The sequence below is a fragment of the Larus michahellis genome, chromosome 1 (assembly GCF_964199755.1).
Source record: "Larus michahellis chromosome 1, bLarMic1.1, whole genome shotgun sequence".
Classification (NCBI taxonomy): domain Eukaryota; kingdom Metazoa; phylum Chordata; class Aves; order Charadriiformes; family Laridae; genus Larus; species Larus michahellis.
This window is the reverse complement of record NC_133896.1, coordinates 114,868,903-115,013,081: the sequence shown is the minus strand read 5'-3', so window position 1 is coordinate 115,013,081 and position 144,179 is coordinate 114,868,903. Positions and strand designations below refer to the sequence as shown.

Sequence of the window (144,179 nt, the reverse complement as noted above, 5' to 3'; positions counted from 1 at the left end):
CTCCCCTTGCTCTTCCCTTAGACACTGACTTGATTTTACCAAGTATATATTCCAGTAGTAAGATGAATGGTGCTCCTGACTGTGACATAAACTTGTGTTTCTTGTCCATTCAGATGCCATCTGTTTTATGTTAAGGGAAAATAAACAAACACATTCCATATGATCTTAATGTTCAGACAGGTCTTTAATTCTGCCATTATCGTATCACTGTTTCCTAGTGCCTTAGTTTACTTGACAGATTTCTACTTCCCCCTGCAGCAAGATTCATATGCACATATGATTTTTTATTTTTTTTTAAATATCATAACCATTTTGTGATGTCCTAGGGCTTGCTTCACAACCAGCTAACATTAGTGACGGCAGCAATGTCAGTGAGAGTGGGCTTTGGATCAGGCCTATTAGCAACAATTTCCAGCTATGACCAACTGGATTTATAAGAGTTAGTTGACATAATTCCTAAAAAAGCAGAGGGCTATTTCTAAACAACCAAATACATTACACCCCCAAGCTTAGCTGATCCTTCCGGATATTAGGACACGTAACCTAATTATCTGTATCTGTCCATTTTGGGTGATAAAAGGGACATATCTCCTTGCTATCTAAATGCCAGTATACAAAAAAAAAAAAAAAAAAAAAGACCTAATGAAGGTGAACCCACAGCTCCAGGAAAGAACATTTTAGTTCTATTATTCTGCAAAATTGCAAGACGACTAATACAGCCTGGGGAAGATTGTAAAATGAATTATCCTTAGCTGCACTTTCCCTTATGGCCTGCTTCCAAAGCAAAGCACTTTCCTTTCATTCCCTATAAATATCTTTTCTTGTCATCCCTTGGTTTATTTTACTTTAGGGACATGATCAGCTTTTATCTGCTTTTAAAGATCCATTTCTGACAGCAGGTAACGGCATTTGGAACCTTTTGCCTTCACTATCGCGTTAGACTTTTTGTGCCATGAAATTGGTCTTTTTTTCCTTCTTAGTTTGCAGATAGTGAAAGCTGATGCATCAGCCTCCTTGTTCTTCCCCGTTGGGCACCAAGAAACGACCAGGCAAAGAGCCAAGTCTGAATGAGATCAACACAGACACAAAAAATTCAACAATGTTGTTTGTTCCTCAACTTCCCATTTAGCTAGAATTTCATACTGACTCTACGAAGTAGGAAGACTGACCCTCTCCAAAACCGCTTTATTTAACAACCAAAAGCTAAAGTCCTCCTTTACTGTGGATGGAAGACACATTTCTGTAGTTAGCGTAGTCACTTTGCGTCCTGTGATGTCTAAGTTCAAGGGAACGAAGAATGATTCAAGGTGCTTGCAGGGCTGCCAGATTGTGGTTCGCTGTGTAGCCCACTGAATTGATCCTGAATATAGATCCTGAATTTGTCTCCTTTATCCATGCTACTTAACCTATGTACCAGTTCATCAGCACCAGAATCCCTGGATCATCTGCCTGGATACACTTTGATGTTGGTAGGCAGCATGAGGAGTGCGTGTGCTGCGCTCTGTGAGCAGTTCAGTGGTACGGAGTGAAGGAGTAATGCTCTCTGACCCCTCTTCAATCACATCTGGCATAGCTGAACCAGTGCAAGGAGCACAATTATAATCTGATAAAGCCCAGTGGGGAAAAAAAAAAATCTCCTTTAGAGAACACAGAAAGCACTTAGAAAAGGTTGTGTGACTCAGAGAAATATGTCTGGCATACAGTTCATCTGGGCTTTACCTAAATCTGCCCTTAACCCTTATGAGTAATAGAAGGATGTCATCCATGGTCTTAGTACAACTAAAAATAAGCTGGTTCCCACTTACATTGAAAGACAGCCTAATACTGTATTACATATTATCTTCGGGCATTACATATGTTATAGAATGAAAACTTATGCCAAGAAAGGCATAAAAGAGACGAGAAAAGTTAGATTAAACCAATTAATAATTTCTTGGAGAATATTAAATTTACAAAATGAAATAAGGGATAGTTTTTCATTAACATTTAAGTTCATGTTCATAATTTTCTGTTTATTAAAGATTTTTTTAAAGTTCATGTCTACTTAAATTATAATCACCACAGTGTATATAGAGTACTATGAAAAATAAGCGCATTGATTGGAAACAGATAACATTTGAATAAATCTCTAATTTTAATTGATATTAAAGATGAAAGCATAATATCACTGAAGTAACTGTAATTATTAACTGGACTGATGTAATTGGGGTATGAATAAGAAATAACAGAAAATTAGAAAGTAAAATTTGCATACTGAAAATTTGAGGAAAACATTTGAAACATTTTAATATGCATGATAATAAAGGCAAACGTTCAGAAACTTTCAGAAGTTCTTGGAAAAGTTCCTTTGACATACCGGGAGCCTAAAATCTGTGCAGATTAACCACTCCTTATAAAAGAGGGCTTTTAGGAAGATACTTCTTAAGGCGTCCGAAAACAGAGTGCTGTCCAGCAGGTTCCAAAATCACGGCCACTGAAATGGTGTTCAGTGAGCACAGCGTACATGCTACAGTCAAGTGTCTGTTTAAAATCTGTAATATCAACTTCACTGTGCGGTGAAGCATCACTATGAAAGTTAACCGGAAGAGATGGTCAGTGTAACTACCGTAACACAAAGCAGAAATCCTAGTGATTCACACAGTAGTATAAAACATCATCCCTGAGAATCAAAAATCATGTTTTGTAATCACGGACAAAGAAAACTACGTTTTATTTGTCTGATTTAAAATAGGAATAATGTGAAAAGAGTAAGATTCACCAATAAACAAAGCGGCTGCCTCCTGATACCTTATATGTTTTTCCCAAGGGGTGGCAAATCGAGCAAGGAACATGATTTTTAACCTAGGAAGGACTGTGAAATTGAAAAATAAAAAATGTTTTAGTTTGCTAGAAATGTTAAATCCTCTTTTGGAGTTGCACTAATGTGCAGAAGAAAATTCACAAGAGCTAAAAAGCCACTAGTAAGTAGTTCTCTTTTCCAGAACAAGGGCCAGAACTAAAGGTTTTGGTGCAACTTCCTGAGAAATGAAATTTAACTCTGTTGCTTATCAAATTATGAGTAACATCTGACATATATATTAGCCTTAACACTTTGGATTTTAATGCCTTAAGAGCACACATCTGACAGATGTTTTTTTATGAAGTCATGGTAAAGGCTATCCATAAAGCTGGAAAGTGTATCACAGTGAGCACGTACAAATATATCTAACTCAGCCTATATGTCAGAGAAAGGAAGCATGGAGTGAACATAGGTAAAAAATTGTGTAGTTTTGGTTGCAATCTTAACTATTCCACTCTTCCATGTACTGCCATATTCAACATATGAAGTTATTTAATATACATCCATCAGTAGTTTCCTATGAGAAGCGTGGATAATATAGGTTAGCAAATTCTCTGGCAGTAGAAGAGCAGCGATAAACTAGCTATTATATATAATACTTGTATTATTACATATTAAGAAAAGGCACTAATTCAAATTGTGAGTAAAGGCCCAACATATAAAGCATGAAATTAAAAGTGCATTTTAATAACCAAAGTGCTGAATAAGATTACATAATGTTCCTGTACTGTAGTGTCATAGAAGGATTAGCTTGTCATGTCATATATTATCTGTTTTAGTTGCATTAAATGGTAAGAAAATGACATAATAAAGAATTAACCAAGTGCCATCCACTTGTAACTCTATTTCATTTTATCATGTGATTTTTATTGTAAAGTTTTACGTTACTCACACTAAAACTGTTTGCTTTTTAGGTTCAGATAAACTCTTTTTTTATAACGTATTTCCCCTTTCAGCCCAATCAGAAATTACTTTTCATATTTTGGAGTCTGAGAATTTTCTGCTTTAACTTGATATCATTAGTTCTATTTTCAATACCTCTTGTAATGATTTTTCATAATGAATTCTATAAACTGTAGCTGATAGAAAGTGACAGTGGAGAAAAAAAGGCCTTAAACACGGGCAGATTAATGAAAAATAAGTATCCAGGCTATGATGAGTCCAGTATTCTCTGCTAATTCTTACATCCTTTGCCAGCTGTTGTAAAAATGTAAATATACCTTTTTAAAATTAGTTACTAAGAAATATGATTCAGAAAAAAATATTTTGTCTCAATGAGTGTTCCTGTAATTTAGAGTTGTAAATTCAAAATTAATAAGCACCATTACTTTACTGGTTCCACTGAGTAAGTAAAATATAATTTTCATTGATACATTACTTTCCATCATAGGGATTTTAAGGAACATAACCGTTAATGAAACAACCCTGATCATGTGTCAGTACAACTGAATCTTATGTCTAACCCTAGAATCATAGAATGGTTCAAGTTGGAAGGGACCTTTGAAGATCATCTAGTCCATGCCCCCCACCAGGGGCAGGGACATGTCCCACTAGACCAGGCTGCTCAAAGCCCCTTTCAACCTGACCTTGAACACTTCCATGGATGGGGCATCCACAGCTTCTCTGGGCAACCTGTTCCAGTGTCTTGGCACCCTCATCATAAAAAAAAAGTCATCCAATATAAATCTGTCTTTTAGCTTAAAACTGTTACCTCTTGTGCTATTGCTACAGGCCCTGGTAAAACTTCTGTCCCAGTCTTTCCTATAAGCCCCCTTTATATACTGAAAGGCTGCAATAAGGTCTCCCTGGAGCCTTCTTTTCTCCAGGCTGAACAACCCCATCTCTCTCAGCCTGTCTTCATAGGAAAGATGCCCAGCACTCTCATCATTTTTGTGACCCTCCTCTGGACCTGCTCGAACAGGTCCATGTCTTTCTTGCGTTGGGGCCTCCAGAACTGTACGTACTGCTCCAGGTGGGGTCTCATGAGAGTGGAGTGGAGTGGAGCAGAGCAGAGCAAAGGCGGAGAGCCACTTCCCTCCACACACGCACTGTTCCCTATGCACATACACACTGACTGAAGTCAGTCTCCTTAAGATCTGCCTATTGTTAGAATTCATGCATATGGCTGCTGAACCACCCAAATCAAAAGTAGCTTGTCCAAATCACGGATGTAGATATCCGTCAAGAATGGATCTGTGAGGTGACTTCCTCGAACTTGTGTGAATGATCATGTTGTGACTTTTTGACTCTAAATTCACTGAATATGTCTTGAATAATGAGAAGCTTCCTGTAAAACTGCACAGTTTATAGTATCTTCAGATTTTCTTTTCTATTCTGCGTAAAGTTTCTGGTCCTGAATTCTCATCTGGTATTTTTAGAGGAAGAGCTCCATCTTTTAAGTGTGAATACAACATATGTTAGGCCCTGTGGGAAGTCTGAAAGCAGGTTATGCTGTTAGATTAATAGAGCCATAGTCTTCTATTTGAGATCCTAGTGGATTCTAGACCATTGAAGGATGAGTCGAGTACATCTGACTGTTAGCCAAGTCTTCCGTATTTGCATCCTACACAACTTAATGCATTTCTGTTCTCTTTGGCTGTCTGTCAGATCCAAATCTGCACTTCTCATGAAGTTTTAGAGTTCAGAAGTGTGTCAGCATTATGTCTTTAGGTCAGTAAAAGTGAGCTGTAAAAGTCATACAGAGAAGTTCTGCCTGTGTGTTGGGTTTTACTCTTTTTCTGTCCTGTAAAGCCACTAACACATGGCAGGTGTAGTTGGCTGTGCTTTAGACAGGCTTTTATTTTAATCTAAATTCTAAATTTCTATAGGCAAATGTTATATGCCTATGGAAAGAGTACATTTTCCTCCTGGTTTGCAAAGGCTGAAGAAACACCTTCATTTAAAAAAAAAAAAAAAAAAAAAAAAAAAAAAAAAGAGGGGGGGAACACCTGCTTGTGTCATCCTACTCACTCTAGGACCTCCTACTCATCCACTCTACACTGAGACCATGCGTAAAACCACCTACGATATTTAAGTGTTTGAGGGGAGAACCCCAGCTGCCTCTCCAAGCAGGCATTCAGAGCAGAACCAGTAACCTCTACTGTATCACTGCTAGCTCCCTGAGCCCTTTCTGATGAGCCCCATCTGGACTAAGGAATTTAAGAACAGCAGAAAGACTGTCAGTTTTGTGTTCTGTAGTAAAGGTTTGAGCTATAGGATATATAATTTTTGTTATGTCACAAATTAATAATAAAGTCATGCATTATCATTTACAAGTTTTCAAAGGCTAAACAGAAATGCCTGTTGCCTCACATAAGCTTAAAAAAATAAATCAGTACAATTTTAAGATTGCAAACCTCGCTCATTTTTGTGTGCTGCTGCTGACTCATAAAATTGGCTTTCCAACATATTATACAGAACTACAATAGCTCATTTTCCAAGAGAGCTGGTATATGTCTTGCATGTTTTTTATTAAATTTGCTCCACAGTTATACAGTAAAATGCCTCTTCTAGTCATTGGCTAAGTTAAGGCTAACTTTGCGAGTGCTTTACTTATTAAAATTTGGTGATAGGTTTTGTTCCTGTGCATTACTCATTTCCTTTACTTGAAACATTTTAAAAGAGAAAATGTATAACTATGTGACATTTCATTACAGCTGTATCTAATTCTTGCTATTGATTGCCTTCTGTCCTTTGGTTGATGATATCAAAATCAAACATAAGTAACTAGGTCGATTTTACTCATGCAACATCAGGTGTTTTTTCATGTCAAGCCATTCAGTCACCTTTGTTTAGCATTTCTCTTCCATCTATAGATAATGATCCCTCTGAATGACAGCTCTGAACTGTGCAATTTCTTCTGTGAACACCTAAACCACTTTCCCTTCATTTTTCTTTTCCCTGTTTTAGCTGGCTTTACTGGTAAGTTTTGTAGTTCTGTTTTTCTGAGAGATCTTTTTTTTTCATTCTCTTCTTTCTCACTAAAATTATTATCATTTGTATTCAGAAGTGCCCATACCCTCCATGTGTTGTATACCCCCAAAAGATTACCCAGAAGAACAAACATTCGGTAGCAAGATCAGTCACTATCTTGAAGGTGCAGAAGGCTTCCTTTTATTTTCCCGCATTTGTTTTTTTGCACAGAAAATTACGTCTTGAAAAAAGAAAGTTAGATTGTAGCTAAGCAATCGCTACCCATTGTCTGAAAGCCGTGTTGTTTGCTTTTGTTCTGCTAATGTTTAGAAATCCTATGAGTGAGGTGCCATCCTGCAGCATGCTACGTCTGTTGTGTTGTCCAAGGTCACAAAATTACTTCTATTCAAGATTTTTGTTTCGGTGTCAGTGAGGCTTAAGGACGTATTTGCAGATAGGTGTGAGCTTATGTACTCTTCTAAATTAAGGTCTTACGCTCTGCTTCAGCAATCAGATCTGTGCAGGTGTATAGTGTCATTGCCATGGCCACGCAGTCCTCTGCTCACAGCAAATGCAATTAAATGATGAAGTCTTTGCTGAAAAATTATACTGAAGGTAGAACGTGCCCATCTTTAGGTAACTGTTTTTTCTGAATTCATTAGAAATGGCATGTATAGTCTCAAAAGAGAGAGGTATGTCTCTGCAGCTCTAATTAATAGTGGGCAATGTTTGAGTAGATACTGGATTGCTAAGTAAAAAATATATTTGAGGGGACTTCTAAGAATAATTTTAATATGTACTTTTATTTTTTCATTTTTTAAAACATATACAATTTTAATGGTTTATTTATTTGTATGTGTTGTATACATATGAAAATATTCCCACACAACCTAAACGAAGTGTTTTACTACCCAACAGTACAACTGTTCAGAAGTTACTCATTAACAAAAGTGAGTCCTACCCCACAACGGATGGCATAGGGATTTTTCAGGAAAACTAAGGGAGCTGTAGCTTTCTCTGCTCTCTCACTCCAGTATGCACTGAAAGTCAGAAAGTTCTGATGTTTTTCATTCTGTGTTCCTTAAGTATTTTTTTCCTAGTTGTGGTTAGTCACCTAAAGGTAACTTCAAATTTTACATCCTCTAAGTTTAAGTTATGAATACTACAAATTAAGGATTTATATGAAGAGGATCTGGGGGTACGGAAGATAACTTAAAAATTACTTTAGCCCAGATTCATTTAAATGCACTTTAATAAATAGATGTTCTTCTCACAGCTGATTATTGCCTAGGGACGGAGGGAAACAAATCCAGGTAACTAAAAGGAGAGGCAATGGGTTAAACAAAACCAACCCCAAGAAATGATAGCTAAAACTCTGGTCTTAGCATTACGCGTTCACTCTGCTCATAATGAAAGACAGTGACTTAATCAAATTCCTGCCTGATGTGAGATGCATAAAGGGGAATGGATACAAATTCAAGTAATTTAAAAAAAAACAAGAAAGAAAAAAAAATTGAGTCTGTTCTCTCTACTTTGCTGAATGAGCTGAAATGATCTCATTTTCTCCCAGAAGACCGTGCAGTAAAATAAAAAAAATTACCTTTCTGTGCAAAAAAGGGGGTCTAGTGGAAGTATATACCACAAGAGAGGAAGCTTTCAAATCGTACAGCGATTTCTTGGTCTTGCAACTTTTAGTTTTGGTTTAAGAATAGAGAGGATATGATTCTTCCTTGTGTGCAGTAATGGGGATACAACCCTAAATTAAGAGTTTGTAATAGCCCTGCTTTTTATTTTCAGATGGAGCAAGAATTCCCACAGCCCTTGAAGAAAGGAGTGCTGAAAGCCACAGACTTGGGAAGTAATTCTATATGAGAAGCGCTCATTTAAGGGAGCAGCAACGTATCACGATCTCTTGTGGCTCAGCCCTCCCAGAGGAGCATTTCTTCCACCTGGCTTGCTGTTCTCCACTCTGTCCCTGGCTGAGTAGCTCGCAGCAGTTATTTTCCTCAGTCTCCTACTCCCTCCAGCCCCCATCCCAAATAGAGGTTATTTCCAAAAGGCTTTCTAAATAGCACAACAAACGGAAGTTCCTAATCATAGGAACTGCAGCTACAATAACGCTGTTAACTGCTAGCCTCTACCTCCGCTGTGCTCAGGAGCCCGCTGCTGCTACGACCACGTTAACAGAAAGCAACGAAAGTGCTTTTCGGTCTTCACCAGCTGTGCTAATGTAAGAATGCTTCCAGTTGCAAATACTCCTATCCACTACCTAAAGCTGTCTGCACCTCTGCCACTCTCTCAGCAGCACATCCTGGCCCGTGTGAAAGATTTCTAACGAACCACCCCTGGGGTTTTTTAGAGCGTTTTGTTTTAAGGTGGTGGGCATTTGTTTGTTTGTTTGTTTTTAATATGGATTTGCTGGTGAAATCAACATTTTAGCCTATGACTTCCCAGGTAATAGATTTTGAGCTTGATGATTACAATAGCTTGAAGCATGTAGATTTTACATTAATAAAAGCGAACATGAAGTGTTAAGAATTTTAAGACCACATGTATTTCGTGAGATCCCTACTCTGACACACCCAGACAAAAAGAAGAGGAAATTACAATGACATATTTACAAGATTAGCTTTAATATTATTTTTTTTAATCCGTTTTCTGCACTCCACTTTCCTGAATACTACTAAGATTATGTGACCTTCTGTTTGTTGAGTTCATTTGCCTTCAGAAGCTGAAACTGTCTTGTGTGTCATCACATCATGTGAAGAGACAGCCTGTAAGGCTTTTCACCAGAAAGGTGAACTGCAGCTCGCCACAGGTAAAAAGGTCAGAATAAAAAGCCTAACTGCAAAGTAGCTCATAATGTACAGACTACAAACTTACGTGATTCCCTATACAGGTTTAGGTAGTTTTATATTAGTGCTTAAGATGATAAAAGAAAGATTTGGCATGACAGTATTGGTCTGAGCATGAGATTTGTTAATGCAGGGCTTCTCATCTTCTTGAAACTTTTCAGAACTGAACTGTTAAGAGTTTCCTCCCTAGGATGTTAAAATTCCCTACTACCTAAGTAATGTTAACTGTTAAAATAATCGCTTTTATCTTTTAAGTCTTTTTCCTCTTTTTTGCTTGTCATTTAGAACCCAAAGTGTCACCAGCTCTCACCAATACATGTGCTTCATATGTTTGTTCTAGGTGTAATGGTTAACTATGTCATTGTTATTTATTTACTCAGTACATTACATCATTAGATGAAGTAATATTCTTTTTATCTATTGTACTGTGCCCGGCTGGGGTGGAGATAACTTTCTTCATAGCAGACTGTATTGTTCTGTGTTTTGTATTTGTGGCTAAAACCGTGTTTCTAACTCATCAATATTTTGGCTATCGCTGAACAGTGCTTGCACAGTACCAATGTTTTCTGTTTTTCCCATTCCGACCTCACAGGGACCAGGATGGGGGCGGGTATGAAATTAGGCAGGGACAGAGCCGTATCAGCTGATATAAATTGGCCAGAGGGATATTCCATGCCATATAACATCATGCTTAGCAATAAAAAGTACTATAAATGCTTGCAACTAATCTTACTGGAGAGACACCCTTGAACCTTTGTAATTCTTTGCTACTGTTTGGAAGTGGGGGTGTCAACAAAAAAGCGATGGCACTTCTGTATGTCAAGCTGAGTCACTGGGTGTGAATGTGGTTGTTCTTATCAAACTGTACTGTAGCGACAGCGTTTATTTCAAGAAAGTCACATTCAGGAAAGGAAATGTTGGCTATGTAGGACAACCTCCTAATGCTCCCCTCTTCAATTGTCTGTGCGGTTTCACGTTTACTTCTCAGTAGATCACTCCAGAGCTAAGGGACCAGATCACCGGAACCAGACTCAAGCATCACAGGCAAAAATAGTGCTCTGACAGTTTTAGTAGTTGCATTAAGCTTTCAATACAAAAATTCAGAGGTGAACGTCCTTCTCATTCTTCACCAAGTCAGGATAATCTCAATTCTGTTGAAAGCTCCGTAAACATGTGAACTTGGGATCATCACTGGACTTGTATTTAAAAAATAAAGCAACACAATATATGTATATAAAGTAGGCTTTTAAAAAACACAAAGCATGAACAACTTTGTCAGACCAATGGTCCATCTATCCAGGTAATCTCAATAGGATGCTCTGTCTCTCAATGGCAGATGCCATGTAGGAAACATACAGAAACCTGGTTACTCCCAAGCTTAATAACTTAATTATCCTCCTCCGTACCCATCTTCAGTCTACTCTGTTATTCTTCAGATACAGAGAATGGAAACTGTCCACTCAGCAGAAGACCCACTCAAGATGAGAGTGCCCCAAGGGTTTTAAGTAGTGCGTTAAGTAAATTTTAATGATGTTCTCTTTATTGTCGCCATTAACCCTCTAAATGGTGCCCTCAATATTTTCTTTGCTCTCCTGGTGCCATCATGCACTAAATTGAAAATTTCAGACGACTGCTAACAATTCTCCTAGGATCTTTTTCCCGAGTTATAACTGTTACTCACAACATTAGCATCATATAGTTGTATTTTAGATTTTTTTTTCCCCCAAGATCTTGCATTTATCTACACTGAAGGTCATGTTCCACCTTTTTTACCCATTAACTCAGCTATAAGAGATCCTTCTAGAGTTCCTTGTCATTACTGCATCTGACAATTACCCAAAGCTTAACATCAGCAGCAAATTTGGTGATTTTGCTCATTCCTCCTTGCTTTAGGTCATTGCTGAAGAAGCTGTCTAAAAAATAATCCCAGCACCAGGCCTTGAGGACTGATTACAGACTCTTCTCTACCCTGAAAACCAAGAATTAAGCTCTCTGCTTTGCTTTCTATACATAAACCAGCTTTATATGTCCCCATTAAGGTTCTTCTTCACAGTTCTGTGGCAATTTAGTTTCCTTAATACTTCTTCATGTGGAATCTTATTAAAGTATTTTGAAAATTGAGGTATTTCCACTCTATCCCTTTATCTAAATGCCCATTGACACCCTCACAGCATATATTTCAAAAATACAGGCTTAAATTTTATGCACAACTGTTTCAAAGTGACACAAACATTTTATTCACCCAAAAATACAGATACAAAAACATTGAAGGTAATTGTTTATATACTCTCCCTCTCATATTTTAAGATTTAAATAAAAAATCATATATTTGTATCCTTGCATTTATCTACAACAAATGACTTTACACTCACTGTTTCTTTCAACACAATTTCTTTTAAAAATTGTGTTTATTAAATAATTTCTTCACTGTTACATGCAAAATTTCACATTACTGTTGAGAAATCAATGAGTTCCTTTAAGAAAAATTGTAATAATTAATCGCTGAATTACTCATAATTGACAGAAAATATTTTTTGTGCATTGTCGCATCTTAGTCTATGCATTGTGTTGTTTTTCAAAATTCACGAGGTATTATTTTTTAGGTTTTTTTTTTAACTTTTTCTAATATTTCTGGTATTTTTTTTACCTTAGTTTACAGGTTTTTTACCTGGATCACAGGTTTCCGGCATGTCCTTCTGACATGCTCCTTTTTTAATTTTCTTCTCAGTAAATCTAAATCTCACTTTGACAGCATATTTCCTAAATCTCTGTATCTTTATTTTTCACAGAAGACTGATCTTTTCAGAGGATGATATTTATTAGAAACGAGGTGAAAATTCAACTTTTGGATTGTATTTAACTAATGGTTTCTCTCCATCTCTGTGACTTTTGAATGAGTAGTTGTTTTCTGTTGACTTGCCCAGGAGCAGTGTAAATATCCCTAGCAGTGTACCTATCCCATCTTCACTGTTTCAAGCGTTGTGTTTTTCATGCTTTTTTAGAAAACTGTTTAGAAATAATTAAAAAAAAAACCCTAATTATTTTAATGTTTCACATAATTCCTAGCCAAAATAAAACAACTAAAATTACAGAATAGCAATAAGTGCTATTTATAATTCTATTATTTTTTTATTTCTCAAATTCTTACAGTTTGTATAAATATTTTTGCTTGTGTAGTTGTATCATTATACCATTTAATAGGCATTTTACTAGACTACTTCACCCTGAAAAATTGCCCTTTTTCTTTGTGTTTGACTATTCATATGATCACATGTGACTGCAGTGAAAATCACTGTTCTGGGAGATTATGCTGTTTTCAGCCTCCACGTACTCTTTTTTTGAAAGCACTGCAAAAATGCATGTGATAACACAATTTGGCTTTATAATTTATGACCTCCTTTTTCTCTTGGATAAATGTGATCTCAAAGATAAAGTCTCAAAGATAACCATCAAGAACAAATATTACCAAGGGGGAAAGGAAAATGCATACTGGTACAAGTGGGAAATTAATGCCCCCAAACGAAACTGTAACCTTATTGAAGAAACTCAGTTGTTTGCTACGGTGCAGGAAAATATCTTTTTTTTTCAAGAAATAAGGGAAAAAATCCAACAAATTTAAATAAACCAGATTTAATTTTCATGACTATTCTTTTAGAAGGACTCATATATCATAGAATCATAGAATTGTTAGGGTTGGAAGGGACCTTAAAGATCATCTAGTTCCAACCCCCCTGCCATGGGCAGGGACACCTCCCACTAGACCAGGTTGCTCAGAGCCCCGTCCAGCCTGGCCTTGAACACTTCCAGGGATGGGGCATCCACAACTCCTCTGGGCAACTTGTTCCAGTGTCTCACCACCCTCATGCTGAAGAACTTCTTCCTAACGTCCAATCTGAATCGTCCCATCTCTAGTTTTAATCCATGCCCTCTAGTCCTACCATTACCCAACATCCTGAAAAGTCCCTCACCAGCTTTCTTGTAGGGCCCCTTAAGATACTGGTAGGCCACAATAAGGTCTCCTCGGAGCCGCCTTTTCTCCAGACTGAACAACCCCAACTCTCTCAGCCTGTCCTCATAGGAGAGCTGCTCCAGCCCTCTGATCATCCTTGTGGCCCTTCTCTGGACACATTCCAGCACGTCCATATCTTTCTTGTAGTAGGGACTCCAGAATTGGACGCAGTACTCCAGCTGGGGTCTCACAAGAGCAGAGTAGAGGGGCAGAATCACCTCCCTGGACCTCCTGGCCATGCTTCTCCTGATGCAGCCCAGGATACGATTAGCTTTCTGGGCTGCTAGTGCACACTGACGGCTCATGTTGAGCCTCTTGTCCACCAGCACCCCCAAGTCCTTCTCCTCAGGGCTGCTCTCAAGCCATTCTCCGCCCAACCTGTACTTGTGCCTGGGATTGCCATGACCCAGGTGCAGGACCTTGCACTTGGCCTGGTTGAACTTCATGAGGTTCGCGCAGGCCCACCTCTCCAGCCTGTCAAGGTCCCTCTGGATGGCACCCCTTCCCTCCACTGTGTCCGCCGCCCCACACAGCTTGGTGTCATCGGCAAACTTGCTGAGGGTGTGCTCTATGCCACTGCCCATGTTGCTGACAAAGATGTTAAACAAGACCAGTTCCAGTACTGATCCTCGAAGGACTCCACTTGTCACTGGCCTTCACTTGGACATGGACCCATTGACAGCCACTCTTTGGGTGCGGCCATCAAGCCAGTTCTTTATCCGCTGAATTGTCAGTCCATCAAACCCATATTTTATCAGCTTGGAGAGCAGGATGTCATGTGGGACAGTGTCAAAGGCTTTGCTCAGGTCCAGGTAAATGACGTCAGTTGCTCTTCCCTTGTCTACTGATGTTGTGACCTTCTCATAGAAGGTCACCAGGTTTGTCAGGCACGATTTGCCCTTGGTGAAGCCATGCTGATTGTACCCAATCACCTCTTTGTTATTCTTCTGCCTCAGCAGTGCCTCCAGGAGGATCTGGATCATAATCTTACCAAGCACGGAGGTGAGACTGACTGGCCTATAGTTTCCTGGTTCCTCCTTCTTTCCCTTTTCGAAAATGGGGATTATGTTTCCCCTTCTCCAGTCAGTGGGGACCTCACCAGACTGCCATGACTTTAGGAATATAATAGAGAGCGGTTTAGCAACCTCATCCGCGAGTTCCCTCAGTACCTGTGGGTGTATCCCATCAGGTCCCATGGACTTGTTCACTTTCAGGTTCATCAGATGGTCACAAACCTGATGTTCACTTACAATGGGCAGTACTTTCCAACCCCTGCTATTATCTTCTGTGACTCCGGGAGTGTGGCTGGAGCCCTTGCCAGTGAAGACTGAGGAAAAGAAGTTGTTAAAAACCTCGGCCTTCTCCATATCACTTGTCACCAGTTCTCCCATTTCCTTTCTGAGGGGACCCACACCTTCCCTAGTCTTCTTACCATTAATGCACCTATAGAAATTTTTGCTGTTTGCCTTGATCTCCTTGGCTAGATGTAATTCTAACTGAGCTTTAGCTTTTCTAACCAGGTCTCTTGCTGCTCGGACAGCTTCCTTATGTGCCCCCCATTCTAGCTGTCCTTTCTTCCACTTCTTGGAATGATTCTTTTTGTGTGACAGTGTGTCCAGGAGCTCCCTGTTCATCCAGGCAGGTCTCCTAGCATTCTTTCCTGCCTTCCTCTTTGTCGGTATACTTTGCTCCTGGACACGGAGAAGGTGATCCTTGAATACTGACCAGCTGTCCTGGGCCCCGCTTCCCTCTAGGGCTTTGTCCCACAGCACTTTGGCCAGCAGATCCCTGAAGTGATCAAAGTCTGCAGGCCTGAAGTCCAGGGTCATAAGCTTGGAATACATCCTCCTAGTTGCCCTGAGGATCTTAAATTCTATCGTTTCGTGGTCACTGCAGCCAAGGTTATCTCTGACGCTCACGCTGGTCACCAGCCCTTCCCTGTTGGTGAGAACGAGGTCCAGCATAGCACCTTTTCTTGTTGGTTCCTCTACCATTTGGAGGAGGAAGTTGTCATCAATGCATTCCAGGAACATCCTGGATTGCTGGTGCCTTGCTCTGTTTTTCCTCCAGCAGATGTCAGGGTGGTTGAAATCCCCCATGAGGACCAGGGCCTGTGAAGGCGAAGCCACTTCTATCTGCCTACGGAGGGCCTCATCTGCTTGGCTCTGATGGTCAGGAAATCATGATTATTCTTTGTTACTTATGGAAAAAGAATTAGAAACTTTGTCTTAATATGTGTTATAAAAGACGTGGGACTCTGCTAATTCAGTATTTACAGATTCTGAATGTTACATCTGCGTTAGCCTGCCACCCTGAATCTCTGAAAACTTTTAGATCTATGGGTCCTTACTCCTTCAGAGCAGAGTCTTGGAGGCCAGTTTCTAGCAGACCATGCTAAAACATTTTTGTCCCCAAGTCAATAATTCTAATAACCTGGATTATTCTTTTTTTCAGTTGGTAATAACAGGAAAACCTTGCAATATAGTTGTACCCTAACAACAATGCCTTAGAATATATGTACAACTCAATCTAATCTCTGAATTTTAAATTAAAGATTATTATTTTGTGACTGAAAATAGTTTAGCTTTCCATTTATAGTTTAAATAATTGACAAAGGTATGAGAGAGGGAATTACATTATTTTTTATGAACAGAATTGCCAGCTTGGTTACACTTCTGTAGTCTTTTATCACTTCTATATGTAAATGAAAAAGAACAGAGATCTCAAACCCATTTGCAGGGCTAGTACTTAATAACACAAATATTTAAAGTTATATTGATCCAAAATGGGTTGCTTACGCAAAACTGTGAAAAATCAGGTGGTTTATAGTCAGTAAAGTGATTACAGGGTTTTGAAATTTCTATTGAAATAATTGACGTATCTGTTAGCTGAAAATGCTGAAACTCTTAGTATACTTGTATAGCAAAAGTGAGATAGACAAATACAAGCTAAAATGCTGATATACTTGCAAGTTTTAAAATTCTTTCTTGTAGAATTACACTGAAGCACCCACTTGCATTCCCTGTCCCTTCCTTCCCATGAGGGAAAGAGAATATTGTATGAAATCTGAAATATTGGTCTCATCTGTAGGGAATTTTTTAAGGCCTGATTTTTGGCAGCATTGCCATTTTATCATTTTCTAATAATTTTTTTAATTTTTGCCACGTTTCAGACTGCCTTAAAAGAGACAATGTTTTTTGTATTAGCTTTTTTATTTTTCTCCAAAGCATATCAAATCTGTCAGAGTTGATTTATATTTGTATATGAGTCCTTCCATGCAGAGTAGTCCTGTGTCTCAGTTGTCCACTTTTCATTGTTTTTTTAGTGGCAATTCTGATTTTTAAATGAAGAAAAATTGAGGCTGAAAGCTTGTCATAGAAAAATATCATTGTTAGTATTTCATGTGTTATGTTATATTTTCCCATATTGGATAGACATTAAAATAAAGAAGTTACCAATAGTTTTAACAACAGAAAGTAATAAAACTGTTCACCATTTAGCATCTTGGGACCGTTTAAATTGTTTTGAAAGAGATTGTATTATTTTTGTAGCACTCACAATGGGTAATGAGGAACAATATGAACACAATGACCAAAATCTGAACTCCTGTTCAAACAGATGAGTCCAATTATATGAACCTTTGAGAAAGTAATTACATGCTTAGTTGACCTCATTTTCAAAATCCAAGAGCATTTTCCTCATCCTTGTGTGTTACCTGTCAGCTACTGTTAAAATAATTATCATGAAAAAAATAAAAATAAGAAACCCATTGTACATTCTTTCTCTATCATCTTGTCAAATCTCCAATGTGAAAAGTTAATTTGGTGCAAGATGTCAAACGGATTATCACAGAGGTCTAACCTGGATGCCCTTCCACATGTGTTTGAAAGAATATAAATTATCTTTTGTTTTGTAGTTATTTTGTGGGTCGGGTACAGAGGACAAGAAAATAAGAGTGATCAAATCATTTAGTGATATAACTTTTGATCTTTGTTATCTTGTTTGAGGCATCTTGACAGATGCAGTACAATAGTTTACTTATCCTTTCCTCCAAAACAAACACATAATTGTTGCCCTAATGTTATGTAGAGTATAAAGGGGGATTTTTCAAAGGATTCTGCACTGATGTAATTTTTCTTGTACAAGTCAGGCTCAGCTTCTACTGAAACTTTTACCACTAATTTCAAAAGGAAAGGAGCAAGACTGAGGCAGAATGTCTTTGGAAGGATGTGCAGAGTATTTTTTAACATCGAAAAATGCCATGCTGTCAAAATGCTTTGTAATATGCATATTTAGAGAGAGAAAGCTAATGCTTACATTGGACACGCTGAGCACTAGGTAAATGCTTATCAGTGCTCTTTACAGCTTCTGTAGCCTCAGCTTTCTCCTCATTTTGTGCACTATTTATATGAGTGAACTCCAAGGATTTCAGATTTACTTCTTCCTACCTTCTCCTTCAAATTAAGTATTCTCTGTCTGACCTGTATATCTGATTTTCCTTTGCTCTGGCTGATGTGGTCAACCAGAAATAAACCCTATGAGGTGGTAACAAATGGCATAATAATGGAGATATTTGAGGGTTTGTTTCTTATGGTCTGCCTTTCAGAATCTCAGAGAGTTAAGAGTGCTGTCACATCCATAATATAGCTACACAGGAGTAAAATATTTCATAAAACCAAACTGGATTTCACATACAGATTTCCCAAATTGTTCCAAAGGCTTATGGACAAACTACCTTGGTGTTTGTAGTATTGACTGTATAGGTTATAAATAGACATAATTATTGCTTCTTAGGCATTTCTTATTCTTCCTGCTCTGGAGATATTTATGGGTAAGTTTTTCCAGGGTTGTAAGAAAAGAGATCAGTTTTAAATAAGAATTTGCCTAAAGGAGCCAAAGATTTAGCAAGATGACATGGAGCCTGGGACTTTTAAAGCACTTAATTTCAGATAAACAAGTGCTATTCCCATTTTTAATAGTTAATGACCTTGTAAGTACCTTCAGCTAACTGATCTGCAGAACAGGGGATTGTAAGGGGATCTTCCAAGATCTGCAGTCAACAAAGTGCTCAATAATTGAAATAACACTCATGAAATAGAGATCTTAATGCTTTACTTAGTATTGAACATGAAGTTACTCATTTTTCGTATTTTTTTGAGACACACATTTTTGAATATGTATCAAGAATAACAGTTTGCTAACTAGCATGGACAATATTGGGAAAGATTGCTGGAGACTACAGAGATAGATGAGGATGCATTTTAATGACAGTTGTTGAATATTTGAAAACATTATTTTTCCCCATACATTGCCGAGGTTATAAATACTATTAAATGGTTTACATAGGATGGAAAGTCCATGGGACCAGATGAAATCCATCCACGGGTCTTAAGGGAGCTGGCAGATGAAGTTGCCAAACCGCTTTCCATTATATTTGAAAAGTCGTGTCAGTCTGGTGAAGTTCCCGCTGATTGGAAAAGGGGAAACATAACCCCCATTTTCAAAAAGGGAAAAAATGATGACCCAGGGAACTACAGACCAGTCAGTCTCACCTCTGCCTGGCAAGATCATGGAGCAGATCCTCCTGGAAACTCTGCTAAGGCACATGGAAAATAAAGAGGTGATTGGTGACAGCCAACATGGCTTCACCAAACGCAAATCGTGCCTGACAAATTTGGTGGCCTTCTACAATGTTGCCACAGCATTGGTAGATAAGGGGAGAGCAACTGACATTGACTACCTGGACTTATGCAAAGCATTTGACACTGCCCTGCACAACATCCTGGTCTCTAAATTGGCAAAGCATGGATTTGATGGATGGACCACTCGGTGGATAATGAACTGGCTAGAGGACCGCACTCAAAGGGTTGCAGTCAATGGCTCAATGTCCACATGGAAACCGGTCAAGAGTGGTGTTCCTCAGGGGTCAGTACTGGGACCAGTGCTGTTTAACATCTTTGTCAGCGACATAGACAGTGGCATACAGTGCACCCTCAGCAAGTCTGCAGACGACACCAAGCTGTGTGGCACGGTGGACACACTGGAGGGAAGGGATGCCATCCAGAGGGACCTGGACAGACTGGAGAGGTGGGCCTGCGCGAACCTCATGAAGTTCAACCAGGCCAAGTGCAAGGTCCTGCACCTGGGTCATGGCAATCCCAGGCACAAGTACAGGTTGGGCGGAGAATGGCTTGAGAGCAGCCCTGAGGAGAAGGACTTGGGGGTGCTGGTGGACAAGAGGCTCAACATGAGCCGTCAGTGTGCACTAGCAGCCCAGAAAGCTAATCGTATCCTGGGCTGCATCAGGAGAAGCATGGCCAGGAGGTCCAGGGAGGTGATTCTGCCCCTCTACTCTGCTCTTGTGAGACCCCAGCTGGAGCCCTGTGTCCAGCTCTGGAGTCCTTAACACAAGAAGGATGTGGACCTGTTGGAACGGGTCCAGCGGAGGGCCATGATGATGATCAGAGGGCTGGAGGACCTATGCTATAAGGACAGGCTGAAGGAGTTGGGGTTGTTCAGCCTGGAGAAGAGAAGGCTACGAGGAGACCTTATAGCAGCCTTCCACTACCTAAGGAAGGATGGGGAGGGACTCTTTATCAGGGAGTGTAATGATAGGATGAGGGGTAACGGCCTCAAACTGAAAGAGGGTAGATTTAGATTGGATATCAGGAAGAAATTCTTTACTGTGAGGGTGGTGAGGCACTGGAACAGGTTGCCCAGGGAAGCTGTGGATGCCCCATCCCTGGAAGTGTTCAAGGCCAGGCTGGATGGGGCTTTGATCAGCCTGGTCTAGTGGGAGATGTCCCTGCCCATGGCAGGGGGGTTGGAACTAGATGATCTTTAAGGTCCCTCCCAACTCCAACCATTCTGTGATTCTGTGAAAGAGGTTAGACTAACCAACCCATAGTTAAGTCTTTGCTTAAGACCTTTTTCTTTTCTGTGTTTTGTGGTCCCTTAACATGGAAACAGATACAAAGATTTTATTCCAAAGCTTCTTTGGAAACAAATATATACTGACAAAAACCTGTGTGTCTAGTGTAGAAAAGGTAGTTTGCATTTATTCTATCATTCTCAATAAAAGCTAAAGAAGACAGAAGAGAACCATTCCCCTGCTATTTTTCTTTTCAACGCTTCCATATCAGCTTATACAGCACAAATCTATATGTAACATTGCTGTAATTGCTTTACTCATAGAAACTATTACATTGTGGTATATTTACTGCTGTTTTCAGCTACTGCTCCACACTGGCTTTTACATTAATTCAATCAGAGCAGCAATAATCCTGCTACTTCTCCTTGACCTTTGTCTTTTACCTGCTTATTTTGTCATTCAGTGTTATCAGTTAAGACTCTGATTCTTTCACATGTATGCCATATCTGTTCCCACCTTGTCCTATTTACTTGTCACAGGGAACTTTGCATTGGCATGCTCTTTTCGTTACTCAGATGGTTCATGCTATTTTCTGTTTTCTTCTGTTCTCAGCCTCCACTAACTAGTGTTATATTTATTGATTGCTATTATTTTCACTTTGTTCCCATGATCCAGACCTTTTCTCTCCTAATAATACGCGTGCATAAAAGGAAGAATGTGCACCTAGGGGTGCAAACCCAGCTAACTAATTCAATATGACTAAGTAACTTAATTTCTAAATGGAAGGCATCATGTTATATTCAGCTCACCTAATTTTAACTACCTAAAAATTAGACAGTTATGTTAAAATACTTATTTATGATGTTCATTTAGTTAATGAAGAAGGGCTGACTGCCACCAGAAGAAAATTCTTCCCCTCACCATTAGTTCTCTAAAGTTAGGTGAAAGTCTTCCTTTATTCTCAGTGCTAGCTTCTAGCTCTGTGATCACTTTTTCTGAAGTAAACTGGATTCATCACAGATTTCCTTTCTGGATACTCTTAACCTGCCCCACTTTTTATTATAATCTATTAAGAAGCACACCTCTTTGATTCTGACTTAAAATAGGATTCTCTGACTCAGTGTTGGGAAGTCCTGGAAAAGTAAGTAAATGCTGAGCTGCAGCTACCCAAAGTCAGACAAGGTAATTGATTGATCTGGAAAGGAAATTCAGTGCTGTCCTGTGGAATCTTTCTGGATGTGCTTAAACAAGGGAAGTAATGATTTTGTTGGTGCTGGGATTTTTTGTGGGTCTTTGCTGTTGTTGTTGCCTATTGTTAAGAATAAAAATATCTTTCTCCAAATTGTGGGAGAGGTAATATATTCCACTTTTGCTTTCTGTGCAAATTTTTTTTTTCACCAAGCTAGTCTGAATAATTACTACTGCTAATAACAGCAGTGCATTTCTAATTACTTTCCTAATATGGATCGATTAACATGGAGACAGATTAGTTCCCAGCAATCCGTTTGGATCATTTCATTGAACATTTAATTTTAATCCATATTTCCGAATCCTCTTCAAGGGTTGTATAAAATCTGTGGGGGTTTTATGCTTCTTTTTTTTTCCCCTTTTGTTATAGGCTTATTGGAAGTCAGAATTTAATTAAATTGTGAATGCACAAAACAGCATAGATATTAGCTCATGTGATAGGAATCTAAAACTCCTCAGAACCCTTTGTCAGAGTTTCAGTATGATCTTCCATATAAAGTAAATGTATTAGTTACTTAATTGCATTCAGTTACCCATTACTGTATTATTTTGCACACTATACATCCCATCTGTTTAGTGATCACCCCTAGGAAACTCTTATCTTGTCAGGTTTGTATGTGGAAGTTCTTGGGTAGAGTAAACACCCTTCTCAAATGACTCCATGAGCAGATCTTCCCACTACCAGGAAATCTTCCAATGTGATGAGACCTACCAGACATCAACTCAGAGTTCTCAGCAATTGTTATTTCAATATATACTTAGAGCTCCAATTTGGGAAATGCTAAGGGACTGAAGGCAGGTATCGGGGTCCAGTTCCCTCTTCTATCTTCCCACCTTCACCATACCTTAGCCTAACGGAGACCTACATTACCTAGGCCTCTGAGCAGTTATACTTGTAGCATGACTCTGAAACCAGGTTGTTTTTTTGGTTTGGTTTTGGAAAGTTTTGCTTGGTTTTTTGTTTGTTTGTTTTTTTTAACTAGCTCAAACCATATGACTTCAAGGGGAAAATGGAGACATTGTTCCTTCGGACCTTTCACTTGACTAAAATACAGGTCTTTCTACATTTATTGAACATTTTTGTGTTCTACAGCACAGTTTTTCCATCATCTCTAGTCCAATTTAAAGAAAAGAAAATTACTCATTACTTATATCTTTAATACTGTATGCACTTGATTTGTTTTTCATTGATTTGGTTTTCTGCCTCCGTCTGTAGAACTCTGCATAGCAAAAGGGACAAATCAGAGATCTGAAAACAGCTGCCATAAGAAAGCTGATTTTCTTTTCATTTTGATAGAGGAGGGCAAATCTGTGTGGGTAACCAAAACATTTTCCTACAGATAGATAGCTATTAATGGAATGTCAGGCTTTAGGTATGTTTGTGATAGACTGGGTATTACAGGAATTATCTGAATACAACATCCCCCCCTTTCTGTGTCAGCAATCTTTTCACCCTGTGCTAGAGACTGACCGAATGAGAAAATAAAAGCAGCCCAATAAGGCTACAAAACCTATGGAGCTGCAGATGTGGATGCAATATAAACAAACTAAATTGTGAGTCTGTTAGGCTTCTACCACAGTAATGACCTATTTCTTTAAAAATTATCTAATCTCAAATTTCACTAGTATGACTACAGTAATAACTCTAAAAAATTATCAATTATCAATACTTAAATAAGTTGCCATATTTCTCTGGTTTTGAACAAATTTAACAGAGCTTTGTATCATTTAAACTATTTTTAAATCATGGTATAATTGTTTTATCATACAGTTCACAACCAGTATCATAAAACTAGAGTTTAGAAAATAACATTCAACTGATTTCACTAGTTTCCTATTTGCAATTTTTTTGCCAATAGAATTGAATAATGTGGTTTATTATTTTTAATTTTATATTATTTTCTCCAGTGAATAATTTCTGTGCTGCAGGCTGTTCATGACCTGTGAATACTCACAACTTGCAGTAGATGGAAATTCTCTACAACGTTGGCTAATCCTCACTCTTTTCCTGAATGGATCACACTGTTTCATCAGTTTAAGTCAGGTACCAAACCAACCAAATCCAATTTTCAAGAGTTCTATCAGTCTATAGAGGAAATGGAAGTGAAAAATAAACTTTAGAATTATAAATAAAAGAAAAAATATACAGCTAAGACTGCAGAAGGAGAATGAACAAGACAAGTTACTAAATGAGGAATAAAAGAGTAGAAGAAAGTGAAATTACTGGCTAGAGGGAAGTTTGCAGTTAGAGGACATACTTGTCATTAAGAATAGAAATGGCCTGTCAGAAACTTCATAAAGTTCAACCAAGTTCAACAAGTGCAAAGTCCTGAATCTGGGATGGAATACACCTGTGTACCAGTACTGGCTGGGGGCTGACAAGCTGGTAGGGGTGTCTAATTGCTGCCTTTGGCTACCTAAGGGATGACTGCAGAGAAGATGGAGCCAGACTCTTCTCAGAATTGCACAGTGAAGGCCCAAGAGGCAGTAAACACAAATGGCAGCAACTGAAATTCCAATAAGATATAAGGAAAAAAAAAAACCACCATGCAGGTAGTCAATCCTAGCACAGGTGATTTTTTCCCTGAGTGGTTGTGGGCTCTTCCACCCTGGAGGTATTCAGATCTCGCCTGGATGTGGTTATGAACAGCCTGATCTAATTTCAGTTAGCCATGGCTGGAGCAGATGACTTTCACAGGTTCCTTCCAGCATAAACTGCTCTGATTCTATAATTCATGGTAAGCTAGCATCGGCACAGTGTTGAAGTCTGTCCCCTCTATTTGAAGATTTCCAAATAAGTATGTGAAATCATGGGTTCTTATATTCTTTTTTAACCAGTTTATAGTAGTACAGGCCAGAACATGTTACAAAAATATTAATAAAAGAGCTCCCTATGGGCTCAGTGTCGAGGGCTTGGCTATTAATTATTGCTACCTTGTTGCCAGCTAGAATTGTTGAGCTAATGAGTTCATTTGTAGGAGTCACAACTCCAATTGGAGACTACACATGCTAAGTTATGTCCTCAGCCAGACTGTAATCGATGTGCATGAGCGTGGATACAACTTGACTGTCACATGCAAGGTGTAGTAAAAGAACTGAAAGGTAAACATCCACAACTTTTACTTCTCCTCCAGTTAATCACTTCGCCATCAGGGCATAAATTCAGAATTTAAAATCCAGTGACATCTTTGGGTTATAGTGTTTATCATTTGCCAGTGATACACAGTATCAATGATACAAAGAGTCAAATTATGCAAAAAATGACAGAGGCGTCCAAAGTCCATCTGCACAGAACTCCTCAGATTTGTGACAGAAAAGGTCTGATTAGGAATAAGACAGGAATAAACTAGTATTATTTCATTCAGCGTGGACGATTACACTGAGTTAACCTTGGTTGGCTGCCAGAAGCCCACCCAGCTGCTTTCTCACTCCCCCTCCTCACCAGGACAGGCAGAGAAATAGGAAAGGAAAGCTCATGGGTCAACATCAAAACCAGGACGATCACTCACCAATTACTATCACAAGCAAAAGAGGCCCAGCTTGGGGAAAAGTAATTTAGTTTTTTGCAATCCCCACGTGATGGAGGGGAATGGGGAGCCGGAGGTTGTGGACTGTCCTTAACAGCTCCTCTCTGCTGCTCCTTCCTCCTCACACTTTTCCCCCGCTCCAGCATGAATCCTTCTCACGGGCTGCCGTCCTTCAGGATAAACCTGCTCCAGCATGGGCTCTCCACAGGCTGCAGTTCCTTCACGAAATAACCATCTGCTCCAGCCTGAGGCCCTCCATGGCTGCAGTGTGGATACCTGCACCATCATGGTCTCTCCACGGGCTGCCGGGGATCCCTGCTCAGGGGCCTGGAGCCCCTTCTCCGCTCCTGCCCCTCTCCCCCCGGGGCTGGCAGGGCCGTGTCTCACCCTTTTCCCCTCAGCCCTGGCTGCCGGGCAGCGTTTTGCCCTTTCTGAGAGAGGCTTTCCCCGAGGCGCCGCCATGGTGGCTGCGGGGCTCAGCCGTGCCCTGCGGGGGGTGGGTTGGAGCCGGCTGGAACCGGCTGTGTCCGGCTCGGGGCAGCCCCGGCCGCTCACCACAGGGGCCGCCCGGCAGCTCCCCCTCACAGCCCGGCCCGGGCACCCGGACGAGGTGCCGCTAAAGTGCAGTTATGCGATTCTGCTAAATGTGGAATAACTTAACTTGTATAATTGAGGAAAGTGAGGTATTTAGAGGTACTCTGAACTTCTGTGATAGTGTGAGCGTTCAGAAAAATATATAAACTTAAATCCTTTGTAATGAGGGGTAATGAAATTACTGGTAAATAATCACAAATAGTTAAGAGATACTACAGTGCCATAGTTGAGCAGTACAAAGTTAATCTCCTCTTATACACACATAAGCATGTATATACACGCACATGCGCAGACATGTATATTCATATAAATGCGTGTGTGTGTCATATACAATATATACAAAAGCAGTTCTTACTCTAATTCATCTAGCATAACGACTGGAAGATCTCGTCCGTTTGCAGGATACAGGCCGCGTTTACTCTTGCTCTGTCAGGGGAATATGGTTAAGCTGCCCTGAATTTTACTAGTGTGACACAGTTCAGCTGAAGGCTGAATACACCCTTAAGATAAAATGCACAATCATGAAGAATCTCGTTAACTTTGTTTTTAAGTAAATCATTATTTATTGTTAGTAATGGGCAATATTACTGCATTACTTTCAGTGTATTAATAATACACTAAATTGAGGATGCTACTGTCAGACAAAGAATCTGATTTTTATTTATAATGCTTTAAATCTCACCAGTTGTGTCGGAGACGCTTTCAAGGACCCCTGTTCTCAAACACTGGGCAGAGAACTTTTATGTCATCCAAGAGTCTTATTTCAGGCCTTTCAAATTTCTTCCCAATTTTTATTATCTCCATTTCTGTCAATTTACTAGTAGCTGGAGCCTCTCTCTTCCAAAGATTAACTCAGACAAGTTTCCCTTTCCTCTTACAGGCGGGAATATGGCTGGTTTGCTCAGATTCTCCAGTTCTGTAAGGAGAACTGAGGAATGTCATACCATAAGTCTGGATTTAGGACTTCTGATCCGGAGTCAAAAACAGTAGCTCACAGAAAGACTTTATTCTTCTGGAGCTGATTTACTCAAAAGTTTTGACAGATTAAATTTGTTTTGGAAGGGATGGTGCATTGTTTGTTTAATTTACCGTTTCTTTATTAAGGTTGCCGCACTGGCCATCCACAATGCTTTAACTTTATCAAGTTTGCACCCCATGGCACATTTATGCCTGGCAAGAAACTATAAAAGAATATAAAAGAAAAAGAAAAAAAAAAAAAAACAACAATATAAACCAAACATACATGTCTTCTCTGGTTAGTTCTCCAGATACATGCTCAAAGACCCACACCTTATGCAGATTAAATTTGTACTGCTGAATTATCATTCAGCACTGAACGTGTTACTGAACTATGACATAGTATTAAAAAACTAATTTGCCAACATTTCCTATATATGTAAAATTACTTTTAAAGAAACTTTTTAAGCAGAATAATGAAAGGTATGGCTTTCACTGTTGTCTTCATAATTGCACTTGTGAAGAATTACCAAAAAAATCCCATGTAAGTGTTAAATCCAACAGCAATATTTTATATTAGTTTTCACTTAAAAATATCAACTTACAAGGAATAGTGCAAATTCAGTGTCCAACCTTACATTTCTGTGGTTTTGCTTATTTTTTATCTGAGACTTAATCTCAGGTGCTTCATTTCTGAAGACATTTCTTCCTATTTGCATATCTTGTGCATGAGTATGACTGTTCAGGAATGTTGTAAAAACCAATGTCAATGAAGTTTTATGGTGTAATTAATTTACAGGCGTCTCTTATAAATATCCGTTCATGTGGATTATTACCCTCCTTTTCAGGTTATTTGAGTCTTTGTCAATCCTTAATTCATACCAGCTTTCAAGACAGAAATGAAGCCGAGGAAATCACCTGATAAGAAATATGTTCCTTTTAGTTACTATGAATTTTTGTTTGCTTCTCTGCTTGCAGTTTTTGTGTGTGTTTGTGTTGGACTGATTGTACTTTCATGGTTAACAATCCAGGAGTTAGAACGAGGTAAGTAGCCAACCTTTAGCCTTTTCAGGAGTTCTTCAGTAGACATTCAGACTTTGAAGACAGTATTGTTGTTGCTGTAATTATATTTCATATTTCATGCTATGCTTTTAATGCTGGGAGGGTGGGGGGTGGGGGCATGTTGTGGTTTTTTTGGTTTTCTTCCTCTCCTCACCTGGAAATTGATGAGAACAAAACAGGCAAAAAATGCAAGCACTTGAAGCATATCCTGAAGCCATAGAAAAGAATTTTCATGGTTTAGGCTTTGGGAGAGGTCCTTGAAATACAATCCAAACTATAAAGCTTTGGTTATTCAATTGTGTTCATCAGCTAGAGAAGGTAATATGGCAAATTGTGAATTTTTTCTCTTTTCTCCATGTATGAGGTTTGACTCAGAAGGATATTGGTAATCCACTGAAGTCTGTGGGGAGCTTTAGGTGTTCTACATCTCTTAGAATCTTTTAATTTATTTAAAAAAATATTTTAAAGTAATTTATTGCTGTGAGAGAGATCCTGCATTAGACAGTCAGCGCTGAGCCCTATGTAAAGTTAAGTAATTCTTAATATTCGGCCAATGCTCAGAATGGGATAGAATCAAGCTACTGATAACTCAGACTAAATTAAAAAATCAACGTAGGGTGATTTTTCAAATGGAACTGAAATTTTGTTTTAAAGATATTGTGGATATATGTTAACTGTGACTTGGTAAAGCTGCACCTGAGTACTGTGTCCAGTTCTGGGCTCCCAAGTACGTGAGACATATGGAGCTGCTGAGAGAGTCCAGTGAAGGACTGATGAGATTGTGGAGTCTCCTTCCTTGGAGATACTCAAAAGTTGGCTGGACATGGTCCTGGGCAACTGTCTGTAGATGACCATGCTTAGGCAAAGGGACTGGACCAAATGATGTCCAGAGTTCTGTCCCAACATCAGCCCTTCTGTGATCTAGGTTTTTGATTGTAAGGAAATGTATCTAGGTCTATGGAGACCTCACAGCTAGTAGGAAAAAGACATTTTGAAATGGGGTAAAGGAAACAGGCAAAAGGCTCAAGAAAAGTACTTTTTTACTATAGTGATTTTCATAGCTGAAAAAATAATTCTGATCCATTGAAGTTTTTGATGACTTCGTTAGCTAAAAGTCCATACTATTTCATACTGAACCACATGAATCCTAAACTAGCTAAAAGCCATTATTTTGAAAAAACTGTTTTATCAGAATATTAATGTTTATTCCTTTAGTTGCTATTGTTTTTCAATGCAGATTTTAAATACTTGTTCTCCTTACTGCCTTTCTTCCCCTCTTACCAGAATACTGTCACATTCCAGTGAAATAAAATGAGTTTAAAGGTAATAATGGTGTATTATTGCATCCAGTTAGAGACAGGCATCAAATTAATGACTTAGGTTTTAGAAGATGAATAGACAAGAATTTAATCATGTACAAATAATAATTACAAAACACTTTAAAATTATATTTAACATACATAATGAAAAAAGGCCTTTATAATTTAGATACATTTGTTTAAATAGATTTGCAATTGTTGTAAGGACAAATGGCCTTCAAAGAAGCTCAAAGTGGTTGGCTGTTACTAGTTGATAGTAAGAAATTGGTGTCACTAGACTGTGCCTTCTATCACAAGCTGTATATTGTAGTATTTATTAGTAATCTGCTTTTGTGTTAAAACTTGTTTTGGATGTTAATGCCTTCAAACACAACCTAAAAGTGCCACTGGTACTGTAAGTGGCAAGCAAAAGGTATTTTCTATCAAGTACATTAATTCAGGTCTTATCTGAAAATTTCCAGTATTTTACATAATGAGGAAATATTTTTAATGTATAATGAATTGCTTTATGCATACCTCATATGCTGTAACCTATTAAAAATCAAGATTAAATTTTCGGTAAGGACCACTTTTCTAGTTTCCTCATAAATCTTCCCAGCGTTTCGTGTATGTATTGATAAGAAAGGTCAAAATAATTTAACTGGTTTGACACTATTGTTCCCCATGCTGTCATCAAAAACAGTGTACATTTATAGAAAAAGTGTACAGCATTTAGTACAGAAAGTGTGAAGTAGTAATTTGTAATATTTTTTAATCAAGAACACACAAAAAACTCATAATTCACTCACTCTTCCCATGTATCATGTATCTTTGTCCCTTGTGTTAGACATAACTGGACATACCATTGTCTCCTTTATCCATTCACAGTGCTTCACAGTTCAGCATTCAACATGGAATGGAAAGTAATGAGAATCAAGGATAAATAGTATTCATAAAAATATGTTTACAGTTGTAAATATTGTAAACATTGAAAAATGTCTATCAATTTTTGAAATCAGCACTAGGCAAAATATATCTGATTACAAAGCAAAACAGAAATTTAAAAGTTATTTTATTGATGATCTCTGTGGAATAAAATCTAATGTAATGTTTTTCATTTATTTTTATATAATTCAAAACATTGTATTTTATTTTTAATTACCTAGCTGAAGCAGATAGGAGTACTCATGGCTACATGGGAACATTTAAAATACTTTCTGGGACATCATTCACTCCTGCTTTGCAAAACAGATCATCAGATGATTTCAAAGTCCTTGCTTTTGACGTTGAACAATTGGTAAGAACCTATTGATCTCTGGTTAATTCAAGAGTACATTAATTCCCTGACATGACCTTCTGTTAATGGCTTTTTCCTCTCTCCAAAATGAGATATTTCAGGTACTAAGCCTGGGTAGAACTCAATATATTCTTTATTTGTGAAAATCAGCGAAGCATCAAAGAAAAAGTTTGCTTCTGTAGTCTAGAATGGTGAAGGAAAAATTTAGTATTAAAATCATGAATGCGGTATACAACTGAGTGTATTTTTAATTACTGTATTGGTTCAAGATTTCTCTTTTCCATCTAGATACAAAAAGTTTTTCAAGCAAGTGATCTGCAAACTGAATTTGAGAGATGTGAAATTTCCCAGTTCAAGTAGGTACAGCTTAATTAAACTTTGCAAATAAACATCAAAAGTCCTCACTTAGCTGTTTCTTTCAGGAGTGCTTACCAATGCTACACTTTTCAAGACATCCTTGGGAACATCTTATATTATTCCTTTCACTTCTTACATGTTCCAAGTGCTGCTGTGTGAAGTTTGGCACCACTGTGTTTCCTTGGACAAACTTCCTTCTCAGGATTCTGTATGTCCTTGTCTTGGCAAAACCAGTAAGGCTGAGTACTAAGACCAACTCACAAAACTTCTATATTGTAAAGAATTGCTAAAACCTTTTTTATGTTTTGCCAAGGTTTATTAGTTGTACTATGTTTGCAGGGTTGCCGGCCCTTGCCATCTAGAAGAAAGTTCAGGTTAGAGATCTGCTGGCATAAGCTGAGATGAATAGAAATTCACTCATATGTCCCTATGGGCATGGGTCCACTGAACTCATATTCCTTAGGGTGTTAGCAAGTGACACTGTCATTTGACACCAAGAAAAGCTGCACACAGTGCAGGGTCCATAAAAAGGGACAGTAAAGGGTCCATAAAATAGGCACAGTAAGACCTTCTTCATTTATTAAAGTTTGTTTGACCTCATTTTTCAATATCCCATTATGTTGGTTGTCCTACTGAAGTTCAGCTAGCAAAAAAGTCCAAGATATGCAGTGAGGTCCATAGTGTTAGTTCCATCTGCACTAGTCTTTATAAGGTCCTGATTCAGCAAAACACATGTAATGCTGTCTCCTGTTATTAAACATTTTCAGAACATGTGTCCACCCTTTCAAAACATTGCAAGCTGAACGGGAATCATGCTTTTGTGTTGTGTTTTGATTTATTGTTGTTTTTCTACAGGAAATCTGAAGATGGTCATGAAAGGTTCAAGAAGTCAGAGATTGGGTAATTGCATATTACAAAATTTACTTAAAATATGAGCAAGAGACAATGATGCTATTAATTTAGAAATTTCTTCCGTGGAGGGTGAAGAGATGAGAAAATACATCTTTAGAGATTGGGTAAGGCCCTCTAAAGAGCATATGAAGCTTCAAGACATATCTTTCCTCCAAAAACATCCTTTAAGATGTAGAAGAAAAAAAAAAGGTAATAGTCCTTGGGACTGGCAATTTAGGAAGAAAAACGGGAAAGGTAAGGACAGTGAAGTAGGAAGGAAACTAGCAAGAAAGGAAAAGATATGAGTTTCTGGTGAGCTTGCTTGTGGAAAGCTGCTTAGATCGGGGCACTGATCTCACTTATTATCATTAGTAACAAGTTTTCAATAAGGAAAGATCTGATGACACACTATGATAGGCGAGAACAAAACAGAGGACAAAAGATTAGAACTCTAGAAGAACTGGAAGACCTTGAGAAATGAATTATAAAGTTAGTAGTCTTATAGGTGAGACCACAAAATTGAAGAAAAGCACACATTACATGACAACTGATGATGCAATTTTGTGATTCTGTGATACAAGCTGTTCTTGTGATATGAATGTTTTCTGTAAATATATAAAGTGGATAAATATTCAGAGGAGACGGTGCAGTTGAATGACCATACTTGCAGAAGAAAAATGGATATTAGCCAACTGTGAATACATGTATGTTGAAAATGAGAAGCAGATTTGAATTAGAGTAATATTTTGACTGGAATAGTGAGGGCATAAACCTAATTCATTATAAAGGTGGAGTATGATCACTTTATGAAAGATTTTATAACATCAAGGGAATGGAGTATACAGAGGTAGGAGTAGGTCATTTCCAGGTTTTTGTCCTTGTGAAGATAAATCCAGTCAGCACAATTTGATTTCTGCATATGGAATGGGACTATTCTAATCAAACTTTGGACATCAAAGATGGAGACATCTCTGAGCTAGTTGCTGAAGACTCTTTGTAAGTTATGGGTTTTTAGGTTTTTTTATCTGGTCTACTTAGATGCCTTTTTTAGGAGGAGATCAGTCATGCCAAAGAACAATTTATTTCTTTCCATCAACTATAATGGTAATCTAGACATCTGCACTGTAAACATCCACATAGATATATATACACACACTCCTATATCTTGACACAAAGGCCACAGAAATCACAGAAAATCTGATGTCAGTGAATTTTGGATCTGGCTTTTAATACATCAGAAAGGAACTGTCTTCATTTCTGCTTTGAAATAATACTTGAAATATTACTTTTTCTCAAAATTATTTTCTAGTTGACTCTCTTCATTTAAAAAATGTTTACCCCTTTGGGCAATCTCCTTGTTATTTCACCCTTGAAACTCTGCTGAGTCACAAGGATAGCAATAAAAGCTTTTGTTTGCTCAGCATGGCCTAGAGGTTATCAGAAACAAGTAAGAAATTAAAGAGGAGAGTTTTTCCATATATTGCAAACTGCAAACTATGCTCAGCAAAATGGCAGGATTAATCGCCTCTTATCAAAAAGCACTGCTGAGTCAGCTGCAATTGGATAGTATAAATGCTTAAGAATAAAAAAGTTTGCACTTAAATAAATGGAGAAAAACTTTAGCAAGCATCATACTTTGACACCACTTTAATCTAGCTACAAATTCATAACTCAGTAATAGCATCTAGATGGGATGGGAGAGAGAAAAGAGGTAACACCATGGAATAAAATTCAAGACTATAGAAGTTAAATGTAGTTTAACTGCTGATTTCAGAATATCTGTGCTTTTAGTCATTTCTGTTTCCCTATGAGAATCCAGGCAGTCACACAGCAGATCCTCACAGATGCAGAATCCACGTATGATGTTTGCTTTTTAGAAGTGATCACTTTGTATTATATTTTCATAATATGAATATATTGTATAATTTTCATAACACTTCAAGGCTCACCATCAATATTTTAGAGCTTAAACTAGAAGACTTGTTCAATAATCAATAAACCTATTTCTCCTTTAGTTTATTCAAATTCAGCTCCACTGCAGCAATTGATATGAATGTTGTTTTGGTTTTTCCACAGTGAAAATAAGAGTAGATAAAGAAAGAAAAACTGTTTCTCCAAGGTTCAAACCTACCTAATAATTAAGGCGTGTTTCTTTATGTGTCATCTTGGCCAGCCAACACTTAAAGATACTCTGACTTTGCAAATGTAACCTGTGTTGGAATGAAATATTGTCTAGGTGATAAGTCATATATCATATTTCCTTCATTAGCTTGCATAACTAATCACCTTTTCTGTTTTGTATTGCTAGTGTTGTTGTGGTCTTCGACCTTTATTTTACTCAGAAGGTAACAGCTGAGAAAGTAAAAAATGAGCTGGTTTTGGGTATCAGCACAAATAAAACTAATCTTACCGAGACTTTGAAAATTGATGTGAACAGCGTACAAGTCACAGGTAATGCTAGTAAACATTTTTTCTCTATACAAATCCTTGAGAACTACAGTTGACATGGATGAAAACTTTGATTCCCAATCAGCAAAGGTGCTCTCATGGGCAGTCTAAAAGAACCATTTACAGTCTTGTCAACTAGAAAGTGTGAGTTGGTGTTGTGTATGTTCAGTAAGGAGGGAATAAAGGACAAAGTAGTAATTTCCCAGTAAAACCACTCAATTTCATCTCTTTTATGTAGCATAACATTTGTAATTTTGATATCCCTCAAATTAATGCAATTAAGCCCCAACTCTGCCATTTCATTAGTAAATGCAATTATCATTTTGTTTTGCTAAAGAATAAGGAAAAGGGCTTAGCCTCACAGTGAGTGAGGACTCATTTATTGAAAAGATGTCAGTAACAATAACAAACTGAATACAGAGCGTGGCTTCTGGAGCAGTACGTCCAAGGAACTGCCTTAGGTAAAGTGTAAATGGAAAAAAAACAAATGTGGCTTTAAAGACTAGGTAGTTTTAAATTCTGCAAATATAAAAAACATACTGATTTTATGTAAGTACTAGAAAATTTATCAAAGCCTAAGTGGAAGCCCAGCAAAATCAATGGGAATCCTTGTTTCTACCTCAATAATCTTCAAAACAGGCTTCCACAGAGGATGAGGATAAAAAGTAATTTAAGTCCTTTGAAGTGAAGTTGATTAGCTGACATTTGAAGACCTACTGGAGATACTATTAAGTAGCAACTGATTGCTTTAGGAGGAGTGGGACATCTGGTGCGCAAGGTCTATTACTCTATTCTAAAAAGTGCGTTTTTTGCTAAGTACTTCAGATATTCAAAGGCTAAGTTCGGAGTCTTGACATCTTTATTTCTCTTTACTACTTGCGCTACATATAAAAAGTTGTTCTAAATAACTGCACATCACTGTGGAAAGTGATTGCTCATTATACTTCAAAAATGCCACCGAAGAAAATGATGAAGACCTTTTTAAAAGGTTGTATATCTATAGATGAACTTTGAAAAAGTCAAACTTTTCTTGCTGTGCATCATTAAAATGCTTCTTTTCTCATGAGATATCATCTATCTGTTCCATCAGGAGTGCTTCAATAACATAACAACTGTAACTAATCAACAATCATAATCATATATGGTACTTTTGCATCCTGTATCTCAGTATGTTCTGCAAGAGAAGTACTATTATTATTTCAGAGAGGGAGGGAACTATGACATGGGTGTGACTTGCTTGAAATAACAGTTTTCAGTGATTAAAAGTAATTTACTTTATTGCAAATTATCCCAGGTTAATTTTAACTTATATATCCAATCTAAATACCATTCTGTAAGACACAGGTGCTCTGAAAAGCTCCACAGAATAGAAAGTGTCAAGACGGAGATTTCCCAGATGAAGATATTTTATATGCTGCAAGACAATCAATAAGGACTGAGGACTTAAAGGGATTAATACAGACCTTTCCTCTTTAGGAAGATTATAGAGTTTCAGAAAAGGCTGGGAACAGGGTGAGATGGTCAAATGGAGGGAAGCAAGACACTGCTAGTAAGTCAAAGAGAAATAGTCAGAGCTGATTTTATTTTTTGTTTAGCCTTTCTTTGTCTGTGTTGTATAAAAGTAGATACTGTGCTATAAAAGGGGTTTGTAATGAACTTGCTTTCTTCCAGCGGCCACTGAAAATCTTACTACAATGATGCCTTTAACTTCGTCAGGTCAGTATCTTTCATAAATCAGAAACTATTTTTTGTTATCAACACAACACGAAGAAACATAAGACTTGCTATTCAGCTGATATAACTTAGTAAAGCTGCCTTGGCTGTAGTTAGGGTTTGACTGCTACAGTCCATTCAGTGGTAGTTAGCCGCCCTTCATCTTTTCTGACCAGTTGCAAAACCAGTCATCTCAAGTCTCTACGAAAGCTCTAAGAGTTTCAGTAGGTCATCAAAACAAAAGCTGAGTCTCTGTCAACCAGCTGAGTCACAAGCTGAAGTTTTCACAGATTTAAACAGGTAGATGAGGCTGGGGTCATACTCTCATGCTGTGGTTACTGATATACTGAGCAATGTTGGTAGACTTTCATTCCACTATCACTGGAAGTCTTACGATGATAGGGTATGAGCAGACACAATTCCTTGGTCTCACATTTTCACTGAGTACAAACTAGCCAAAAGTCAATCAGACAGACAAATAATACAGTAGATGCTTTGTAGCAGTAGATGCAGGTGGTGTTATCACATACTACATACAAATTAGCATGTGCAAATTCTCCAGGGCAGGTTACCAGACTAGAAGCTTTGTGCAATTTATGCAAGCTAAAGAAATACACCTATGCACAAAGAAGCCATGTATTTATTGATAGTCTAATTACAGCCATAATGGTGAAAGAATTATTATTTGTCCATTTGCAGGCCTGCTAACATGTATAGTCCTACAGCTTATTCCCAATGATACAATTAAAACTGCTAACATACAAATTTTCTGCTATCTGTCCCTTCCTCTGGCTTGCTATTTTAATGCTAATCATCCTCAAGAAGGAATTGGGAGGCAGGAGGGAGGTGTCAGAGAAATGAGGAAAGGAGTTGGAAGTTTTCAGCATCCCGGGCTGGAAAAGTCATCATCTTCCTGGTGTGGATTCCTTCCCTCTTGCTCTTAGGTCTGCTTGGAGTCATTTTTGTATGCTTGCTACCACAGCTTCCTTGCTCTTTCTGTTTCAGTCCAAAGTCCATGTTATACCCAAATTTTACCATAAGTGGTATGTTTATTCCTGCTCAATGCTGGGGTTTGGCTCTGTTGAGCCTAAACACAGCTTTGTCCACCTCAGGTGTTACTTCTGTGAGATTGACCAGTAATTGAACATTTGTAATTCGTGCTTATACCACTGATGCCTCTGTCACTGTCCTGTGCATTTACTTGCATGGTTTTTGCTGTCAGCTTGTGCATACACTTTTGTGGGTGCCTGAAACAAACACAGTATTTTCAACAATTTCCAAGATAGAGCTTCCGAATAACTGTTTTATAAGAACTGCCTGCTCATGCATGCATCCATGACTTAGGTTTTTGAATATTTCGTTCCTTCCAAAATAACAGTCCTTTAGAAGATATAGAGAGAGATATACAGGTAGATACATATGTATATAAGACTTTGGAGACTGCTGTGAAGCTATGAATGACGCTTCCTTCTCTGAATGCAGTTGTGCGAGAACAGTGCATCCAGCGGCACCCTCCCTGCACCTTCTGCTGCGCTCTCTATCTGCCAGTGGAACTGTGTCCTTAAATTTACTGACGTAGAGCGCTCTGTAACCCGCTTATTGAAAAATGGCTTAACTTAGTTTAAGGGTCTGTGCTAAATCAGCATGTTTTGATAGAAAATTGTTAGGAAGTCCTTATGCAAGTTTGTGCACTAGTAGGTCTGGGAGAGCAGGAATAGCTAATAAAAGTAAGTCTGAGATGGCCAATGATCAGCAGCTTCTGTCAGCAAAACTGGCAGATGGGAAACTATAGAGAAGGCCTTACTACATCTCTCGCTTTATTTCTTCTAACCCTTCATCTCATTAATTAAGGGAGAGGATCAATTAACTGTAGTGACAAGGGGATCTTTTCACCTGAGGACATCATCGTCCTACTCACATATTTGAGTCTTCATGTAGTAAGTTAAAATAGTAAGCAGGCATGCTAATGCAAATTGAAAGAGGGGGGAAAAAAAAAAGACTATTTAGGAGCTGGAAATGCCAGAGGCATCCTCAGTGTGAAGATGAATATTAAAAGCACCACTAAGTAGGAAGTTGTATTGGAGCAGTCGTGAATAAGCATTCCATTTTTCCAGAGTGTTTTGCAGTCTACTATCATTAATACAAATCCACTTCTGTACCCAGTCATTTGTTCAAGTATGAATATGTATACACACAGGTATGTACATATGCCTGTATGTAAATATACAAATACTAGACAGGTTTGAGGCTCCTCTCCTCACACTGTGATAACCGATTTGTTGAGCAATGTTATTTATAAGAAAATGCACATATACATTTCAGTACTGATATTAAAATTGGCACAACTTGTGTTTCAACAGATCCCGTGAGTCTAATTACAAGCTCCTTGATACCAACTTCAGGTCAGAACTTTTAAGAAAGCATTGTTGTTATTTTAGTGGAAATAAAAAACCACCAAATGTCTTTTGCAGTTTATTGAAAAGCATATGACTAGATCTAAAAGAATGACATTTAAAACTCACTTGGGTTCCACATTAATTTTCTCATGTTTATTATGACATTTGACCTTCAGGATCAAGCCACTCAAGCTGGCGTTACCATATCATTACCTAAACTGGGGTTTGGGGATACAGCAAATAATGCAGATCTCATAAGAGCAAACTAGTTGATGCTTAGTTCTGACTGAGCAGCTGCAGAGGCGCTCCCAGAGAGCAAGAAGTAGAGTTCTAACCTTGGGTTGTGTTTGCCCAGGTTCAGGACAACTCACCACAAACAAGTCTTCAACAACTGCAGGTAGGTAGCTCTATATGGGGAGGAGCAGGGAGGTTATATGAAACAGTCTGAGATGTTAGAATTATGCTGTTTGCGTACATCCTCTTCTCACATCATTCAGTTCTCGTATCCCATTCCTATAAATGCATGATATGCAGGTTTACCTTTGATTTGACTGAGAAGACTTCCTCAAAGAGAAGGGACTTCTAAGATTCTACGTTTTACGAAACTGGAATATGTGTTGTGTATGTTGATGTGTATATTGACACTCATACTAACTGCTCATTTTTACTTCCTATTATTTCTTGGGGCTTTTTGAAAAAAAAAACCAAAAAACCAAAAAAACAAACCTGTTCCTAAACTCCTGCATGACTTCCAATGGACCAAAAGCCAAAGCTGTTTGAATCTTTGAAAACCTCCCTGGCCTAATTAAATGATAAAATACATACGACATTTTAAAATGGGCCTGATGTATTTCCTGCCATTTTTTGGTTGAGTATAGCAATCACATTGCAACTTAGGGTAATTTGCTGTTTCAAAAAAAAAAAAAAAGGTCAAAATGTTTTACTAGAAAATGTTAATTTCTCTATATCCAGTAGGTGGCAATGATGTTTAGTTTTCTGAGCTCAAGAATAAAAGTAGATTTGATCATGTCATATGTAAGCAATGTTTTCTTGCATATTGGACTTGTGCAAAACATATTCCTAGATTATTGGTTGGGGTTTTGTTCTGGGTGTAGAATGTACAGTTCCATCTCTGCTCATCTATGGCAATTCATTCATTGGCACTGTATCACCTCCAATGCTTGACTAAAGTATGTTTGTTTTGCTTCAGTTACCAACAGGCTAGAAAATGGCAGCTCTGTTGCTTTACACTGTATTGCTAGCACTGAAGGTGTTTTGTAAAGCACTTTGAAATGCTTCAGTACATCCAAACCAATTTTGGTCTGTCACTTACTCTGGTATCATACAGTATAATATCATACAAGCATTTACTTAATCTGATTACAGAACTAACACTTTTATGAAAACTAAATCAAGCAATAATGGTTAGAGGCTGCAAGATCAGTTTTAGAAATTAATATTTTTCCCTCTTGCATAAAAAGTTTTGACCTTTTCTAGTAAGAATTTACTGAAGCAAAAAACTATGTGGATAGTGCTAGGTGAACAGTTTCCATAGAATTTAATGACATTTTCAAGAATTTTGAAATTAGTAGTTATCCAAAGCTTACGTTAGCCCCATGATTTTGTTCACTTTAATGGGACCTACTTAAATTCTACAGATGTCTAAGACCAAAACCGTCTAAAGACTAAGAGAGAATGTTTGCAGTGGATGACCATTTATGCTCTAGGAATATACTATTAGTGAGATTCCACAATTTTAAGGATCTTACCATGTATTCTTTTTGCGGAAATTTGCTCTTAACTTATAAATTTATTTTGCAAATCTGAAAAGAATAGGGTTTCTGATATTCCTGGTATGTCAAAATCCAGTCTTAAAGGCTTTGTTTTCAAGATATGCTGGTTAAAAAATGAGATTCTTTAGCATGATGAACTGGAACATTGTGATGTGTTGAAGCTGAAGAAATTAAATTAAATTGTGTTCAACTAAAACCAGAGATTTTTTACTATTATTTTAACCGAAGTACAGTTTTCTCATGTTATTCAAGTGTAAGAAATTGGAAAATGTCATTTATTATATTGCATAAAGTAGTTTATTTGGGTATAAGAAGGAAATGGGAATTCATGGAAATTTTCTTCCAGACCTATTTCAAGTTTAGTTTCAAAAAATAAGTCACTTCTGAGAACTTCCTTCATTCTGTGCCAAAATTATCTTTTTCAGTATGTGATATTTCATTCCAGGCTTCTAAAAATGCAGTTTTGTAAAACACAATAGAGTGGTTGATTTGATTTGTGCTGGAGTAACCAGAGGTAAGTCAATTTTCTTTTGTAGTGAAACTGCATTACTGCTGTGCTGTTATTGCTGTTGTCCTTATTATTTCAGCTGAGTGTTCGCCACCTGCTGAACTTTGTGATGATGGTGTAACCTGCATTAGAAAAGATTTATTTTGTGATGGAGTCTTGAACTGCCCAGATGGTTCAGATGAATCTGAAGAAAGATGTGGTAAGACTGTAAACCCCTGTAAATCAGTCTTTTGAAACATATTTAAACCTGTCAGTAGTTTGTAAATTGCTTATAGGCAACAAACTGCATAGTGAAGTCCAAATCAATTCTACTAAAAATAATAAAAAGAATGATTTTTATAATCTTTATCCTGTAAATGGAAAGAATTTTCTTTAAAATTCTCGTTAATGTAGAATATGCTTAATAAATAATGAAGAAAAATTACATTCTGGCTATGTAATATAAATATAAAATAATGCAGAAAATATTGTTTACTATATAAATATTATTAATATAAATAAATATAATGTAAATTACAAAATAATATAGAAGTTGTGTGCCAGCAATATCAAATATTGTTCTTTCCAAATAAATTGAAATTATGACACTATATAGATATAAAGTCACATTACCTATTATCAGAAGCTACCTAATGGCATGTTTGGAGTCAGAAGAGATGTTTCTCTCTTGATTCCAGCGTTAAGAATATCAGCATACAAAACACTACAAACAGCTTTTCTCAGGTTACTATCTACACTCAGACATATTGATACTGTACATCCAGAAACTTAGATGGGTCATGGGGAGGAGAGGGGGTGGGCAGTGTCAGCATTTTGCAGCCAGGACAGGTGAGTGTGACTACTGCCATGGCAGGATGGAGCCCTGGCAAGGACTCTACTCTGTTTGTTGGTCGCCCACCTGCAATCTCACTACACCAAGCACTAGGGAATGGGAGTGTCTCTAGGACTGACACAGATGTTTGAGTTGCTGGCACCGCAGTGAGAGATGCAAGATGATGATGTGAATATCTGGGCCACTGGCTCTAGGTGCTTGAGCAGGTGGTTGTACCAGATGACCTCCAGAGGTCCTTTCCAACATCAACCCTTCTGTGATTCTGTGAAAAATCTTGCAAACCTGAAACCTCATTGGTTTTTAACAGAAAAAGTTTATATCCTTCAGTGCCAGTGAGTTTATTTGCCTTTATAGAATCATTGAATCATAGAATGGTTAGAGTTGAAATGGACCTTAAAGATCCATCTAGTTCCAATCCCGCTGCCATGGGAAGGGACATCTCCCACTAGACCAGGCTGCTCAAAGCCCCATCCAACCTGGCCTTGAACACTTCCAGGGATGGGGCATCCACAACTTCTCTGGGCAACCTGTTCCACTGTTCATTAGCATAAAGAATTTCTTCCTAATATCTAAGCTAAATTTCCCCTCTTTCAATTTAAAACCATTACCCCTCGTCCTATCACTTCACTCCCTGATAAAGAGTCCCTCTCCACCTTTTCCGTAGGCCCCCTTTAGGTACTGGGAGGCTGCTATAAGGTCTCCCCAGACCCTTCTCTTCTCCAGGCTGAAGAACCCCAACTCTCAGCCTGTCTTCATAGGAGAGGTTCTCCAGCCCTCTGATCATTTTTGTGGCCCTCCTCTGGACTCAGTCCAACAGGTCCATGTCTTTCTTATGTTGAGGGCCCCAGACTGCCTAGTTTGCCTGAGCACCTTCTTGTGCAGAGCAGCCATTCTTCCGTGTAGCGGTGAACGCTGTGAAATTGCACCAAGGAGTCTGACTGCGTTGCTGCTTACCAAAGTGTGTGTGCAGCTTTTTGGTGGGGAGGCATGTGTGTTAATGTCTGCATTGCCCTTCACAGTCTCAGCTCTCAGTTAAAAGTCTGTAAAGCTTTCTTGCAGTGAGAACTTTGCAAATGTTCTAGAAAAAGTTGGAGGAATTAACTCCCTGAGTGTTTTGTTTGGGTTTTAGATATAGAATTTAGTGCTAGAAATCTGGAAAGCTTATTTCCCATCTGCTGTGAGAACAGGCTTCTGAGCTTTCCTGAGAACAATGGTGGGGGCAGTTTGGTCTGAGCTTTCAGAAACGTGTAAAATGCTGGGCTCTGGTTTAAAGACAAACAAGCAAGTAAAAGACCAATTGTTTCTAAAGAATCTGCAAGCCTGATTCTGAAGGCTGGTGACATGCTGACCCCTCCTGCCAGAAGTGGAATTTTCTGCAGCTAAAAAAGGGTGAATTGCAGACCTGCACAATACCTGCATTTTTCTGAGTGCAGCCAACTCAGAAGGGAGACTTAGCTGAACTTTTTTGGGAAAATATCCATCAAAATACTTCAGTAGAATATCCACTGAAACACATCCAAATGTCTGTTTAGCATAACAGCTGCATCCAACTAGATCATAGCAATGATGGGCTTCGAGCAGGTCCCCCTACCATTGAGGAAATCAGAAGGTCCTGAAGTAGCCTCAGCTAGATCTTTGTTCAACTGCAAGCATTAAGGTAGCACAATCCCAAAGAGTTTTGCAGTAATTCATTTCTACCATCATACTGTTGTTTTGAGATATGGATTTTATTTGGGGTATTTGTTTATTTTTCTTAATTTTATTTTATTTTAGATATAGATAAATAAAAAGTGCAGATCCTTATAGTTAAAAAGTAGTATTATACATCTCATCAAAATGAATGCTTTTTAGTTACTATGATGATTAGGTCTGAGTTTACAAGTTTTGCTCACATTTTATTAAATATATTACAATTAGATTCGTTATATAGGACAGAATTTAATTGGTATTCATACATTGGTACATACAAGTGAAAATAAGCTCACCTGCTTGCAGTCAAAGTTATGTAGACATGACTAAGCTGTGCCCTGGAGGCTACACAGTGGTTTAAGTTATGAACAGTGCTTGGGTAGAGTTTTTCAGCTGTGGCATAGCCTCTTATGCACCTGGCTTTTGGATCTGATTTGCATCTCTCCCTAAATCTCTACCAAACATAAGTTGTGAATGCACTACTCCTTTTTAACTGAGGAAATTATTTCTTAATCAGCATTCTAACAGTCACTAAAAAATATGGACAACTGAGCTGAAAATTTCGGGAACGCGCATACAAGTAAAAATAGAGAGAATGTCATAAAGAAACTAGCTACAGTTACAGTCCACTTCAGGAGCTGGATGAATTGCCCCTGTTCATCTTCACTGGTGCCTTTCAGCTACCATTAGTTTAGCAGTTTCAGCTCATAACCCTACAGAAATACAATTCTGGCTGGAGGACAAATTGTTGCTCCATGGCTCTTATGTTACATTTTCAGTCTTAAACCTTTCCATCCTAAACTCGGAGCTTTTCTAAATTTATATATTTAGGTTTCCTAACAGACTTTGCAAAACCAGTGGAATGAGTGGCAATAAGCCATATGCATGTTTGGGATACCTGCCAATTTTTCCACCTCTGATTTTTTCACTTATGTCCCATCCCTAGAGTAACTTAATACAGTCATAAAAAAGCTAAAATTGTCTAGATTTTCGGAAGTGCTTCAGAGTTTCACAATGAGATAAACAGCCAATTCATAATTCGTGCTACAAGTGCTCTTGCACACAATGGATTTGCTGCCCTTTAAATAACTTGGTTTGTTTTTTCACCCTCATTATTATTCCCTCTGGTACTTCTGATTGTAGAATGTTAGTGATTTTAAAGTATAGGATACAAGGGTGAATTGTAATAGTCTCTTCCTGCATTAGACAGAATTCAGTAAAATCTGAGATTCTCAGCAGAGATTCAGGCAGCTGAACACGGTAGTGTTTTGGTTTTATTGATTAAAATTATCTTGAAAGGTTCCTTTCTGGCTCTGCAATGCAGTGCAGCAACAACAGGCATTGCAAAAGTGCAGTTAACAATTTCAATGAAAGGGTCCCTAGAGCGAAAGTCTGAACAGCATCTATTAATAATGGCTGGCATTGCTGAAAAGCAGCCATGTAGCACGTAAGTGTAAGGAAAGGGAGACTGGAGGCTGATCCAAGGAGGTGTTTCTTTCTGCAGAATATTTTTGCAGTTATTATGTCTAGACTAACATTTTGTGATTACCTACCTCACAGCATCACTACAGTACTGGGAGAGATTAATCATATGTTGGCCAGGAAATAATGTACTACCCTCGGCAGAGAAGGGTTCTGTCAAGTGAAATAAGTGGACTTGATCTGACCAGTTTGGGGAGCTTCTCCCTTCAATTCAAGAATAACAGGATTAAGCCCTCCTAATGTGCCCTGTATGCAACATAAGTAAATAGAAATGGACAGAAAGATGCATGTTGGGGAAGCTGTGAAAGTGGCTTCTACAAAAGATGTCTCCTGTCACATAAAGAGAACAACTGAGGCTTTTCTGAGTGCTCCAGGAGGAGGCAGAAATGTAATGACTTCTGTGACCCTGCTCACCTTTGACCACAGCTGCCTCCTCCCTGCAATGAGGAAGCACTGGGAGGTTCTTCAGGAAAATAGGAGCAGTCCCAGCTTTCTTCTGCTCATTCCCAAGATATTAAGCACTGACTATTGCAAGGCTATGGATGAGCAACCCAGGGACTTTTGCCTGACTCTTTCTGTCCTGTTTCAAGTTCCTCACCATCTCTTAAAAGATAAGAAGAAACAACAAAAAAGGGAAATGAGAAAAACAGAAATGAATTGTTGACAAGAGCAAATTTTTGTCATTAATTTTATTAGAACAATATGCTATGTCTCTTTTTACTACTGCCAATGCTATAAACCCCTTTTTAGATCAGGGTGTGTCTTGCTAACCGCTTGTTAACAGTACCGCTTTTTTGCACACTTCATTAATAATAAGCTTGGCACTTTCCTTCTTCTCATACTGACTTTATTCTTCTCAATGGGGAATGGTTGTAAATATTAGCCCATTGGTAAGGACAGGAAACACATCAATTTAAATGGACAGAAAAATTACTTCTATATCAATACCCAGCTCTAAAGCTGTGACCTATCCTGATAAAAAGGCTATATAGAATAGTAACTCTCATGGACCATTTTTCTCTGTGTGTCAAAAATTCTGTTTTCCTCTCAAAGGCCATGAAGATTGCAAAGGGGAATATGTTTCTATTTCAGCTCATGCATTAGACATATCATCATTAGTGAAGTTCATTCTGCAAGGTCTTTATTAACAATGCATGCCTGAGCCTGACTGAAACAAAGCTTAATTTTTATGTTGTGTTTGCTACAGTGGTAGTCAGAAAGGAGCCCTGACTTATCATTTTATATATAATTTCCCAGAGGAGGACTACGCTCAATAAAATTTCCATTTAATTTTCAATATGATTGATTATTCATAATTTGGAGAGTCATTAGAGGTATGATTTCATTTCTGATGTTAGTGAAAAGCTCGATCTAATTTTTGATTATCTGCCTCAAATTGATGAACTTGTCCTTACCTCTCCACATAATCACATATGGTAGTGATTTTATCCTTATTCAAAAGCCCTATGATACTTTCTGAAAAACTGAAGAAAAAACATCAGACGGATTTTTAACATAATGCTCAAGAGATACAGCAAAAGCTTTAACAATGCTTCAGTGTCTGCTGCAATAAAATAACTCTGGGTGAATTAGCATTTCCAGTCTTGCTGAGGCTTAAAAAATACCTTTTTTTTTTCCTTTTAAATAACCAATTTTTAAACTGAAGAACATGCATAGAATGGAATAGCAGCACCAAGGAAACAAAACTAATAAAAACTTTTTGAAAAGATCTATGATGATAGATGACATTTACCTCTGATGAATGAATTCGATAGCTGGCAGGAAACTTGGGATATCCACTTGTCTCTTTCAGTACTTAGTAATATATAAAGTGAGGAACTAGGAAGCTCATAAAAGCAGAGACAGCGATAATCAACCGTATCCCTTCTTGCTTCTATTCACATGATATCAAATTGTTTCTGGTAGTGCAAACACAGTTTCCTGAATTAAAGTAGCTGTAGATAATAACTGTTAGGGCAAGCTTCTATTTCCTTACGAATGTATAAAATAAAATGAAAGAGAGAGAGGTGGATTAGTTGAATCCAACTGTTGGATTTGAATTATTTGGATTGCATTGGACTAGTTTGGATAATTGGATTGTCTCTAATTTCATCTGTATTGCTTTTCTTCTCATATATTACTTTGAGATCAAATAGTCATAGGAAATAGAACTGGGAGTAAGTTGGTAGTGTGTTATACCTTGTCTTCCCATTGTTGCTTACAAAGCATTGCCAAGGTAATCCATGTAAACCAATATCTAAGGTCACCCTCATTTTGGCTCTGCTTCTGCTTTTCAAATAGCATTTTGACAAATGTTCTTCATTATGTCTTTACAGCTACAGTTTGTGATGGAAAATTTATGTTGACTGATTCCTCTGGGTTTTTTCACTCTATGAATTATCCAAAACCATATAATGCAAATATCGTTTGCCAATGGATTATACTGTAAGCCATTTTCCAATAATTTTCTACCTAACATTTTTTGATTACGAGTTGATATTTTTTCTTGCTCATCAACCTTGTGCCATTTGCTTGTATTCCGAAATATCCCAGTGTCGAAAGTATGTAATACCATTTTCTCCTTTGTATTTATGTAAATTTTCTTTAAAAACTTGCATGCCTGAAACCCATAACTATATCAATAATTTTCCCACTTACAAAAATTCTTAGGTATGTTTTTGAGAAATTTTGTGTATTATATGCATGCACAGGAACATATTTTAAGGTCAAAATAAATCACGTCACTCAAAATAATTGCAAGATATTTGTTTTAAAGTATTACAGTAAATACCAGTCTTCAGGTAATGGGTTTATATGATATAACTGTCACTAACAGATGGAATTTTCAAAAATTCCCTTGTCATTTACCGGTACACATTTCATCTGCAAGCTAACACTTGTGGTCTAAGTCATTTAGGAATATCTTTTAAAAGTGTATGAGTATCATTTGACATAATAGCACAAAATGCCTTTTAAGCCCTAGGCAAAAATAGTGGAATTTGTTTAATCAAGGATACACACCTACAGGGAGGGACAGCTATTTGACACTCTAGGTCCACTCATAGGACAGGGAGAAAAAAAGACAGGCACAGTATGTGATAAATCTCATCCTAAAGTACACATCTAAAATAAGTCAGATGATTGCAAGTTGGAAGGTCTTAAAAATCTCTAGAATGGCTGCCAGTTCAGAAGTTACTGCTTTGAAAGGCAGTAATTTTTATTATGGCTTTGCAATAATGGCCATTCTTTGATTCTGAGTATTAATTTGGTAGAAGAGTTTCAAAGGAGATTAAGGAAATGCATTTAAAATTGGATAAGATTTGGACTGCTTATTCCCAAGGCTCCTTTGAAAGTGCTAGCATATGAATTTGTTCAGGACTTTTGTCTTCACCTTGACAATTGTGGAAAAAGGCATGGATTTCCTTCTTTTTAGTACATTTGTTCCTTCTCATCTTCAGCAATACTATTCACTGATAATTACTGGCTACACCTGTTTTTAAACTATAGGCGTATCCCAGGAAAAGCACAAGATTGTATCCTTCACAGTGTAAGCCTGAGTTGCTCCTCAGTTCACTATGTTGCAGAATTTGAGCATGATAAATAATTATGTCTCAAGTGCACTACTTTCTCCTAAGCTGTTAGTTTTGCTTCAAATGCTGCTGTAGCTGCAAGAAGCATTGTATTAGGTAGACATCTGTACCAGGCACATAGCTAACAAAAGCTTAATTTTTGAAAGAATCATAAGCAATTGCAAATAATATAGTACAGGTGCTGCAGATCTCTGTAATTACAGATTGACCAATGACAAAAACAACCATCTAGTTTTATTTTCCAGTTATCTGCTTTAAAAATATATAGCAACACTGACATTAAAGGCCTGAAAAATTCAATGTGGTACTCAAACTTTGTCTCCCTTTTGAACAGAATTTTTTCTATGAGGGAACCTTTTGAGTTTTCCAGTAACCAATGAGAGACATTTTGTCCAATTATTTTTATTTTCCCTATAAAAATGTGTTAAAAGTCACCCTGTAATACATCCATGATTTGATTTCTCTTCTGCCTGTCTACGTCTAGAAAGATTTCCCCGTCACCTTTTGGGAAAGCTTTTACATTTTCGTCTCTTTTAATTCCTCCCCAAATGAAGACGTAATTTCCTTTCCTTTTAAAAGTAAAAGCAGTATGCTCAATATTTCCCTGAAAGATTACCTTTCAACTGTATGTTTTACTCTTTTCAAACCAAGGATTTTTTTTCTATGGAGAAATATATTACAACAAAAAAGGAATCAAATGCAAATATTCAAGTACTTCACGCTTCTCTGGTAATTAGTACTGATAAGTGCTGTTGAAAAGCTATCTTCATTGGGTCTCTCAATTCCAGAAAACAAAAAATAGTGGTATAGGAAGCTAAGCTCATTGTGATCGTAGCGTTTTAGAATTTGGACTACCATATATGTTCAGTGGAAAGGCAATGGGAAAACTACTTAAATACAGATTACTGAAAGAACATAACAGTGGCAAAATAAAACCCAGCAATTTTTGCACTTTAGTTAAAGATAATTTTCTTGTTAAACTTACTGGGTGATGGTTAGGTTTGATAACATGTTCCCAAACAGTGGGTTTGAGATCCTCAAATCTTCATGCAGATCCTGATTTTGGCATAAGAGGCATTATTTTGGACTTTCAGGAGACAGATTTTGATATCTTGCTATTCATGTTGATCCCATGATACCGTACCTCTGACTTCAGGAAGTCTTCCTGAGCAGTGAGATGTTATCTATTAGTAACATGTATTAAAAAGTAATTTTAAATTAATGAGATACAGAGGGAAAAAACAAACAAACAAACAAACCATAAAAAACTTTTCAGCTGAATATCATTTTAGAGTTTAAAAGGTTCAGTTCCTAAAATATATTTAACTTCAGTGAATAAAGGAGTACTTGAACTGTTACAAAAGGTTTATGCCTTATTCCTTTGGTAGTTTTACAAACTAGAAGTTAGGCAAATAGGTCACCTTGATTAATAATCTTGATTCATGTAATTTCGCATTGTTTCTCAACATCATTCAAGCACACGATGAATTTACTACAGTCAAAAAAAGGTAACTAGAACATGACTTTCAGTTTTGAGGTTTATTTTTCTCTTGTTCTCTTAGAGTGCCTCAAGGGCTATCCATTAAACTGAACTTCCCTTCTTTTGATACACAACAATATGCGGACAACTTAGATATTTTTGAAGGTATAGGACAAAACAAGATTTTAAGAGGTAAGGTTATCTTTCAGCTAATATTACTTTTCCATTAATAAAATTTAAGTGGTAAAACAAGTGGTTTGAAGTGAAAAAAGTTGCATGCATATGTTTAAGTGTAAGAATGCACCTGTGTAAAGCTACCTTGTTAGACAATTGATCTTGATATGCATATTTACTCTTACAAAGTGACCAGATAAATGCTTCCCTAATATACAAAGAAATCGCTACTCTTCTTTTTAAGATTCAATTTGAACAATCTAATAACTTGGCCAGAGCTATGGTTTTGTTGGGTCCCAGTTTCATTGGAAATATGTTGTCAGAAGATCCTGTAACATCACACACAGCAACATAAAATGAAACATCTACACAGAAACTGTTGGGAGAAGTACTATGATACTCCCTGAAATTCATTACAAGCATTGTGTTGTTTTCCTCAGACCTTGAAATATTGATGGTACCTTATCTCTGTCTCTGTATTCTATTCTGGAAAAACTGGGATTTTGCCCATTTTTCACAAGACTCAGTCTATCCAGCTGAATTCCATCAGTGGTGGAATACATATATTTGAAGACAAATACATAGAGATAAGTCAGAAAGATATATTATTATTTATCCTCATTTTTGGAAGCAAGGAGAGAATGAGAATAAGTAGTAGTAAAAGACTCATAAAATAAAGAATGGAGAAATTCTACCCTTTCAGTACTGCTTTGAATTTGACCCCCCTTTGGAATTTCAATTTAGAAGTGAGAGATTGCATCAATAATATTCTCTGCAGCAGTCATTAACTTGCATGCTTTTAAGGACTGCTGTGGGGATACCACAAAGGCATAAAGACAATGTTAAAGACCGTCCTTCTGTGGATTGCCTAAAATTTTGCAGATTGAGGGGTAGATTTCCAGGTATTGGAAATAACAAATGTAGAGGAAAGAAAGACTAAAAGATACTTCCAGATTAAGACTCTCCTCTTAAGTAAGTAAAAGAACCTGAGAAGGAGGAAGGAACATAACACATATCTAATTAAAAGTATTATAGATGATGCCCATTGTCTTTCCTTAATAATTTGGCACTGTTTCAAATATACAGGATTACAAGTAGGTAAATAGTTCCTCCTCAGAAAAGCAAAGTCTCTCCATCTGTGCAAAATTGAGCAAGAACTTCAGAAGAGAAAAAGCAGAGGCAAAAACTTTCACAGAACAGTGAGGAATTCAGGATTTTCTTAATCCTGAATACAGTCAGTAGTCTAACTGTTGTTGCCTGGCAACATATCAGCTTTAGATGGAAGAGCAACTATTTCACTGTATGATGGCTTGTATTGATCCTTTCATTTCACACATATGGAATTTATATGAGTGAATTTAAATTAATTTAGAGTGTAAAGTCAAAATTTAGATACGTTGTACTGTAGAACCCTAGAACTGCCCAGGTTGGAAGGGACCTTGAAGGATCATCTGGCCCAGCTGCTCGTGGAAAAGGTAGCCTAGATGAGATTATCTTGCACCCTGTCCAGTCACTTTTCGAAACATTGCAGTTGCTCCTGTGCTATATGTATCCTTAACGCATACATCACAAAATTAAATTCCTGTGTAATTTCACAGTTCCCTTACTCTTTGATAATCTGTAAGTGTATGTGCTAATTATTAAACTGTAAGAGTAAGTATATATAACAAAAATACATAATCAATACTATGATTCCAGAGTTTCAGAGTCCATATGTGTAAATTTTGAGAACATTTACAGCATAATAAACATGAATATGAAGATTATAGTGTTGAATATGTGTACTATGAGAGACATTTCTCCACTAGCTGATATCCATATTGATGAATATAAGAGATGGGACATGCAGAATACTTATATATCAGCCAAACAGCTAAATGCCTTCAGGGTTTTGAAGCTATTGTAGGCCAGATCATAGTACAAGAGGGAAAGCATTCTTTAAGACTCAAAAAGCTAATCCACTGTATTTTTGTGACAGCACTGGGGATTTTAATGTTTTTTCTCTCTGACTATATTATTCTTTATTTGTTCTCAGCTTCTCTGTCAGGATCTAATCCTGAGACAATTTACATTTTTTCTCACGAGGCTACAGCACAGTTTATAACTGATTATTCTGAAAATTACAATGGCTTTAATGCAACGTACACTACATTTAATGCAAGTGAACTAAACAGTAAGTGTTCTTTTGTGTGTGTGTTTGTGTTTGTTATCCTGAAAGTTTGGTGAAACTATATTTTCAGCTTGACAAAATAGAGATGACAAGGGAAGCGGTATTTTCTGGCTTCAGTTCACTATCTAGATCCACTTTGAGAAATTGCATACTATTTTAAAGATCAAATCATTGATTACAACAAGACTGAAAAAGACCAGACGCAGTAAATCTACAGCGACAACAAAATGCAGCAATACACCTCATGCACTGCTGATCTTTAGTAGTTGGAAAAAAATTCAGATGCAGATTGGACAAGTGGAGGCTTCTTAAGCTGATAAATTTTTGAGCAGGATGTGAATAGGGTATGTGACTGGGAAGGGATGTGCTGCAAGAAGCAACCAGAGTGCCAGAAAACTCTTGCCGTGTGGAAGCCCTCACTGGGGACTGACCTGCACTTCAAGGCACCATGAAAAGACACTGAGTTAAATGACATGGGAAGAAAAGTGATGAGGATGTGAGCAAAGAAGGAGCAAAAGAGAAGGACAAGGCAAGTGGCATCCCTGATGCATGGAGCACCGCACTTATCTTCTGAGCGTTCAGCGCTGGTGGTGAGCCCTTTCAGCTGAAGCAATCCAGGCCTTGGCAAAAGAAAAAAAAAAAAAAAAAAAGAGAAAAAGAGAAAAAGAGCAGGGTAGCCCTTAGTGTTAGTAACGCAAGGGATCCTCTCTGTTTATCCCACCACACTACTGGTGAAGGATCAAAAAAGAAGGTTGATGAATGAGTGCAAGAGTACGGCTACCTTCAATGATGGTGTTTTGTTAACAAGTACAAATGACACATTTATTTGAGTAATTACATTGCACTGCATAGAAGAGGAATTTGAGTCACTGTGGGCTCCATATATATTCAACATTCAAATATTCCAAATGCAATATTCAATATCCAAATACCCCAAATATTCAAAAATTTACATTGTTCATCACTCATTCTTATGTAATTCTGAGAAAATACTTAACATCTCTGTCATTTTTATTTACTCTAAATTCTTATTCACAGATTATGAGAAAGTCAATTGCACTTTCGAAGACGGATTTTGTTACTGGATACAGGATTTAGATGACGATTCAGACTGGGAGAGAGTTCAGGGCCCTACCTTCCCCTTTATGAGTGGTCCTGATTTTGATCATACATTTGGCAACATTTCAGGTAAGATCAAATACAGGGTGCTTACAGATTAAAGGAAAAGCTTGATTTAGCTTATATCGTACCACTGTACAATGTATTCTTCGCAGTGGTATTATTGGGTTGTAATTTTATTCTGCCATAAAAATGAGTCAGGGCTACCAGATGAAACATTTTATGCTACTGATTGCCATCTTGTGGAAATATACCATAACAAAAAGAAGAAATAAAGGAATATATAAAGTGATTGAAGTGTGAGGTATTTAAAAGTTTCAATGCTATTAATATAACAAAGTGCCTTGTCTGAGAAAGGAATTTCTATAATGCAACAGTGTCATAAGTCAAATAACTGCATGTTTATGCTAAGGGGAAAAAAAAAGTATATTTACATTTTAGGGAAATCACTTCTATTTCATCCCTATCTACTGGTGACATCCTCACGGTTGTCACAGGATAATTTTGATTTAACATAAAGTTGACCTGCAGGGCACCTGTTTCCCCAGTTAGAATCACACGCTAAACACACTAATTTTCAACATGTGTGCAAAACACACAAATGCTCCAGCAACTGCTATAGCAAAAGAACTTAATCGGAAGAGTGATCATATCAAATGTGAGTTTTAATTAAAGAGGCAATACTGATAGTAACCAGATTTTGAATGTGTATCACGAATGCCTATCCCAGAATTACACACCAAAATTTTTTTTCTGCTTCAACAGGAAACCAAACAATCTCTCAGTTGATCTGTCAGTCCAGCTAAAAATAATTAACATAATTTGGATTTTGCGATGGTTATATGTATTCTATGCAAGACTTACACAGAACTTATTCAGTGACAAATAACTGGAAAAAGTGCAAATTATTCTAGCAGAAGTTACTCTCAGGAAAAGAAAAATCTTATTCAGCACGTTATTGGGTAGAAATTATTCACCTCTCTGAGTAAATGCACATTTTCTAAACAATCTTCAAAACACTGTTTTATCTTCCCACTCAACTCCTAGAATACAAATCAGATAAAAGAATATAACATTTGTTTAATAAAACACTTGACAGTGATTTCTAACTCTCTTGAAAATGCTAATTTATTTCAGGTGCTCTCTGCTTCACTGTGCTACATCTAAGCTGACATATGTAATGTTGCTATATGTAATGTTGCTTTTATATTGAATATTCAAATTTATACAACCTGCATTTAAACTAAAAATGTGAGCTGCGTCATTAATACCTAGCTATTAGATACGTTCAGTGCAACAGTGTATTTTTGTTTTGCTGCTCTTGAAAAGCAAAAAACTTAGTACATACTCAACAACTGATTCTGAATGCTCAGATAATCAATGAAACAAAGACAAAGAACTGTCATTTGACTATATGAAGACTTTTTCTGAAAAAGAATGCTGTGCTCATTTTCTTAAAGCTAGACACCATGTAAATTTTAATGCATGCTTTCTAAATCAACACAGGAAATTAAAGGCCTGATTCAGATTTCAGACTAATTTTCGGGTACTTTAACCTCCCACATGAAAAAGCTAGCTAATCTAGAAGTATAAATAGCAGAATATAGTATATATAATTTAAATTATTTAATTATATTTATATTTATTTGTAGATTCTATGAATATAATATTTACTTATGTATGTATTATGAAGGTAGGTAGGTAGGTAGATAGAATAAAATCTAAGATTACAGATACGATTTCAATAAAGCAAGAATTGTATTTCAGGACTTTTAACTCTACCTAATTTTGCTTTTGTTGTGACAAATCACAATGCTTCTGTAGCATTATATTTCTATATGGCAGCAAGAAGTCCAAGTTCCCAGCTGCAAGGAATTAACACAGAAAAGGTTGAAAACTCAGTTTCCCCAAATAACGTATTTTTCTTGTTTATAATGCTTCCCCTTGCTATAAAATATTCGTGTAGTCATTGTCTCACTCCCCCCAACACACAACCCATATTTCCCATTATTATGTGGATAAAAATCATAAAAATGTCAGGAAATTCTTCTGCGAAATCACAAGCAGAGTCAAACAGGAAAACATGAAGCGTTCAAGGCCAGGTTGATGGGGCTTTGAGCATGCTAATCTAGTGGGAGGTGTCCCTGCCCAGGCCAGTGGGTTTGGAACTAGATGATCTTTAATATCCCTTCCAACTCCAACCATTCTATGATTCTATGATACCTTTTTATAAACTAAGTAGAAATCAGTCAGGTGAATTGCTGTCTTCACTAAATAAAAGGCAAATCTACCACTGGTTTCAAAAAGGCTAGTTTCCCATTTCATGTCTAGTTCTGAGGAGTGTCTAAAAAGCTTAAAAGCTGTGTTGTTGACTGACGAATATAACTTGGGATAATCATTCACATTTATTGTGTCAGGAATCTTCCCAGTCATGCAGCACTGTCTGTGCTTGATATTAACAGCATTATTTTTAATGTAAAAATTCTCATTTTGAAAAAAAACAGTAATTCTGTATTGACTAAAATGTGCGCATTATCTTGCAGGATTTTATATTTCAACACCCATAGGACTTGGATTCGGAGAAGAGAGAGTCCGGATTCTCAGTTTGCCTTTGGTCTCTTCAGATCCATCTTGTCTAAGCTTTTGGTATTTTTACATAATTCCTAAACATTTTGATTAAGAATAAAACCAAATGGCTGTCTTTCATATATAATATTAATCCAAGTTAGCGTGCCAGCAATACAAGGCTGCTTCTGTTTGGATTCCATGATCAGTCTCAAGTCCAGGCCTGAAACTTTGACTCCTTTACAGGTTTGAGTCTTGCAGTTAGCTTTAATGCATTTTCTTTTTCACCCTGCGTCCAATACTCATTTCTATACATAAATGATATTAAGAATTCCTGAAATGTTTTTTTTGTCATGAAGCTTAACTAGCCCTCTGAAGAAAATACAGCAAAGCACCAAGGAAATCATCCAGGTGTAATCTCAACATACAAATAGGGTTTTTTTCGTGCTTATTGCAAATTAGTCCTAATTCCATAAAACCACTTATAAAATAAAAAACTTAATATTTTGTCATGAAATTTCACTTTGTTTGAATACTACTAAAATTGTTCTTCCCCCTCTAGGTATTTCATGTACAGTACTAATGTTTATCGTTTAAGAGTTAGCATAAGTGATGAACATGGTTTGGAAAAGATAATTTTCCAGAAAGAAGGCAACTACGGAAACAACTGGAATTATGGACAAGTAACTTTAAATGAAACATCTGATTTTAAGGTTTGTTAAACTGCTACTTCATTTTAAAATTTATTTCAGCTAAACTGATATCAGAGTTTTCTTCCAAATGAACCCAGTGATCCACAGCTCCAAAAGTAATATCTAGTATTATTTACTAACCTATGCCATCAACTAAATATTAGCATGCAGAAGACTGGAGTCCCCATTTGAATTGTCATTCCCTGCCTTCTCTGCTCTGGAATTTAAAGTATTGTTATTGTAGAAAACAGAGTACCTTACCATGGTCGTGGGACAATCAGTATTATCACAAAAGAGAGCTTTCCACAAAACAAGGGTATTCAAAGCCTATCAAAATCTCCATAGTTAGTGTGATATGAAGCACTTAGCCATGAGAAGATTTAAATTAAATAACTTCAGATTCTGAAGCTGTATTTTCACTACTTAATTACAGAATAATTCACTGAAAGTGTTTTCCAGATGGAAATGTATTTGGCACCACATGATTAACAACCTACCTGACTTACGTGTAAACAAAAAGAGGAAACTTATGCTAGACAATTCCTTCAGCAACTCACTACTGAAAACAATTTCTTTTTATAAGTATTTGGAATGGCTTGTCCTGCTATAGTACTTCTGATTTATGCAAAAGCATTGCCAGAAAGATGCATTTACCATTTGAGGAAGTAAATACATCTGAGACCTCTCTGCACCAGATTTCCAGCAAGTGTGTGTTTTATGATCTCAGGAAGAGTACTGTACCTAGCTGTACTTCAATAGCACAAATTCCTTGGTAGCAGTGTTACTTTAAATATGTGCATATTAAAGCGCAATAACAAATAAATAACATAAATTTCAATTTTTCATGGAGATATGCCATTAGATCAGGAGAAGTTTGGACTGATGAGATGAGTAATACAGAGTTTGTGTTTCAAAAATTGCATGTATTTATTTATAAAAATAAAAGTTATTGAATAGTTTTAAAATCATGTTCATCATCTATACAAACAAGCTCCTGCGTTCCTTAGAATGATCCACTTGGTTTGCATAGTGCTGATTTGTTTTGTGAGGAGTCCTGTCTCATCCCTGATGCGCTCCTCTGAGCATAGGACCGGTGTAGATTACAGTGAAAATAAGAGCATTCAAGAAAGAAGACAGAATGGTTCAGCACTGGAAGCTGAACGATGTTTCATTAAGTTACAAAATTCTATTTTTTTTTCATGAACTTCAGGTTATTTTTGATGCCTTTAAAAAGCGTGGTCCCAGTGATATTGCCTTGGATGACATTGGCCTGACAAAGGGAAAGTGTAATGAAAGTATTTATGTAGAGCCAACTGCGATTCCAGTTGTTACTACTGCCCCTTCAGTTCCCAGTAAGTAAACACTAAATTACAGGTGATTGCCATTTCCTATTACTGTATTTGTGTATGAGTGATTCAGAATTTTCAGCCTTCATTTTTGTAAAAATCTCTCTTCATCATTATAAAATTATCATCAGGGTAATGCACTAGGGATCAGGTTGCCTGCCTATGGTTCCATTAATAGCAGCAGAACTGGTAGATTCACAACTTAAGCTATCAGTACAGTATCTTCCAAAACTTGAAGACTGGACGATGATTAAATAATTCAGAATTTGTCTCTGAAATCTTTAATTACTAAAGTTTCCAGGAAGTCACTGAGGGGAAGGAAGAAGAAAGAGAAAGAAGACCGTAACCTCTATATTTGAACATATAAGCAACGTAGCAGGGGGATAAGAGAATGAGCAAAGTGACATAATGATATCACTAGAGGTCTCAACAGTAAAAAACCAGCAAGCTCTGAGAGCACATGCACACTGAAAAATTCCATGTTTAGGGGAATGAGTCTATGACAGTGCTAGAATGGTTTAAGAATGGAGCATGATCTATGTGAGTGTCTAATACCCAAGATGGAAGTATTATCTGGAACAAGGCTCACAATGAATGAGTTCTTTCCAATATGCATTTGGTTGTATTATTATTCCTACTATATCTGATTACATTAAAAAGGAAAAAGAAAGCAATATTTGGTTTGAAAAAAATTTGAATAGGGAAACAGAAAGGAAAGAAGGGCAGTTAGCACTTCGTCCAGTTTCAAAATGAGTGGACAAAAAAAAAAATCAAAGGACTCTTTCCATTCCTTGATCTAATGAGAGGTTTCAATATTTGCATAAATTATGGAATGTGTCAAAACCTAAGCCTGATTTCTTCAATTTTGCCTTTGCTAACTCTACTCCTTGTGGCAAGGCAGAAGCGATGAATAGGTGCTTGCTCTAGTAATAATTGTTTGATGAGGCGCCATCTCATTTCATCTCACTATCTTCTTGTTACCTCTTCTGAATCCCAGGTTGAGTGGGAAACTGGAGGCAGGCTGGTTTTGTTCGCACATTTTTGCCATTTCCTCCAAGTCAAGTAGAAGTTAATGAAACGTCTCTGCCTATAGCACATATGCACTTCTCCACACAGGTTGTACAGCTTGATCCATACCCCTCACACTGTAGAGTCTTTTAGAGGAAAGCACAGAGATTTAATCTTCTTCAAAACATTACAGTTTCACAAAGCTAGTTAGAAGAATCTCACTGAGAAAAATATGAAAAAAAAATTATGTAGCCATCAGTATAAATCTGGCAAATGTATATAAAACAATGAAGAAAGATTGCATATGATGTTAACTAGGTCCGTGCACATTCAAAGGAAAAAATGGTATAAAAATGAATAGAGCTTGTAGAAAAAAAAGGTCATTAAAATATCTGATAGAGCTTTGTAATTTATTTTGAGAGAGGCATGAGCTTTTGGGGAAAAAAAGACATTTCTACAAAAGACCTATTCACAGATGACTTCAAATCATTCAAACAGTGAGTATGTTCCACTACTGCCTCCTATGAGATTTACTGTTACTTACAAAGCACAGCTAGTTGCTCTCTTGACAGTATATAGTAAACAAAAATGGTCTAAAATCAAAATAATAGAAAAAGACTTTGCATTGTATTCATGTTGAACTACTGTGTAGTAATACTGTCATTCTATCAAATATATCACCTCTAAATCTACTGCATCAGGACAGGTAAGAAAACAAAGCCTTCTAAATATAAGAGCAAAATTCAGTTTTAGAGTTCCATCCTGAGATACAGGGAGGTAAAGTTCAACAAGATGTCTCTGTCAGAAAAATTAAATTTTAATAACACTAGTAATTTCAGTCGTAATTTACCAAAGTGAGTTTTGAAATTTGATTGCAGTTTTCATTGAAGTAATGCTGTGGAGAGGTGCTGATGTCTGCCACCTCCAGCCATCTTTCAGGTGCTGTGGGTAAACACACCTCACAAGTTAACAACTAGTGGTAGAATGACCCTGTGGTAAATAGTAGCTGAGTGCTGCTGTCAAAACACCAAAGAAATGTCATTCAAATTATAGATCCCCTATTCAAAATATGGTGATAAAATTTTACTACTCAAAACAAGGAAGTGGTCATGTGGCAGATAGCTCCTTGTGAAACAGATTAAAGAGGATCCATAGTGTCCTTCAATATGATACAAAAGCACAGTCTAAGCTGTTGCTGGGGAAAAACCAGTTTGTTTGAATGACTTTGTTGAGGCATGCTATGTATGTGCATCTGTAACCTGCTGAAGAAAAGGGAATGTTATCAATCATCTTCAAAGAAGTATGAAATTACTTTGATGGATGTGGTGCAAGCTTACTAATGGTTGCACTACAAATGTCATGTCTATAAACAAGAGATGAAAGAGTTTGAGCTGAGCCAATTTCTTTTGCTAGATTTAGAACTTCAGTAAGAGGCACTGGCGTCACTCACAGTGCCACAAAAGCTCATTGAAAAGTCAAAAAAAATTTTTGGTGGTGGGATAAGGAATCTGGATTTGCTTTTGTCTTTTGCACAAGACTGTCACCTTACGCTTTCATCTAAAACAAAGATTGCTTTCATCTTCGTATTCGTTTATAATCTATTTTATAACACAAACAAAAGTGTGGAAAATACAGTGTAGATTCCACACTTAAGATGTATATGTCAATGTAAATTAAAGGTTAGGCCAAAGCACAGAGGATTGTTTTTTATGAATAGGTCATATATCATTTTCTGTGGTGTTGAGAAAATCGTCTGTTGTGCTCAATGAAAGGACCAAGATTATTGGTGCTGGTTGCTGTTTGGCTTTCTAACAAGTGACAGCTGTATGAATAACTCCGTATAAATTTGTATTTAAAGATCGCTGGAAATTTTTAAAGCATTTTTTCCACACATGAGGAAAAACAATTACTTCTATCCTTTTTCCATGCAAGAGAAAGAAGATCATTACCAATGTGCCTTACATGTAGTCAACACTGGATCACATTGCATCATAAGTTGCCCCTGTTCTGCTATTAAGAGAGTTGGTTTTGCTCTGCTCATGTCATCAGATGATACTGGCTAAGAATCATCTATTCTTAATGCAGCTTTGCAATAGTTGTGTGTCTGTTTGTACGTGCAGTAATGTTCCTTAAAAAAAAAAATAATTGTCATTTTTATTTGTTGTTAATGGTATTTACAGAAAGTAGTCCTCATTGTGAGCCATACAGCTGAAACGTAACATTCTTGTTAGTCAATGTGTGATTGTTAAGAATTCCTTTTCCTTTCAGAGAGTTCATCTTTTCTTGACGGGAGTGATTTGGTGAAGTAGAAATTTCTATCAGATGGCTGTTGTGAGAAAGTTCAAACATTTCTTGTATTTAGTGGAGCTTCCTCCCAGAGGGTTTCAATGGGCAAACTCAGTAGGACTTGTAGATTATGCAGTCCTCAAGCAAGTGGCTCAGAGTATGCAATACTGACAGACATAATGAAACACAAAATTTGAGCCATAAGGGATGGGAGAGTGCTAAAGTTTAGCCAAAGTCTGAAAATTAAGAAAATTCAAAGAATAAAACAACAACAAAACAAAATTAAAACAGTAGATTTCTTCTGCCTTAACTTCTATTTCCTGAAGCAGGTGGAGGAGCATTGTTTATTTTTTAATAAAGTAGTTGCAAACAACAGAAGTGGGAAAACACGAAAGTTCATTCTGATGGTACAGCTGAAGTGAAAATAAATAATGTTTCTCAATATGAAGTACAGTTTTGAAATACGAAGCTGATGTATTTCAGATATAAACCACCATCTAAACTATATATTTAAAGAGAATACTAAATATATAAAGTACAGTTAGCAATGTCTGTGTGTGAATGTGTGTATGTATGTATATACGTATCTAAAATATGCGCTTTTAAATAATTTTTGTTCATTTTTATGTAGAAATGCATATACATGTTTATGATAAAGACCTTTCTTATTGGAGCAGTTGTTTCAAGGAAAAAGAGAATGGCTACTTTTACCATTTACAAGGTTTTTTACCATTTACAAGGTTTAACTGTAAAAGTTATTAGGGTCCTGATGAAATCAAAATAACAGTATAAGAGTTTTTTTAGCTATAAAACTTATCCACTACATGATGAATGGGCTTTATGCTTGAGTATCTCTGCTAATGCTGCAAGAAGATCAATCATATTTTAAGCAAGGCTAAGGGAACAAATAGGTTATATTGCGGTGGGGGGGGGGCTTCTCTTTGACATTTTCTAGATTTTATATTAATGTACTAATAAATTATACAGTCAATTGAATCACATTCTTTTCTTCATATTTTCTGTTATGTGCACAGCTTGCAGGCCCATAATCACCAAATGAAGTACAGGCTCTGTCCTTCCCCTAACTACATGGGGAAGACTTCTCATAGCACCGTCACAAATAGTGGTGTGCACCTGGGCACTAGAACTTCACAAACAGCAATATATGAACTAGAGCTGTAGATAACACTGTGGCATCGATTGTATGTGTCAGCAGGTCTGACTTAGACACTGTAACTAATAAGGACAGTGAATTTCTTACACACCTGGTTTCCTCAATGCTCTGTGTCCTTACCGGGGTGCTCGCTTCTCACAACTCATTGTTCAACCTTTATCCCAATGGCACCGTAACTGAACCCTTACAGTGATGAGGTTAGCTTGAATATCTTCTTCATAAAATTACTTTTTCCAAATTGTCTGTGTTACAATGGGTTGCAAAAGTAAGACAATAGGCTAATTATGGTTTTGAAATGTTTTCTTTTTCAGCTGACTGTGGAGGACCAGTTGAACTATGGGAGCCAAACAATACATTCAGCTCTGAAAACTTTCCCAAAAATTACCCTAATCAAGCTTTTTGTAAGTCATTCTTCTCCAAGCCTTCAGAAAAAGTTTAGCCATATAGAAGTAGGGATACTAAATCTGCTTTTCCAAGTCAGATGCTGTCAAGCAAGCAATATCTAAGCTAAATACAGTGGGATCTCTTAATTGAAGTCTATATGGCACTTAGCAGAAGCTGAGGATTCATGTGCCAGTTGATTAAAAAGTGATGAAGACAAGCATAATCTTTCGGAATGTGTTCAAACCAGTCAATTCCATCATGCCTATTATGTCAATTATCTTTATGTCAATGCAACAAGTGACAAGGCGCTGAAAGTCCTCGTTTTACCATTACACCTCAATGTATTTGCCAGGTTATTATTATATCTTTTCTGTTGAATAGTTAACCTTTTCTAGGGGCAAAGAACATGTGCATGCATTTTGCAAGGGATCCTCTCTTCATTGAATGTATCTTAACATACAAGTGAAAAGACATTGTTATTCTACTGATATTATTTGATTTAGATTAGTCTACAGCTGGCAAAAGGGAAAATGTTTCAAGGTGGTCCACTCTGTGCTGTTGATGGATGAAGCAAGGAAGAGAACTTTTTCATTGCTTCTTAATGAAATTTTAATTATTTATTATTTCACCTTTAACTGAAGAACTGTGTTGAGATGCTAATCACAAGAGTTTTAATTTTGTGTTTCTGTCCCATTTGAGATATGGCTCTCATGTCCATCTTTACATCTTTACAAGATTTCCATAGTATCCACACGTAGATAGATCAAGTGTGATAAAGTGTAGGCTAAACAGAAGCAAGTACTTCTCTCAAAAGACATCTAACTTGAAAGATAGGCTTCTGTGACTGATTATAAAAATTAGCTTACTATCAAATAAGACAAGTGACAAGACTGTCACATTTTTTGCAGTTACAAAAGAATTAGCTTCGCTACTTTAGGGAAACTCATAGTTGTCATGAATGGTAAAAAAATGCATGTGTGTATGTCTTAGGAGCCTAAATCCAGTTTTCAGGTGTGTTTTAGAGAATGAGAGTCAATTGAATTTTGGATCTTGACAGCATAAGTTGCTTTTAAAGATAAGATTTAGACTTCTAGTCTCTTGGGTGATTCTTACTAGTTTAGCAGAGATTTTTCAACATGAAAATGACACAGTAAATGTAACAACTGAAAAAGTAATTTTTGTGTGTATTATTATTTTCTAGGTATGTGGTACTTAAATGCTGAAAAGGGAAAAAACATTCAACTTCATTTTCAGGTTTTTGATCTGGAAAATATTCATGATGTAGTTGAAGTCAGAGATGGCAGAGGACCAAATTCCTTACTTTTGGGCAAGTAACAGCATTGGGTACTAAAATGAATGTAATCAGACAGCTGAAGCAAATGGATGGATATAATATAAAGGAAATTAATTCTCTCTAATTTCATTCTACATTTCTTCACGTATTTTGGGTCTCAGAAATTAGGAGGAAAACTTGAGAAAGCATACTGTATGTGACATCCCATTTTCCAAATGTTTGCATACACTCAGCTTTCTGTGCAATCCAAATGAAATTAGCTTCTCAATAAATAAGACTGCTCATGTACGTAGACAAACAGAAGCATAATCTCTTAGTTGAATCTTATTTTTCTATACTCATGTGTCAAATTTGGGGTTGAGCTTTGATCACTGCAGTCTGATAGTAGTTAGGTTTGGGGGAATAACTGTATTCATGTGGTAGCAGGATTTGCTTTTGAACCCAAAACACTTTGAAATACCTAAGAACACAATAGCTTAAATGTATTCGTGTTCTCCTGGCAAATAGCTGTCTATACAGGACAAGACCCATTGCCAGATGTCTTCTCTACAACAAACCAGATGACAGTAATCCTCATTACGGACAAGTCTGCAACAAAGAAGGGATTTCTTGCAAATTTTACTACTGGCTACCATCTAGGTAAGCATATGAACCCTTGTATTTAAAAAATTATACCACTGGTCAAATACGTTTGAGAAAAGTTGGGAGTGTGGAAGGTGACTCTTAGCCCTTGATCAACAGATGTATGAAAAAGTTAAAGAGGAAAAGCCTAGCAATTATCCATCTGTACTTTATGGTTTTTTAGCATGAAAAGTGATGGGTTTTTTGCTTTAGTGTGATTGGACCAATGTCTGTGTCATCTGCAACTCTATGCGATGTGTGAATTTTGCCTCAGTATTTTGACCAAAAACTATTCGAATGTTAAGAGGGCAAATATGAACTATTCCCTATACAAGCCCGAGGAAAGAACATCCCTTTGTGACTCATTTCAGGGTGTCATTAATGTGTGTTTAAATGTATTTGTAAATTATTTATTATCAATCATATCCACTAGAAGAGAGAAATGTATATGATAACTCTAATTAATATTTGCAATACGCTGCTTCTTGAATCTTTAAAAATTTGGTCCTTAGCATGTGAAGGATCTGGGAAGAGTTAGTTAGTCTTCCAAATATTTGGACAGCAGTGTTTCTGGTCCCAGCCAGTCCCCTTCTGAAAGACACCTTTTGTTGGGAATTGCAATTAGTCTTATCTCTCGTTTGAGTAATTCAGCAATCAGCTCTCCAAAAACACAAGAAATGGAGCCAAATGGTAAAGTACATGGAACAGCAATATGCTTACCAGTACAAATACTTACACCAGCTCTAGGCCAAATCTTGACAGAACTAATTAGACATTTTGTGTTACTTCTGTGGAAGTCTGACAGCAGAAAAGAAGAGAAAGAAAAAGCAGTATGTATTCAGAGATGTGTGAAGTACCACTCATTTGCACGAACAGAAAATCAACAGGAATCTACACTCTTTTTCTTACTTTAAATATCATAAAATACATGTGTCTCCCAGCATGTTTAGCTAGCTGCAGCTTTTTTATAGACTAACAGTAATAATAACATCAATTTTCTTAATCTTTAAAAAAATCTTAACCATTGATTTGCCTTTGTAAAATCAACACTGAGAGGTAGGTTTATATGGACATTTGACCATTTTGCTGCGTCTTGCCTTCTCTATCACATTTCTTCTGTCCAGCAACACTATGCCTTTCATTTTAACTGGTTCAGCATCTTTGCTGAGACAGCTTTGTCCATATTTTGTTGTAAAATAAAAATTAAGCTTAGCAAGGCAGAGTTCTTAAAGCGGCCATTGCCAGTTCTGGTTAAATATATTTAAAAGGTTCCATTTGTGAAAGAATTATGCTTATTCATGATCTTTGCAGCCAAAGGACAGAGTAATATCATTAGCATGCAGGCCCAAGGATAAAAGGATTGTCAGAAAATAAATTAATTTTACAAGAAAAGCAGATTTTTCTTTGTACTTTATTCTTCCATGAAATACTGAGTTTTTTAAAAGGAAGCACACTTTGAAAAGAAGTACTTTTTGGCAGCATGCAATATAATAAAAAACCTAAGTGACAACTGAGTTCTGTGAAAAATCTGTTACCAGTTATGGACACTGAATGTGTGAAAATCTGATTCAGGCCTTTTATAAACCATATTCTTTTGCTTCCATATCGTACAACAGCCCATACCAATTGATGAATGAGTCATTTTATATGACTATTAAAAATAAAGAAGCAAAGCAATTATTTTCCTTACCTAAAACTTCTCCATAATTAAATGTTTCAATTATTAAATCCAGGAAGGTAAAATAAAGAAAATAAACAATTTTTCAATAGCACTTAATTTTATGACTGTATATTTCCTGTAAATATATAGAATAGTGCCATTAAAGATACACTTTATCCATAGAAGGAGTTATGACTTTATATTTATTCTCTATCTGATCTGCTTTTGTTACATAACTGATACTGAAGTAGCTTAATCCTTCTTTTGTGAATGCTTTCCTCATTCATTTCTGTTATTTTTCTCTTTTCCACCTTTACTCCCTTACGGCTTTCGAAAGGAGACTCTTAGCTTTCAATGCCTCTTTACTTGTTTGACTTGACATACTTTTGTGAAGGTGCTGAACATCTGAAACTTGAAATTGTTAGTCACTTTTGACAGGATTTGATGAGGATTTGTCATCAATCCAAGGTTTATTACATGTAACAGAAGAACGCTAGTAACGGAGCAATGCTAACTATAACAGGAACTACAAGGTATAATAGGTTTAATACCATATTCTTAGAATCATAGAATTGTTTACATGGGAAAAGACCGTTAAGATCACCGAGTCCAGTCGTTAACCTAGCACTGCCAAATCCACCATTCTACAATGTCTCTAAGCACCACATACACACATCTTTTAAATACCTCCAGGACTGGTGACTACAGCACTTCCCCAGGCAGCCTGTTCCAATGCTTGATAGCCCTTTTGGTAAAAAAATATTTTCCTAATATCCAAACTAAACCTCCCATAGAGCAACTTGAAGCCATGTCTTCTTGTTCTATCACTTGTTACTTGGGAGAAGAGACCGACCCCCACCTCGCTACACCCTTTCAGGTAGCTGTAGAGAGCAATAATGTCTCCCCTCAGCCTCCTTTTCTCCAGGCTAAACCAGCCCAGTTCCTTCGGCTGCTCCTCAGAAGACATGTACTCTAGAACCCTCACCAGCTTCATTGTTCTTCTTTGGACACGCTCCAGCACCTCAATGACTTTCTTGTAGTGAGGGGCCCAAAACTCAACACAGTACTTGAGGTGCAGCCTCACCAGTGCTGAGTACAGGGGGATGATCACATCCCTAGTCCTGCTGGCCACACTATTTCTAATACAGGCCAGGATGCTATTGGCCTTCTTGGCCACCTGGGCACACTGCTGGCTCATAGTCAGCTGGCTGCTGACCAACACTCTCAGGTACTTATCTACCGGGCAGCTCCCCAGCCACTCTTCCCCAAGCCTGTAGCGTTGCATGGGGTTGTTGTGACTCAAGTGCAGGACCCATCACTTGGCCTTGTTGAACCTCATACCATTGGCCTTGGCCCATCAATCCAGGCTGTGCACATCCCTCTGCAAATCCTTCCTACCCTCAAGCAAATCAACACTCCCGCCCAACTTGGTGTTGCCTGCAAACTTACTGAGGGTGCACTCGATCCCCTCATCCAGGTCATTGATAAAGATATTAAACAGAACTGGGTCTAATATTGAGCCCTGGGGAACACCGCTTGTGACCAGCCGCCGTCTGGATTTAACTCCATTCACCACAACTCTTTGGGCCTGGACATCCAGACGGTTTTTAAATGGGCGAAGAGTACACCCATCCAAGCCAGTTTCTCTAGGAGAATGCTGTGGGAAGCAGTGTCAAAGGCTTTACTAAAGTCGAGGTAGACAACATCCACAGCCTTTCCCTCATCCACCAAGCGGGTCACTTTGTCATAGAAGGAGATCAGGTTTGTCAAGCAGGACCTGCCTTTCATAAACCCATGCTGACTGGGCATGATCATCTGGTTGTCCTGTATGTGCTGCATGACGGCACTCAAGATGATCTGCTCCATAAGCTTCCTGGGCACTGAGGTCAGACTGACAGGCCTTTTCTTCCCTGGATCCTCCTTCTGGTAGATGGGCGCCACATTTGCTAACTTGCAGTCAACCGGGACCTCCTTGGTTAGCCAGGACTGCTGATAAATAGTTGAAAGTGTCTTGGTGAGCACTTCCACCAGCTCCCTCAGTACCCTTTGGTGGATCCCATTTGACCTCATAGACTTGTGTGTGTCTAAGTGTTGTAGCAGGTTGCTAACCATTTCCCCTTGGATCATGGGGGCTTCATTCTGCTCCCCATCCCTGTCTTCCAGCTCAGGGGGTTGGGTACACCGGAAAAAAAATGGTCTTATTATTAAAGACTGAGGCAAACAAAAGCATTAAGTACCCCAGCCTTTTCCTCATCCTTTGTCACTATGTTTCCCCCCACATCCAATAAAGGATGGAGGTTCTCCTTAGTCCTCCTTTTGTTGTTAGTGTATTTATAGAGACTTTTTTTTATTGTCTTCTATGACAGAAGCCAGATTAAGTTCTAGTTATGCTTTGGCCCTTCTGATTTTCTCCCTGCATAACATCACGACATCCTTGTAGTCCTCCTGAGTAGCCTGCCCCTTCTTCCCAAGATCATAAACGCTCTTTTTTTTTCCTGAGTTCCAGCCAAAGTTCTGTTCAGCCAGGCTGGTCTTCTTACCTGCCAGCACATGGGGACAGCCTGCTCCTGAGCCTTTAAGATTTCCTTCTTGAAGAATGTCCAGCTTTCCTGGACTCCTTTGCCTTTCAGAACTGCCTCCCAAGAGATTTTGTCAGCCTCCTAAACAGGCCAAAGTCTTCCCTTCAGAAGTCCAAAGTAGCTGTTCTGCTGACACACAACCCCCCTTACTTCTCCAAGAATTGAAAACTCTATCTTTTCATGATCACTATGCCCACGATGGCCTCCAACCAACACATCACCCACTTCTCTGTTCAGAAACAATAGGTCCAGCGGGGCACCTTCCCTGGTTGGCTCACTCACCAGCCGTGTCAGAAAGTTATCTTCCACACACTCCCGGAACCTCCTAGACTGTTTCCTCTCTGCTGTGTTGTATTTCCAGCAGACATCTGGTAAGTTGAAGTCCCCCACGAGAATAAGGGCTAGCTATTGTGAGGCTTCTCCCAGATGCTTATAGAATATTTCATCTAATTAACTTCTATTTATCTGAAAATCGTCTTTACTTTGAAAAAGAGATGGAAAGGAAAGGAAAGGAAAAAGGAAAAAGGAAAAAGGAAAAAGGAAAAAGGAAAAAAAAGGAAAAAGGGGAAAGGAAGGTTCTGCATACTCTCCACTCAGTTTTTCTTTCAGGTCAACTGTATGATCTCCAGTGAACATCAACCTTCTTCATAATCATAGATTAATTTTCCTTTCCTATTTTCCTTCAGGAGCATGTGCAATTAATGAGCATCAGTGTGGTAGCGGGGAGTGTATACCATTACATAACCTTTGTGACAACCTACCTCAGTGTGAAGATGGCTCTGATGAAGCAAAGTGTGGTAAGGTTTCCTTTATACAAAGATCAGGACCACATGCATATTTGGTAGGAATTACCTCAGAAAACAGCCACAAAACTTCAGCTAGCATAAATTACTGCAGCTGCATGCAGGCCATGCCAATTTACACAGCAGTACCTCGTTGGGTTTGTCAGGGCCAAAAAAGCAAAGTCACTTTTCTGAGATAGTGTCTGTAAACTGGTGAAGATCTCTAGAAAAGGTAGGAACTTTCTCTCTTCTTAAAATACTGGTTGCTTATAATGGCCTCAATATTAAATGAAAACTCATTACACGTTTTCCTTCTGCATCCATTTCATATTCACAAATTCTATCACTTTTTTCTGTAATTAATTTCAGTTTCAAAGTAGTATAAATTCTGCAGTGTAGGGTAGAGAATAAAAGTCTTCTCGACGGAAATTCCTGGGTAGTCTTGTGGGCGTGAAGCCAAACTGCAGCACATGGTGCCCTCCAGCCTGCCTGGACTCCATTGCTATAGGGTGAAGGGATGGCACAGCTGCAAAAGCAGCATCTGTTGCTCATAGTGGTTGTGCACGTTCCTGCAACACGGAAACCAACAGCTGCTATTGCTTAGTCCTCTGGTAAAATGGTTCTTTCCAAAACGTAGGTGTACAGTTTATGGCTTCATTTCACATAATGTGGAAATAGCATTCTCTAAACAATAATTTAAATGTAAAACTAATGTTGAAATCGTGTTGGGCCTAGCACAGAAATTAAATTGCTGTTTATGACAAAGTGTTGTGCTGACAATCTATTGTGGAGCACTAATGGAAGAGTTAAAAGCAGGATTTTAAGCTCAGTACAACATCATCTTCCTGTGATTTAAAGAGGACTGCTGAGGATCAGATATGTCTTTGGATGTATGCTGACAGTTCTCATTGATTTCAGCATCTTTTACATGCAGATATATATTTTTTTCATATATATATGCAAATATGTGTATACTTATAAATATGTCTAAAGGCACATATTCACACTTTGCATTAGTGCAACTAGCTATTTTGTTGCAAACATATTCTGTCTTTAAAATGCATGGAATAACATTCACTTCAGCTTCTTCTTAAGCAAAGAGGACTTGAAAGGATTTTTCTAGCCGTTGCTAAAGATCTGAACAAGGTAACCAACACCTACATTAAAATGATGTACATTTTCCCAAAGATTTATTTTGCCATAGACTGCCTATTACTTCATAAAAAATTACCTCACATTAAAGGACTGGGAGAATTGTTTCCAAAAACCAATTTAATCCAAACATTGGCTGAATCAATCTAAGCCTTAAGATAAAATGAAAATTCAATTAGACATACTCACATTGAGTCTTTTCGGTGCCCAAAAATCTTGCTCTTTTTCCTGAAACCAATTTCAGTTTCTTATCAGAAGTGACAATTTGAACTAGGCAAACTGTCATTTTCAAACACTTCAACTTCTGAAACTTCCCAGGCACTACAAAGAAAAGTCATAGGATGTCTCTTCCTTTGCAGAATTCTAAAATATATGACATTTGAATTAAACAGCTGTTGAGTGCTCAATGACTCTTTTATTCCTTACCAACAATGTATTTGGAGAACAACGTGGATCTGATAAGGAGAAAGGAAAAGGAATTGTAGTTCAAGTAGAAGAGAAGAGAGGTGTAAAAAGTAATCTCGAGAAATCTCACAGCTCAAGAAACTCTGAGATTTTTCAGGGCTGTTCAAATATTTTTCATGACTGAATTTTACCATTAATTGATCACTGTATGTCACTTCTTCCATTCATGCACTCTGAGTGTCAAAGAGGCATTCCTAAAATTCTGATTTTTTTTTTTTTTTTTATTATAAGGGGTATACTATACTTATTTTTCCACATTTTGGTTGAAAAAGTTTTTCTGGACAACTATGATTTTTTTTTAAAATTGTTTTGGCAACCAGTACATTTCAAATGCGTTTTATGGCTTTCCTTACTTCATGCTGGCCATAAATGTCATCTGCCTGAAATGTAGCTGTAGCTCCTGAGATGTATATGGGATTCTGTTGACCTCCTTAAACCTTGTGGTCCAACTTCCATAGTCACTGTGCCAATAATATAAGATTTTTTCACCAAAAACTTAATGAGTTTCTGAATATTTTGTTTGGGAAAAGTTTTGATAGAAAGATTACTTTTCACTGAGCTTTTATTATTTATGTGTGTAACAAAAGCTTCAATGAAAACAGTGAAAATTCTCATGGCAATTGGAACTGGAAAATGCAATATTTCTGTCAGCTCTGGTTTTAACCTTATTTCTAATCCGTGTTACTGAGGATCGTATAGCTAAAGCTTCACATGGTATGTGGAAATTGCATAATGCTGGCTAAGAAAAAACATTGGTTAGAGTTGATGGAAAATGTACTGTTTATTGTCTATGCATGAGACGTTTGTAAAACACAGGGTATGAAACTCACCTGCAGCAGAAATATAGGAGATAACAATAACATTTCCATCCTGTGGGAACACAACATCCTGGAGATGCAGAGTTTATTACTGTTGTAATGTATTTTAACTTCTTTTTTTTTATTTTTGCTGGCAATAATAGATCTGTCTATATTACATTTCTGTTCTCTTTGGGCAGGGGCAAGGGTGGTTTACCACCTATCTAAAATGCTTCTGTCCATTTTGGTCTACAGTGAGATTGCTTAATGGTTCTCTAAGCACCGAAGGGCTGGTGCAGGCCAGGATTGGGAAGACGTGGCACCTGGCGTGTGAAAATGATTGGGATAAAGAGATTTCAGACACTGTTTGCCAGCTGCTGGGGCTAGGGTGAGTTAAAAATATTCATTGTCCTTGTAACTAGTTTACAGGTTTGTTGAGTCTGTACGTCGGTGTTTTCTTATCATTTTACTGGTGTGTTTACCATCCAAAAAAAGGGCAAACGTATATTTCTGTGGCAGGTAAAGTGCTTGATGTGCCAACAAGTTTGTAAGTAACTGTTGCAAACCCTGTTTTGATGGCATTCATTACAAGATTTATGGCTCTGAATATGGCAGATGAGGCATGAGGATATATATTGGAGAACATTGTGAGACTCATCTGGAGGTATTAGTCTTTTATCACTTTATGTCACCATTTGTGTCTTCACTTTTATGAGGATGGCTCAAGACTAAAACTGGAGCAAACAGCAGCCTTGGCTGCTCTGCTATCATACTAATGTTCATTTCAAGTAAATTCAAGATAATCACCTGGGTATTCTGCTACTGGTCTCCCAATATCTTTCTTACCTCTCATTAGACCTGAGCTGTTGGGAGAGGAAACTATATTTCTCTTGGGGTATATTTAGAGGGGGGAGGGAGAAGGGCAGTGTGTGACTGAAAAAATAGGCTTGGCTCCAGTCACTGTTGAGCAGAATTTCCAGGGAAGGGGTGGGGAGGGCTGAGTGCATAAGTGTTGTATTTTTCAATCTATGGTAAAATTTATGGCCTAAATGATGGCCTTGCTTACACTGTATGCAACTTCACTGCCATCCACTGAATAATAAATAGCTTTCCTACAGTGCTGAGGTTTTTAGGGAATGTCACTCCTCCAAGTAATAATCAAATTAAATTCTAAGCTTGCAATTCATTAATGTTGGTCTCTGACCAAAGCAAGATGCCTGCAAATGCCCTTCTGATAAATTAATTGTAGAAATTCCAGAGTTAGGAGGACTTAGAAAAATATCCAAGTGTTATTTTAAAATATTTTTAATAATTGGATGAATGTGTGCTGGTTTGGTTTTTTACTTTTTTCCCTTCAGGTAGGTACTGCATTTATGTAAATATCAGACACCTGCAGGCACAAATCCTGATTATAATTTCTGTACGTAGTTATCTCATTTACTTATGCGTACAAGAACATACAAACTATGACTAAATGTTCTTCTAGTCAAATACGTTGTCCTTTACAGTGGCCAGTAGTCTTCTTTCTCTGATTCTTTCTCCCCCTCCTCCATCTCTTTTCCCTCTATAACTGCTGGACACTGGTCATTTTGTGGTCTATTGGTTTAATTTACATTTTTTTATTTGATATGCTTCAGTGAACTTTGTCTTCAATGGTACTTTCTATTACCTTTTAAAAATTACTTATGCTTTTGTCTCCATAACATTCCGTGTTTCAATTTGTCTCTATAAACTAGTCAGATATACTTGTTTAAAAAGTCCCTATTAAGTTTCCTAGTTATTTCTTTTTAATTTCATTTCCCAGTTTATTACATATTCCCATTGTCAAGAAAAAGTATTTTTAAAATCTAAATTACATCACATTCTCATATCCTGGGTGCTCCTGCTGTTACTGATCCTACAGAATAGAATAAAATAAAATTTTCATATATATATCTATATATAATTCCTATAAGCAGCATGATATTTCTGCTTTCCACAAATCCCCCCGTAGCAGCATATTTGTCAATAAGCAGCACCATATTTGTAACTAAATGAATGTTTTTAATAACAGGTCTTGAGTAGGCTATAGCTCATGCTTCTATACTGAATAATTACCTAGAATCATGCTTTATTAGAGAAAGAGGCTAAGGTTCATCTAGGACAATTTACTTTTGCTGTTAATTGCTTATGCATTTGCTGGTCTCATTTACTGTTTAATTTATGGAAAGGACTGAAATGATAGGAGTCCTGCAGAATATCCTGATTATTTATGTAGCTGGGCTAGAAAGTGCAGCATTCCACATGGATTCTAATAAATCACACGCATGAATCCTTTTGCCTCCATTTTTCAAATATGTGGCTGTTGCATTTGTGACGTGTGCCAAACAGGAAGCGAATCTGCCTATGTGTTCATCTACAAAATATAGCTTACATTTACAAATATTCTTAATGAATCTGGAGTGCAAGCTGCACAAATTGATGCTCTTCAGAAACCAGAGCAAGATCCTGTGCTCAGTTTGTGCTTGTAACTACGTGCATCTGACAACACTGTTAAAATCTGAGTATTGTTAGCATTGCTTTTCCTTGAACCAACAAAATCATTCGTTGAGCTTTTCATCATTCTTTCACAATTTAAGGTTGGACGAGATGGTCCCTGAGGTCTCTTCCAACCTGGTATTCTATGATTCTATGATTCTACTAGTCTGGTGTGAAACGTGCTTGTTTCTCTGGGACCAGAGACAGCTGGGTCTCTACTGAATTGTACCTAGGAATGGGGATGGACCTTGCAATTTTTGCCATACCCAAAAGTCCAACAAGCACTGAGAGTTTAGGACTTGCTCTCAACCCTGCAGCCTATTTTCTTCAAGAACTCGCAAAATTCTTGAGAAGGAAATGAGTTCAATGGAATACAAGGTCTTGTTTGAGATTTTCAGGTTTTCATCCTCCCCACTTATGAATGGTCAGTAGTAGCTACATCTCTGCTTCTGGAGACACCTCAGCAAAATCCTGTCTTTGACTGTCAGACCCAGGTTCTCCAGTGTGTTGAGAATATAACATATGGCCTGAAAGGGGTGGCCAAAATCCCACAAAATTTATGCACAAAGAATTTTTATTCTGATGGATAAACTAGGATAATAAACAGATAGTATATATCGTACTCTGCTGTAGAGCCAATGAGGGTCATGTGCTGGATGTAAGAAAGAACCTGGTTCTCAGTGTGTTCAGGCTGTGTTTGCACCATTGAGGACCAGAATTAGGACAGTCCTAAAAACTTGACAATAGACTTAATTTAATGTCGGTTGTCACCAAGTAATAATGTACATTTTGACCTGAAAGCTGCAGAAGTCGCAAGCTAGGACAAGTTCTAAGCTTCACTTAGGATCAGACACTGCTTAGTAAGATTGGCTTAAACCCATTGCTTAAGAAGCTTCATTTCAAATCCAGAAAGTACAGAGGGGTTACTTTTATTTATCGTTTGCAAATTTTCATATAAAAAATTGTGTGCGCACAAGCATTTAGAAAACAGCAGCTCTTTGTATGAATTTGCATGTGAACAAAGCTTTTTTATGCCAAAGAAAGTGTTTGGTATTTGTAATTTGCTGCTATTCTTCATTATTTGTTTTTCTAACTGTCAGAAAATCAGCGGATGAAACAGAAACACTGCCCTGTGACTCAAACACAAATTAAACAAAAAGAAAACATCCCCCAGCCTGAGAACTAAACAATGAATTACAAAATGCGTGAACATATTTTCTTCAAATAAGAAACGTGTTGGGTTTATTGTGTTGTTTTGTTGTGTTTTTTTTTTTTTAACAGGGAAAAGAATTATAGCTATCAGACAATTGCACTTCTATACTTATTCTGAATATTTTTTTCAGCACGGTACCACATCATCTGAATCTTGCCCAACATTTGCTACTGCTTGTTGTTATTGAGCACATCTGAGACAGAGTTAGAGACTGAAATCATAGTGATACATAGAGTATTCAGGTACATGAGGACCAATAATATCTGAAGAATTTACTGCACAGATATCTCTCTAGATCTCTGTGTAAGAAACTTCTGAGGCTTTTTCTGCAAATTTTGCCTAGTGAGCATTTTGAATGGAATGAGGGTTACTAAACATCTAGGTTAGCCTCTTAAGGGCCATTTTTGTAATAACCTGTGAAATTTCTAAAAGATTAATTCCATTAACAGAAATTAAAAAGCTGTGACACTGCATTTCTGGACCCACAGAAAAAACTATATTCTTGTTACTGAACTGACTTATCTCCAGGAAAAGCGTGTGATTTCTTATACTTACAGAAATGCTTAACCCTCATCATTTACCAATAAGTTAATTAAAAGAGTAGCAGATTGATTTTTGCAGTCACTCATAAAGCTTCAGCGCACTTAGAAACCAAATGAAATTATCAAAGGTTTTCTCAAAAAAGGGCTTAAGAGTTTATTTCAAAAAGCTGGGGAAACTTAATAAAGCTTCTGTGGTGACAGAGAATCTCAGAGAAGTTCCAAACTGTAATCCAGAAATTTCAGCATTTATTTAAAAAAAAAAAAAAAAAAAAAAAAAAAAGGCAGAAGAGTGGGAAATAGTTTGCTCAGTCTTTGCTGAAAAAGACCAAGAAAAAGATGCTGAGGTGAGATTAGAGATCTTCACAAGTATTATGAGGTTGGTGGGAGCTTTGGCTTGGAAGATTTATCCTGTTTGCCCTATTACAGGGTCTGTTACAGTAATCTAGTAGAACACAAGTGCATTCAGTTGAAGTTTCCTGGTATAATGCACCATGGAAAATGTAAGCCAGTAATATTCATAAACGTATATACTCTAAGCTTTTCTTGGTAGCATGTTCATTTTTTACATTGGTAAAAGCCCCTGCTCACTAACTTTCTCAAGAAACAATTTAGTGCCTTTTACACACGTTTGCACTTATCGTCACTCAATGATTAGGCTGGTCCTTATTGTAGAATTTGACTCTGCCTACCGGGGTTGGCACTTTACCATGAAAATAGTAAATTTACATGAAATATAGTTTCATTTCTTCTCTAGGCACAGAAGTATAGTATCAATGTAATTACCCCTCCTCGAAAAAGCAAAACTGATATTCTGACGTTCAGTTGTTACTGTTTTGTTTTGCATACTAAGATTTAGCTCCATACGTTTAAGAATTGGTATTGCAAACCCTTCACTGTGGCACAGAAAATCAGAAATTGATAATTTACTGCTATTTAAATAATTAATTTCTGTTTCTTTAAATATTATTGTATCATTAGAAATCTTAGAATAAATGTAAGAGTGAAAGTAGGTGAACCCCATTTTAATCCACGTGAGTTTCAAGCCTCATGATAAATAGTCGTTATTTCAGGAAAAAAAATGTGCAATTAATTCTACCAGTATAATAATTTCCCAAACATTCCCAATATGCATGTGTGTGTCTTTTCCTTCCAGGGATGCAAATGCATCATCAGCTGTATTATTCACTGGAGATGGCCCATTTGTCTACATCACCAAAGCAGCTAACCACAGCCTAATATTTACAAAAAGGTGGGTAGAATGAGGCTTCTTCCTCATACAAAGGATAACTTGAAGTATGGTGATGAATATACACTAACTTCTAGCTCAAGTTTATCTGAGAGGTAACGATTCTGTATGAGGTCTGGCCTATAAACATATCTAGGTTTTATTCTCTGTCTACTGATGAATTCTGTGTAACATTGGACAACTAACTCACTCTTCCCCCTTCCATTCTTGTCCATCTATTGTAAATTTTAAAGGAGAGAGATGCTTGCTACATTTTTAGCTATCATTCAGTACAATCTTAAGTGAAGTTCTTATACATTTACTGTGAAAACGATAAGTACTGCTATTTTTACAGAACGTTTCTTATCTAGAAATCTCTGAGTTATGAATATATAATATAGTAGAAGAATTAAAATGGAGTGGCATTCACCCGTGGTTATATAGTACTTATCACACTAGGTTCTCACTGTAAACAATAGAGAAAAATAAGCACTTCAAATTGTGATCCATCAAGGCATTTCTTGAAATACGAGTCCATAATCCATGAGTCTGTAATCCACTGGCTTTATCGATACAGACTTAGTCCTACGTGTGAACTGCTAAAGTAAGCAATCCACAGACAGGTACCTATATTTAGACAAATTAGCCCCACTCAAAAATGACCTCTGGATTTGTTTCCACATTTAGAAGTGAATCATTAGATGAGATGATCCTCAGAATACATTCAATTATATTCTAATCTTTCTCAGTCCAAGTAACAGCTGAAGGGATTCTGAAGGGTCCTACAAAGTGGTAGCGTTTCTTGTAGATTAAATGAAAATGTAACAGTAGCACAGGATTATATTCTCAGGAAATTCTGGGATTTACGGTACACCTCCTAAAGGAGAAAGGGTTGCGATCGTCAAATAAAAAAAGAATATATAATGAGTTTAATTACTGTCTTTCTGCTTATAAGAGGGTTTATTATACACACTTTCCTGGAATACTACCAGAAGTAGTGTGGCAGAAAATCACTGATTGCCAAAATGCTGAAACCATGTTGAGGATGGCAAGAGTCCATGTTCTTTCAGGTTTCCTTTATAAACATACCACATAGTAACAAAGCAGGAGAGAACTCTTAATTTGCTATGTTATATTTTATCTACATTTAAAAAAAAAAAAAAAAGATACATTTTATGTTCTAATTATACTCTGTTAATCCCAAACATTTATCATTCTCACTGGTGGTGAAAGTATCTTAAACTAATGGAGTATTATTGCAAGCTATTTTTCTTTCTTTCTTGAGTGGATGTCTAAACCAGCATTGCCACAAGAGATCTTAAAGAGCAGTAATGATTTAAAGATGTCTTCTCTTAATATCTATTAAACACTAAAAAGTGATTAATGCAGGAGGAAATGGAATAAATTCATTCATCTTAGTTGTATTTCTGTTGCAGAAATAGGTATCTTCTACCATGCTTCATTTAAACAGCTGATAGGAATCATATTACAGGGTGACACTATTACAGATGCACACACTTTTTTTGTACGTATAATAAATGATAGAAAGATCACACAGATTTGGTAATTAAAAAACCCATATTCATTAACTGGTAATCAAACTATAAAATGTATTTCTCACATTGTCTTTGGTCTTTATTCAAGCCTAACTACCACTGAAGCAAAGGAGGGCACATATAATAGGACTGGAAAGCTGTCGTGGCAGAGACAGCAAAACTGTTCTCTGATGCCCTTAGGTAACGTATTTCTTGGCAGGATAGCTTTGTAACAAGGCAAAATCCTGCCTTGAAGATCCTGTGTGAGCAGATTCCACAGGCATAATTGCTTTTGCCAGTCCTAAGTGAAGATCGTACTCACAGATGTCCCAGCTACTCCAGATTTCTGCCCAGCGCGCTGCTCCATAGATGACATTCAGAGAGGCACACGCAATACCTCTGTTGCCTTTTGGACTCTCCTGTGCTGACCAAGAGGCAACTGAGGACTGGCGAACTGAAGTGCAGGCAGGGAAGTGGTTTACATACTGGGACATAGCTTCAGAAAGAAGAAAAAGCAGATGGCCATGAAGTCATTTCTACTAAATCAATCAGTAGGTACTGGTGATGGGGCAAAGACGCTCATTGCATGTGACTCCCTGCTTCAGTGTAAAAAAATAGGAACAAATCTGACATGTTGGATGTTAGTTTGGCTAGTTTATGCATCTGCATAAGAGAAACCATGGGACCAGATACAGGAGCTAATATACAGTACCACTGACCACCATTTTAAAGCCTATGGAGGGAGCTTTGTCAAGAGTATTCAGTTGCTATGAAGTTTATGCAGAAGATGGTATTGGTTTCCTGTGGGTTTATGCATTTCTGGGTGTCCTCCTTGATGTTTGTCTCACCACCAAGGGACATCCTTATGAAGTCAACACAAATTTGAATACAAATTACAGAATTTGTAATATATTTTAATACAAAACACAGGTTTCCACTCTTTAAATTGCAGCTTTAAAATTATGCTCAAATCTATCTTGAAGTGGAAAATGGCTATGTGAGACTACTCAGAGCTGGAGGCGTATCTCATTCTTACCCCCTCTGTAGTGAAGATTTAACTGGGGAGGTGGGGGGTGGTTACGGTTCCCACCTGCCCTTCTTGCACCACTAGGTCATTGTGAAAATGCTGGGTCACGTCATGCATTATTTCCCTCACAACAGATATCAAATTTTAGAGCAAACACAGTGAGGGATACATAATACCATATCATGTTTGAAGTATCCTTCCCTTTTTCTATTTAAAAATTATGTGGAAATGCATACTGTAAACTAGCCGTTGGCAGACTTTTTTTTTTTTTTCTCTATTTCTGTATGTATCAGATTTAAATTGCTAGCACACACACTGTCCCAAGTGTTCAGATTCATTACAAGCTATGAAGATAATCTTAAAACCTCTGGGTATCAGAAACACTTGAGTAGTTTTGATCTGTGGTCTTGTGCTCTTCAGACTCTGGCTTTATATCTCTGCTAAATAATTTCTAACCCTGTATATATAGCTATATATTTTAGAGTGCATTATAATCTAAGTAAGAAAGATACAGTGATATCAAACTAATCTCTTAAATTCTTTGGTCACACTGATCTCTAGTGGTAAGGTATTGAAAACATCTCAAAAGGTAGAAAAACCAAATGCAGTTACAATTATATTGAGAATCTGTCACAGACAGATGACTCGTTTCCCTAAAACACAAGGGGAGTCTACTTTTATTTCCATAACAGAGACCAATTAAATGTTCATTGAAGAGGAATATGTACATTTAATATTATATATAATATAATGTATATTTATAATTAAAATATGATAAAAACTGTAGGACAACATATTGTACTTATCAGTTTGATGCTGAAAAACCAATGTACTTATATAGCTTATATACATTTATACAGATATATATGTGAGTGTACGTATGTATATTTGATAGTTATTTAGTGTTACCTGGTATGCAGATACTTGTGATTTAATTGCACTTTCATTCTAGAGAGCACTGTTTGAACAACCTGGTGGTTCATCTGCAATGTAACATTAAACGTAAGTACACATACTCTGGCAATATTTCACACAGAAATCAAATTGTTCAGTCCATAAAGCGTAATGTTTATAGTTTGAATTGAAAGGTTAGGGAATGAACTATAAAAGCTATACTCGTAATGATATAAACACGGGAAAATTTACAGTCTTCACTTATTTTCAAAGTATACACTAGAGACAGGTCTATACTGAAAACACGTATATAAAAAATCCAGAAGGTGTGAGGAAAGAATACGTCTAAATCCAAGTTATAAAGTGGCATCTTCATTTCAGCTATAAAACACCTATCTTTTTTCCACAGTAATACTATTTTTGAATAGTAGTTCAGATACGACAAAGCCTATTTTTCCAGGAATATCAGATAGTCTAGTAAATGCAAAAAAAAAAATCTACTTTTTAATATTTTTTTTTTTTTTTACAGCTTGTGGCAAACACCTGGTATCTCAGAACAATGGAACAAGGATTGTAGGTGGAAGTGATGCCAGAAGAGAGGCTTGGCCTTGGATAGTTTCACTCCATTTTAATTCCAGACCTGTTTGTGGAGCTTCCCTTGTCAGTGAGGAATGGCTGGTGACTGCAGCACACTGTGTATATGGGTAATGTTCCTTGCACTCAGAAGCTAGCGCATTCTGATACTCCCACAACATGCAGGTATCCAAATGGTGGAAAGCCGTTCAGTAAAGCGGGGTTGAAGTTCGACCAGAGCCATTGATGAATCCTGTATAGAGCAAAACACACTTTCAAAGGATCATACTGAAATCACTGGAGAGCGGCACTTTTTAGAGGGTTTCTAGGTGCTTACTTTAGAATAAAATTAATATAAATTCACAAGTGCCTCTTTCTCTCCACTGACTCCAGGGCATCTTTCCAACTATTTGTGATGGGATATGACATACATGCCATGACTTTTCTTTTTGATTTTCATGATGATGAAACGCTTATTTTATGTGCAGGTTCACTAAAGAGGCATCAGATTATGAATAATTTGTGACACTGATATAAAAAAGTAACAGCCAGCTGACTGTTTAATTACTGTATTTTGAATCACTTGTGGGCACAGCTAAAGGCTCCTTTGCTTTCTGGTAAACCCTCAGTCCTTACTTTAAAGCAGAGAATCGTGGAAACTAAGCAGCATTTTCTGAACAATGAAGAATTGCACTTTAAATATATGGTATTAATACTGAGCATGTGCACTTAACCCGTAATTAATGTGGGCCTCCATTAACTAGTTGAATGCCTGCCAGTGCTATAAAGGATGACATCATACCTCATAAAGGTAAAGTCAGTGTTGCCTGTTCCTCCTGTATACTATCATAGATTGATCAAGACTTACTGTGCATCATTGGAATGAATCTTGATTTGTGTGCATTGATTAGGCAATAGTGGGTATCCCCTAGATGGTGTTATTTGTACCATTCAAAGAAGTGATGCATATTTAAATATTTTCTAGGGGTTTCTTCCATAACAACTATAATAAAAACGAGTGCTGTAGAAGACACCTAGAAACCGGAATGGCAAAAAAAGAACATTAGTATTCAAAATTACAGTAGAGCTTTCATTATAAATAGCTAAGTAGCAAGGCAGTGGAGACTATGCCAATACATTAATGCTGCCTCATTGCATGACAGGAGCTATATTCCACACAAAGACTAATGAAAAGGATCAAGCCCTCTTATTTCACACAATAAATCCACACCTGTCCTGATACTTCCTTTGCACTTAAATCACCTTTCCACTTTCGCTTAAATCTCATTTTATCATCTTGACTTTGCTGGAATTTACCTAAGTGGGAGCCTACAGTTTCACACTTTAATTCTGAACATTTAACTTAAACGCTCCTCGTTTAGAACAAGATAACCTCTTGATGTCAAACCAAAAGATCAGCAGAAACCAATTCAGTACAACAATCAGGCTGGAAACATATTTTTGAAACTATGAACTTGTTGATTAAAAAATAGAAAGTAATTAAGTTCTCTAACGTAAATACAGTCTCAAACCAGCATGCGTAGCTCAGCAAAAAATGCAGATTTTGTCTTAGCATATCTTTTTTTGATTTAGATTAAAAAATTAAGAGACCAATTTTCTGAGTCTGAGCTGCAGCATTTCCAATGACATTTTAGACCAATTATTCTTTAGATATTCCATAATAATTTTCTAACGGGGATGGATATTAATTGCCTGGTGGGCAGTCAGCAGTATTCTTCACAGTGTTTAAAAAGCCACTGTAATTTAGTATTGTCCTCCTCTGCACTACTGTCTGATTAATTCTTTATAAATAATGCATTATGAGCTTAACATAAAAAAATCAACTGCATATTTCTACGGTGGGGATGTTTAAGATAGTGTTAGTATCACAAAATTGTAAGCACATCCACTACATTCTATTTATTTTGACAAAATGTGCAAATGCTATGAATTAACATGAGATTAAAGATTAGCATTTTACCTAACATATTTTTCAAAACTTTCATTAATCACTCATAATTGTGAATATTCCTTTCAACGTCTAGGAGGCAATTAAAACCATCTCAATGGAAAGCAGTTCTTGGCTTATATGACCAATCAGATATGACACAATCTTCAACAGTAGTTCGAAACATTGATCAAATAGTTATAAATCCTCATTATGTGAAGCGTACAAAAAATAGTGATATTGCTGTCATGCACCTTCAATACAAAGTGCAATATACAGGTGAGTTGTTATTTTCCCATAAAACAGATTTACTCTGTTATGCAAAACCTTAACGGTGCTAAGCACATGAGGGTGGTGGGGTGGCTGTACACTTTTTACAACCTAATCATTCTGGAGTCAGTCCAGTACTTCCTGGATATCTTGCCCAAAAAGTGGGTTTGAATTAATGTATGCTTTCTTACGTGTACATTAATTCATAAAACTTCATAACTTCATAAAAACCTGAATACAGGGAAGAGGTTGAAACTGATTGCTTATTTCTCATTCACAGATTACATACAACCTATCTGCTTACCGGAAAAAAATCAACAGTTTTTACCAGGAATTAACTGCTCCATTGCTGGCTGGGGTACTATTATGAATGAAGGTGGGTCATCATCTTGGAAAATTATGACAGGCATGAAGCTGTAAGGGAAAGCTTGTTCCTGATTCCACAGAGATTGCTAAAATTGAATAGTTTAGAGAGGTACTCCTCTATATGAAAATTTGGGAACTATCCCTCTCCACTGTTCCTTCTCTAAAGCAAAGTAATAGAGTTATAACATATTTATTAGAAAAAATATACACATCTAAGATCATTAAATTATGAGAAAAAAACTTATTGCATGCCCTTAGAAGTTATGATGACTACTTTTCTCAATATGAAATACGTACATCTTATTTCCAGATATAGGGTGGGGAGAAGGAAGGTTATTCTTTCTGACAGTATGCAAACAATTTTTCCCAGAATTCAAGCGTACTGACTGTAATTTGAAATGCATGTTCTGTTTGTATATCATATGCACCAGATTTGGAGCCCCTGTGAAATAATAAACATGCTATTTCATTCCCACAGTTGCTCGTACGCATTTGCATCTACATTTTCAGAATGAAATTGCATTTATAATTCTGGGTGGGAATTAGAAACAGAAATTTTTGTAAAAACTTGAAATAGTCAATAAAAGTTACACAATGAATAGTGAGGAAACATTGGACAATCCAAGTTCCTAAGGTCTTAATTACCCCTTAGATCTCCCTACAGTGAGTTCATAGTCATTGATTGTAGTAATCTTGATTTAATTATAACCAAATTCAGTCCCATTACACAAATAAAAGACAGGATTCTGTTAATGAGCACCGTTTAATCAGTGACTGTGTTACAGGGGTACAAGCCTGAATAATACAGCAGTGAGGCAGGGCTTCCTGCTGCTCAGTAGCGTGCCAAGCATGCTGGAACAGGAACAAAACCATTGGTGTTCCGAGCGGGTTGTATGTATTTATTACAGTGGGTAAAAGTATTTTGTATTTTCATCAGGTCCCACTTCAGACATACTGCAAGAAGCAGAGGTCCCTCTCATTTCAAATGAAAAATGCCAACAACAGATGCCAGAATATACTATTACTGAGAATATGATCTGTGCAGGTTATGACATAGGAGGAGTGGATTCCTGTCAGGTAAATACAAGTGGCTTGTTTCCACTGCTATCATACACTACATCTAATTACTGAATAAAATGGTCCTTGATCCTCCGATAATTAAAACCAGAACCACTGTCCATTAATATAATTTCTACTTACAGTATTTTGCCCATTTAATCCTTTATCAAGATACAAGTTGAAAAGATAAAAATCTATTTTGTATCATCTTGACATAAACAACCATGGACAGAGATAAATAGGAGGACTGGAAATTTTCTGCACTAAGTTTTGAATAATTACTGCTGAGGAAAGAGGGACATGCTTAGGGAAAAGCAGAGTACAGAGAAATAAATACCAAATAGATTGAAGACTCAGAAATGCTTCATGCAGGGAAAGAGAGCGCAATGATGCTTTTCCCAGAATCTGTAGACTTTGGAGACCTTTTGTAAGTGGATGCCACAGTATTTAGGGTAGGTTGCCTTTCTGCATTGATCTCATATGCTGCTTCCTGGGGATCTAGTCTTTATCTGTTCCAGCTCTGCTTACAACACATGGCTTCTTTTTGAGGACGTAGTCAGAGTTGGCTGTCATGTAATTTTTCTTCCAGCAACATGGAGTCTATGGCATGGAGACTGGCTGGTTCTCCTCATGTCTGATGAGGAGCACTCTCACTTAACTGCTCTTGCCTTGCCCTCACAACCTAAGCCTTCATCAGGTGCAGTGACTTTGGCTGGTTTTGTTGAGAAGGTGGAGTGTATGCAAGCCTAATTTCACTTACCATTCGTTCAGCCTCTTGGCTTTCCTCTTTCCTTTTGCCTTCTGAACCTCATGCGGTGTAGCACCATAGGCTGATATAGAGTACAAGTGACCAGCGTTGTGATCAATGACCGTTCAACCATGAGCAAAGATGAACAAGTGAGTCCTGATAGTGCTTCAGCCTTTAGGCTGCTGTCACAGCCTTTGAACTTTTGTGATGCCCTAGAGTTATGGGCAGAAGTATTTTAACAGCTGAGTCCTTGCAGAACTCTCCCGTAAAGAACCATTCACAGGGCTGTGAGAAGACAAAAATAGTACTGGTTCAACTAACTTGATAGACAATGAAAAACCGTCATTGTTTTCTTTCTCATCAAAACAAGACACTCATGGCTGACCCATCCCCCACTCAGGCTGTGAGATGAGTCAAATTTGGTCTCCCCGCGCTCTATTGCAATGCTACATCTGCTAAACTATTGAGAAGGAGGTGTGAGAAAAGGACACCTCCTCCTCTGTGAATCTTCCAGACTTTTTCTTGAAATTTGAAATTGCAGAAACTCTGGGTTGACCAAAAATAGAACTGCATTTTGGCTGAATAGATTCAACTAAAAAATAATCCTAGACATTTACCCAGGCTTTATGAAAGATGAAGGGCTAAATGTGAAAGTAGTAAGCAAAAAAAAAAAAAAAAAAAAATCATTTGAAACCCAGTCCTGTATGGAAAGACTGTTAAAAGCATAAGATCACATCCTTTAAAAAAAAAAAAAAGGAGAAAAGGAAATCGATTATTTCAAGAATTTTTCCACATGGAAGAAGTCATATTGTTCTCACATATATATGGATACAATGTCTACAATGAGTAAGGATCAGCACAAACAAAATGTCATAAACAGGCTCTGCTTCAGAGTTGACACCGTTCACTTCTAACTTTTGAATTTCATATTGCAGGGAGATTCAGGTGGTCCTCTGACATTTGAAGATGGTAACAAGTGGGTTTTGGTTGGTGTAACATCATTTGGCTATGAGTGTGCACTTCCCAAAAGACCAGGAGTGTATGTTCGTGTCACCATGTTTGTAGACTGGATCAAAACAATCATCTATTAGCTTGATAATTTTTAGTGATAGAAATAGAATTTAAAGGTTGAAAGTAAGCCATTGTATTAGTGATGTAAACCACTGGTATTCCAATCTTACAGTTAGAGAAACTGAACACATATTTAAATTTTGGGGAGGAAAATATTAATAATTGAGAACTCTATTACCAATTGAGAGCAATATTTCAATGCAGATGCTGTGGTTTTGTTAACAAATAGTTTTATCATTTTACTTTTTATTTTGTGTGAGACCATGGGGAAACAGTTTCTTTCAACACCAGTGGAGGGCTTTACAAAGCACGGGCAGTAAAAAAGTTTGCAAACTGCAAATGCTTTATTGAAATATGGTATAAATTATTAATTTCAGGCCAAACACTACCTGTTTTTATGTCTTGACACTGTATTTTTCAACGTGAATTTTCATTTCAATGCATAGGTAACTCTTCTCAGTTATCTCAACACATATCAAAATTAAGGTATACGTTATCTGTTTAAACTGGGCTCATGGGAGTTCTGTCTTGTAAATTACAAAAAGCTCTGGAATGAGGTCTATGGACTGTGCATAAAGGCTGATCATGTATCATGCTGCTTTCTAATGAATAAACTGAATGTAAGCCAAAAGTTCTCTCTTGTGTAATGCGTTTGGAATTAATAGAGTTAAATAAGGATTGAATGTAGCTTTTTAGTTTTCTTTTTAAGCAAGTGTCTTGGCAGTTATTCAAGCAATTATAGATATGTGCTGTGTACACCCAAGCACAGATTCACAACACTGCAACTTCCTCTCATAAAAAGTAATGTTTAAAAACATCTGACAATAATGAGTATCAGCTATTGCCAGTGAATAAAAAGGAACAGGGTTCCTTTGATACATTACATGCTTTTTCTGTACTGGTGACTTTTAATACTGATTTTATGCTTTATATAAAAACTATCACGACAGCCCATTACAGCAGTCTAAAGGGGAAAGAATATGAAGAACAAAAAAGTGGGGTTTTTTTTCTCTTCTTGAGCTCTTTTCTAAATAGGTTTCTATTAAAATATAACTACCTACTTGTTGAAATGCCTTAAATTCAATGGTGTCTTAGTGTTTGTGTAATATGATGCATTTCTTTTATTTCTGTTTTCAGCCCAGTGTGGGAATCTAATATATTTTAATTCCAAAGTTCTGCATGAAAATACAAAGTGCATTCTAACTTACTGTTTATGTGTATCTACACACGTACATATAGATGTATGATTTGTGTAAGGAGCTTCCCCACTTGGTGCTTACAACGCTAAATGCAGATAGGAAGTGCTCAAAATACAAGGCTGGCTTACAAACACAAGTTGGCAGTCACCGATAAAAAAAAATATCAAGTCTCAAACTGTTTTCAGGTCTTCATAAGCATTAGCGGACTAGGTCCAGACCAAAATATTTCGCGTTATCAACACATCTGTGACCACAAGGAACACAGGCAGGGGTAATTAAGCCAGAGAGAAGAGAAAAGGTGTTTTAGACACCTTCTGCCATATAAACCCCCATAGTTTTTAACATCAGAATGTTAAAGCTGCAAATCCTAGCTTTCACAGTGGACTACTGTTTCTTCCGTTACTCTGCTTGAAAACAGTCACCGAAAATAAAGTGCGTTCTGCTATCAGTATAAATTGATTCCGAGGAAGCAATTACGTTAAAATGCTTAATTAAAATGCAACATGATTTCTGCATTATTTACCATACATCACTATCATAAATGGTGTTTCAGTCTGTTAATGAAATATGAGACCCAACTCAAAGCAGATACAGTCACTAGAAAATGTGCTTTCCAGAAATACAGTAATATACTTTTATTTGTGTGTATTTTTTGCTTCCCAAAATGCAAAGCATAGATGTATTTTGAGGTATACATTCATAAACCACCCCCTCAGACTAAAAAATTTCATATTATGAACTCTGGTATAGAAACATATATGTAATATAGGCCAGTATAATTAAAAATATGCATTTTATTTCAACTAATTTTTGTCTAGATAGAACTAACGTAACTTGAGCTGACCACGTTCTAGCCTTCGTTCAGCATCCATGACTTCAGTTGCCTGCATATAAACCTGTGGAGAAAACAGTTATTACTATGTTAAAACACGTGGGCAGCATAGATTATTTTCGGTTGAGTCACAGAGCCAAAATACTTTGAAATAGAGGGTGGAAACCTGATGTTGACTTACACGTGCCTGCAACCAAAAAACTTTAAAAGATTAAAGAAGGAAACAAGAGCTTTCTCTCTCAGATGCTTGTAAGAGGCCAAGATCACTAAGGAAAAAAAAATAAAAATCTGTTCCCTGGGGAAAATAGGGGTGGTGGGAGTATAATGCCATCCATCTGAGGACTAGCTAAGGTTTACAGTTCATCCTTCAGTTCCTCCCCTCACCTACAGCTGCCATTTGGAAGAGATTTAGAGAGGCAGTGAGCAGAAGGGAATGTGGTCAGCATGAGGGGACCCCATAGCTGTATGTAAAAGTCAACAAGCTCATTTGAAGTGGCTCTAGTTGATGAAATCTGACACCTGAAATTGAAAATAATTTTCCTTTCTCCATTCTGTAGATTTTAATGTGAATATGAAGGACAGAGAGGGTTGAGGCTTTTTGTTGGTTGGTTGGTTGGGGTTTTTTGGAGCACTTTTTCTTTTTAAATAGCAATTCTGTTTCCACTAATGGACCATGATGCGTAAGTACCTGTTGTTGTTTTTCTGGATTCTCTAAGCCCCAACAAAATCCAAAGGAAATACCAGCATAAAGTCTAATTTCTAGGTATTCTCTCTGCAAGTGTGCAACACACCTCTTTCCCCCTTTCCTCTTTTACCCTTACTCCTATCTCCCTTTTGTGGGGGGAAATAAGGGAAATAAAGATGAAAGAATTTGTGTATGTGTAGGATTTGTATGTTTTGCATGGAAAAGAATCACCAACTTAAAGGTGGGAGTCATTAGACTATAAGTTTGATCTGTGCACCATTTGCAGTCTTCTAAACAGGATTCTTAAGTGTCTTTAGATTTCACCTGGTATCTAGGAACAACATCCTAAGCAAAGGAAATACATGGAAGGAAACTACTTCCTTCCCCTAAGCAGGTGATATGATATGGAAATATTTTGTCCCAATAACGAATATTTTTTATTTACATATAGAATCTGAGTACATTATAATAAAAGATTTGCGTGCCGCTTCCCATTCTTCCGTCACACAGAGTTTGACTGGTCCATGCTGGTAACTGCCCAGCAATCACCTTCACCCCGTAAGACAGGCATCTAAAGGTATTTGCATCTCTTAATTGCTGCACAGAAATCACTTTTGCTGCATTAATCGTAATATTGATTGCTACATCTTTATGTGTCTTTTGGAATCCCAAAGTACGAAGAAATAGTTAATCCTTCAATTAAGTTAAAGGAAGTTTATCCTCCAAGACGATTAAAAAGAACTAATTCTTTTTTTTTTTTACCACAACCGTTCCCAAGAAAGAGGACTCTCTTGCCCTCCGTTGAGTTAAGCAGTGCTTAAGTCAGGAGAAAAACAATTCTGGTCTTGGTGACCATGCAGGATCATAGTATTTTCTCTCTATTTACAATCACTACGAAGGAAAATAAAGTACGGAATCAAGCAAAGAAAGAAGTTGTGACTGGAAAAACTACAGAGTATTTTAAGTAGGAATAGCAATACTTCACCTGAAGTACAGAGGACGGCTTCTTCAAAGAGGGAGTGAAAACATGGCCTAACAGCAACGTTAAGATGCTTCCAAGAGTGCTTCAGCAATAGCATTGCACAATTTGTATTAGCGGTATTGAACTTTTAAATGCTTTTCCTTTACTCAGAAACATTGATACACATTAGTCTCTGAACTCCAAGCTGTGGTCAACATCAGCTAGCACAGCGTAGGCAACCCCAGGAGTAACACAGTTCTGCTTCTGTCCATCGCTCCCCAGCTTCCACCCAGCGGTAGTTTTGAATCTGTGGTAATGATGTAGCACCAGCTAGGTTGAACTCATGCTCTTGAACGCTTGCTGCAACTGCAGCAGAACCCCTTTTCACTTCCAGCTCCAGCACCGGGCTGTCACCAACAAATCAGCCAGAGTGCCATCGCTACCACCCCAAGATCTGCTCCCAACGACTGCTAAAACCATTCTCACAGCGCAGAAAGCCCCTAAGCAACCAAGGAGAATGGACGTTAATGACGTTAATAATAACCCTAAAAGACGACTTTAAATGCATCAGGGTTACCTCTAAATCTTTCTATCAATTAACACAATTAACTTTTAGCTTTTCTAACACAATAACTATTAGCTTTTCTAGCTAATAGTCTGAGTAATGCTGGGATGAATCTATTAGTGCCACTTCCAAGAAAAGCCATTTGTCGTCTCTTTGATCCAACATTACATTACTCCTAACAAACCTTTAGCTGTATTTAAATGATCTTTGATTTCTTTTTAACATAGATTTACTGAAACAAGTAATTTTAATCTTAAATTCTTTCCCGTTGTGATATTATTTTTTTTTTTTCCTCAGAAAAGGTAAAAAAAAAAAAATGTTTTACTTAAGTAATGGCTGCCTTCAAAGGACATCTCATTAATGAGGTATCACTTGCCAAGTTACTTGTGTTGACCTTGAATGTGTCAAAAAGTTATGGTTATTCCCTGGCAAAGTGGATTCATTATATGACATCAAATGATTTTTTTGTATCCTTGAATTTTGCCACATCAGATCGATGTCACAACAAGGTGGCTATCTCTGCCAGCGTCCGTGTTAATATTTAATAATCAAAAGCTGTGTTAAGTGTGCAAATAAATACTAAACAAATATTTTGTATCAAACGTTTATGCAAAGATAAATAATTGTTACACTGTAAAATTGTCAGTTCCATTTACAGTACATCAACTAGGTTACAATGCATGAGAGACTAAAGGAAACAAAGAGGGTTTGTTTAACTACAAACAGTCTTAAAACTGATACATTGTAGATATTTCCCCATAAAAACTTCAAATGCTCTGTTCATTTCATTGCTCACATACTAGCTAACTTACATCTCTTAGCAAAATAAACACATACCCTTTATTTAGCATGGCATAGTTTGTTACTGAATTAATAACCAAACATTATATAAAAGTGATCTGAACATTTGCCTCAAGGGGGAGCTTACAGTTCATTCTTGTAGATCCTTTGCATTTTCAAGCCATTCCAAGCCAATGTTCTTAGACGACATCATAATACAGCCTGACTGCAAAATGTTATTTTTGCCTTGTTTTCAGTCAGTAAATCATTATACCTCCATGCTACTGTCCTTCCTAGGCGTCTTTGAAATCCATAGTGTGGACTGGTTTGGACTGGTTTTTGTTCTTCCTTTACTGCAAGATAAAAATATAAACTATTTTCAGTGCACGTGTGCCTTAGCAGTCCTGATTCAGGTTCGTGATCAGACCTGGGTATGTCCTCCCCTATCGGAAGGCCATCTTTGTTGCTGTCATAGCATGGGTTCCCCATCCACAAAAGGGCCGTGGCCCATGCTGCACCAAGCACAGCACCGCAGCGGTGGGTCGAGGTAAGCAACTGCTACCAAAGTTACCAGACCACCCTGCTTAGCAGCGCTCCTCCAATGAACTGAAGTGACCCGGACCATTTTGTTCAGGTTTTTTTATGGTTTTTTTCCCCCCCCCTTTTTTTTCAGTTCACATTCATCCACACCTGCTCACAGAGTGGTCCTTTCAGAGAGGGGCGTGGACACTGTTTGACCAGGGTGGTGGGAGGCTGGGTGCTTGCCTTGTCTGGGGGGACTTATGGGGGATGGGGGCACACACGCTCCTGAGCCCATGTCCGACGTGCTCGGGGTGCAGCCCACCCACCCCGGGGGGCTACCGCAACCCTGCCCACACACATCCTGAGCCGCATCCCCGTCACCGCCGTACATTAATGGGTGACAGCATCTACTGGTACACCAGAAAGCCTCTTCCCTTCAGGTCTTGACCTAAATTCTAATGGAGTAATGGCACATGAATCAGACTCCTAGCAATGAATGACTGGTGGAAAGCTTCCTTAGACCTAGTTTTCATTCAGAACTGTCAATAATAGGTTTTGTGTTTGGGTTTTTTTTAATAAAAAAGATAAAACTGGTTCCAAAACTACAGCAAAAATGATCTGTCTGATCTTTACAGGGAGCCCTGAGGTACTCTGTAAGTTGATGTTAGTCTTTCCACATGGTTAGCATCTCTGCTACAGCTGCCACAACACACCACCTTCCCTCACTTAGATGGCAGATGACAGTACACTGCAGTTTGCTGCAAAGAAAAGGCACTTCATGAGCCACTGTAGCTGCATTTCAACCACAATGTTTTAGTCTCTGGCCAGAATATTTCACACTGATGTTTTTTCCCAATTAAGTAAAAACCAGAGGAGGAGAAGTAGCCCTACATAATTCTGTAAGTTGGAAACCTGAGAGTCAAGATCCCAACAGTCCTATACGTTCAGTTTTACTCCTTTCCTGGTGCATAAATGTAAGCGAGTCTGAGTTGATTTAAAATGTATTTTGAGGGAGCTGGACGGTACAGTAGTTTTTAGTCCCTCCAGACTTACCTCTGAAGTCCTACAAAGTAATGCATTATGTACCTGAGCCCATTGGAGTAATTGAAAAGACTCCCATTGGTTTCAGTGGACTTTAGATCAGGCCACAATGCTATAAACAAAGCAATTGCAATGAATCAAGTAGTCTCAGCACTTCTTTCTTTAAGAAACTGATTCACTACTTCCTTCCAGATTAATGCAGTAAAATCAGGCATATTTTGTAAATTAATGATGAAGTTCTTTGAATGAAGATTCCTTGCCACACAGCAGGAACAATTTCTAAATACCTTGGATCAGAACTTTAGCTGTATAAACTGAATTTTTCTTCAGTGAACCTATGCTGATTTTCAACAGCTATACATCTGGTTCGGGAAACAGGTTTTGGTAAGAAAGATGCAACAAATAGCTTGAGCATATCGCTGTTTTGACCATCAAATGCAATCATAGAAACTGAGAGATATACCAGGTTGGAATTTAAACTTTCTGCAAGGCATTCAGATGATAATGGAGATGGGTCTTTGAAGCAGTTTCTCCTTGCTTCCCTGGAAGAAATGAAAGGGAGAGCATCTAAGCATGAATGAGCTGATCATTTCTAGTAGCTACAGGGAAGATGTTTTGCTTTGCCTTATTACTACCCTTTAAGAGCCCAACGCCAGGCAAAATTAGTCATGACCTTTCAAGCTAGGCATGTCCTGGTTGGCCATGGATTGTGGCTTTCAGAGGAAAGGTCACCATGTTGTGGAAGCCTAAAAAAGAATGAGAAGTCAGGTTCATTTGGAAAGTTGGGGATCCCTCCTTCCCCAGCAGGACAGAATCCTTTTCCTAAAGCTCCAAAATATCCAGATAATCAGTTCAAGTGGTTGCCTCTTTTTTGATTTGCTTTTTACCCAAGAACTGTGTATTTGTGATGAACCAAAATGATTTGCAAGGTAGGTCATATCTGGAAATATAACTGAAAATAGATGTGGAAACATTTTTTAAAAACAAAGTTATGTTTCAACAGATAAAAAAGAAAATACTTCATTTTTTGTCATACTAGAATATCCTCTTTTGATTTATATGAATCTTTGGTTTATTTTTTTAAATTAAAAGCTTTGGTACAAGCCAAAATGAACATTCTGAAAAAAAAAATCTGTTTTGATTCAAATCCATTTTCTCCCTGATTTTTGTATCATTTAATCTACCAAACTAATTATCTAAGACAAAGAGTACAATCTTCCAAGCTGAATTTCCAATATCATGTCATGCAACTTTTAAGTCTTGGAAGTTCAGATGAATTACTTCTGGATGAACTGCTATAGCATCAAAGGCCTGATCAAAGCTCACTGAAGTCGACACTACTATTTCTATTGATTTCAGTGGGCCATGAATCTCTCATCGTTTTCCCAGGAGTATTCGAGAGCTGAACCTTTTCTCGGGAGAGAAAGAGCTACTAGAAAAGATATGAACACGTATGTCATACTTACCAAGAAATCCAGGTCCACTGTAATAAGGGTTCCAGCTTTAGATTACGTATATCATTGTAATTGTTATACATATGATTCCTTTATTACTCTTTTTGCTTTGAGTTTCCAACCTTCTACAGCCCCAGTGTTGAGGCTTGGATACAACCTTTCACAATAACGAATTTACCTGCCATAAGACAGGTTGGAAAGTGCACATTTTCCTTTTCTTTATAGGAAAGTGCATAACAAAGACACAATCTACTTTACGATGAAGACCTCATAATATCTTTGTGTTCACTTCTTTCAATGAGACACATCACTAGGGAGTGCTGCAAACATCAGTCTGCGCTCACTCATACAGATATTAGCAGTGTTTGGAGTGTTTTCTTACTTGAAATAAGGTATTTCAGCTATTTGCAGAAAATGCAAAATAAAAACCACAAAGAAAAAGTAAAGACTCAAAGTAAGGAAGATTTTTTTTTTCTAATTTCCTAAAACAGTGGTGTCATATTCCTTACTAGTATTCCTGCTCTTCAAGAGGGATAACAGCTTGTGAATCTGTTTATCACTCTTGCCATTTTGCCAAAATAGTGTTTATACATAAGACATATTTCACTTTAAACTTTTCTGGATTGCATTAATTTGAGAACGCTTCCTGAAAAAAAAAAACCAAAACAACCACAAGACCTGCAGAATGAAAGATATCCTTAAAATTTTCAGAAAGATTAGTTCAGAAAAAAAAATATTATATGTTGTCATATCTTGGTATATCACATTTTGAGAAAGATAAAAAGTTCCAAGAATTTTAAAATGTGAATCAAAACATATCCTTTTCCATAGACTGAAATGTTTCTTATTTGCATAATAATACAACTGTTTGGTACTACATCTATGTACACATGTCTATTTACTTTATGCATCTTTTTTTGACAGATACATGGTGTACAAAGGAGTGGCACTGGCGTGTGGCTCAAAACATGGTTTTGCTTTCTGTTTTTGATTTATCTGCTCCAGTGGCTCATCTGTCATAGGTATAAGATGTGCTCTGGAACAGCATTAAACAGCTGCTGGCCCCTTGGGTTTATCCTTCAAACAAATGGCACTTTTGGTCAGAAACTGAGGTGAGTTCTTGAGTTCGCCCTCTATCAGTGAGCACCCCAGTGTTATTCCCCAAACCCCAGGTGCTGTGTAGGTGCTAATAATGATGGAAGAGGTGAAGGAAAATTGCTGCCAGTAGCTCAGCCTATCAAATGGTCAGCAAAGATACCTTCTTCAGAAAGAGATGAAGTCATAGTGGCAATATACTTTGAGAGACCTGGAACTATTTCAGTGCATTGCGGAAAAGCCTGATGGTGAACGTTCAGCTGTAAACGACTTGGATTTACCAGATGAAAAGATGCTTAATTGCATATATGGGGACAGACGTAAGCAGTCCTTCAGTATGAATAGCTTGCCAATGGAAACATGAATTCTGCATTATAAAACCATTTTGGATTAGTATACTTTACCTTTTATGAAGCATCTGGAAACAGCAAGTCCCAAAAGCCACTAGTATCAACAGCAGTAATGGTATAGTGGGTATTACGACGTAAATTAGGTTTGGAATTATACCTACAAACCAAAAAGTTCTCATTAATGTCTCCCATGTTGAAATATTCTTAACCATGTGAGTAAAAATCTGGATTAAAATATCAGAAACACGTTAAGTTACACAAAAGAACACTTATACATTTCTTCTATAGGAAGAGCTCCAAAAGATGACTCAGCAATATCAAGAATAAAATAGCACTTCTCCAGCAATGTTCAAAACGTATCTTAAGGACTTAAATTCTGACATTTCCAATTTTGTAATTGAAAACTCAAATATTTAAAGCGAGTACATTTCACAGCCTATTATTTTTACAGGCCATATAACCTGTGTACTCAGTTGCCCTTGCATGTTGGATTTCCATGCGTGCAGGACCACAAAAGGAACAAACCCAGCTCTTGTGTCCCCATTCCCCTTAAAAGGCAAAGGTACACTTTCCTTGACTAATGAGGAAAGGGCTAAAGGTGCTCCCCTGCAGGTGTCTGGGCCAAAGGAGTGGGAAAACGTACAAACTGAGACTATTATCTACCTAGAATAGAGGATGGGGTCTACAACTTCCAGAATGGGTCTGCCTGGTTTTCAGTAACTATACGCCCATGTTTTATAAGAGTATACATTTAACATACAAATTGTGGGGACTTTCTTACCCGTTGTCCCCTTTTGAACATATTTTCACCAGCAAGAATAAATGTGAATATTCAGATTGGGTTTGTTTATGAGTTTTTTAGATACAGAGTCTTTGCATGGTTTGTATAAACAGGATTATTGATTTCAAAAAAACAGTTAATTAGTATATTCATTCCTCTGGAGTTACAAACAACAGGAACATCAGTTAGGAAAATGGCTCAAATCCAGCCAACAAGAGTGGAAAGGGAGTGCCAGTTTTCCATAATCCCATACTGTAATCCTGTAAAATCCTGAGCTGCTCCTCAGAGATGTTAAATTCCCTGAATTAAGGCCATGCTACAACTCGTCATGAACCACAGGACTCTGTTAAGGACATAAATTGCAAAATGAAGTAGCTAGGAGCATTACAGCAAGCTCTTAGGCAGCGGGTATCCATTTTCAAAATACCAAGAGCCTTCTCTGCTAGAAATCTCAGCAAAGCCCTTAACTCCCTTTGGCATGTGGTATTCCTTAAAACACAGAACGCTCAGGGGAGCTATGTCACAGTCCTCATTCTGCAGACAACGGAAAGCTTTATGCCCTGCCTGCTAGAAAATATTCATTTGTGCCGTTTTTGTGAGCCCAGGTATCGGATATAAAAGATAATGTATGCACCATATGTTTGTACACAACTTGGGGAAGAGGTGGGGAGGAGATGGAAAGAGACAAGGTTACCACAGCCTAGAAGGTGACACTCCACAGCTGGGTGAACACCGGTGAAACCTTGTGTCTTGACAGAGAGTCACCAGGGTCAGAGACAATGGTGCAATTTCACGGACTGTTAACCTGTAAATTTGGATCAAAGTTTGGGGAGATATGGAAATAATTTGTTTCCACAGTTACAAAAAGAACTGACTAAAACTCTTGAAATGTTATTCAAAAGTATACTTTTTCAGGGCACTTCCTGGGGAAATAGACTGCTTCCTCCCACTGACAATAATGGAAGCTGTTAAAGATTAATTTAACTGACTCCACTGTTAATATTTTTACCAGAACAGTAAATTCATATGAACATATTACCTGTTTCAGTTGCAATAACATGATACTGATCTTCTGGTTTGCTTGTGTCATAAGGATTTCCTGCTGGCACTGTTGGAAAGATACCTGAAAAGGATATCAGACATTTAAAAGAGGGGTAGACGTAGTGCTTAGTGATATGGTTTAGTGATGGGTTTTTGTCAGAGTTAGGTTGATGGACGGACTAGATGATCTGAAAGGAACCTTCCAACCTAGGCGATTCCATGATTCTGTGATTTTATGAAAACAGTGAGTACAAAATATGGCTGTTATGTTGTTAAATAAATTAATAGTAATTATATCTTAATTGACATTGGAAAAATTAACATTTTCAGGCTTGATTAAACTGATGGATATAAACATATAGAAAAGATTTTATTCCAAAATTGGGATTACATCTGGAACAAGAATGATGAGCAGTGCTATTCTGAACAATAGCCATATATTTGTAGTTATTGCTCTCTAAAGGATTCATTTTTCACATGTTCCAGTTCTAAACTGTGTCTGTTAAACTTGAGTAATTTTGGAGGTTCTTGTAAGCTATCCTTATATTTATGTATTTACCATTGCAACTCAATTCGATGTTACAAAATTTCTTACCGTGATCTGGCTCCGCTCTGTCCCCTAATTCTTTTTCTAAGACATTATCTGTTAAATCAATATTTGAAATCAATTGTTAAAGAACAAAAAGTGTGTGCAATAAAATAGATGTTTTCATTGTTTTGCATGCAGTATCGCAGAGATACATTATCCAAAAACAATAATTGACTAATTCTTTAACATTTAATCGTCTTACCAAAGACTATTCGCAAACTAATGTCAAATCACTTCCAGTTCATATATTTTCAACACTTGGAAAAGGGCTATAGCTCATTCTAGTTCCATTTCTTGGTGGCTTCTCCTAAATTACTGGATAAATCACCGAATCCCTTAATTTCTTGTGCTGAATAAAACTCCTAACATATTCAAAAGTTCATTTGTGCACACGACCCTAAAACAATATGAGAGGAAGCGCTTTTGATTAATATTTAAATCTTACGCACATTTTCAAAAATACGCTTACAGAACATTGGCTATGAAGCAAAACAAAGCAGCACAAGTTTTTGAGGTTAGATGTCAGCTTCAGGTAGTTTGGTTTTGTAACAGGCAGCCCTACAATACTAATCATGGGAAGCGGGTTCTAATGCATCACGTATAGAAGTGAAGTTACTGGAAGAGGAGTGATAGTATCGTATTTCTCATAATGCACCAGAAACTAGAGAACCACCTCATGGCTTTGAGCTGTATTGCAGAGGCTTGCTAGGGATATTGTTACAACAAAAAGTTTACAAAGATTACAGAACTAATTACCTCCTATTGGCCATAGGAGTGGAATCTGCACGATTGTTTGAATACCATTCCTTTATCGTAATATCATATTAACAGAATAGCGCTATGAGCCTGCAGTTCCAAGTGTCCTGATAAGCACAAAATGCTGGGAGAAATCGAAGAAGCAATAAAGCCTACCAGAACAAAGGCAATTCCTTCATCTGATAAAAACTGGCTACGCTTGGCCATATATAAAGAAAGATATCAAAACAGCACAAAGAACTGAGTGCTGGCTCAAGACAGCAGAAGAGATGAGTTTTTAATTTGATTGCATAATCAAACCTACAGGAGCTGGACAGGAACTAAATGTGGTTGCAATTACCAACTATAATTAAATTAAAGATCGCTGAATGATCAATATGATCTAAAGCCAGACCGAACATTGCAACAGTAAATGCTGTCAAGGGAGGCAGTATAAAAGGGGCTTAGAAAAAACTCAAAGGGACTACCAGAAATATAGCTGCTGCTTGAGTGAGACTGCCTGACAAGGGCTGCCCCGAACTTGCTGCTGACACAATTGGATGTAACTTCATCGTGGTCACCTACAACCTCTGCGTTTTGGCCTATGACTGGTATCGCACACCATATACTCAAAACAGACGGGAAAGTTGTGAAAAACAATATACTCGGATAACAAAGCGAAATTCAATAAGCATGTGGCACCTTAATACTCCCAGTAAAATGGTTGTATTTTGTATTGCAAATGGCTGACGTTGAAGCTATTACAGTGATTGGGGGCGGGGGGGGGAAGGTCATTTGTAATTCTCACTAGTTTTTAGATAGCAAATGTAATTTTCTTACACTGTGGCACTTCCCTCAGGCAGTGAAAGAAATGTCATATAACTATTTGTATACATTTCTGCATCTACTCTTCTGCCTGTGATAGAAAAATACATTTTGGGAGAACAGTCTGTTTAGCTAAAGAGCACAATTCCTACAGCTTGAAAAGCAAATAGCTACAATTCAGCAGTACTCTATCTAGCTGCATAACAATGTCAGTCCTAATAATAATCTACCTATATATTGTTTGCCTTATTATATGCCTCATTATACACTACTAATCTATCTCAACATAGTGAAAGAAACATAAATTCATTTTCATTGTTACTGTTATCACTTTGTTTTCTGCCAATCCAAAATACCTGGCATTTTTTCAGGAAAAAAAATCTTTAACACGTCATAATTAGAATGGTAAGTAATTCTTTATTACAGAATAATTATTTCACTTAAATTTGTTTATTTTTAAGGATATGAAATATACTTGAAACTGAGCCCTTTTCATCAAGCCTGCATTTTCTGACATAAAAAATGTTGCTATTTTAACAACTTAAAACATTTTTATTGTTTTCTCCTATTTCAAAATAACTGTGATCGGTTGTAAAAGTGATAAAATTGTATACATCACAGTTCCTTGCAAGGCCTGTGTGACCAAGGTGATAACTGATCATCATGAAACAGAAATAATCACCAATAATTTTAGAAGGAGGAACAGATTTGGGGGGTAGGATGAAATGCGTGGGTATATCAAGCCTTCCAAGTATTTAATATTTGCTTGCAATATTAATTGCCATTAATATCTGCATTAAGATACTAGACAGTGAGAAAGCTATCTATCCACCAAAACTGAAGGAAGAAAATAGTCTGGATCTCTACAGACAGACCGTTCCCTACAAAGAATGTGATTATTGCTGGGTCATGAGCATGGAGAAAGCAGGTAGGAAACTGCAGAACTGGGTAGATCAAATAGCTGCTAAGAGTAGGATTTCATATGCATTCTGACTTTCAGCTTAGTTTTTGAAAAGCAGACACCATAAATTATTTAAAATTATTTCCATGATCCTGCTGAAAGACATGTTTTCATTTACTGTAAGTACCCCCAAAAGTAGAAACTGTTACAGGCTCAACTTGAAAGTTTACTTTTCATGTCCTTTTTCTGTTTGCACAGAGTTCTAGTTTATAGTTCACATTTCCTCTACTGACATATACACAACCTATGTCATGTCTGGAAGTACAGCCAAATTGCCTAAGACCTGGCTTTTCCTGTCACCATCTGAACTAGTGTGCGTCTGCTTTTCCTATCGATAAATCTACATGTATGAGTGCAGAATTTTCTTCTTGCTGTTCTGGAACTTCTTTCTGTAATCCAAAACTGTTAGAAACAGCCATCACACGTAAATTGGTATAAAACGTCAGAGGTCTGCAACTACAAGGACAGGGTAATTTTTTTTTTTTTTTTTACAGTAGGACCAAGAGATATCTTGGTCATCCTACTTGATAGTGAACAAGGGAAGTAGAAAATGGCCGCTTAAAACACTTTTTGGAGAACAAAACGACTAGTGAATGAATTAAAGTAAGTCTGGGAATGCATGATAGTGAAGCTAGCCTTGAAAACATTCTTACTGGATACAGGTATTTTTGCTTAAACTACCAATAGATTTGATTTATTACATCCCTGTTAATGTTAGCTCAGCCACTCAGACACTGAAGGAATCGGTACCACAGGCCACAAGAAAGAGGCAGTTATTTTTCTAAGAAAGCGTCCCACCTGTGAAATGTAACTTGAGTTTCACCTACCTGGGCCATACTTGCAGATAAAATTGTGCTTCATGTTGCATCTGTCATCATTCCACTGATAAAGGTATGGCCCTCCCAGACCAGGGTTTGCAGTCGGCTGATGATACATCACAACGCAGGCTTCACTTCCACAGGAAGGCTCATCTGTATACCAATTTCTAGTGGTACACAAAGAAAAACTTTCAAATTTTGAAAGTAAGATTCATCAGGAAGCCAAGCAAAAGAGTTTACATCAACGAAAACTAGTCAACTCCAATGGCCCCGTCCTCTTCAAAGATATGCGGCACTTCCCATAACTCCTTCATGAAAGGAGTTTAGGGGCTGGGCTCCACATCTCTGGATCTTAAAAAAAAAAAAATCTGAACTGCCAAAGCACTTATGCAGAAATAACACTATACTGCTGTTACCTGTTTTCCTTCCTATCTGTCTCTTACCTGTCCCTTTGGCCTGAGTCCTGTGAGCTGCTGCTACTCCGGCCTTTTGCTTAATCAGGAAATTAAAAGCTTTTCAAAAGACAGGGTATAAACAGAGCCATTTACACTAAGTAACATGCGTTAATTTACTTGCTGGCTGGCTCCCTGATTCGAGGTGGCCAGAGTCTTGCAGAATTTGTCTGCGTGCTTTCAGACCACATCCCAAATCCTCTCTGTGGGGCATAAAAACCTCCGAAAAGCCATACAAAGGCAAACTCCTGAGACGAAGCAAAGAAAATTGTAGGCTGAAGCTACACTATGCTGTCTTTTTACAGCTTCAAATTCAAAACCCTGGCTGCCAGCTCCCCTGTTGTCTGGAGAAGTTAAGGAGTCGTGTTACTAACTTCTATGGGGCAGCAAGTCTCCAAGCTTCTTTATAGAAAACTTGACTTGCCAGGCATTTCGCTCTCCATTTCTTTCTACGAAACCTCAATAACCAGTTTTACAGACTTACCTGAATGGTGAAATACTTCCATCTGCCCACTTGTAGAGGTTGGGGCAAGGACTTGAGGTGGCTAGTTCATTGCCACTTCTCCACAACCCAATCCAGAAATCACCATCAGAAATCCCGGAGCCCGATTTGGTAAGGTTTTGCAACATGTTTTCTATTAGTTGCTGCTCAGCTTCGCTTTCCAGGCTCAGCAAAGCCCCACCATCCATTTCACAAGCTTGGCGGGCCTCCTCAAAGCCCACGCGTCTAGACAAGTCCTGGAAATAAGCTAACTTGTAGCAAGAATGCTTGAGACCGCCATAGCACACCTTCTGACCTGAAAAACATCAAAATGAGAGCATTTAAATTATAACAATGAATAGCACAACTGAAAACAAAAAATAGCACAGCGTGAATACACTGATGGAGAAGAGTAGTTTTTTTTTTCTTGTGCCCCTCTCTGAAAAGACGATGATACAGTGATACTGCTGAAAACATTAACTTTTATTTAAATTGCAAATATCATACAGTTCATGGTTATCTGTGGCTTTCTTCCCAAGGCCTGTGAAACTCTCCAAGACACTGAAGACTCTCACTAACTTCTAGAAAAAAATATTCTCCTCTTTAATGACTGTACCATCAGGCCCCTCTGTTAAAGCCAAGATCTGTTTGGATGGTGTTTTCTTAACTATTTCATACTAATGGACCAATTCCACTTCTATTTAATAATCAAAGCTACCTGATCAGAAAAAAAAAAGTTTAAAATTCTCAATTTTAACGGTGGGAAGAAGCTAGCGTTTCCTTAATCCTGCTATCTAACCTTGAGAGGGTGTATTCACAAGGACCTCACAGCTACTCTGCACTACAACGTGCCTAAATGAAACCTGTAAAGGGTGTGTGGAATATGAGTGTCTGCTCCTTTAAGGGTATCTGGTCAACGACTTTTCCAGTGTAAAAATGGATAATAAGAAAAGGAGGAAGCCATAAACAACATATACAGACAGAAACATGACAGAAAAACAGAATGGAGAAAAAAAAAACGCCCAAGAAAAATAATCACCTCGCCAGACACACTAAATGGTGGGCTACCAAGAAACTGCAGGCAAACAGGACTTTGCAAACTGGGGGCTTGGGATGTTGGAGGGACTAAGCAATCTGATGAGGGACCATGCAGGGTTAGGGAACGGGGAGGAACGGACAGAAAGTTGTGTAAAGAGGACTAGTCATATGTAAAACAGGGGGTGTGGGGGGGTCCGGACTTCTGTGTCCCTAGTGACCTTCTATCTCTATCTGCCAATACGGAGACAGGGACTTGGCTGCCTATGTTTATGTTTTACGTGGGTGCTGTTGAAGGCAGTGCCTTGTCTGCGGCAATCCGTGTGGTGGCCCTGTCAGTGACCCGTCTGTCACTGGGATACCTGCTCGGCTGTGCTACTGGTTGAACGAGCAAGGGGGAAAGCAGCAGCCACATCCCACAGCTCGTAGGGCCCAGGTACCAGGGTGGGCACCACGGGACAGGCAGGAGGGAGTCCTGGGACTGGAGATGCTGGAGGAGGCAGCCACACTCTTAACCACCCTTAAACTCCAGATATCATCAGATATCATGATATTATCCAGGTATCACAAAGAAGTCATGTGGTGCTTTCAGAAAGCACTGTATTTACTGGATTCAAACCCTTTTTTTCTTGCCCTTCAGAGTTATGTCTGGAGAAAGAATCAAAAGCCAAATGACAAAATAATGTTGGTTTTTTATTTTCCAGTACTTTGTCTGAGAAAGACGCATGCCTTTTTCCTAAAAAGGAAAAAGTAATTATCATCTTCAACTAGTGAGATTCTCTAGAGTTTATTCAACATATACAAGATGTGGAATGAACAAACTCACTTATCAGCTGCAACTGAACACCAATAGGCTTATCTGCGGACAGGAAAAATGTTCTAAATATATATTTATACAAGGTAATAAGCTAAGTGACTCTTAAAAGACTGAGTTTATTCAGTATGGAACTTTATCATTGGAGAAGAAAAGTAGGAGAGTTTATTTTACTAACTAAGGATTACTGAAGCATACCAAGGTAATAAGAACTACAAGGCACTATCTAGATTTTTTAGAAATCAACAAATTTTATCATTTTACTGGAAAATTTTGCAAGGAAATTTTATTGTACCATGTTAGTTTTGCATTTGAGAATGTTGTATTTACTCCCACTCTTAAATAAACCCAGATACACGACTCTCACATAAATAACCCTTTGGCTTTACCTTTGAACAGGTATTATCCTCTTTTACATTAAAAAAAAATAATTTGTTGCTGTGAAACAGCAACATTATCCTATTACTAAACTGTACTTCAGTTTTTTAAGCCACTGTTTTTTCTATATACATAGAATAAATATACAGGTGAACAAAGAAACCTAAAAGATACAAAAATTTTCACTCTTCTTGCCCTAGTGTTACTTCATTTTCATATTTAATGTCAGAGTAGCACACTTTCTGTAGTATCACAGAATCTTCATGGTTGGAAGGGACCCTTAAGATCATCGAGTACAACCAGACAACCTACAATCTCTGCCACTAGAGCATGCCCTGAAGTGCCAAATCTAGACGTTTCTTAAATACCTCTAGGGATGGTGACTCCACCACCTCCCTGGGCAGGCTGTTCCAGTGCCTGACCACTCTTTCAGTAAAGTAATTCTTCCTAATATCTAACCTAAACCTCCCCTGCTGCAACTTCAGACCATTTCCTCTGGTCCTGTCATTATTCACCTGGGAGAAGAGGCCAACACCTGCCTCTCTCCAACCTCCTTTCAGGTAGTTGTAGAGGGCAATGAGGTCTCCCCTCAGCCTCCTCTTCTCCAAGCGGAACATGCCCAGCTCCCTCAGCCTCTCCTCATATGACCTGGTCTCCAGACCCCTCACCAGCCTGGTAGCTCTCCTCTGGACACGCTCCAGCACTTCAATGTCCCTCTTGTACAGAGGGGCCCAGAACTGAACACAGTACTCGCGGTGAGGCCTCACCAGTGCTGAGTACAGAGACACGATCACTTCCCTGCTCCTGCTGGCCATGCTATTCCTGATACAAGCCAGAATGCTGTTGGCCTTCTGGGCCACCTGGGCACACTGCTGGCTCATGTTAAGCTGGCCGTCCACCAGCACCCCCAGGTCCTTTTCTGCTGGGCAGCTTTCCAGCCACTCTGCCCCAAGCCTGTAGCGTTGCTTGGGGTTGTTGTGACCGAAATGCAGGACCCGGCACTTGGCCTTATTAAACCTCATACGATTGGCCTTGGCCCATCGATCCAGCCTGTCCAGGTCCCCCTCTGTAGAGCCTTCCTACCCTCAAACAGATCAACACTCCCACCTAGCTTGGTGTCGTCTGCAAACTTACTGAGGGTGCACTCAATCCCCTCATCCAGATCATTGATAAAGACATTAAACAAAACTGGCCCCAAAACTGAGCCCTGAGGGACACCACTGGTGACCGGCCGCCAAGAGGATTTCACCCCATTAATCACAACTCTCTGGGCACAGCCATCCAGCCAGTTTTTTACCCAGCGAAGAGTACACTTGTCTATGCCATGATTCGCCGGCTTCTCCAGGAGAATGCTGTGGGGGACGGTGTCAAAGGCCTTACCAAAGTCCAGATAGACAATGTCCACAGCCTTCCCTGTGTCCAGAAGGCGGGTCACATGGTCATAGAAAGAGATCAGGTTGGTTAAGCAGGACCTCCCTTTCCTAAACCCATGCTGGCTGGCCCTGATCCCTTGGCCGCCCTGCACTTGCCATGGGAGCTCACTCAAGATGATCCTCTCCATGATCTTTCCTGGTACCGAGGTCAGGCTGACAGGCCTGTAGTTCCCTGGATCCTCCTTCTGACCATTCTTGTAGATGGGCATCACATTAGCCACCCTCCAGTCATCTGGCACCCGCCCTGTTGACCAGGATTGTTGATAAATGATGGAGAGAGGCTTGGTGAGCTCTCCCGCCAGCTCCCTGAGTACTCTTGGGTCAATCCCATCTGGCCCCATAGACTTATGTGTGTCTAGGTGCAGAAGCAGATCACTGACTACTTCCTCCTGGATTATGGGTGGGTTGTTCTGCTCTCCATCCTTATCTTCCAGCTCAGGAGGCTGAGCACCCTGGGGATAGCTGGTCTGACTATTGAAGACAGAGGCAAAGAAGGCATTCAGTATCTCAGCCTTCTCCTCGTCCTTGGTTGCAACTTTACCCCCAGCATCCAGTAAGGGATGGAGATTCTCCCTGGCTCTCTTTTTGTTGATGTGTTTATAAAAGCTTTTTTTGTTGTCCTTAATGTTAGTGGCCAAGTTGAGCTCCAGCTGGGCTTTTGCCTTCCTAATTTTCTCTCTGTATGACCTAATGAGATCTCTGTACTCCCCCTGAGTTGCCTGTCCCTCCTTCCAAACATGGTAAACCCTCCTTTTATTCCTAAGTCCCATGCGAAGTTCCTTGTTCATCCAGACTGGCAATTTTCCACGCCCTTTAGACTTGCGACACTTGGGGACAGCCTGCTCCTAGGCCTTTAAGATTTCCTTCTTGAAAAGCATCCAGCCTTCCTGGACTCCTTTGCCCTTCAGGACTGTCTCCCAAGGGACTCTCTCAACCAGTGTCCTGAACACGTCAAAGTCTGCCCTACGGAAGTCCAAGGTGGAGGTTTTGCTAACCCTCCTCCTTACATCGCTATGAATTGAAAACTTGACCATTTCATGATCACTAAACCCAAGATGACCTCCGACCACCACATCTCCCACTAGTCCTTCTCTGTTTGTGAACAGAAGGTCCAGCAAGACACCTCCCCTGGTAGGCTCACCTATCAGTTGTGTCAGGAAGTTATCTTCCATGCACTCAAGGAACCTCCTAGCCTGCCTGCTCTCTGCTGTGTTATATTTCCAGCAGATACCCTGCTGGTTGAAGTCCCCAACCAGAACAAGGGCTGGCGATTCCGAGATTTCAGCCAGCCACTTATAGAAAACTTCATCTGTCTCCTCATCCTGGCCAGGTGGTCTGTAGCATACTCCCAGCACAACATCTCCCTTATTTGCCTTCCCCTTCAACCTTACCCATAAACACTCGACTTTATCATCACTGGACTCTAGCTCTATACAATCAAAACACTCCCTAATGTACAGAGCCACACCCCCACCTCTCCTTCCTTGCCTATCCCTTCTAAAGAGCTTAGTAGATTGCATACAGCACAAAAACTGACCAAAGACTTCTCTATATCTGCACAGAACATAGTTTCAAGAATTCACAGAGAATATGCAGATTGTATCAAAGTTGCATGAATATAGGAAGAAAAAAGCAGGATTATCTCATGCCTTTTAGCTAAATCTGAAAGTAACTCTAATTTTTGGGAGCTTTCCACAAGAAAAAAAAGTAAATCTAAATTTTGTTTCCTATGATTCTTGTAATCTTCCTCAAAAAAAAAATACCTCTGAAACCTTTTCTTTATGACACCCTATTAAAGTTCATCTGGGAGAAGGACTGTCAGTAAGTGTCTTTGTGGTCTCATTCTTATTTAGGGTTGGCAAACAGACTTCTGAAAAGCTGCTTGCTTATCTGTAATTAATGTGCCAAAATAATACAGAATTGAGAATAACCTAATGTAAGGACAAGCTTGTGCCACGGGTATCTGTGGAAAAAGCCAGGCTCTGAGATCAAGAGGAGAGCACATTTGGACTTTGTCTGATAATGTCCTGAAAACTCCGTATATGTCCTAATTCCTTTGCTGCCATTTCCCTTTATTCATATAGGTTACGAGCCTTGCTATCAATGAATGCAGTAAGAGCCACAGTCCCAGCTCTCCTAGTCCTTCAGCAATGATGCTGAAGAATCAAGGGGCAGACCCTTTGCTACAGATGGATATGAAATAATGGGTTTCTTCATAAGACTTCTTTGAACAAAAAGCAAAAAACATCCCCCTATTATCAAAGTAAAAAAGTGATAACTCTAAATGCTCTAAAGTGGGAAGTGCAAGGATGAAAGCTGCACGTGAAATCACAGCTCATTTCCTTCATCTGTAATGCTGCAATTCAAATTTTGTTAACATGATCACCACCTTGTTGTTTTTTCCCAGAAGCTCCGTCTCATTGACAGGACAGAGTGCACAGTGAAGGAGGAGCTGCTCGACATTTTAGTCCTCACCACTGGGTGAGTGACTATGGCTTATTGCCAGAGTACACATGTGTACATAACAGTGCAAACATCCAAAGGCTAGCACTGAATTATGTAGGACTCTAATCATTTAGAAGGAAAAGGGACCACACCTCCCCCTGTAACTAAAGATTGGATTGAAAGCATGACTCCAAGATGTATATGCAGTTTTATGGAGAAGATTTACAGAGAGTCCTTTGCTCATTGTCTTGTTCTTTTTATTCCCAGACAGTTTTTAGAAATAAACTCTTTTATGATTCCTTTAAGTCTTTGCACACACTCCTCCTTGACACCAAGTGGTCAGTTATGAGCAAATTCAGGTATCAAAATACCCCTGTCATGATTTCTGTCATGCAGGAACATTCAATCCACTGAGGTGAGTGGCTGGCCGCTATTGACCTCAATTCCTGTGCTGCGCCTCCCTTTCATGGGAAAACAGCTCGCTTTCCATCCGTAACACCCGCATCTGCTCCCCTTCCCCATGTGTTTCTCAGGTGGCTGAAGTGCCCCGCTCACTCTGTTCTCACGCACTGTTTCTGCTTTTCTGTGACTGTCCCAAAACGTCAGTCTGATGACCTCTCCAACTGGACAAACAGGTCCTTGCTGGTTAACTGACCAAGCTTCTTCACGGTACTTATCTTCCAGTCAGCTCTTGCACAGAGACACGTTGCCAAACAGCACATGCAGTTGCTGAGCTGCTGTAGGGCTTGTGTCCATAAGCCATAAGTTGTGCTGTATGCTGGTCCTACACAGAGGTTGCATCAGTGTCGAGGCTCAACTCCATCACCCACACCAAGCTGAGGAAACCAGGTGGGACAGTATAGAGCAGGGAGGAGAAGGTGAGGTGCTTGCGATGCACAGCGGCGGCAGCGCTGTTTGATAGGTGCCACTGCAGCCCCTAATACGTGTCTGTTTTGTGGACCCCGGTAACAGCTTGCCACTGTTGTGCACTCAAAGCAGGAAGCCTCCTTGGAGCCACCCAGAATACAGATGTGAAGGCCTAATCTGTACCCAAGGGGTCATCTGAAAGGGTAACAGAGTTAATACCTTGAAACTTTGTGTTAAGACTTTTTTTTTTCCTAAACTGTTCCCCTAAATCAGTTCCCCTAAACTGATCTGAATTTGAGGATACCATTCTTCTTGCAGATGCTTACGCAGGGTTAAATAACTCTGAAATCAAGTACTATAAAGTGAAAGGATTGAACAAGTGAAAGTTTGTGTACAATCCAACTCCTAAATTACTTCTCTTTAATTTGCAGCCCTCTACACCTGTGTCAAAAGAAATAATTACCTCCTTACAGGCTGATCATTTGTACAAGAACATACCTCTAGAAAACAATAGAAAAAACAGCAAGAAACCAAGAAATATTTATCATTAAGACCCGTCAAATGTGAATGAAGTATGCCATGCGGAGTAGTAAGCTTTCCTGAAGAAGCTGTGAATTTTTTTTGTTCTAGTTAATTTAGTCCCTGCGTTTAGGTAATGACCTACTCTGAATCTTTTCTTTCTTCTTTTGAAGGGGACTTTTATCTGCTGTAGCGGAGCTAGTTCAATGTGTTAATGGAAATCTGCAGTTGTGCCTTAATAGCTGGCAAATCAGTTGACATTTTAGTGCTCTTCTCCGAGCACACTGAGAAGTCAAGTTTTCAAGCTTCATTTTTTTTTTTTTTTTACAGCTTTCACTCACTACTAATTTCTTAACTACAAAGCAGAAATAATTCACCAGTGAAAAAAAATATGTCAGAATAGACCATGTCGTATGGCAACAAGAGAAGTACGGAAACATTAATTATGGGCTATTTTTCCTTCTTCTAACATCTTTGCAGCAGACAAGCCTCCACTGTTAATTCTAAAGCAACATTTACTATTTCAACTGTATAAATTGAATTCCAATTTTTCTGTCACAATTGACTAGAAACACATTTGTAAGCAACTCTATTGGAATGAATCAGGCTAACATACTACGCAATGTGAATAAATATAGGCAAGTTCGGCTTTTATAACCTTTCCACAAAAATCTGTCCTGTGCTGCTTGAGAGATGAAAGAAAACATGAGGGAAGACATTGTTTCACCACAGGGTATCCAGGAAGGCAAAAAAGAAAAGCATGTTATTGTATTTAGTCCTCCCTTCAGCATGAGACCAAAGATCTCACTAATTAATTCAATAAGATGTAAGAACTCATTCTTACCATTTTCCCTTACAAATGCTCAGATAAGCTGAGGTTTCAACCAACCCTATCTGGCTATCCGCAGATGTGAAGGTGGAGTGCTTATACCCTTCATTCATGTAGTGTATCAGTTCCTTAATCCTTGACCCACCATCCCTCACCCAAGCAGAACAGCCCAGACCCCGGTCAGAAGCAGGCAGAGAAATAGCCAAAAACACACACTTGGCTCGGTGTCATAAACCCACATGAACTTTTTCATCAAGAATTGCTTTCTTGCCTGCTGAGGGAAAGTACTGTGTTGAAGCAACAACTAACTGACAAAGACTGTTCCTTTTTTTCCCCATCGCAGAACTGCAACATTGGTTCTCCCCAGTTTCATGAATAAAAGTGTCTCCAAGTTTGTTCTACCTCTCCTGCATACACCAGCCATACAACAAAGCTCTGGCCCTGTTCCCTCAGCCATAGCAGCTCTAGTTGCCTACTGCAGAGAAACTGAACTGTCTGAAATCCCCTTGCACTCACGTTGTCTCACCGCCCCATTAGCTGAAGAAAGCAAGTGTACAGTACTTGGTCTAAGAAGTGCTAGCTACCATTTCCACCCACATGGATCAGTTTTCGCCCTTGAGTGTCACGCAGCAGCTCCATAACAGAATGTTTTGATATCACCATTAAAGCAAAGATAGCTTTTAGTTGAAATACCCAATACTTAGTTAAAACATTTCTGTAGATAATTCTGCAGGAAACAAACCAACCAAACAAACAACAAACTCATTCAAGAAAAGGAGAAACAAGCAAATTCTCAGCTGGTATTTCAATCAATTATGTCTCCATTATGTTTTAATAACGATGCTTCATTAAACAGAAATAATAGGTTCCTTTAGGTCTGTCATGACAGAAGTTATCGCAAAATGTCATTTAGAAAAAAATTACCACTAAAGTACCCAGCTTAAATACTTATCTCCCTGACATCATCAGGCTCAGTCCGAACTACACCCTCATGGGCCACAAGGGGCACAAACATGAGTTAGCTGGAGGTTTTGGAGATGTCAGGTAGAAGATAAGCTCCCTGCTGGTAAATCGCATCCCTCTTCCTCTTGGACGTCATAAACTAACCTACAGTCCAGGTTTCACTACCATTAGGATCCACCTGGACTAGTGGGGAACAGTAGCTGCGTGTGCACAGCGTATGGGATGAGAGAACAGAAGAATGCACAAAGCCTGCTGTAGAAAAGTCCATTATGTTTTCACACTGTGGATTTTTTCTTCCCAAGATAATGGATTCAGCAGAAAACACAGATGAGCATGTGCTACAAAGGAATGTGGAATATTTAACATTAGACAGAGTTCCAAAGGTCAGCGTAAGGCTGATGGAGGCTTCAGAAAATAAAGTAACAAAAAGACACAGGGACTTAAGTGAAAGTGATCATGAAATAATAGCAAGATAGAAATGTACATAAATTAACAAAAATATTCCACTGGCTAGATAATATTTCTCTGCTTGTGTTACAGAGAGTAGTCTTGGTCCTGAGCTTGTGTGAGCACATTGACCTCAGAAGCTGTACAACCAGCATGCAGGACACTGGGCACAATTTGTTTTCACCTGTTCCTGTGTCACAGGCTGCTTCACACCAAATCCCAGTAATGCACTTCAGAATGTGTCCAGTAAAAGGCTAAAAGGTATTAAATTTTCCTAATCACATTTTGATTCCAAGCTGATTCATCTTGTCAACTGACCTCTGTATCATCCATTTTGATTGGGTTCAGCTGCTGGCCATGTTTTGATATATTATGTTACTGCTGGTGGTGTTTTACAGTATCATATTTGTGTCCATCTACTGAATTTAATTTGTTTTTTTGATGATTCATATTACTTTAAAAAAATAGTGCTGTGATAAGATTTCATAATTGTGTTCTGTCTTCATTTATGGTAAAAGCAAATTGCCATCTTCTCTCCCAAAGTTTGCAATACTGAAGACACATCGTTCTCCAGTTGAGTCAGTATTCAAATAGCAGATGTTGCTCAGCTAATGCTCCTGAGCGGCTTAAGGAATTCTGTGTGCTAACAAATTTGCCATTCAAATACAAACTCCTCTACAGACCATATGCCAGCCTGTATCTGTATTAATTTCTTCATAACTAACTCTTCCATTCCTGATTAGGTACTATTTTTCCTCCCACCCTTCTAATAAAGTCTGCAGAGAGAAAAGAGATATTCATTATTGATTTATAATTTTTTCTGGATTAGGGGTTATGCCTAATTGTCATAATACAGTTTCTCTAAAGCAATGTTTCTTTTGTGAAAAACTTTCAAAGGTTACAAGTCCCTTTTAAGGGCTTATATAAAATAACTGAGGGCCACTGTTGCCTATTAAGTAGCTGTACTTCAGGTAGATATGTGTACAGTCAGGCAGTTTGTATACATAATATCATATGGTCATCAGCATGTAGAGAATGTCCAAGGTGGCTTAATAGAGGCTGGCCCCGACCTCTCTTAAGCAAAACGCACCTATTAGCAGACTTCTTGCAATATTTGTCATAACAGAGTCCCTTTCTTGATAAATCCTTAGGCATTAGCACGTAAGAATTATAGATAGCACATATAAAATGATAAGTAAAAGGCAAATTCTTTCTATTCTCTCTCAAACACAGGCCAGAATCTATCTTTAGCCATTAACCATCCCATAGTCTTGTGAATTAGCAAAGATGATGGTAGAGGTCCTCAGACACCAGCCAAACAGTCGTCTCTAGGATTAATGCAGCTCTTGGAGAGAGAAGAAAAACCAGGGGATGATGGAAGCTGTAAGTAAAAAGTACTGTATTGCACCATTCATACAGAGATGTAGTACAGTTATGCAGAACATGAAGCTACACAAGAAATATCTGTCCTAGTCCAGTCATTGTCTTCTTTATTCAGTTCATTTATTGCTGAAATTGAGTTTTCACCTGTATGTCAGCCTTTACTAGTTATGCTGTTCTGTTGCCAAGTGCTTTCGGGGACAAGGAGTTGACCCGGTTATTTCTGAATAACAACTGTTCTCAATAGACCCATAATAGCTACACTTTTACAACACCGAGCAATCAGAAATGAGAGTTCTATTTGAAAAGGAGCATTGGGCAGTGCTGATTTGAATATTAAAGAATATTACTTATCACTAACACCTGGATTTTGCCATCTGGCTGAATGCAAATGCAATTAAAATGAAATCTGACAGCTTCACTGCATATTGCAGCAAGATAGCTGGTTAGTAAAATAGGTGATGAAAAAATATACATATCAAAAGCTGATGACAAGTATTAACCTAAACAGAGTATTTTTGGTGAGGTTTATTAAAGCCTCTATGTGCTCAGAACCTGCACTGTTCTAAGTCTTGGGAAGACACAAGCAAGGATTCTTTGTCTTGCAAAAGATGGGTAAGTTTTTCATTGTGTTGAATACAGCGCTGGGAGGATTTGTCTTTCCCAGAGCAGGCTACAAGTTTGTCTGGACTTTCAAAATCAGGAGCGACCGGCTTGCTCTTGATGTACTGGGAACTGGAAAAATCTGCCCTCATGCAAGGGTGCCATCTTCACCAAGCAGCAATAGGTTTATTCAGTCATTTCACAAAGAAAATAACACACACTTATTTCTTATAATTAGCTTCTCAGCCTTGGCACACATGGCAGGGATCTCAGGCCACTAACAACAGAGCTGTAAAGTAGCAGCTTGATGTCTAAATCTCATTAGAAGCTAACCAACACTTCACCATTTATAATTACCCTTGCAGGAAAACATATGATTACAATTACATAAATCAATACAGGGTAATTGTCTTCAACTGTAAAATGAATATCCATTTTTATGACAGTTTTAATCACTGACTTGAGTGATGTGTCAGTATAAAAAAAAATATCTATGAAGTATTTCCCAAGTACTACTTCTCCTCCCCTAGTCAAATCATTAAAGCCCTGACAGATTTCCTTTCTTCTAAGTGAAACATACCTACTTCTTGGCATCAGCTCTGTTTCAGATATCTAGCACATCATAAATTTAAAGCCTGCGATCCATTTAGCTTTTCCTGTAATAACTGCTTTCCTCTCTTCTGATCATGTGAACTTTACGGGTATACATCACAGGGCTGACCATGGCAGCCAGCCACTTGCTTCCATAAGGGGCCAGTGCAAAACTGCACCGTCCTAGGGGCTCGTGCAAAGTGCCAACATAGTTGCCAAGACAACTCCCTAGAAATTGCAAGTTGCCTTCCTTTTTCCCATGATAAGAAGGAACTGAGACCAGCGTCAGACCTATATTTTTCCCTCATCCGTCTTTGAGAGTTCTAGTGTCATTGTGACTGTGACCAACACGGGCTCCTTGGCATCACTGAGCATGAGAAGGACAACGCACTTGGAAACTTAGCACTGGCACCCACAGGGAGGTTAGTCCTGCGTTTCAGAGTGGCACAATATGCACCTTCCCGATTGGCAATGAGGAAAAATGTCACCATGAGCACAGGACATGGAGCACAAACATTTTCTTTTGCATTATGTACTCAGGACCTCAGTTTCTCTAACAATGAACTATGTTTCTTAGAAAAAAAATGCAAGAGTACCCCAAGTATAACACTCTTCATGGATATAAATAACCCTATTCACTTCCGCAGACACAAGCAGGGAGGCCAATGATAACACCCAAATGTCAATGGAATCTAATCAAGCCTATTCAAAATAAGAGGAAATATGATGTGTTAGAAACATCTACAAGTCTGCTCCAGGATGTGGATTATTTACCCAGGATTTAAAAAAAAAAACACACATAAAAAAACAAAAAACAAAAAGCCCCACACAACAAACAAAACACTGCTGAAGCTGTTAGCAGTGGTTTTGCTTGACTGTTTTCATTTTTCTGAAAAGTCTTACACACACTAACATAATTTTATTTATATATCACAGCCTAAAGACATACCAAGTGTGTTCTATCATTTCAGCTGTTTAATAAAAAAGAGCATAAATACTGACACAGAGACAAGAATGGCAAATCAATAGTTTTTGTGTAGTTGTGAAGACCAGAACAGATTTCCCAGGTACTTTTAAGACAGACATAATATGGCAGCTAGTAAGTTGTTGTTAGCATGCTGTGGAACAGACTTGACAAAAACTGTAGAGTTGGAATGGCTTAAATATAACATGTGCCAGCCTAGAGAAGCAAGGAATATTCTTAATCTCTTCTCCCAAACCAGGAGACATTTGCTCGCATACTTAATTTTATATACATCAGTAGACTCCCTCAATAGGATTTCTCACAGGCATAAAATTAAGCAATTCTGGGAGTTTCTGCTGATTGCTTATTTTTTACTTTTGTATCTAGAAGGAAACAGTTCATAAATCTATAGTAATTAAAATATACTCATCAATCATTATCCAGAGCAAGCATCATCCATTCTCTTAGTCTTTTCCAGTGAAATTTGAATGTCTTTTTCCAAGTATATGTATTTTCATGAATTTGTTACCAAGATACCTGTATTTCCCACAGATGCAAGTAAAATTTATGTAGATATGGATGTGAAGTTACGTTAATTTCCTTGGTTTATGGACTTGGTTTATGGAAGTTTCCTGGGGTGGAACACCTTACACGCATCTCAGTACAGGAGTGCAATAAAGTGCCCGTCTTTTGCAGTACGGCCCTGGTTCCAGTGGGGATAGGATTAATTTTCACAAGGAGCTGGGAGGGGCCACAGTCCAGCCTGACCTAAACTAGCCAAAGCAATATTCAATGCCACGTGATGCCATGCTCAGTATACAACTGAGGAAGCTGTCCAGGGGGCAGGAATCACAGCTCAGGAGCAGGCTGGGCTTTCTGGAATGTTGTTGTTTTCCTCTTTCCTTCGCTGTTCTGTTAAACTGCCTTTATCTCAACACACGAGTTTATCACTTCTAGGAGAGGGATCAGGATTATTATTTTGCTCTCCTGTATAATATCAACTTATAATATCATAACATCACTGTTCAGGCAGTTATATTAGTGTGTTTATGTGCTATTGCTGTCCCGCCTGTACCTCAGGTGTCCTCTCTCAGGATTTATTAGTATTCACACTAACATTCACACCAAGAGCTTTCCTCAGCTCTTCCACCTCCTTTTTCTCCTTGGAGCCAGGTACAACAGCTTTTGAGGATTTTGAATATCCTTGGGATGTTCAAACCAGCATGGTTCTACGACTGTCTCCTGAATGTGTTTCAGCTCTTGTTAAGGGTTAAAAAAACTACTTAAGAATACCACCCAGAAATCTGCCCTGAGGCTGGATAGTCATGGGTAGCATTGCATGTAGGAGAACATGGGCAGACATCTAGAGAACTTCTCCAGTGGTTTGGAACTTCACTCACAAACAGCTACAGGACCCTGATAAACTGTTGGATATTTGAAAGGAAAATGCTGCAGTTATTCCAGAGAGTCACAACTTATCTCCCTATGCTGGGCCGTGAGAAATGACAAGTCTTTGAACAAATTTAACAGGAAATAGTTCACGCCGTAGCCCTAGGGTCAGTTCGGGCAGGGCAAGATGCTAAAAATGCGCTCTACACCACAGTCAGGGAGAATGGCCCTCCCTGGAGTCTCTGGCAGAAAGCACCAGGGAACACTTGAGGTCAACCCCGAGGGTTTTGGAGTTGGAGACACAGAGGATCTGAGGCCAGTTACACTCCAACTGAAAAAGAGATATTAGCAGCATACATGAAGGGTTTCAGGCTGCTTTGGAAGTAGTTGGTACAGAAGCACAGCTCCTCTTAACACTTCGATTGCTGGTGCTGGGATGGATGTTCAAAGAGAGGGTCCCCTCTACACAGCATGCGGTAAATGCTACATGGAGTAAGTGGGTCACACTGATCACACAGCAGGCTCAACTGGGAAACCCCAGTCACCCAGGAATTCTGGAAGTGCCCATGGACTGGCCAGAAGACAAAAATCTCAGAATATCACCAGAGGAGGAAGAGACACATGTGGAAGAGGCTCTACCATATAATAAACTACCAGAAAATGAGAAGAAATATGCCCTGTTCACTGATGGGTCCTGTTTTATTGTAGGAAAACATCACAGCTGCTGTGTGGAGTCCTACACAATGAGTTGCAGAAGCCACTGAAGGATGAGGTGAATCGAGCCAGTTTGCAGAGGTGAAAGCCATCCAGCTGGCTTTAGACATTGCTGAATGTGAGAAAATGGCCAGTACTCTGTCTCTACACTGACTCATGGGTGACAGCAAATGCTCTGTGGGGGTGGTTACAGCAGTGGAAGCAGGGCAACAGGCAGTGCAGAGGCAAACCCACGTGGGCTGCCCCATTGTGGCAAGATATTGCTGCCTGGCTAGAGAAGCTGGTTGAAAAAGTACATCACGTAGATGCCCATGTACCCAAGAGTCTGGCCATTAAGGAACATCAAAACAACCAGCAGGTAGATCAGGCTGCTAAGATTGAAGTGGCTCAGGTGGATCTGGACTGAGCTATAAATAATTCACCCTTATGTTGCCAATGGGCCCATGACACCTCAGGCCATCAAGGAGAACATGTAACTTACAGATGGGCTTGTGACCAAGGACACTGTTGCACAGGTTATCCACGATGTGAAACATGCTCGGCAATCGAGCAAGCCAAGCGGTTAAAGCCTCTCTGGTATGGAAGACAATGTCTGAAATATAAATACAGGAATGCCTGGCAGATTGATTATATCACACCACCACAAACCCGCCAAGGAAAGTGCCATGTGCTTACAATGGTGGAAGCAACCAGTGGATGGCTGGAAACACACCCTGTGCCCCATGACACCGCCCAGAACACTACCCTGGGCCTTGAAAAGCAAGTCATGTGGCAACATGGCACCCAAAGAGAACCAAGTTGGACAACGGGACTCATTTCCAAAACAGGCTCATAGACACCTGGGCCAAAAAGAGTGGCACTGAGTGCATATATCACATCCCCTGTCACGCACCAGCCTCTGGTAAGGTCATATGGTAAAATGGACTGCTAAAAACTGCATTGAGAGCAGTGGGTGGTGGGACCTTAAAACACTGGGATACACTACCTGGCTAGTTAACACCAGGGGATCCGATTGAGCTGGCCCTGCCCAATCAGAACTTCCATGTACTATAGAGGGGATAAAGTTCCTGTAGTGCACCTGAAGAATATGCTAGAGAAAATAGTCTGGGTTAGTCCTGCCTCAGGCAAAGGCAAACACATCTGAGGGACTGCTTTCACTCAAGGACCTGGGTGCACTTGGTGGGTGATACAGAAGGATGGGGCGATCCAATGCATACCTCACGGGGCTTTGATTTTGGATGAGAATAGCCAATAAATCAAACTATACGATGTTAATTGCTAAATAACACTGCCACTGTATATCATCACTACTACAATTGCTATATGCCATATCAGCGGTACTACAGTAAGAATCACACAAAGTAATGAGGGATGAACTTCAATGAAACCAAGTAAAGTGCAGTGGTGATGGGACCAGAACTGGCTTCAGCAACTAGCACCCAACAACTTCCTTGAGATCAACATCTTCAACCCGGAGACTGTGGGCATGGGCCACACCAGCTATAAGCTCCAGATATACAGCATGCAATGGTCCAGCACCACACACCATCTCTCCTGCCCTGAGACACTGTTATGACAGATGGAGTCCAGAGACATGGATTAAATGAACTCAACAGACATTTTAGAAGGATGGCCCATAGACCAAGGGAATGATATCTGTATGTGTGTATATATATATATACACACACACACATATATATATCAACGACAGGAAAAAATGGTGGTGATCATTTGGAAAGTGTAAGATCTGGGCATGACATGGATGGTATAGAAAAAGGGGTGACTAATGTCCTGGATCCAGTGGGGACAGGGTTAATTTTCACAAGGAGCTGGGACAGGACACGGCCAGGACAGCTGATACAAACTAGCTAAAGGGCTATTCAACACCACATGATGCCATGCTCAGTATATAGCCAGGGCAGCTGGGGGCAAGAATTGGCACTCAGGAGCGGGCTGGGCTTTCTGGACTTTTGCAATCAGCGACCAGTTGTACATTGATCATGTCTGTATATTCCTTTATCAGTATTATTGTTGTTGTTTTCCTCTTTCCTTTGCTGTTCCGTTAAGCTGCCTTTATCTCAACCACGAGTTTTGCCTTTTTCTTCCAATTCTCCTCACCATCCCACCATGTGGGAAGGCAGGTGGGGGAGAACAAGCAAGCGGACCCGTGGTTCTTTGTTGCCATCTGGGGCTAAACCACAACAAGTAGTTCCACAATTAAAAGAGAAAGCAACAGACAAGTCCTTGCTCATTCATCTTCTACTAAAAAAGAAGTGGGAAAAGACAATCTACATGGGACCTTAGAATTGTTGACAGTTTACTTCAGGCAAAACTAGAAGGGACCTTTGAGAGGAGGAGAAATAAGTTAGAATTTTTTTCTCTTAGAGTAAATTATCCTTTATAAAAAGCCATATGGAGGTAAAGCATGCTTGATTAATTCACATCACATGTATACAATCCTGTATGGGAAGAAACTGTTGAGATACAGAGTGGGATTCATCTCATTAAACTCTACTCACTCACAATGTACCTGTCCCATCCTGTTCCCGAGCTGGCCCACTGACCTCACTGTGTAGACAACTTAGAGAAACTGGTGTTTTTAAGGTGTACATGCAGTATTTTCAAGATCTATGTTAAAATGGAATTAATCCCACACTAAAAAAACTGATTTTTTTTTTCCTTCACTGCCTATAAAGTGAGCGTAGAGTGATCAGCTGTATACTGCAGCTACATTTAGATTTAGAGTCATGCCAACTATTTAGTTAGGACTCAGTATTGCTTAAGATTGCTTGGAACTGAAGGTCCTACTGTCTGTCAATGGTGGGATTGGGGACTGCTTCAGCAAGAGACTCAAATAATTTCTGACTAGTGAGTGACAGGTATGAGTATGGGATTACACTGCAGGAACGAATATCAAGTCATTGCTTCATCTTACTTATTTCACATTAGTAATATATATTTCTTTTTCTGATCCATGAAAGATTTGCAAAGAGAAAGTAGGTATGAAAATCAGTTTTTAAAAAGTGCTGTAGAGAGCACTTTATGAACCAAAGCATGTTTTCCCGCAAACATCTTATAATAAAGAAGTTTGATCCACACAGAATCAGACCTGAACTACAGAGAAGTAGAGTCAAAGCACAGAACATGACTTCAAGAGGGCAAGAGACTTTTTTGCACCTAGCTGCTATACTGGGACAGCACACCAGCCATGTCTCACTGGGAACAAGAAAAGCCATGTGGAAGACAAACGGACTATCCATACTGTCTCACATGTTATTTGTCATAGCTCCCTCCATGGTAGGTATTTTCTCTTGGGCCCATTAGCCAAGTGGGGTACCAGGGCTTGGCAATCACAAGTTTTAGAATTGCAATGCCTTCCTCTATCTTTGAGGAAGACACTGAGAAGGAGAAGTTGTACTCCTGGAAACGCAGCATGCTCACCTGAGACAAAAAAGCTAGAATTTTTCATCATTCTTTCCTTGGTCCCCAAATACAGCCACAGTCTGGCCAACCTGCATAGCTCTCCCCCATAGGCAAGGTAAACTTCATGGGGTCAATAGAAGGGGATCACTTCTACTAGAGAAATCTGATTCCTGAAACTAATTTAAGTGCTTTGATATTTCTACCCTGCTATTGAAGGGCACATCCACCATCACACATCTCAGGTTATCAAAACTGTGTTCTCATCTGACTCATAGCAGTTTACCTAATATAAAGTGTCTTTCCACAAAGTATTATGGAATTCCTTGGTTAGGAGCAAGGTGTGTTTAGTAGAAACATGTATTATATCCAAGAGTCATCACCGCATTTCACTTTCAGAACCTAGATCATCGATTTGTCCCCAAGAAAAAGATTGCTCAGAATAAGTGCGTAAGGAGAGGAATTAATAAAAGGGTCCAGGAGAGTTAACCGCCCAACCTCTCTTGCATTTCTCAAAGTCTCAGCTTGAGTGATTACCAAGACCTATAACAAACAAAAAGACCACGTGGGCATCCATGTCCATTAAAAGCTTTTCTAGTATGGAACTGAATGCCAGGCATTCACAACAAAATGTTGTGTTCAATACACAACTGCTGCATATGTACCCTGTGGATGAGACTGTTTTTTCAAATTAAACTTTCTCAAATTCTGAGATACAAATGTAGCTAAAAATTAACAGTCCATGCCCCCGCCCCACCTCCCCCCCCCCCCCAAAAAAAAAAAACCTACAACAGTAGAAGGTTTCATCTACAGAAAATACTTAAAGTCTGACAGAGAAAACTCAGGTGTAATAAGCAGGCTAAGCCAATTGAACTAAATTAAATTGTGCCTTTTGAGAAAGGGTTTGTTATCTCTATTCAATTCATTACCCATGAATATACTTCTTTAATTATCTTACTTTACAATATTTTACGACCAACTCAAATCCGTTCATAACATATCCACATCCTTAAAGGCCTCCTAAAAGCAAATAAGCCTATAGTTTAGGGGCAACTCTTGTTTCATCACCCACCAAATGTTTTTCTTCAATTAGTGTTTTACATATCCAAATACTTTCACACCAAAGTAGATAATATTGCTTTAAAATACCATATCAGTATTTAATCTGCTATTGATGCATAGCAATCTCAGAGCAAAATTTAGAAAGCCATAGAAATACAAAAATACAGCATACAGTAATCATTAAAGTATAACGTCTATGATTAATGCATAGGCAGTTAAATGATTAGTAATAAGATTAGCTTGCATCTTTCCTGCCCAATAGATACTTAAAGTAATTGCATCTTTGCAAACTGCATTATCATCACTTCGTGTTCTTCATGATGTCATGGGGCAGCAAGGCAGACTCAGCAGTTTCTCCTGAGCCTGCTTTGATTTATTTTTTTTTCTTTAAGAATCAATTCTGTGGCAACACTAGATATTCTGATATGGAGGCTAGGAGCACTGCTCACAAAACATCCATCTAACTACATTAAAAATTAGAAAGCATTTGGATTACTTCTCTTTAACAATTCCCAAATTAAAGATGACAAAGAAACAACACCTACATGTGAACTGTTTGATGCAAATATTCATTTTAATTATATCCTAGGAAAATTAACATACTTGGAAAAAGAAACAAAAACCCTTTACCTAAGGAAATGGCATTCTGAAAAGGTAGATCCTTCCTTCTCTGCCCTCTTGACCCTGTGGTCAAAATGGTTGCAATTTTGCAATTATTGCTAGGTCTTCTGCAAACTTACTGCAGTAAATGGGAATCTTTCCACAAGGTCCAATGAGCACTCAAGTCAGTTTCATGAATGGTTTTTATGTGGGTGATAGGAATTATATATTTAACTTATTTGGAATGAAAGTAGTGAGATTCCATTTATTGCAGATTATCATGACTGAAGTACAAATTAGCAATTTTTCAGAAACAGGTTTAAGATGTAGACTTATGATTTTAAATGTAAACCTCTTTAAGTCCAAACTGTTAGTTCTTATACAAGATAGACAGACAAGCTAGATGGAAGTCAGACGGACAGCACACACTGTCCAATAATCCAATTAGTACTATTGCTTGTTTGAAAAAATGCCAAAATACTACCAGTACTAGACCTAGATCCGTGTGCATGTGGCAGGATAGAGGCGTGGTCCTTGCGGGGGGTGGGGGGGAAGAGTTCTCTTGACAGTACATGAGAATATTCTGGCACAGGCATACTAAATGTCTTTGGCTGTTACTGTCTAGAGACTCTTTATCTAATGAATACAACTTCAGCTAATACACCTGATAATACATAAATGGTTCCCTCTCTAAGTGCCTTCAATCCTCTCCTGTGTTCTACCAGCCAAGTATTAGCTGCATACAGTGACATGAGACTCATCACATGCTCTGAAATGCTTCAGGAAAATATGGGGTAGTGCCTGTATTCTTCCAAAACCCCAAAGCCTTATATGCATCTAGGAACAGTCTGACTAAGCAGTATACACCTATTACACATTTTTTTAAAAGCTGAAACTCAACTCAGTTCGCTACATGGGTCTCTTAAATGCAGAAGCTTCAGCTAGAAGATTGGGTTTCCTCAGCCACACATGGGCTCCTGTACTGAGACTGCTAATGCAAAATGCATCTCATGGATGAATAATCTTCACTATTCCTTAAAATAACAAAGTGTTATATAGTATTCACACAAATTGTTAAACTAAGAGCTTTGCTGTATCATATATGACTGTACAATTCACAATATAAGAGAGGCAGATGAAATATTTCAGTGTACACTTCACCAGGCAACCTTTTGCAAAGTGTTGGAAGTACTGCTACTTAGCTATTGCTTCCTGGAAGCTAGAGTTTCACCAAAAGCCCAACAGCACATTTCAGTTCTGCACATGAATTTGCTTCAAATAAGACATCACCAAAATGGTCAGTGACTGTACTCCATCAGCAAGTAAGAAAGTTACCTTAATTCAGCAACCAAGTGTTTGCTATCAAAAAAACTACAAAGAAGTTTTCTTGACATGCTGCTTCTACAGCCTCTGAAACAATTGTATCCAAATAATTTGCATTTTTCTGGAATCAGTTTGTACAGAGACACGTTCCTGCCTGCATATACAGAGATTTACACACGTAACTTGTTAACAAGTGCAGTCAAGTGTGTAAATCTTGGTTTCAAGATAAATGTATGGATGTGCTTGCACACCCAACATGCCTCCAAGAGCCTGTTAGCTCTAGATAAGGGGTTTGCCACAAAGTGCAATTAGAAATAGCCTTTTCATTAAATTTAATAGCTTCTGAGCTGCACCTGTGTGCTAGAAATACACAATGGGATGGTACATCTCTTAAATTAAACCAAAGCTCCAATGTTAGATATAGATTTCTGAAGTATTGTCTTCCTCTTGCGTTTGAGGCTTGTAGATATAGCCACACATAACAGAACTACTTATGCCGTATGCTCTTAAGAGTTTGCTTTTTCCTCCCAACTACAGTACAAAGAAGAAACATTCCTATAGAGATGCAAAGAAATCTCAGTGTATAACTACTCCTCAGACAGACTCTAGCAAGTCCCTGCTTTATCTTTTTAAACGATTAAACGGGAGCTACATTACGCAGGCAACGAAATCTAGAAATCCGCCAGTCCGAGACAACACCGCACGAGCAGGAACTGACTTGAGGCTGCTGCAGAAGTTTGACAGCCAAGCTTTCTGCCCCCGAAGCCCCAAAACGAGAGTCCCTTCCAGCTCCGAGGGGTGCGCTGGCCCCCGGCAAGCCCCGCCGGGCCCCCGCTCGCTCGCTGCGGCCGCCGCCGGGGGGGCTCGGCACCCCGTTCCACAGCCCGCCTCCGACACGCGGGTCACCTAACGAGTGGGTTTGGTCCCCGCTCCTTCCCCTCCGTGGCTCCTGCTCCCCTGAGCTCTGACTCGCCGCACCGGGACCGGTAGCCGAACCGCCCCCTCTCCCGCCCCGCCGCGCCGCACACCGGCCCCGCGCACTCACCGCTGAGGACGCGCCCGGCGACCCCCCCGGTCCCGCACAGCACGACAGCGGCCACCAGCGCCAGCCCCAGCCCCAGCCCTCCTCCGGACCCCATGGCGGCGACCCCGCTTGCCGGCTCCCCGCCGAGAAGCGCTGCGAGCACTCAGGGCAGGCCGATGCCCGCCGGCGGGGAAGGGGGCTCTCGCCCGGCTCGACTCCGCTCCGCTGCCCGCCACCGCCTCCCCTCCGCCCCGCCGCCCTGCCTATATCTGCTCCCCCCGACGAGGGCTGGCCCAGGCGGGCGGCCAGGACCGCCCCCGCACCGCCCCCCGCCGCCCCCCGGCAGGCCCCGACGGCGGCAGGACCCTGCCCCAGCCCCAGCCCCTCCGTGGGGGCGGGACGGGTGCGGGGGGAGACCCCAGGGGGCAGCCGGGGTTGCGGGGGGCGCCGGGAACGCGGGAACAGACACCCGGGCCAGCCCGGTTTCGGGTGGGCTGAGGAGCAGTGCCCGGCATCGTCCGTCCCTCCCGGCCGGCGGCGGCGGAGCGGGCAGAGAGCGGCAAAAGGGCGCCGGTGCCCGGCGGAGGGAGCCGGCCCGCCCCCGTCGGGGCTGTCACTTTGCGCCCCGGACTCAGGGGGGCTCGGAGGGGGCGGCTAGCAAGCCCCCCACGCTGCCGGGTCATTCGGGGTTTGTAGCTCTCTTCCCGGCTGGTGAACGTGATGGAGACCCCAGGCCCGTGTGGATTTCATATCTTAAAGGCTTTATAGACTTCCCTGGTGTGTGTTTTCCCTGGCAAGAATGCAAACGTACTGTTGCCAAACTAAAAAAATGTATAAATATGTATGTATATATACAGGAAAGTCCCTTTTTCTCACTGCCCTAGAAGATACAGTTGTCAAATTCACATTACTGTTGATCTGAAAATCCGTTGTGGTAATTCTTTTGGACCTCTTCAAAGGGCCGCTTTGAAGACTTTGTTCTTCAGAGTCATGTTGTTGAGTTTTTTTCTGCAAATACAGTTTGTAGATGTCTTTTATTACTTGTGTACTTGTGAACGCTTTGTTTTTAAATAGGACAGATCATTATAGATAGGTTTAAAGGACATCTTGTATGCAAATTATTTGGTGGTTTGCCAGTCAACTTCTTTCTCAGAACTCAGATGGAGATCATATCTATATGGCATATTGGTAAGTCATTTTCCCTTTGCATGTTTGTAGCCAGGTTTTGAAGTCAATACATCTCAGATTACTATGGATTTTAAAACACTTCATGGATTTCCTAGCTGCCTTAAAGATACTTGAGATCAGTTTCTTACTAAAAGAAAGCTTGCCGTTTATAAGTAGCAATGGGAAATTATTTCAAGCACTGATGTGTTTTGCTACCAACTTTTTCAATTTAATAGCAGAGATCTTTACTTGTTTGACCGATACATCTATTTTTCCATGTGTGTTTTAGGCTTCCAAGCCAATAACTAATTTTTTTTCTAAATCTATACGTAAATTGAGCTGTGATCTATAATTAGCCATTCGGAGCAATACAGTCTGAAATGGAGAAGTTACCTGAAATCTCCATGGCATCTGAGATTCAGCCTTTTCTTCATGTAAAGCTGATGGTATGCAGAAAGAGAAGAGCATGACCAAAAACTATAATGAATACAATGAGAATTTAAAAACTTATTTGGTAATAAAAGCCTTTCAGCTCTATATGTTTTTAACCTACTCCTGTATTGCAAATATGAGTTCAAGTTTGTCTGAATTTTCTTGGATCTCAAGTGATGTCCAGCCAAGGGAGGTGGGGAAAATTAGAAAGATGTTACAAGTTTTCCAGAGTGTAAAGTCTCCTAGCATCCTAGAAATTACATATGGACAGTAAGGGATGAAACCCTCCAAAGTGGTGGGGATCTTACATTGAATACCAGCCATAGACACTGAAAAAATTCTTCTTTCTTTTTCTTACGCCTTTGCAAACGTTTGTTAGCTTGCCAGCTCCTAAAGCCATGTTAAAATGAAATCGCCATATATTCACATAGCTAAAGAAACTCTCTAGTTTCTAGTGGAATTAACAGCATGCAGAGGGAAACAAAACAAATTCTGCCTCTAGTAAACTACTCAGCACTTTTTGGACATGCTTTATGCTGGTTTATTAGCCAAAATTGTATATCCAGTGACTGTTCCTGGCATTCTGCTGATCTTTGCTGCACTTCTCATCACACAACTCTTTCAGGGAAAAGAAAAAAAAAGAAAAAAGAATAAGTGCAGTTTTGTTGAGACCAAACTGCATTTTCCTAATTATCTGCAAAATTTCCAGGCTTGTCTTCATCTTATTTTCAGCCACTTGCTGCTTTCTTTCCTGCAGAAAGAAAACACAGAGCCCTGTGATACTGAGGAGCTTACCAGTGCCAATTCACACCAGCTAAGAAGATACATATTAATCTGTCTACTTCTCCCTCTCCCTTTTAATAGTTGAAGTCTATTTCTTTTTTTCAGGAAATGGTGATTTCTCTTTAAGTTAAAAATAATTGCTTCCCCGACCTGGCAACTGCAGAATCTGCACTTGTTCATCTGGGCCTTCTAAATGATGGAAACAGGACTCGCTGCTGGGACTGGGTTTATGGTCTTTATAATACATTTACTCTGTTGATACTGTAGTTTCATCCTCAATGTATGTCCCATCTCAGAGCTGTGCAAAAGACATGGTTGCGTTGTGAAGTGACTGAGCAATGTAGAATTTTAACAAATTACAATAATTGCTTTACAACTAAAAAAAATAGCAGTGCCTATTTCGAAGTTCTGGTACCCAGAATATAAATAGCTTCTAGTTTGTAAAACGATTATTGCAAAATCCTGATATCTGGTATGTCCACGAAGCAACTCTTTGAAAGGTGGACTGTCTTTTCTCTGGCATCATGGTTTTGCCACATTTGCAAGGTTTTATTTCCTAATCTGGAAAAAAAAAAAAACTTAGGAAGAGGATAGTTTAGCTGAACAAAAAGCTTTCAAAATATTGCTGTCTTCAAATTGGGGCTAGGTACTTATCTAAGGTAAGTTTTAGTCTAAGCCAAATTATTTGCCTCATCACAGAAGAAAAAGGGTAAGCTTGAGGGCTTTTGTTCCATAAGGTATTTAAAGCATTGGATAACTTCATGGTATTAAGCCTATGAATTTGCGACTAAGTATGATCTCTAAATGCTGATGTGTTTCTCTTTGCTCCTTTTTAAACACTTTAAAGACCAGATTTGGCCAATCATAAAGCAAGGTTACTATTTAGTATCACTAATCAATTTTCAAACAAGCCTAGAAAGGGAAAAAAGGAAATTAAGTTGGAATAGTTGCCCTTTGGGGTGGCTTAAGAGTTCCTCTATTTTACCATTCATCAAAGCGGCAGTGCTGTATACTTCACTTTCATGAAGTACTGTTTAAAATCTGAGTTACAGCTGTTTGGTTGGTTCATTTCTCAGCAATGATTATTTTAATTTTCTTTTCAGTTTTCCCCCTCATATCTAAAATTGTTCTGCCATTTGCCCGTGAGCCTAGATGATGCAGTCTCTAAAGCTGCCCTGGTGTACAGCTGAAAGTAGGAGGAGAAAAGAATTTTTTACATTTACCATACGCACTGAAGGGCTTGCACACGGATAATTTATTAAATAACTTTGCTAGAGCTCCATCAATTTGATATCTCATTGGCTTCCAAAAACAGTTTAAGGTACTTAGCTTCCTCTGCCAATTTTCTTGGGACTATAATAGTATTTTATATTTTTTTAAATTTTGCAGTTATGGAAAAGAATTCAATACAGATGCTAAAAGCATTTGAGAAGATGTATACTACAGGAGGGGATTAGAGAAATGTTAAGCTTTCTTCACCCCCCTTTAGCAGTATCTGAGGTACCAAACACACACAAAGTTAATGCGAGTCGGTCTAAAAATGTACGTCTAGCATGCACAACACGGTGCCGCTTCGAAATTCCCGAGCTACCTGCGAGTTAGCGGCCTGTGTAGCCGGGGCCAGCACGGTGCCCTGGCTTGAATTGCAATACCCTGGTTAGAATGGCACTGTTCCCACCTCAATCTGGCCAGCTCTGAAGCCAGCTAATTCAGCGCTAACTCAGACGTTTCTGCATAGTGATGCATTGCACAGTGCAAAATGCCGCTGTGGCTGTAAGTGCAATGCGGGGTGACTGACAGTTACGCCGAGTTCTGCCAAGGAGGACCAAAGTAATTTAATTTCCCTCAATTATAATCCATTTAGATGTAACATATAGCAGAAGCAGCTTTAAAAAAAATAAAAAATGAACAAAGCATTTTAGGTGAACAGGGTTTCTTAAAGGCCACAGGATATTTTTTACATACTAGCACAAAAATTGTAAGTTCACACATTTTTTAAGCATTCTTAAACTGTGATATCTTGTATCTATTAAAATAACATGCCCCTCCCCCACCCCCACCCCACCCCCTTAAATTCCCATTAAAGCTAGTTCTTCAAGCAAAATCTTCATGGCTACAGACCCAATTTATTAATGTTTCTTGGGTTTGGATCAGATTAATCGGTAGAATGAAACTCTGCGTGTTAATTAAGCCTGATTCTCAAACCAGATACAAAACACTAAGTGAGCAGCAGTTCTGTCCCAAACCGAGATAGTAAGTCGTGTTTTAAGCTGCCAAGATGAGCATTTTGACAACTTTATAGCTTTATTATGAAAACACATTCAAGGCAAGGAGGTAATTGAAAACAACTGTTGCTAGAAAATTCATCTTTTTGGGTAAAAATAGTGGCTCACCAGAATTCACAGCTGAGTCAAATTTCTGGCTCCTTCTTTCTCTGTCCTCTCAGGGGAAGCAGCAAGTGCACAGCAATATTCTCTTAAGACATATGCCCAGGTGGCCTCTACTGGAGGAAACTAAGTTGTATCTTTGGGTGAGCACAAGCACCTGTATATCTTTCCTTGATGTGCCTGAATGAGAACTTAAATCCTGGTTATTAGTGTTCATCAGATATCCTGTAGCAAATTTGTGAGACTAAAAGTATCACGATTAATATTATGCTTTCACCATGTTACCCTGTTTGCCCTGCATACCAGAGACCATGCCAGGACCTCATTTGGATGCTAGGATCTCTATGTGTTACAGGTACCAGCAGTATTTATGTAAACCTTGCCACTGTATCCGCATGAAAAATGCACTGCACATTTCATTTTTGTTGTGACGTTTGTGATGGTCTAGTCTTATTTTGTGCTCATGTATTTTATCAAAATCTTTGCGGTCTGGAATTTTCTATAGACTTTCTAGGCAGCAAATTTCTTCAGAAATGTCTTGAAAGTCACTCATCAATTTTTTCAGACCTTGTTTTCACTGCTTACGCTTCACTACTGTAAGAACAGATCAAGGAGGACAGCTAGGAGGGTTGATCAAGCGCTTTCGTGAATCAGCAACCACGTGAGAGGGAGTACAGAATTTATCTTGTGCTTCTTTAGTCGTAGTGCTATTTTATCCTAAAAATGGTATCTTTTTCTCAAAGCATGACTGCCAGGCCAACATACCCATTCTTCCCTTCCCAGCCGCTTTCAGACATTTGAAAAGAAAATGTGATTCAAAGAAGATGTGGTAGCCAGTAAATGTTGATGACTGTTAGGTCTGCTCAGCAGTAAAGGCTGCCTGACTGTCTCAGGATCCTTCCTTTCCCTGTGGAACCTGAGTTGTGGGTTGTATTTTGCAGTTTCTTCTTACCATTGGAGGTATTTGTGCCTACCAACAGAAGTGGTTCCTCTAGGCTGTTGGAGACTAAGTGAGCATCATGTGTTATTTTTGAGGATGTAGTGATGTTTCCTTTTAAGCACTTTCTTGCAATGCATTTCTGTTTTTCTCAGCTCTACCAATGCTTATTCTGTTCCTCTACTCCTTATCCTGTTATCCTAATTTGATAATTCTATGAGTGTGTGTGAGCTGATGCAGGCAGGACGCAGGAACAACCACAAACCACGGATGGAAAGCAAAGAACAAATTTAATCTCGATACCTCACAGACTGGAGAATCTCCGAAGCAGCACCCGGGCAGAGGCAGGCAAGCAGGGACCTCAGGCACCGCGGCGCGAGAGAGAGTCCTTGTTAGCAAGAGTCCTTGGCAGTGAGAGAGTCCTTGTTAGCAAGAGCGCGCGCGGACTCCCTGTTCTAGCTGGTATTTAAAAGGGTTCAAACAGGCATAGTTTTCCCACCGTGCTTTGATCTTCTTCAACAACAGGCCAGGATTCTCAAGCAGCTAGATAAGGTGTCCCTGAGTCCATCACAGACTTATGTTATCTAAGTACAAGTGTTTTTCTTGCAAGCACCCGAGACTGAATAACAATTAGTGTGATATATGTGTTTTCCAGTACCCCAGGTGCAAGTCACTTGAGCATATTTACAATCCTCCTCGTCGATCTTCCATTGCTTTCCCACAGAGTGTTACTGCAAGTATCCTGCAACATTACCCTGCCTCAACCCTGTTCTTAGAACATTAGGCTTCCCTAACTGCTGATACTGAGGCCTGTAGCTCATTCTTGCTCCTCCTGAGAAACCAGAATCATGTTCCGTAAGCCCTGTAATACTGTGAAAGCATCTCTGTAGTACTGCTTAGTCCTCATCCCCTCCTAACAGAAACAATATGGCCATGTGCAGAACTTTGCTCCCTGCCACACCTTTGTTTTTCATCCCAATTCACCCATAAACCTATTTTCCTTTTCAGGTTCTGCTGCCTCCTAATGCTGAGACATGGGATCTACATGTCAGCCGCAGAGGTGAGAGTACTTTGGCATCTGCAAGGGGTAGGGATGTCTTCTCTCTTTCCCTGTGGGAAAGACTTGGTGTTGCTTAAGTAGAACAAGGAGTGCTGCCTCTCACACAGTGTTTGCTTTTGACAACGTCTCAACTTTTTAACGACTTAAGTAACTCTAATGAAAATCAGCGTTCGAGTAGAAAACAAACCAACCAACCAACCAACCAACCAACCAACCAACCCACTTTTATTTCACTACCTTGTTCTGTTTCCTAATGTGTTCTGATCAGATCCTGCAATTAGTTAGCAAGACCTTTCACCACGCTTACAGCTTTGTGTTATGAGGTTTGTAGCGTGCCTGCTTCTGCCTCTTCCAAGCAGAAGAAAGAGGCAACATTGATGCTGGCAATTTGTTATCCAAAGTCTACCTCATATAAGTAGCTGTTTGAGTCTGTTCCTCCTGGTCTGGATAGTCAGGTCACATCTCTTAGCCAGCCTGCCCAATGTGTTTGCCTACGATACAGAGGGAGTGAAAGAGGGTATCTTGCAGACCAAGCAGACCAAAGTATGCTTGAGGTCAGGCTGGGCACACTCACAGTGCGATACAAGAGTGTGTGCACAGAGGTGATTTCTTGCACCTCTGCTGGCTGAACTGTGGGGACTGTAAGCTATTGAACCATGACCAACTGAAGCAGAAATGCAAGAGCGAAGGGAAAGGGACATCAGAAATATACTGGAGCAAGATTGTCTTGTATGGCTTCAGAGGCTGTTGTACTTGTTCATTAGAAGCTGACATTTCAAGTTTTTCTTGTTGCCCTTCTGATCCTTTCTTGCCAGAACTAACAATATTACTTAGAATACCTCAAAATAAAAATATGGTTCCTGAAGAAGAGTGTTATCCTTCTTTAAGAGCCACTCCCCAGTTCCTTAGAAGAGGAGCCCTGACACAAGAAGGTTAGCTTACTCTAGTACTACGTAGTCAGTGTTTCCTAACCTTGCTTGAACTTTCAGGTTGGCAAAGCCTGTCTCCTTGGGACAGAAAGTGAAATAAGAAATCCCTGAATCTCTGACCTGCATTTCCTTGTTGACCTTGCAGAGGTTCATAGCATGGAACTTTTACATTACCTTCCAGCTGTGACATCCTCAGGGCAGGAACCAGATCTGTTCAAATTCTGTCACTTAAGTCCAAGCTTCCACTAAGAAAGAGCTCTACTTAGGCTTGGGAGAGGATAACCTGGATGATACTTTGGAGTATGACTTCTCTGGCCCAGCTTTGAGGAGAAAGAGGCCAAGGTCTCGGGCCCTGAAGTCTGTAGTCTAACAACAGGTTAGAACCTCAGGAAACCGAAGGATAATGACTAAGGACTTCACATCCAGTGGCTCAGATCTTTAATTCCCCTCCATGAAAAGTCCCCCATCATCCTAATTCTCAGGCTTCAATACTGAGGACTAACTGTTAGGGGCTGTTGCCCTTGCCACCTGTGTCCTCCCCTTCATTCCTCCCACCACCACCCCCCCAACACACACACACACACACATTTCCTGCACAAAATCGTCCTTCACAGCTCTAGCTCTGTTCCAACCAGAAGTCCTGCAAATCAGAAGCTCCTGAAAGCTGCCCCTTACTGGAACCAGAAGGGGTGGTAAGTAATTGTGTTCCTGTAAGATTCCAGATTTCTGGCCTACCGTCTTTCTGGTTCAGCTGCTGGCAACTGGATCCCAGGGCAGCTGGATCTCAGCCTTTCTTCCTGGGCAGCCCGTGTTTCACATTTGTGTACATTTGTGCTTTTTGTGTCTAGATAAAGTTTAAAATTAAAATGTTTCTGTAATGAAGATGGGTTGCATGTATAAACACAGCTTGAGAAAGAGTAATGCGGTGGGGTGGAGAAAAAGTTGGAGTTCAGCTGGTAGCTAGCTGCAAATAAGGCAAAACCTGGAAAAGCGTAGACTTGTTAGTTCAAACATACCTAACCTTTGGTGCTCCAATTAAGGAAAATGCTCAGTATTTGTGCAGTAAGATAATTGCCTGTCATTCATATCCTACATTGTTATACCTATGGTGTCCCCTGCCCTGTTTACTGGCCATTTGGCATTTCATTTGAAAGACTAGACAGTATGGCTCATTAACGTGATCTAGTTCTCTGACTGAAATCAAATGAGCTGTGAGGCTAAAGCTCTGGAAGAAGTTAAACCAATTGCCATACTGCTATTCTAACCTAACACTAAAACAGTTATCTCCATGGATTCGTTCTCTTGAACAAAAGAGAACTCTCGTGGTATTTTCTAGATGCAAGGTTTATTAAAGCTACCTATGCCTTGAGGGGTTGCTTCTCTAGTAAGGGGTAGCTTTGTCATAGATCTCTCTTTAACAGAGAGAACTACCGTGGCCTCATAACTATCAGATGGTGGTAACAGGGTGTCAGCGACTCCTCGCTGTTTCATGGTTCTAATTCCTGGAGAGCTGGGATTAATTCAGTTGCAGATGTCGATTGTTGCTAATTCAGCTCTGCAGCGATAAGGTGGCTGATTCAGCAGGAATCAGAACTCATTTTCTTCTAGACACATATACTGGTATCTCTTTTCACAAGCTAAGCTATTTAAGATCCTCCCTACCTTGCAGAAGGAGGAATGCCAGTTGTAAGTACTGTTCATGCATTCCCAATGAGAACTAATCAATGTTGGGGATGCCGGGAACTCTGAAGACTTGGCTCTCATGCTTCTGTCCAAAACTGAGCTTTGGCAACTGATGCTGTTTGAACATGCTACTGATCCTAAATCGTTCCATTTACCTTCTTTCATTTCATCCTCTTCTCCCTACAACCTCCTGAAGAGAGCCACCTGGGGGACAGGGAGGGAAGAGTTAATCCCCACAGAAAACACCCAGCAGCAGCTAGTTTAATGGATAACATGCATGAAATACAAAATTATCCTCTCTAGAAAGTCTAATCCATAGATTTGACTTCGTATTTATAGAGAAGACTGAATAATCTCATGAGACTACATCGTTGAAATAAAGCTTCAGTTGTTTCAACTGCAGAAGGTTTTGCTCAAGGAGGAAGGAAAGAGAGCTGCTGACATCTGCAGCACAAAAAGAAATCTAGAAATTCTAGAACTATGAATTCCTATATGAAAAGTTTGATTAGAAAAAGCCTGAAAAGAAGTGTATAGCTTTATAGAAGGAAAGAGGAGATTATTCTGTTCCTAGAAAACATTTGGCAAAGGTTATTTTTATTGCAAGAGGATATACTAACCAGGATACTACTTCAAAAACAAACATCTGGGGGATTTTGTCTTAGCCAAACCTAGGCAAAAACAAGTACTGGCATGCTAAGAATGCTGGTTACACATGCCACAATGAAAGCTGTATGTAATAAGCTTATGCAATACATACTCTGATTTAAAATATGGGGAATACCTTAAGGATATCTGCTCGTTAAAATGATTCTTGTCAAATGCTATATTGCATAAATTGACCCATGGCTTCATGAGTTTCCAAACTTGGAATGCCTTCAGCTAACTAGAGCTGAATGTCAAATGACATGCTGTGTCTATGAGGGGATGGGTTGGAAAATGCTTCATGTCCTCTTGGAGGAAACCCACTGCAGAAAACTGATTTGAACATTTATTGTTCTTTCTGAAGTCACATGGCCCTTCTACTGTATGTGGTGTAAACTCATATGTTTAGTTTTGTAAACAGGCTGTAGAACAACTCAGATATTAGGGAATGTATGTAGTGAAACTGTGGAGACAGTCATACTGGCAAAGCTTCCATCATGTGGCTAGTCCACAGGCAAGCAAATTAAGGATTACTCTTATCCTTTTAGGATCAACTTCCCAAAGCCACTTAATTAGTCTCTGAGTGTGTATGGATTCTCTTCTTTCCCAAAATCCTGCTAACAAGTGTTTTGGTGATCTGAGTATGCTACTTACCCAACAAGAAAAGCTAGTTACTTTTCAGAGTTCAACGAAAGAAAATGGAATAAATAATTATATTAAAAAATAACAAAAATGTCTAAAAGTTGCAATAGAATAAGTTTTTGTTGCCTATTAGCTTTGTACAGGTTTGTACAACTTGTTTGTACAATTTGCAAAGCATCAGACTAGTAGAACTGCTCATGCAAATTGAAATTATACCTAAAAGCAGCAAGAGAAACCCTTATCATTCATCTTTGAAAGACCACATTATGGACAAAATCTCTGTTCTGTTGGAGTTGTTTAATTTATGATTGTTTCAATAGGAAAACCAACCTTTTTTAATACTTAGTTTTCAGGGATCTCCAAACTGCATCAAGAGTTAGAGAATATTATTATGTATTCTATATGTGTATATATATATATATTACATATTAAAGTATAATATTCCCCACTATCCAAGTACAGTGATGATAGCTAGAAAATCATTGAGCGCTGTAAGCATTAGTTATCTGTCTCAAAAAAATGCAAAAACCTACCAATTCCTGTGTTCTATACAAGCTGCTTCAGTCATAAAAATGAAAAAAAATAAAATTGATCATTTCACACGGTGCATGTATCCAACTTTTTGCTGAAATTTGAAGAGTTTTAGTGATATAGCTGATAGAATTGTCAATGTTGGATTGCCATGACTTCCTAGCTTAACTTTAGACAAGTGGTTAATGGTAGGTAGTTGTGCCTTTTTTCAGTGTTTGGAATTTTGTTGTTGTTGTCGTCTGTCTTGGCTTAGGTTTTTTTGAAAAACTAAAACCTTACCACACAAATAACTAACCAAACTATTAAAGGATCAAGAGTGTACCTGTTTGGAGCAGGGGATGGTGGCAGGATAGCACCTTTCTGCTTGTAAATGCATAATTACTACTTTCTTATTTCTATCTCTTATTATTTCCCCCAAAATATGAATATCAGGCTATTTTCCTCTCCTTTCTTTGTAGATTCTCCTTTTCCTCATTCCTAGATTTTTACATGAGATTAGTCTGTTCTCCTGGCTCGCACTGAAATTGAGCAATCCCACTCCAAATAGAACCATCCAGTTTTATCCAGGGATTTCTTGATTTTTCTTTCTTTCATGTACCTTATTTAAATATTTTGTATTCTTCAGGGTAGTACTAAATTTCCCACTCTTGATGATAAGTCCACTTCAACATACCATGACCTCTCACTAGTTTAATCTTTTCCTCTGGATACTGCTTTATCTTTATTTTATCCTTCTTTGTTCTTACAGCTTCTATTCCACCAACATTTGTTGCATGCAATTCTCTACACATGGTTCCTTTTCTTCTCTGTAGAGAGAGAATGTTAATAACAGAATAATCCTTTAGAAAAGCACTGAAAATATAAGGTTATTTTGCCATAGATGAATGTGGGAAAATAATGGAAGATAGGCAACAGCGAGGAGGGTTGTAAACATGCTCAAGTGACTTGCACCTGGGGTACTGGAAAACACATATATCACACTAATTGTTATTCAGTCTTATGTGCTTGCAAGCAGAACACTTCCACTTAGATAACATAAGTCTGCGATGGACTCAGGGACACCTTATTTAGCAGCTTGAGAATCCTGGCCTGTTGTTGAAGAAGATCAAAGCACAGTGGGAAAACTATGCCTGCTTGGACCCTTGAAATACCGGCAAGAACAGGGAGTCCGTGCGCGCTCTTGCTAACAAGGACTCTCTCGCTAATAAGGACTCTCTCTCGCTCTACAGTGCCTGCGTCCCCTGCTTGCCTGCCTCTACCTGGGTGCTGCTTCGGAGATTACCCAATCCATGCAGTATCAAGATTGAAGTTGTTCTTTGACTTTCATCCATAGTTTTGTGGTTTTTCCCGTGTCCCGCCTGCACTGGCTCACACAATGGAAGAAGACGACCATTTCACATATACAAGGTGTTTGTTTCTGTTCTCTGAGCAGATCTTGTGCTGCAGATCTTGCCCTACTTGCCTTGAGGGCCATGAGAGACTTGCTGCTGAATTGAGTGACCCAAGACTTGGAAATCTTCTTTCTACAAATAATACAAACTCAGTATCTTTTCAGGGGCTTTATTGATCTCGACTGACATGGTGGCACTGAACTGTTCCCAAACATCTAAGAGAATTTCCCAGGCTGCCATGACCTCATGGAGCTATATCTGTGATTGTCCTCCATGGGACAATCATGTCCTATCATGATCTGTCCAAAATTGTTGGTAATCTTGCAGGGAAGGCAGGACTTAATTGTGTGGTCTGCTTTAATTTGGGATGAGTATCTGGGAGATGTGAAGTACTAAAAGTCATATTCCACAAAGATCTTCGCTGATGCTCCCGCAATGTGAATGCATGTTGAGGGTTTGGGTAGCTGAAATGTCCAAGGTCCTGGGGAATGGAAGGAAGCCTTCTGGAAAGGGATGTATTCCTTTGTAATGAATGTGAATAAATTCATGGCACAAATTTTATTTAAAAAAAAAGCATTGCTGATGGTAATTCGACAAAAAAGTTACCCTTCTACTCAGCTTTTCCTGAGGAGTCCCACACTGCCATCTTCTGGGGGCGTGAATGGAAGAGAACTGAAACTGTGAGAAATGAGAAACGCAGAGCTTAAGGAGAGCATGCTCTGTTTTCAAAGGTTGAAAAAGCTCCTCATTGACTTCTCAAACCAGTTTGCAGAGTTCAGGAAAGAACGTTGAACTCCATTTTTGCATCTTTTTGACCTCTGAATGACCTGTACACTTACATTTCTGATGGTTGCGTACTCTTCCTTCTTTAAGTTTTTTGATCTGACTGTGTGGCATACGAACTAATAACCACAAGGATCTGCTTGCATCTTCAGGCCCTTATTAATAAAACATCATGGTAGTTATGATAGAAGCTGGCTAAAGTAACTTTGGAAAAGTTCTTAATTTCTGGTTAAAAAAACTATTTGAGTTACAAGTTTGAAAGGTTTTCCTTTTGCTTTATAAACAAGAAAATTTATTTTGTAGCAACAAATCTTTATTAGAAACATCAATCTGTGCAGGCATATTGGTTGAAAAAAAACCCACAAAGTAAACTCAGGGGAAACTATTATGTGGAAAATCTCTTTTGGTAAAATCAGTTTTCACCTAATGATTCTAATTGCAATGAACCTGGAAGATGATTGACAAGTTCTCATTTAAAAACAGCAAAAGTTTTTTCTCTTATATTTCTTCATTCTGTGGCATTGACTATAAGTTGCACTTTCCATATTACTACTTTCACGTTGACACTTTTCATTTTATGACAAATTACGTATTCCACATTAAAGCTTTCTATGGTTAGAGTCAAGGCTTCAAAGAGTCCTAACCACAAGAAGTTTGCCAACCCATATTTAACAGAAAAAATCCCTGCTGTGATATTGTGTCAAAATAAACTTTTGCCGTTTAGCATACTTTCTCCAAGTAATGGACTTTTCACCCTGTTATGAGATCATCACATGTGGTCCATGTTCCATAATTTATATTTCATCGAATTTTCAGATCACAGATCTACTTGCTTATCCATGAAAAATCAATATGATTTCTGTATCCATCTATTAAGTTGTGATGGAAAGGACATGAGTCATCACTGGCTAACTTTACTTTATTGAATATGATACAACACCAGTTTAATAGCTTCTGAATATCTTGTCACATTTAGCTATACACCACTACTGTGGCAACCACTTCTCCTTTAATAGTGATTTGTCTGCCCTACCCCTTCCAATGCTATTAATGTGTTTCAGTCTTTAATAGCTATATAGTTCTTCAGGTCTGCAGTGGGTGTGCTTTAAAGTGTATTTCTACAGATGCAAGGTAGGAAACAAAAGCGGTAAAGGAATATAAACACTGATGTACTTCAATGTTTTTTTTGTCTGTATTTGTGACCAAAAAGAAGACTGTGTGTATGCTTTTCCGAATGTTGCCTTAGTATCATCTTCAAATGTTTGTTTAGTGTAACAAAAAAAAACCTGCAAGGACAATAACAAGGTCTGTATAAGGATAAGTATGATCACTTGTCTGTATAAGAAATAGCAAAGTAAGAAATTGTTGTGACTTTGTAAGAAGATCTAGAAAAAGGTTTCTCAAGTGTCGAGCTTAGGGTCTAGATATGTTTATTTCTGTAACTGGAGGACTGAAATGGTTTTCTGAACTTGTTAAGTCAGTCTGTTGGAGGATCATCCTAACGAATCATCCTCAGCAATGCCTTGGATGCCACATTCAGAATTTTTGTACTACTTACAAAATGTACTTTTGTACTACTACTTAGGTGTCATTATTGACTCACTGATCAACTTGAGAAACTCAGTGAGGCTGTAGTAATAGAAAGGACTTGAGTCATCACTGGCTAACTTTTAGGGCTTAGAGAGTTTTGTGAGAGAAAACCCTTCGGCATTGGTCTAGGCAATAAATTTACCCATCACAAAGACAGTTTGAGTGTTCTATTAATTTCTTTATGGAAGCTGTTCTGTGCTTGTGCATTAACAAAATCTGAGGGTTTCTTCTTCTTTAGTTGAGGGACAGGCCAGATAAAAGTGCAATATTCAAAGTAAGCTGAACAAGACAAAGAGAAAACCCCAATTTTGCAGTCTGTAAGTGCAACCCTCAAGTTAATTCAGTTGTGGATGCTGAGAACTGCTTACTAAACAGCAAATGAGCTAGTAGGTCTGTAGTCTCCAGAGAGATACATTTTCGGTTTTTATGTATTTTGGATTATTTGAGGCAAGGGAATTGGATCAAAACTGTCTTAAATTTTGTGCAAAGGACCACACTGAAGGCCAGACACAAGGTGTCATGAAGCCAGTGGAAATGCTGTAACTCATTTCAGTGGGCTCAGATCCATTCTGTGGCTGTTTAGCCTCATCTGCGCTCATTGGCATAACACTGATACTTGCAGCCAGGGCAGGTGAAATCTGATCTAATGGAGGAGAAGAACAATGGTATGACAACCTCACACAGGACCACATGTTGCACCAACTGGCGTTACTGAATAACTCCACACCTGCTAACTATCTTGCCCTTTTGCAATATGCAAGCATCCGTCCCTATAACCGTTGGGAATTATACCATGGGGATGGCATCCTTGAAGATTATGCCATAATGAGTATTCTGCTTTTTAAAACATACTTCCTGAGTAGCATTATGTGAACAGTAATTAATTCTGGTAGGCTCAGAACAGGATTATGAAACTACTGTCTAGTCTATCTAATCAATTTATTGCATCAAAAAAACAAATAAAGAAAAAGAAGTGGGGGAAAATATTCTGTCCACAAACTAGGTTTTCTTGTGCTGTGAATAAAAATATCAATTCCCTGAGGAGGAAGAGAATTATGCTGCAAGTCTGCTGTAGCATTCATGGTACCAGAGCTAATATAATAATCATTACTCACGTCATCTTTGTGAAATAGAGGAAGAGAACAAAGGTGAACTAAATGGTCATTAAAAGTACTTGAGTTAGGGAAGGTGCTTTTCTGGAACACAGGCTTCTCTGCATGCTGTGGATTTAATTTTGACAATTTGAAATAGACTTGATCAGAAAGCAGAATGTTCCCTCCAGATGAACAGCCTAATTTTTCCACCTAGAAATCCTAAAATGAAATGTAAATGAGAAGATTCAAAACCAATAATTACAATAACAACATTGTACGTGTCCAAATGCAGAGGTTTGTCTTCATTTCAGATCTGATCAATAATATCTTACTTCTAGTTCATACTGAAAGTGAAGTATTTAATCTGAAGTTGAACACTGTACTGGAGTGACCTACTAAGAAAAATCAAAACAAGTGGACTTCTTCCTCCCAGGAGTGAATGACAGTTTTTGAGCCTCTACCCTTGCCAGTGGCCAAATTCAGGGAACAACATTATGAAAAAGATTAAACTCAGACAACAGTTGCAGGAGTGTGGTAACGGGCAGATCCTATAAGAAAATAAAATTGCGTTGGGATTGACAGTGTATGTAGCTCTTTTCTGGAGAACTTTTAGTCTAAGGGAACACAGTCTGGAATCTGAGGGTTGAAATGCGGATTAGGGATGTGCTCTCTTCAGCCTGTGTCTCTCCTCAGCAATCTGTGCTCCAGCGCTTTAAAAGCATCACAGCCTGCAGGGCGAATGTTGCAGATGCCGGGTTAGACTATCCTTCACGTTTCCCCTCCAAGTACATCCCGGAACTGGAGCATGCTGCTGAGGTCCTGAAGGTCTGCTGCACATGTGTTGTGCTGGGCAGAGAGATTTGACTTTCTCTTGTCTTTCTTGTTTTCAATTTGCCTAGACATAATGTCCAAAGTGTATATTTCAGGCCACAATAGTTACTGAAAACCTGACCCTAATTAGTTCCTATTTCGATTATCTCCTTCTGTCACAGTTTCTATTACCTTTCACCCTCCTCACTTGCTTATCTCTGCATATTTACTTCTCTGAAGTTCACTCACACAGTGTCAGCTCACAAAGCTGAGTGTTATTACTTGCATTTAAGGTCAGAATTCAGGAACAGTTGTCAAGATGGGTGTCAGATATTTCGACAAATAACTATGTGCCTATTTCAAAGTTTGAACATCTTATATCCACTACAGAAGGCTATTTCTCTAAGTCAGGAGGGCTGCTGTTTGTCTGTAAGCTGGTGTCATCGGATGGAAGTTTTGAGACAGCATGTGCAACCAGTAGCAAGCCAGTAGCACTGCATAAATTTTATTCTATTCTGATTGTTAACCAAAGCCTAACCTTAGTAATATCTGAAACTCCCCTATTCTGAAGTGAAGGCTTAGGAAGTGAGTTCATATGGGAACAAGTAATTAAAAAAATGTGTAACCAGCCAACTGGATACCTAGCTCCCCAGGGTGTAATAGCAGTATGTTAGCATTCAGAAGAAGAACAGATACAGCTGTTGTCCTGGTTTAGTTGTCAGTCTCATTCTATCAATAGTTAAGTGAAAAGTTAATGAGAAAGGGTAGTTTTGTCACCAAGGTCAAGCTTTGAGAAGGGCTTCATTTCCAATTTTTCCACAATCCTGTAACGTATCTAGTAGTTCTTCAGATCCCATTCAGTAAAGTAAGGTTAACAGTACTTACCTGACATTGGTTATCTATGTTTTCTTTTTTAATTATTCTGCTATTTGAGGCAGGCATGATTTCCTTCTAGATCATACTAGCAAAGGTAGCAACAATAACGATCAGAGCTTCTGGGTAACTGAGCAGCACAAATAATAATGCTGAGCACAAATCGTTCCAGCAAAGAGCTGATGAGTATCTGCTTGTAAAGAGACTCTGAGGATCTTTTTTCTTCTTTTTTATTACTAGCAATTTATGTCGATTGTCTTTGCTAGTGCATTGTGCTTCACTGTCATAGTTGAAGCACAATATTAGAGCAGCATTATCTGTTTTGATAATTTTCACCTGCAAATTAATCATCCTCCCTTCTCCTGAAAGAGGAAAATGTCTGTTTTCTTCTGCCATTTGGGTTGGCTGGTAATTAGTCTTCTAACCTGTTTGTTGCTGGGACATCATCAGGACTATCAGAAGTCCTGGCAACTTCTTCAGCTGGTAGATAAGGCAGTAAAAACAGTTCTGTTTTTCTATTGTCTTCAATGTTGAAAAAAATCTCAATATTTACAATATTTGTAATTTAGCTGCT

General features: G+C 38.6%; 2 protein-coding genes across 5 annotated transcripts; one reads left to right on the top strand and one right to left on the bottom strand.

The window, feature by feature from the left end:
* The first annotated feature begins 27,711 nt into the window (after positions 1-27,711).
* On the top strand, positions 27,712-86,939 carry TMPRSS15 (transmembrane serine protease 15). Its single transcript, XM_074572556.1, is given in 28 exon segments — positions 27,712-27,856; positions 30,339-30,469; positions 30,758-30,825; positions 31,682-31,726; positions 34,026-34,168; positions 35,837-35,881; positions 38,239-38,243; positions 38,575-38,671; positions 40,655-40,774; positions 46,915-47,023; positions 49,731-49,840; positions 51,858-51,995; positions 53,031-53,180; positions 55,655-55,757; positions 56,239-56,389; positions 57,579-57,720; positions 62,494-62,583; positions 63,768-63,893; positions 64,368-64,499; positions 69,407-69,517; positions 72,172-72,304; positions 77,342-77,437; positions 80,928-80,977; positions 81,399-81,573; positions 83,488-83,669; positions 83,941-84,036; positions 84,964-85,103; positions 86,769-86,939. Coding segments are annotated over 28 exon segments (3,204 nt in total).
* Positions 86,940-91,740: 4,801 nt separating this feature from the next.
* CHODL (chondrolectin) lies at positions 91,741-126,114 on the bottom strand. Of its 4 annotated transcripts, XM_074572852.1 has the most exons (8): positions 125,893-126,114; positions 103,075-103,387; positions 102,148-102,305; positions 98,806-98,853; positions 98,209-98,292; positions 96,443-96,545; positions 93,953-94,031; positions 91,741-92,279 (listed from the first exon to the last, which is right to left on the bottom strand). In XM_074572852.1, the coding sequence occupies exons 1-8, from the start codon at positions 125,984-125,986 to the stop codon at positions 92,277-92,279; spliced, it is 882 nt and encodes a 293-aa protein (XP_074428953.1). In that variant the 5' UTR covers positions 125,987-126,114; the 3' UTR covers positions 91,741-92,276. The 4 variants fall into 4 exon arrangements, with proteins under 4 accessions (XP_074428953.1, XP_074428952.1, XP_074428955.1 ...); XM_074572851.1 differs by lacking the exon at positions 93,953-94,031; XM_074572854.1 differs by lacking the exon at positions 98,806-98,853.
* Positions 126,115-144,179: the final 18,065 nt, after the last annotated feature.

What these genes read in the sequence shown, in the direction of transcription:
- CHODL (XM_074572851.1), bottom strand. Translation starts at nt 125,986, where the DNA reads ATGGGGTCCGGAGGAGGGCTGGGGCTGGGGCTGGCGCTGGTGGCCGCT. An exon ending in TGTTATTGCAACTGAAACAG is followed by an intron (nt 96,546 to 98,208) that starts GTAATATGTTCA and finishes TTTGGTTTGTAG; the next exon opens with GTATAATTCCAAACCTAATT. An exon ending in TTCCAGATGCTTCATAAAAG is followed by an intron (nt 92,280 to 96,442) that starts GTAAAGTATACT and finishes TTTATCTTGCAG; the next exon opens with TAAAGGAAGAACAAAAACCA.